This window comes from Podarcis tiliguerta (assembly GCF_965153285.1).
Source record: "Podarcis tiliguerta genome assembly, chromosome: 8".
Lineage (NCBI taxonomy): Eukaryota > Metazoa > Chordata > Lepidosauria > Squamata > Lacertidae > Podarcis > Podarcis tiliguerta.
The window spans coordinates 48253880-48398058 of record NC_139541.1 but is presented as its reverse complement, the minus strand read 5'-3'; the positions used below and the strand labels follow the sequence as shown (position 1 = coordinate 48398058).

Sequence of the window (144179 nt, the reverse complement as noted above, 5' to 3'; positions counted from 1 at the left end):
TACCTGTCAGACTGACTGTTTATAAAGAGAGAGGGGGTGGAGTGGCAGGGAGTACGCAGGTGAAATTCAAGAGAATTTTCAGCTCTCTTGCAAAGAGACAGAGAGAGAGAGTAGCTAAAGAGGCCAGGCCATGATGAAGAGAACTAGGATTGACTGCAAACATCCTGCCACCTGGGTGATGCTACAAGAGGAGCCTGGGCGAGTAGGAGAAGCCTGGAAGACTCAGGTGGATGCAGAGCTCGTCATAAAAAAATAAAATAATTTCCCCTTCTATTCTTGTTGATAGAGTTGACAAGTAGATAGAAGGGTGGCCACAGGCAGTGACAGTGGTGGCTGGTGCCCACTGGGAACTGATAGGGCAGAAAGCAGAGAGACGAAGAAGAGGTGGAGCCAGAGACAAACTAATTCTAGTTATCCTCCTCCCTGCGTAATTCTGTAAGGGCACCACTAAGGGCTCATCCACACTTCCACTTGTCCTGTGCCTACAAAGCAGGACAATACTGTGTCCCCCTGTCCCACTGTGCGCAAAAGCCAGCTATCAGGATGACCAAAGGTGACTCAGTTATAGGACCAGATCTGAACTCAGCTAGCAGCTGCTCCAACACAACCCTCTCCATCACCTTCCCTAAAAGGGAGCATTAGCAGTTGGTCAATAGTTGCTCCTGCCCAAGGAGTCCAGAGCCAGTTTCTTTAAGAAGAGACGCAACCACTGCCTCTTTCAAAGCAGCAGGGACCAGCATCACACGCAGTAAAGTGTTAACCACACTCTGGACTAGGGCTTTCATATTTCTAAAAGTGAAAATCCAGACACAAACATTGTTGAGCTTTTTTTTTGTACCCCCCCCCAAAAAAAGTTTTTAAGCTGTTTTTAAGGAAATTTGCCAAAATCTACACTTCCGACATGGGCTGCCATATGTTCAGATTTTCCCCGGACAGTTCAGCGATTTCCACCCAGACGCTGTTTACGAGGGCCAAATACTGGCTATGTCTGTAAAATTCCGGATGTATGGCAACCCTACTCTGGAGCCAACCAGTCACACCCCCTCAAGCCAGGAGGGACAGGACTCAAGAAAGCACATGGCCAGATGTATTGCCCACAGCAATTTTGTCCACAACAGCTGACTGCATAAGCTGAAACTGACCCCACAACACATCCCTGATTCTGGCATTGGGTACATCAATCGGAGCTGCAACAAGAGCAACTTGGGGATCCACAGATTTGCTTCTGGTGCAAAGTATATGCAAATCTGTCCTCTTTTGCAAGAGGAAGACCCTATCCACATACAGTGCACTAGCCCCAGAAAATCATGTTGGCATCCTGGTTCTTCTTGGGTTTTTATGTTCACTGTTATGATTATGGTTTTCCCAAACAATCCTGGAAACTGTAGCTTGGTGTGACTTTGAACTACTCAGATCCAACCATTTGCTTTTCTAGCATTGAGAATAAGAAAGGTATTCCAGTTGGTGAACCATTTGGCAGGTTTCACAAACTTGCCACGCCCTAAGTTTCAAGGCAGGCCGCCAAGTCACCCAGGGAGTGCTGTTGGCACCATCCACAGCCACTGGGGCTAGTAAAAGCCTTTTATGAATAAGGAAAGAGACAGGATGGGTGGGTTGTATTGTTCTTCTGTAGATCATGTTAAAGGCCTGGAGATTCAGGCCACTGTTTAATTGAATATTGTATATGACTTTGAAACATGTGACTGTATATGACTTTGAAACCCCACAACAGCACCCAAGGGCTCTAAGCCTTTCTTAGAAGACACTCAAAAATCCCAGCTGTCATGAATAAGGCAGCTTCCAGACAATCTGTTTATTGAGCATTCATCCTTATTTGTTTGTGGGGAAGTTAGACGACATTGTATCAAGCAGATGCTACCCCACACTTTCCAGTGCATTTCTCCATCACTTTCCTTATTGCAAAAAGTGGGTTGGTTGCACAATCAGCTTTCATTGTGCAACCTGAATTTGAGAGTATACAACTGAATCCCACCCAACAGTAGCGACAGCCTGGAATCACCTTGAGTACGATAGAGCATTGGATGAGTAATTGCTTTTTGTGGGAGCAGAGCCAGCATTCTCTTTAACTTCAGAGCATAAAAACATCTTGTAATTGCTGAATTATATAGAACCACCCCACCCTTTTTAAAAATGCCTTTATTCTGCTTATGGTTTTGGATGTGTGTGTACATGTTTGTTGTGTTTCGAACTGTTTAGAAGATCACACCTTAGACGTTTTTTGCAACCCTAGGAAAGAAATTTCCCCTTTTGATCAACAGGAAAAATAATTGATTGATAATTGAGTTTGCCTGCTGGATCTGCATTGTACACAGCACAGGTCTCCCTTACTTAACAATTCTTGACCATAATAAAGTTTTGCAAACATTGTGTGAATGTGTATTCTTTCATGAAACTAAGGACATCACTAATCAACATATGGAACCAGTTTATTATTTAGCTTTATTAAACATTTTCTCAAACAGCAATGATAATTTGTGAAGTAAAGTGTTGACAAGTCATTTTTAATGGCAGCAAAACTAACATCCAGCCCTTTTTGCAGCAGTTTGGAAGGAGTTACAAGAGTTTGGAAGCAGTTACAAGAGAATACTGGTATAAAAAGGGTTGTAATATAGTTTTGGTTGGAAAGTTGACAAACAATATGAAGTATGGGTATGAAGTTAGGGACTAACAAGAGAGATCATTCTGGATTAGAATGGTTTGATTTTGCAATGTATGCGAATAAGAAAACCAATGATGTAATGGCACCCTCTCAGCATGCTTCTTTATGGAACTCAGTTGTTTGTTTATGCTTTAGAATGATAAGAATAACAATGACATTTCTTATCTTCATACTGTACACGTGTGATTCCTCTGTATTTTTTTGCTGCACCTCTTAGTCACTGGAACTGAATTTTATCTATGTTTTAAGTTATGTTCTTTGTATGTTTCTATGCATACAATTAATTAAAAAGAAAGGAAAAACTTACACAGTATGATTATGTCCCGTACGACAGATGGGAAGATTGAGGCTGAACAATAGGAGCTTGCCTAAGGCCTCTTGTTAAGTACATGGCAAAGGTGAGATTCAGGAATAAGGAACTTCCTGATCCACAGCTCAGCCTGTTAGTCACTATACTACTGTGCTGAGCGACATTTGTACCCAGATCTCCACAGTCCTAGTGCAGCACTCCGCAGTGTACACTGGCTCTGGCTTACTGCATGGGGATCCAGGCAGCCTGCTCCTCAGGACCTGCCTCTCTACGTCGTCTTGTCCCATGATCATATATATGTGGGTATGCAGCATTTGGGTGAGATCACCTGAGCCTGCACTTTTACCTGCTTCGACTTTTATGAGGTCAGGCTCTGTCTCTTGAGTTGCTCCTCCTGAGTCACCCAGGTGGTGTTCACAAGGGTGTGGCTGGCCGCCCTTCTGCCATTCCCATGGTAACCAGGGTGCAGTGAACTAGCCTTAAGTAAAACAAACAGGCTTTGTGGAAACCAAAAGCAGGGAAGGCAAAGCTGAGGCTCCCACCCACCCCTGGCTTTCATTAAAGAGGCTGGTGTTTGATTCAATAAGCTCCATTCCTCCCCGCCCCCACTCCGGACATGAAGAAGAGACCACCAGGCTTGATGACACTTCTTGAATAGCACTGCAGTGACAATGATTGCTAAAGGAACCACCTTTTCACAAAATGCATCATTAACTTATTGGCATTGGATACCGTCAATACAAGGTCCATTCATTTTCACATCTGTTCCTTTTTACATACATATCTGAACTTTCTTCCAAGGAGCTCAAGGTGGCATACATGGTTCTCTCCCCCCCCCCTCCCATTTTATCCTCACAACAACCCTGTGGTATAGGTTACGTCGGGCAGTTGTTACTAGTCCAAAAAGCTGGGGCTGATGGATAGTCGAAATCCCCTGGAGGCACCAGGCTGGGCAAGGCTGTTACATTTTGTCCTTGAATGTCATAGCTGTACAAATGATCTTCAAGTACTGTATACCAGGAGTCAACAACCTTTTTCAGCCATGGGCCGGTCCACCGTTCCTCAGACCATGTGGTGGGCCGGACTATATTGGGGGAGGGTGGGAAATGAACGAATTCCTATACTCCACAAATAACTCAGAGATGCATTTTACATAAAAGCACACATTCTACTCATGTAAAAACATGCTGATTCCCGGACTGTCCGTGGGCCGGATTTAGAAGGTGATTGGGCCGCATCCGGCCCACAGGCCTTAGGTTGCCTACCCCTTCTGTATACTCTTCCTTTGGCAGAAAGGAGGAGAAAAGTTCCTCCTTTGCAAAATAAAACTGACAGGTTGATCTTAACAAGCACATGACAGTATAGGGCTGTCTACATGCCATAGATTTGAAATACATGGCTTCCCCGCCCCCCAAGACTCTTGGGAACTGTAGTTTAAGGGTGCTATGAATTGCAGTTCTGAGAGGGGTAAACTGCAGTTCCCAGGATTTTTTGAGGGAAGTCATGTGCTTGAAATGTATGGTGTGTACGCAGGCCATAGAACAATTAAGTATATTGTCTAAATTCTGAAGGTGTGGGCAGAGTTAAAGGCGCATCCATACCTGAAAGAAAACCAGCAGTTTCTCCCCTTTGACGGAGCAACATTGGTTGGTGTCTGCTGTTGCTTTCGAACTGTTAATGTTATCAATGGTTTGATGCATAATGGTTGGTTGTGATATTCCAATGAAACTGACTGACAATCTGAATTGTGGGAGAGTAGAGGGCAGCTTAGTTTATTTTTGCTTTATTAAAAAGAAGAAGAATATAAAGCAGATGGGCATCTTGTCTAGTAATGACCACCAACCTGGAAAAAGATTGGACCCATTCATGGAGGATATGGCTGCAAGCCATGATTATTGCTCTGCCTCCATGGTCAGAGGCAGCAATGCTTTGGGATTCCTGTTGCTGGAAACCTCAGGAGAGGAGAGTGCTCCTGTGCTTGGATCCTGTTTGTCAGTTTCCCACAGACATCTGGTTGGCTACTGTGAGAAAAGGATGCTGAGCCACTGTCCTGACCCAGCAGACTCTTCTTGCGTTCTTATTACTTAGCTGACTAATATAATAACAATAGACAAATTCAAAAGGGAGGGCAGGTATTTTTAACAACTATTGGTCATTGATTTCTTAAATTGAGCCTCCATGTACACACACAGTATATCTGTGAACGTGACATGCCCAAGGAAAAACAACAGGGGAAGACTTGTTTATCAACCTTCCGAGGCTTCGGGCCATGGCAAGGCATCTCTTGTGTTTGTCGTAAGTATGTTCTGAATGTAAAGGCTAAAACTGCTTGCCAAACAAAGCCATTGCCAAACAAAACCATTTATCCATTGGAATGGTTCAGGCTACCGAGATCATAGAATACCGAACTTGAAAGAGGTGTGTAGGCTTCCACTGTGCTGCTGAACCAAAATCAAGGTGCGATGAATGATGCAACATTCTTATGCAAGACGAAGATGAAGGGAAATCTGCAACAGTCCCATATTACCATCGAAACATCTCTAGACTTACCTTAACTAAATTAGAGACAGAGGCAGCCCTATCATTAGTGATGTGAAAATGTGAAATGTGCCCTTAAGCTCAGGGCTGGGCACCACACAACATCCATTTTGTGCCCAGTATTATATTTCTGACAAATATTGTGCTGCTTTTCTGAGTTTGGCTAGAATGATTCAAATATTGCTATAAATTGCATTTAAGTGCATTGTGCTGCAGGATTACAGCCTCGCTGTGGGTTACTCTGGGGTGGCAAAGTTGATGCACATAGTAAGTTTCAAGGGGTGGGCCTGTTGGAGCAGCTTACAAGGACCCAATCTGGGCTGGGTGGTGGTCCATCCTTGGTTCCAGCTCCACCTTCCCTGCCTTCTGCCCTACCAGTCCCAACAGGCACCAGCCCCCACTGGTTGGGAAGAGTTATGGGACAATTGTGAGGCATCTCTATCTCTTGTACATCTCTCACACTTTTCTTCCATGTGGCAGACTGCAGGGCTAAAGCTGCATGCTTCTCTGTGTGTGTGTGTGTGTGTGTCTCTACCTGGAGATACAACTCCTCTGCCTGCCTAGGGTGAAAATCCAGACACAAAAGTTAAGCCTTTTTTTCTTTTTCTTTTTCTTTTTTTTTGGCAAACTTGTTGAGGGAAAGTGGCAGGAAGCCAGGCAAATCTGGAGACTTTGGGTCAAAGCCTGGCACACCTACTTGGTGAGTTCTCTCTGGTAGACGGGAGGCTTCCATTTGTTTCTGGCTGAGGCACCAAAATATCTTAGGCTGGACCTGGATTGACAAAACCAACAGTTCCCTGGCTGGCTAAGTTCTTATTCCTTGGCAAACAAGGGCGTTCCCTCTGAAGCAAAGCTCTGTGTGAAAGGAGGTGGGTGTGGTACTGGCAGCTGAAGGCATCTGGAAGGGCTAGGCCAGAACACGTATCTACACCAGCATGACTCTGGCAGGAGAGGAGGCAGCATTCTGCACCTGTTGAGCCATATGCCTGGTTTTGGTTTGTTTTTTTTATCAATATTGACACTGCAATTCCTGTAGCAATAGAGTGATAAAGCAACGGCCAGTCTTTTAGAATGCACTTAAGTTGAAAAAAAATTAAGAATAATTATGGCCGTTTGGAAGCATTTGCTCAGTTCATGCGACATGTGCATGGATAGGAAGGCATGGAGGGTAGGGAGTGAGATTGTACCCCTGCCTCTGAGACCTTCATGGATTGATGCAAAGCTCTGAAGAAAGTCCACATTTGAGCACTGAGAGGCTCCCTCTGCGCAGCTGGATCCCTGCGTTTGCATACCCCTCCAACACTTTGAAGCAGAAATCTGGGATGCCATCTTCTTGGACGCCACCTTCCCGGTTTTTCTTGCAAGAGCGTGGTGGCCATTTTGGTTGTTGTGATCCTGTGTGATTTATCACCACTGTTTCCCATCCCCCCCCCCCAAAAAAAAAATGCTTTTTCAGGCACAGCACCCAAAAATGCATACTTTGGAATGTTTCATGAGATGGCAGTCCTGAAAAAACATTTTTTTAGGGGAAATCACGCCATGAAATCACCAGAGATAATGACAACAAAAATGGCCACCATTCTCTAGCAATAAAAAAAATGAGATGTCCCGGTTTTTCCAGGACACTTGTAGGGTAACTCTGTACATATATAAAGCTCTGTTCAGACCTTGATATGAGCATAGGAAGATCCAGGGCATAACCCTTTACTTTTGCATGCAAAGCTTGTGATCTGCCACTGAACTTCAACCCTTTCTTTTCAAATCCTTCCCCAAATCTCTCAAAACATGCCTTATTCAAAATGTTAATATTACAAAAAGAAGATATTTCTGTCTGTTCTAATATAGCTACAACCAACAACAAACGGTGTCCATTTTTCTCCCAACTTCAGGAGGGAGCTGGATCCATTTCTTCTGTGTTAACTTGTTTATTAATTTGTCCATATCACCAATCTACCAAAACGTTCATGAGCCTATTCTTTGATTCCTGAAAATACAGGCCTTTTCCAGTATGGAGGAAGCACAATCCTGACTGCTAGCCAACAGTTAAATAAGAAGCCTAGAAGCAGAGGATTAATTTTCGTACAAAACACTGAATAACACAGTCAACAGATCCAAACTCAGCCTGCCTCCAGGTATTTGGAAATGGCCTCTGAAAACAGGGGACAATTTATCTGAAGAGAATCACCTTAGCGCTACAATTGCCAAAGTCTGTCCAGACCCTAGAACAATGTCTATTGTAGCATGCCTCCTCCGATCCTGCACCCAGTGCTGAGACACTGTTTGTTGTATTCTAGTTATGCTACTGACGTGCATTGTCTGCTTTTAAGATGGCCAGGGTAGTGAATGCAAAAACCTGGAAAGAAAAGCACAGTTCAAATAAAGTAGTACTGATAAGGAACTTAGGGGAACATTTTGGAATGATAAAATTAGCAAAGTTGAAAAAGCAAGAAAATGCCAAGGAATGTTTAAACTGAAGAAACCCAGGGTTAATACAGGCAGACTCATTGTAGACAGCATTTATAAGGAGTGTCTAGAATTTATAAGATATCTTGCAAACAGACAAAATAACAATAGTAAATATTACCATATTTTTTCTGTGTATAAGACTAGGTTTTTTAACCAAAAAATTAGGTTTGAAATTGGGGCTCATCTTATACATGGGTAGTGCTGAGGGGTGTTTTCTTAATTTTGAGGGGTGTCTTATACATGGGGGCATCTTATACACAGAAAAATATGGTAATTAACTTTCACCAATGAAAAATATTTTCAGAGGTGCACACAGTGCATTTAGGCCAACATGTAGTTTGGCCCACAGAAGGATTCACCACAGCAGCAGCTGATGGAAAGAAGGAAATGGCAGCACAAGGAATCACACTGGGACAGAACAGGCAGACTCTCCTCTGAATTTGCACTCAATTTTTTTGTTTTTATGCTGCTTTTCAGAGGAAGGAGCCCTCTCGGCAGCTCACAATCTGTGTCATCGAACAATTTTTAAAAACGATTAATTTACAGTCAGCAGCACAAAACACATCCTGGTTGGTCCAGCCCAGCAATCCAGATAAAACTAATTCAACAATTACTCCTGGGTCCAACAATCTAACCACTACACCACAAATGGCTATTCTGGTTTGCAGCCTGAAAACAGGACGACCTCTAGCAGCCAGTGCTGGCTGGTGGCTGATGGGACTTGTAGTCCAAACCATCTGGAAGGCCTCAAGTTGCGTGAAGGCTGCTCTCTCTATAAATATGACTTTCAGAACTCAAGTTAAAGCTGAACAAGAGTAACATTTCATTGCAGCAAGTTCCAGGTTACAAATTAACTTTGCTGGCACTGCATGCTCAGGGTCTTAACCCCACATGTCGCAGCAGGAAATGGATCCTGTTTTTCTTCTCTGCAAACATTCGATACTATTTCTTAGTATTTTCAGCCCAGAAAATTGTATTATATATAGATCACAAGTTGGAAATGCATGGAGGAAGGAGGGTGATTGGATGGGGTAGAATTAACCAGATTCTAAGCAATTCAGACAGGTCCCTCTCTGCTTTTTTGAGGGTTGGAAGGGCAAAACTTTACAACGATATTAATGAATATACAAAACCAATGAAAGTTGAACATAAAACATTGCATCATCATTATATTACAATCCTCCCTCCCTCCAAGGAGATCTGAGCAATACATACTGTTCTCACTCATCCCATTTAATCCCCACGGCAACCCTGTGAAGTACAATAGACTAAGAGTGAATGACAGTCACCCTACACAGTAGCTGGCAGCATGGTGGGGCAGAGGCACTTACCAGACCTCCCTGCAGGAGTGTCACTGCTGCTTACCTGGAGAGAGAGGTGGCAGGTAGCAGCAAGGCAGGCATGGTGCAAACACACCATGCCAAGACAATCCAGTGCTCCTGCTGGTGCATTTGCACCATGCTTCTCTCTCGGTAAGCGGCAGTGACTCACCTGCCAGGTGGTCAGGTAAGAATATAGCCATTGCAGCTAGTATCCATTGATTGATAGCCTTTAATTCCCAGAGTGAGTTTAATAGCTAAACAGGGATTTGAACCCAGATCCAGCACTGGCTCAAAGTACGAAAATCTATGGCTGCATATGAGTCAAACTGTAAACTATAATCTCCAGGCAGAGACCTGTTGTCTTAAATTTGGTAAAGTGTTGTCCACATAGTTGATTCTATATATATAAATATTACATTACACTATGAACCTAGAAATCCCACTTCAAATCTTGCTTCTGGCACACTAATCAGCTTCAGGTCAAGCTACCTTCTCAACCTCAGCCCCTCAACAGTAAGACTGACCTACCTCTCAGGGTTGGTGTAACACTCAGAAGGCACTGAGGTAAACTTTTTTTTGCAGCTAGGAAAGAAATGCACTGAAAAGTGTGGGATCGATGAGAGCATAGGTGCCAGTTCCCTGGGGGCCCAAGCACCCACACATTTCCCCATGAAGAGGCCAGGCACCCACAAATTTTGGTCATGCACACTGCATGGCACCCACAGTCGCAGAGCTAAGCTAGCACTCCTGAATGAGAGATTAATGGGAAGACCTATAAACACCCAGCAAGCAAATCAGGATGAATGTAAACAGGTCACCAGGAGAGCCTCTAGTGGAATTATGCACGTTAGTTTAAAACTTTTGTGGGAAGAAAATGTCACCTTCCTCCTCAATACGACTCTCTCTTTTCTTGGAGGTTTTAAAGCAGCGGTTGGATGGCAACCTGTCATGGATGCTTTAGTTGAGATTCCTGCATTGCAGGGGGCTGGACTGGATGACCCTCGGGGTCCCTTCCAACTCTGCAGTTCTATGGTGCTATGACTCTCAGTCACCCTTCCCCCAAGTAATGCAAACGGTGGCTTCTTCCCCTCCTTGGCAGACCCTGTAACAGAGGCACCTGCGGCAGGCATTCAGCAAAGCCACTTAACATTCCATACCTGTGCAAAGGCCACTCCATTTTCAGCTGAACACTCCCTTCCTCTTGTGTGCTGGATCCATTTCTACAGAGAAGACAGGAATTCACTGAGCCACGTAAGGTGGTCAAACCACACACCCCACCCCAAGTCCAACCAGCAAACATACTTTGGGCTATAACTATATTCAGTCAGTCCTCTCAAACATCTCTTGTTTAAAGCCACTGGTGTGTATTCAAAAGGGCTCGGTTTCATATTCTGTGGTGCCTTTCTCTGAAGCCATGTCCAAACAGATGCAAATGGTGCTGTTTCTTAAACAGATTTTTATACCTTCCTTTCACCAACAGTCTCTGGGGAGCATCTTAAGACTATTACTTGACAGCAGAGGCCCTCTATAGCCTCCTATGCAAGCTTTGTTTGAAGGACGGGTGAGGAGGTGATAACTTGCAATGAAGGCTACCAAATCTTAAAGGGAGGGGCAGTTAAATTTGTCTTGAACAAAGTTAGGCCTCAAAGCCTGTCAATCACTTCCTCCTCAGGCTTAGGGAAATAAAACTTCACCACATAAATTCCTGTCAGCTGTGCATAGGAGCCCTGTCAGTTTATTATTATTATTTAAAGGAAGCAACCTTCAACTGTCTCTGCAATGCAAATGGTGGGACTGGAGGACCCACATTTGGACAACTTTTGGGAGGGCCTCGGTGCCACAACCTGCCAGCCATGCCACAGTCTTTGAGCTGGACACTCCTTGCCTGCTGAGTGAAGGTGACCAGGAGACAGAAGTTCCAGGGCAGGAAAGAGGGAAGGCCTGCCTCCTCTGAGGGGAAAAGGGCCAGAGGAAGGTGCTGAAGGAAATTGCAGATAAAAGCTTGATATCAAAAGCTTTATTAACAATGAGAATGGAAAGGAAGGGCATAAGAGAAAGAAACATGTGACTCAGGGGCAGGGCCTGGATTAAGACTTTTAGAGGCCCTCATCACTGAAAAGATTACGGTGCCCTTCTCTTTCTAATTCAAAATGAAAACCATTTAAAAGAGGGGAGGAGTATGTTGTGGAAGGCTAGCAAATGGCTTTCTCACAATGGCTACCTCAATGCTTTTTTAAAAAATCAAATAATTTCAAAAGAAAACCCTCATTTTGTGTAGGTTTTGCTGGTGTTTAGGTGTGATGCACATGCATTGTTTGCTTACTTATTTAAGATACTTCTGTATGAAATGCATTTCAAAGTATAAGTATAGGAACGCAGAATAAAAACCACCAACCAAGAAATAAAATACAAAATAATGCATCATAAAATTAATACAGCAACTAAAAGCAAAGCCTAAAGTGCCTTCTCAGATGTGCAATAAAAACATTGAAAATAATCAAAACCACTGTTAAAGTGTTTAAACCAAAATAACACTGGAAACCACTTCATTTCAAACTACACTCAGCTGCCCCACAAGCAAAGTTTTTGGGTGACGGATAGGAGACCCAACCCGCAACAAGTCCCCTAGCGGCCAGGTGCAAAATTGGGGAGGCTTCTGCACCTTTAATAGTTGCATAGCACAATTTCAGCTTGCTTGCTGAAATTCCCTTTTGCATCTGCCCCCACCCCATGCTGTTAGATTTCAGCTTCTCCCCCCACACCCCCTGCATCCCTGACCATTGGCCAGGCTGTCTGGGGCTGATGAGTGTTGGAACCCAACATCTGGAGGGCAAAATCTGGAGCTGCCCCACCCCTGCTATAAACTATGCAAAGGCTGTCCATTTGTGAAATGCAATCCTAAGCATGATTACTCTGAAGTAAGGCTCATAGTTCTGCCTTACAGGATCTGTCTGCAAGGAGGTATAAGATCCCAGCCTTATAGCTTCATTTGGGGGCTGTTTCGCTCACAGCAGCAATGAGGTTTTTACTTCTGCATAGAATTGAGAGCCAGTATTGGGTAGTGGTAGCCTAACCCACCTCACAGGGTTGTTGTGAGGGTGAAATGAGGAGAGGGAGAACGAACCACTTGCAAGACCTTGAGTTCCTTGGTGCAAAAGGCAGGATATAAATGTAACAGAACTTAAAAACAAACAAACAGAAAACGGTTGCAGCTTTAAACAAGTAAAGATTTCAAAATAATGGGATCTGTGCCCAGGTGACACAAACCGGCAGGTAACTAGCGAGAGAGGGAAGGGCTGAACACAAGATATTGAGGACGGAAGTCTTGCGAGCGAATATATCCTGGGGGCGTCCACTGTGCCTTTAGAAACGAATTGTAGCAGGAGTGTTGCATTCCACTTGCTGATAAAAGACTCCTAAAAAAAAACAACCCTCAGAAAGCAGGTTAAGGCACTTCCTGGAATCAGAATTAAAACTGAGGGAGGAGGAGAAAAGGGAGTTTCCCTTCTGATCTCTCTTTCTCTCCCAGTCAGGAGCAAACACCAGCCCACACCAATCAGGTAAGCTCAGCCAGGCGTTGATTTCTCCCTAGGTCCCTCCCCTATACCTTTTCCAAAGGCCCAATGGCCTTGCCCCTTTGGGAGATTGACTAGGGTCACATGGTCTCACTCATGGGCAGGTAACTTAGGAAGAAGAGGAGAAGAAAAAGATTTTTTCCCCCTCCTTGATTAACCAAAGCTGGGTTTCCTGCCATGATGTCAGAAGGAGAGAAGCCTACCGCTTGTTAATTTCATCCCCCAGTCTGACCTAGGAAGTAAGAGAAGCACCTCATCAAGGCAGGTACAACTGCAAAACAGAATCTCTCCTTAAATAATTTATTTTGGTCTTAGCTACCTCTCCCTGCCCCCCCTTCCCCATAGTTCTGGCTCTTCTAATATTGTCCTTTTTAATCTCCACTTTGATCACTTGGAGGAAAGGGGCAACCCTTTATTTGTGGGGGTTTGTGTTGGGTTTGTTTTATACTCGATCTCTCTCTCTCTTTCTCTCCCTTATTTTTTCCCCTTTGTTTTGTTGTTCTTTTGTTTTTTACCTCTGCTTTTGATTGTAGCTGTTTCCCCCCCTGTGGTCATGACGGCTGCTTCTCCGCACAGTGACTCTCTGGTGGTCTTGTTTGGGGCAACAGCTGGTGCATATGGGGCTAAGCTGGGTTCCGATGAGAGGGAACTAATTCTCTTGGTGTGGCAAGTTGTGGATCTACACAGCAAGAAGGTATGGCTTCCCAAACTCTTGGTACAAAGTTGGGTGACGTGCAAAAAGGAAATGAGAAAACAGCAAATGCAGACCTACCCAAACTTGCCTGAGAGTAACATTCCCTCTCTCCCCCCCACCCTCCACTCCAAAGCTGAGAAGGGCTAAGTATCCCTCTTCTCCAAAAATCTCCGTAGGTGGGGGAGCAACTTAAATAGTTTGACCACCTACGTACATACACATATGCACTCTTATGAAATGGGGAACTCACTTGCTTCAAAATTGTCCTTAAAATTGATTGATGGAGGGGAAAATCTAGACTACAAAAGTGTTATCTCCCCCACTCCAGCTAATTTTTATCTGTTAGGCTTTAAATGCCAAAAGCTTTTGCTTCTTCTAGAAGTTGAGCCTTTTCCTCATTTGGGGTATTTGGTGTGTGTTGTGTATTTTTTTATTTTATTTTAAATCAGGCCTGCATGTTGCTTCTGGGACCTATCGCTTTATATGGGAATCGAACCCAGGGAGGGGGACTTTCTGTGTGCATTAAGAGCAACTTGGTCAAATCTCATTCCCTCCCCGCCTTCATTCTTACACCCTATGTCAAATATTAATAGCTATTTAACAAGCAAAAAAGCTGCCCAGTTGTCAATATGGCTGACCCCCTTAATGAGAGTGTTGCAGGGTGACCTGATTGCCCATGAAAACCAGCCAGTTCTGATGGGATAAACATAACTCCTCTCATCAGGATTATATAAGAATTGCAGCCAAGTCCCTTTTTCAGGGGAAGGGAGCAAGTCTCCCGAGGAAGAGAGCAACCAAGGAGTGAACAAAATCTTGGATTTTGTGAAATTGGCAAAATCTAACCTTTTTAAAGAAATTATAAGGCAGATTCCCTTAAACCATTGTGCTTTTCTTTTAACACACATGCATGTGTGCATACCACCCTGTTCCATTTTCTTACTTTTTCTTCTCCCTCCAACCCCCCCCCCCCCATTCCCACTTTGTTAAATATTTTCAGTTAGGGACACTGCACAAATGCTTGGTGAAGGCCGACAATTTGGAGCTGAGCGATGAATGTGGAGAGGTGACGGGCTTAACCCCTGAAGGCCTGAGCAAAGCTGAGCCACTGGATCGAGTTCTCCAGCAGGTGAGGGCAGCTGAGGGTTAATGTTAATGCAGAGAGCAGGATTCTGACTGATGCAACAAGGCAAATAGACTTGCTTTTGACTTTCGCTTTGAAATCCACTCTGCGGACCAGTTATTCACAGCAGCAATATTGCAAGCATGGTTTGTCCTGCCAGTAAGGCCTGCTCTGTTTATTCACCACATGCTTGCACATTTCTGATTATTGTCTCCAGTGACTTCTAGCTGAACGATGACAAGTATTGAATCTGGTGCTGTTAATAACCAGAGTGTTCGCCATGAGAGCCAGGAAGTCCCAGGTTGTAATTTCACCTTTGCCTTGAATTCCCTAAATGGCCTTAGACTATCTGTACCCCCACCCCAAAAATAACTACTATGCTTATGTGTTAACACACTCTGAAATCTCAAACGTGGTGTCTAAACGCAAAGTATAATGTTGACTATAACCTGAGGTTATTTGGTCTCATTCAGTGGCTCATTCAAACATGCCACTCGGTGCTTGATGTTGCCCTCATCCAGGGACAAATGTGAACTCGCCATGGGAATTTGTGTGTGGGTGACATATTCTGGCAGCTTTGGTTTTGAAAGCCTCTTGACAAAAGTCCAGTAGCACACAGGTCTAAAACAATCACAGATTGCTTGTACAGCCAGGTTAGCCCTCTTAATGCAATGTGGTAAGGCTGTTCCTATGGGCTTTGGGCAGTGATGTAGTCTGGACATGACACTTTAAATGCTGATCTACTTGTCCAGTAAAAATAAAATAAAGAAAACAATAAATGATGGAGCCTCAAGAGCCTCTTTCCCCCAAATAACAAAGATAAATTGAATAGAGAAATATTTAAATAGGATCCCTAATGGGGTTCCGGTGAAATTGAGGATGATGGGGGGCGTGGAATTATTCAGAATATGGTAAAAAGACAGAAAGTTGTCACCAAAAGGGCCGTGCCTATACACAACTTGGACAGCAAGCCGAACTGGTTTGTTAATGTAACAAGTTAGGGAAAACAACTGGTAACCCTGAGGGTGGGGGGCCGGAGTATGTCAACAGTGGAATTTGCTGCCAAGGAGTGTGGTGGAGTCTCCTTCTTTGGAGGTCTTTAAGCAGAGGCTTGACAACCATATGTCAGGAGTGCTCTGATGGTGTTTCCTGCTTGGTTGAGGAAGCCTGATATATAATACTTTATGTATTCTTTTAAGCAGTTCTGTAAATGAAGGGTAGACTGAAGGGCAGGGAGTTTGCCCACACATTCAGATTTACTCAACGAGTTCTGTGGGATTTGAACATGGATGTAACTATCTAGCTCTGTTTTCTTACATTTTCATCCCATCTTTCTCCAACCTCGAGGCCCAGTGCAGCATACATGGAAGTCCTGTGTAGTCTCCTATCCATGGCCAAATCAAGACCTGCTTAACTTCAGCAAGGTGGTGGCCAAACTCATATATATTCTCCATGCAGGGACAGTTTTCCATCTAGGGAGAAAGGCTTGGGGCATTAAGACTTTTTTTTCGTCCTGAAATTAGTTGTATATGGAGTTCATGAGTGGTACAGTTCTGTGCATTCTCTCCCCCCACGCTCCCCAGTACCCAGCCAAACTGCAGCATCACGTACTGTCCTTTCTGTATGTTGCTGTTAACGTGGCAAGAGAGTTTGTTGATTCACTTTTCAAAACATCCAAAGGTGTTTTGCCTTTACTTTTTCATATATGTGTATGTGTGGGTCTTATGCTTTTGAGCAACCTGGAGTCAAATGGAAAAATACAACGCCATAGCTTTTTTTTGGAATGTATGGAACTGGTTCTTCATATCTCATTAGAATTGCTGGTTGAGTGTGTTTGTGGGGAAAACTTGCTTAGGCTGTGGAACAGGTTAGTGTGTTGCCACTTCTGGTGACAGGGATCGGCCCAGTAAGTAATGAGCAATGTATTTCGGTGTTGCTGTGATTTTGCCCTACATTGAATCATACTTAGTTTTAATTATGAGTACAGCAGACTCTGGGTAGGGCAGGGGGAATGAAGTATTTTTGCAAAAGAAATCATTAGGCGTGGTGTATCCTCCCCCCCCCCTTCTCCTCTCTTCGCTCTCCCCGGGTAGATTTCATGCAAGACCAGTTAAGACTGTAAAGTGACTTTTCAGTAGTTTGGAAATAGCTCTGAGACAAACGTTACATACTGCAAGTTCAATCTTGTCCTTCGTCTTGCAACCAAAGACATCTGGAACAGCTTAGCTAAGTACACTTCGCTGTTCATCTTTTTTTTAAAAAAGTGACACACTATAATTATGCTCAATACTTCTATGTGATTGTATCCTATCATCACAAATTGCAAGTTAGATGTAGCTACTGCAGCACATGCACAGAGGACATGCTACTGCCTCTGTCTAGGTGTGGTTGATGCTTCTTGGTCAAATGAAGGAGGATGCCTTGGGTGAGGCAGAGAATTTTGAGTTAAAGGATATCCACCTGAAACTCTCACTGGTTCTTAGAAATCTCGCCTCTATATCTTGTCCTGTTTTAAGACACAGCAATTTGAACATTTATTTGAACTAAGGAATCTTCTAGTCCTCAAGACCCGAAAGCATGGTTTCAGTGTTCCATCAATGCTACAATTCAGATGTGGTGCATTTCAGCCCATGCTAGTTCCTGCTGGCCCATGCAGTTGATGGAACCAGGGCTGCTCGTTTGGATCCCCAGAGTGACTTATCCTCTGATTATTTATAGAAGAAAACTTGTAATATTCCAATCCTCACTGTCCCACCACTACCAACCCTCTCTCTTGCTGTCACACCTTGCTGAAAGTTCTGCTCCTCCTCCTTAAAGCCTTTTGTTTACTCTGTGGTCACTGGTCTTCCACCAACTTTAAAAGCCAGCAGGGTGTGTTCTTGTTAAGAGAAATACTAGAAAAGGCATCTTGTAGGACAACTTGCCTTATCAATTACGAAATGTACCTTGGCAGCTGTGGTGTGTGAAATGGCCTTGCAGCATGCACATACATTTGCAAGTGTATTACAGATAAGTTGCACCCACACCCCACTCTTAGGTTTAACTTATAAAGGCTCTGAAGAGGAAGTTGAATCCTGAAAAACAGCAAATCAAGAAAAACTAAATTGGTGCCATTTCCTAAATACACACACATACACAGACAGACACACACTGGAAGCCAAAAATGGGTGATTTACCCCCCCCCCCCAAATAGGGATTATGCCTGCTAAAGTGGGGCACTTGAGGTGTTTGTGTGCTTGGGGAAAAGTGGGGGCTACAGTACAGTGGTACCTCGGGTTAAGTACTTAATTCATTCCAGAGGTCCATACTTAACCTGAAACTGTTCTTAACCTGAAGCACCACTTTAGCTAATGGGGCCTCCTGCTGCTGCTGCGCCGCCGGAGCACGATTTCTGTTCTCATCCTGAAGCAAAGTTATTAACCTGAAGCACTATTTCTGGGTTAGCGGAGTCTGTAACCTGAAGCGTATGTAACCCGAAGCACCACTATATTGAACTTGGGGAGTTGCCACTGAGCCCACACCCTTTAAAATTGCAGAAATAAGCTGGAAAGGCAAGGAGATTGTTACTTTTGAGCTAACTACATATAAATATATTCACTCCCAGTGATTTAAAACATTCTGTTAAGTATCCTGTGCAATTGAGGTTCAGAAGTTCTGTCTTGCTTAGCAGAACTTACAAAGCTGCCTTATCAGAACACAGATCCATATGGTAGTGGCAGCAGAACTCTGGGATTTCGGACAGGGATCTTCCCCAGATCTCCCTGGAGTTGCTAGGGATTGAACCTGGGACCATGTCCATGCATAGCAGATGCTCTGCCACTGAGCTGTGGCTCTTCCCAGATTTGAGCAGGGAAAGATTTCAGTAGATGGGGGTGAGAATCCCAGCAAGATTTGAAAGTCTTGTCCTTCAAACTCTAGTCAAGATTAAATTGCAAAAAGCAGCACAGTTTCAGAGCATTTGTTGTGGCTGCTTTTCATAAGCAGAGCTGTTGGCTCACACCAAAGGCTCATCTAGTCTAGCACCCTCCTTCCCACACTGCAGTGGCCAATCTCATGCCTCTGGGATACCCACTAGCAGGACGTCAAGAAGGCAAGAGCCCTTTCTTGTCGTTGCTTTCCAGCAACTAGTATTTGGAAGCACACTGCTCTGGAACTTGGAGGTTTTGTTTGGCTATCATGACTAATAGCCACTGGTAAGCACATTCCTGGAGGATAAAGAGGACGCCCTTTTAAATACATCTAAGCTACCGGCTGTCACCAATAAAGTGCAACAGGTAATTCCTGCTCTGTAATTCAGCCTCCCTCAAGCTGGTGCTCTCTAGATGTTTTGGATTATGACTCCCATCAGGGGCAGTTAGAACATCTGGGAGGCACACTAGGTTGAGAAAAGCTGTCATAATTACATGAAAGTCATCCGCTAAGGAAAACCACCCTCTGCTTCTTTTGAAAATGCAAAGGGATTCTTGTGTCACATTGCAACCCACGGTTCAGTGTGACATGCACACTCATAAAGGTCTCCACGGCCATCATTTGAACTTGAGCCATCAGACAATGCTAAAACAATGCTGATGGTAGAGTTGGAGCTAGTTGCAACTGGCAGTTGCTGGTGTTTGCTGCAGGAATCTTTACCCAATATCCAGGAAGGCCAAAATGAGGAGTTGACACATGCCTGGAAAATATGCAAATATAGAGCAGCAGTTGACTAACCTGAACCCAGATGTTGATGACCTACAAAGCCCATGAATTAGACCATTGAGCATGCTATCTGAGGTTGATGGGAGTTTGCCCAGTGACATCTAGACAGCATTGTTTCCTTCCTTTGTCTTGACCTTCTTATAGAAAATAGCACTGTTTCAGAGTCAGAAGATCAGCAACCTGTTTGAAGCATAGGAAGCTGCCTTGATCCTGAGTTGGCCCATTAGTCCATCTTTCTTAGGTCAATTCTAGACAACCTGCTTATTGAGCAGTAATCAAACTCCCAACAATCCCAGCCAGCATGGCCAATGAACAAGTTGTCCAGCAACAGTTTTGGTGTGCTTGAATCCAGTTTTCCCCCATGCACATTAAGTTGTATCCAATTACATTCTACTCAGTTTACCCATTGAAATTCATTGGCCTTAGTCCTGCCCATCAATTCCAACAGGTCTACTCTTGAGTAAAACATAGTTGGAGACCATTGATGGTACACAAATATAACATGTTCACAATATGATTGATTGTGAGCTTTAGAAGTCTTTATTCTAGCTCAAACTTTTATTGATAGTTCTCTTTGCTTAGTCCTGATTTAAACTCTCAAGTTGCAGGGCTAGCTTTGCATTATCTTATTTTGTTTAAAAAAAATTCTGAGTCCTTGAAGATCAAAGGGAACCTTCACATAGCTGAAAAGCCATGTGCATAGCTTGTTCAGTATGGATCTAAGTATTTGGTTAAGTCCACAGGGACAATTGCTTATAGCTGCTGCAGCAAACACAAGGTAAGGTCTTTGACATGTGTAGACACTGATAGCTCTGTCTGCAAGCCCTCTGGCAGGGATATTTGCTTCTTTTTGTCTGACTTGGAAGCAACCTGGATGAATAGGCTGATCTCCTGGGGGGCATATTTTACACCTCTCTTATCTCCTCTCTTTCACTCATTCTATCGGTAGATTGCAAGAAGAAGTGTGTGAAACATGAATGGCATCATCAGTTTTTCTTTTGGCCTTTGTCCCTCATTTGTTGTAGGGGATCCAGGTCCCAATTTCCTTAATAGTGTGCACCATGCATGTGTATGGCATTTCCACAGTTCCATAAGCAAATGTATATAGGGCATGTCTACAAGGAACTAAAATGTTTTCCTTCCATCTGTTATGAGGTTGGATGCATTGGCATTTGGTTATCTGTTGTTGTACTAATGGTTTTCCGTGCTGTGTGTCCTGAGCTACTGCTATCCCTGAGTATGTGAAAGATGACTCTTGGCTCAAGAGAGTGCAGGAAAAAGTGTGCAACATTTTGTGATATTTGTTGGGTCAATATTTCCCTGCTTCACAGCCAGAGGTGTCTCATAATCAATGTCTAAGTGCCAATCAAAGGCCGTTCAGACATCTTTGTATTGTGTGTTTGTGATGTTTTGTGCTAATTATGGTATTGGGGCCATTACATGTGATCTCACTTTCAATACTATATGTTTGAGATGGTTTTCAATCAATCCATACCTTGAAAATTCCTGCTGAAATCCTGTATATATTTTTTCTTGAACGTGGTGTGCTGGTGGGTGTTCTTCTCACTTTTATTGTGCTATAATGCCTCTCTCGACAGCAGTAATGCAGTAGTATTCAAGAAGCATGATGTGCAGACAGTCCAGTATAAATCTCTCACTAATGTATTCTTATTGCATCAATGACATGTTGCAGAATATACCTGCAAACAAATTGGAGGGGCGCTAAGTCTTGTCTCTTAGTTGCTGTATTTGACAGTACATTCTGCACGCATCCCCTGCATGATAGCCTTGAATCAAAGTCTTATTTCCCCTGACAACTACACTTCTTTGAGCTTGGAATTCTAGTGGAGATTCTAATGTACTCTGACCCCAGGGCACCTCCAGGCAACAGTTATGCTCATTCATATAAGGCAGAGGTTTTCACCCTTTTTGAGTCCATGGCTCCCTTGACCAACTCCATTCTTTCTGCAGCACCCCTGTGGGGTTCAAGAGCCTAGTTATGTCACCCCTTGCCTGCAGAGCTGGCAGCCTCTAATCCTTTTTCAGACGCCCTCCCTGCTGCTGCCCCTAGTCTCTGAGCTGTCTCCTCCCCACCCTGCCCCAAAGAGAGGTGCTTCTTCACACTGCCACACCGGAGCCTTGGAAGATGATGCCCCCAGCCTTAGTGGCCCAATGGAGACTGGCCGAAGGTGAATGTGAGGCCAGCACCTTACCTTGGGAGGCCTGCATGGTGAAAAGGCTTCCCTTCAGCACCAGGCACTCAGCTCCCAGGCAGGCCTTGCACACAGCAAGCACAAGAAAGGCCAACACAACGCCTGCCTGCCCAGTCTGTCCATTCCCAACAGCAAGGGTTGGCGGACTGGCTGGCTTGGCTATCTTGCCTGCCTGCTTGCTCGCTTACTCTGAGGCTACCTCAGCTGCTGGCAACCAGCACCCCCTGGCCAGCCACAGAGACACCATTCACTTGTAGCCAGGGCTGCTGCAACAAATAGCTGTGCAAGCCTTTGGGCAGCAGAGACACAAGAGGGCATCAGAGGAGGGAGGGAAAGAAAAAAAAAGAGATACAGAGACCAGTGTTGCCTGCAGCACCCCTGAACATCATTCAAGGCACCCCAGGGTGCCATGGGTTGAAAATCACTAATATAAGGCCCTGTCAGCACTATACATTTAAATCAGCATCATACCACTGTAAACAGTCATGGTTTCCCCCCAAAGAATCCTGGGAACTGTAATTTAAGGGTGATGGGAGGTGTTAGGAGACCCCTATTCCCCTCCCAGAGCTATAGTTCTTAGACTAGCTTAATCAATCTTCTCAGGGAAATTGGAAATGTTCGCTAAGGGGAACTGGAGGCTCCTAACAGCACTCAGCACCAATTCAGATAGGAAATCTTGCTGGTTGGTTTGGTGCTGCACTTGTTCTAGATTACTACCAGAATTGTTTTTACAAGAAGAAACTGTTGTATCCAATTTAGTAACGGCATAATAATACAGGAGCAAAGGAAAGTTTTCTGCAATGCTTAAAAGGAGCTTTGAGGGTACTCAGGTCCTGGTTCTTGGTATGTGTCAGAATACAACGATCTTTTTCCATTTGTGAAATTTTGGCAGGCATGATGCTTCCACTGATTCCCATCAGCAGATGGAATCTGTCTTTATTCTTTCAGACTAGTTTGGTTCCTGGTGTATTTGCTCTTAGTAGGGGAAAACAAATTTCAAAATATGGTCTCTTCTTCCAATGCCTAGTGGGAACTCTTCTTCATTTAAATTGCAAGGAACATCATGTTTCCTTTGATATTCTGAAAAGGCAGTGGTAATACATAAAATGTAACATGCTGGAAGGCAGGTCATTTAGCAAACTAAAATCATTCAGCTGGTTGACAGGCTTGTTATTACTTTGCTTTTTTTATTGAGCTTCTTACCTGCCTTTTACCACAAGGTCCCAGGGTGTGTTGCCACAATATAAAAATGCAACATTAAAATCTGTTGAAAGGAGCTGGAGGCTCTAGTCCTGCAGTCCAGGAAGGCTGTAATCCCTTAAAATATCTGGAGAATATGATTTTAGGGGTAACTTATTTATTTATTTAACAAGACTGATATACAGTACCATGTAATCAACCATAACTTCTAAGAGGTTTCCATAAAACGGTAGAAAATATTCATAAGAAAACACTGATGATAAAATAAAACTTTAAAAGCAAATAGACTTAAAATTTATGAAAAGATGGGTGAAATCACCAGTTTCAAAACAAATATTCATAAGCAAATCACATGTGTAAGTAGGTTTGCCTAAACAAATATGTTTTTAGCAAGCACTGGAGGCACCTGCCTAATATCTGTGGGAAGGATATTCCAGAGAGTAGGCGCTGCTGCTACACAGAAGAATCGATTCCTTGCAAGTGCAGAATGATCATTATGTTGGTTCCACAGATCAAATGGGCAAATGTTGGATGAGGTGATCCTTCAAGTAAACTGGTCCCAAGCTTTATATACAAACAGTAACGCCTTGCATTTGGCCCTACAAGGGAACTTGTGGTGGTAAAGCACTCTGGGTGAAATGCAGCACAGTGCCATGCATGAACTGACAGTTCAGGGAGGCTCTTAAGAGCAGGGCCTAGGTTGACTTCGGTGCATTCATGTCTGGTCCTGCAGATGAGTGAGAGGCGTTGGCTCTTGGTAGCCGAAGAACAGAGGCATCACTTTTCTCAACATCTGTAGTCGAGTGAAGTCAGCAGAAAATGGGCTGCATGTTTTCAACTTAAAAAAATAAAAGAGGGGTTCGGAAAGGACACAAGGGAAGATTACAGCCCTAAGATTCCTTCAGTCTGATTAACAGGTTGCAATTTTGTTTCAGGGGAAACCTGTTCTGCAGCCTTTTCCTCCTTCCTCTACCACCCCCCACCCCACCTTCGCCATTTGATGGCAAGGGGCGTGTCCCTTTTCTACCTCTTTATATGGCCTTGCAAACCATCTTGATTTTATTCCACTTTTTTAAAAAAGGGGAGGAGTGCGGAAGGAATTATTGCAATAATGCATCAGGGGTGGAGGTTGGGAGTATTTCTGTCTCATTGCAGGAGTTTTCCTTTCTTTGATATGCACCTTTGGCCCCATCTGAAAAAGTGATCAGGAAAGCTGATTCAGCAGGATTCCTTCCAATTTGAAGAATTAATTTGGTGTGGACAAAAATGCTGCTTAGCCACTCCTCTGCAGTGTATGGAGGACTGAGACCTGCCTGTGTGTTTGTGTGTGTAAAAGTACTACAGTGGTACCTCAGGTTACAGACGCTTTAGGTTACAGACTCCGCTAACCCAGAAATATTACCTCAGGTTAAGAACTTTGCTTCAGGATGAGAACAGAAATCGTGTGGCGGCGGCGCAGCAACAGTGGGAGGCCCCATTAGCTAAAGTGGTACCTCAGGTTAAGAACAGTTTCAGGTTAAGAACGGACCTCTGGAATGAATTAAGTTCATAACCAGAGGTACCACTGCATACAAAAGTAGCGTGTACATTTGTTGCTCCACCCACTTTTGCCTCTGGCCCCGCCCACCACTTGCATGTGTTCCTTGAAAGGTTTGCTTAGAAGGAAATGCTGACCACATGGGCTGGGAAAGATTCCTCACTCCTGCTCTCCCGACCCCCTTTTTCTTTTGCCTGAAATGTTCCCCTGCCCTTTAGAAGCAGTGACAGAAAGGCACAGGGCTTTGCCACCAGCTGAATACATTGCATGCCTTTAAAATGCAAACCAAACCTGCGAGTTGCTAGGGTAAACTTTGGTTTTGCTGCAGAAGATGATGCAGGTCTGGTGGTGGATGGGAGGTACTAACAGTCCCTCACCAACATGCCTGTCAGGTGTTTACCTTTTCTTTGGAGCCAGCCAGTGTTTCTTCCACAGGGCATGGGGTTTGATGGAGCATGGTTCTGTTTCCTTCTCTGATTTAACTGGGTGTCAGTCAACACTTGTCAGGTGTTCATCTGTGGTGGTTGATGCCCACTGAGACTGGTAGTGGCAAAACATCCTGGGCCGGTGCTGCCCCAGGCTCTCCCTCCGCTGCCCCCAATCTGCATGAACTAAGTCCAAAGGCTGCATAGAATTAGGTCAAGGTCTGTAGGTTCTTTCTCTGTCTCCCACCTCGTAATAGCAGATCAGGGAGGGTGCATTAATTATATGGGTGTGCTGGATTTTGACGGACGGATTTGCTTGGTTGCACTTATTTGCCAGTTTTCTGCCAAGGCACCCGAGGCTATTTACAATATTAGGATAAACAAATCATACAAAATATTCTCAGGGCAACTTCAGGAGCTGCTGGCACAAGCTCCGTGGTCTTGGCTTTATGTCTTCTGCATTTCCCCCATGGCCTGCAGGTCTTAATATCCTCAGATGGGGACAGGGATAGGCAGCCCCAACAGTTCTCTCAATAGCTGATGAGAACCACAGACAGGGGGAGTGCTGTTGTGCTTGGGTCCTGCTTGCAGGTTTCATATTATGGCATCTGGGTGGTCACTGTGAGAACAGGGGGCTGGACGGGGTGAGCTACTGTTTTGATGCAGTGGAGCTTTTCTTAGGTGCTTATGATTCTTCTGCAGAAGTTAGGTTTTCAGATATATTAGTAGTAGTTATTTATTTATTTTTTGCACCTCTTTCTTGGTAGCATCCATTTCTCTTTTGCATCAAGATTACCTGCCCCTTTACCTTTCCTAGGGTCAGTCTGCATACTATTTAGTTCCACTTCATTCCAGTCAGCTTTCTTCTGAAGTATTGCCAAAAATAGTGTGCGCTCTTGAAAAATTCCATTAAAAGATTCAAATTTCCAGAAGTGGCACTTTCTTAATTTTTGTTGCTGCAAAAAAAGAAAAAAAAAAGAAAAAAGAACTGAAGAGAAGACCAGAGTCTTGTCACTGTGCTGGCTGAATTTGATGGGAATTGTAGTCAAAACAGGTTGGCAAATGGTAGTTGGAGAACAAAGATGCCTTCATTCAGTTATCTGGCCTTCAACATAGCAATGTAACATGATTTAATGGGTCAAATGCATTTCAGAATTAATTCCTACAATAATTATTTAGCTGTGTGCTAGGTGCTGTATGGAACAAACATACAATGCAACTTCTCCGTATTGATAACCCTGTCAATGGGAGAGTAATCTGAAGGAGTGCATAAAATAAAATGCCTGGTGCACCATTTTTAATTTGGTGGACTACTGAATCATGTTGATTCACCTGGCTAGGGGATGGTGTGTCTCTGTGTGTCTGTGTCTGTGTGTCTGTCAAGGGAGCAAAAGCTGTAGCTCAGTGGCAGAACATCTGCTTTGTATGCAAAAGATTCTAGGTTCAATCCCCAACATCTCTAGTTGGGGCTGGGAAAGACTTGATTCTGAAACCCTAGAGTCTTTGGGGAACCTTTGGCTCTCCAGATACTGCTGAACTACAACCTCCATCATCCCTGGTGGGAACTCTAATTCAGCAATACAGATAGAGGGTCGAAGGGTTCTCATCCATGCCCCAGAGAGCTGTTGCCAGTTAGTGCAGGTAGATACTGAGCTAGAGGAACTCACTTCTTGATCTCACTTCTTCAGTGGCAGTGCCCTATTGCTAAGCATGAAAAAGTACTTTTGTACTTGAATTATCAGTGATCATTAAAATAGAACCCCAGAGTCCACTTTACTGTTTCATGCCTGAAATGGGTCTCCACTTGGTGTCCATCCCACCACAAGCAATTTCTCTGTCACATCCTATAAAACAAGCACCTCTCTTTGTTTTCATCTTCTAAAGTGTCAGAGAATACAAAAGCACATGCACTCATCTAATGCAGTAGTTACCTAGGATCGCATCTGAGGTCTGATGTGCCACCGCTGGTTTCTTCTACTTTCGCCAGGAAAAGGATTACCCTGTTCTTTGCCTTAAAAGTAGCATTATTTCCCCCTCCCCTGCTTTCTGCATTTTGCATTTACTTGTGCCAAGGCCTAGGTGACAGCACTGATGCATCCATGTGCATAATAAATGTGCAGAAACTGAAAACCAGGTGGAAGTTTCAGATATGTTGAGATGAGTCTGCAGAAAAAGGTGCTGTTTATTCTAAAGTTAGCACCACGCATGCCATGGAGTGGGGGGGGGGGGAGCATACTTGATATCTGATGTGGATTTTTTTTTAAGAAGTATGCGTACACCAGCCTTGCCCCTGCTGGTGGGAGTTGTAGCCCAAAGCACCAGGAAGGCTGGTGTGCACGGTTTCCCCCAGCTCTGCAGCTATTGTTTAGCCTTCCTCCTGATTGGTCCAGCTGTGCAGTACAAACAGTGAAAGAGTGTTGGGTAAATACAACGGGACCATGCTTTGCAATCAATAGAGCAAGTGCTAAAGATCACGTTGCTTAGGAAAGCTTGTCCTTGGAATGGGGGGAGAGAAAGAGAGAGAGAAGGCAAGAGGAAAACTAAACACTAACAACACACTGCAATGCCCACCATGGTTGGTTTGTTTTTTACTGACTCAGTCTATCTGTGTGAATGTGTGAATTCTTAACAAGTGTTGCTTTTTAGAAATAGCTTTGGAAATAGTTATCGTAGTTCACTGTCTACAACTAAGCTTAGGTAAGAGTTGAGGCTGCACTTGTTGTCATACAAGAGATACCTAAGGCGTCTCTTCTCTCTTCCCACCCCCTTTAATGCAACCACAGAGAGGGCTCTGAATCTGATGGGATCAGTAATGCAAAGAGGAGGATGCCTTAGGGCCCCTCCAAATTGGAGGTGTGTTGGGGGTTTTTGCAGCTGCCTTCTGCAACATGTCATTAATGAAATGTTCACTCCAGCAGCACAAATACTAGAATTGGAATGATACAGAGAAGATGAGCATGGCCCCTACACAAATTTGTCCCACATTTTAAAAATTAAATAAAGGGGGGGGGGACACCCAACATGTTGTTAATTAAATAGTATTGTATTTATGCTGAATGGTCCACACGTCATTATTGCCATCTAGAGGAACCACAAAAGTGGGACAGAAAACCAAATTGAGAGCATTTATGGTGTGAAAGGTTGCAGGATTTTTACAGAAAACCACAGGGCACAAACGTATTACAAGTGAAACACTATGCCCACCCTGAAATTTTCCACACCAGTTTGGTGATTATTAGTTTTTTGTTAGCATTTTGGTGTGTGTTTCTCCTAAATTTGTGTCTGCTACTTTTCTTAACACAATGCATTTAAAGATTTTCATGAAAAAAATATTTTTACACTTTCCCCCAATGCAAGGGGGCTAGCTTATGCCCCCCCCCCCATGACATATGCTGTTTATCCACAACCCTTAATTGTTCCTGTGCATTTGGGGCTGCTGGGAGTTGCTAGTTGACTTCAGTTGGGGAAGGCTCTGTTACAGGACTTCCAGGATGCTGTTGCTCTTTAGATGGGATTCAGTCACACACCCAGTAAATTTAGGTTGTGCAATTAGAGGGGTGTGTGTGTGTGTGTGTGTGTGTGTGTGTGTGTTGCAGAACAAACCTTTTTCCAGTAAGAAAAGTAGCAGGAAAATATCCTGGAAAGTATGAGATGACACTTGACTTGCTGCAACATTGTCTAACCTCCCTGCAAAAAAAACAACAACAAAAACCTGGATGGATGCTTAGTAACCAGGTCATCTGGAAGCCCCCTATAGTATGCCCCTGAAATATGAATGAAGCAGAGTTTGTGGAAGTGGTCTGAGCATGAGCTCCTGTCCTAACAAAACCTGTATTCTTTTCTTCTTCCTGGTTCTCTCAGCAGTGCAGCTATGCTGTGTGTGTGTGTGTGTGTGTGTGTGTGTGTGTTCGTGTGTGTACAATGATTGTACTGCCAGCCACCACTGATTAGGAGTAATCAGACTAGCAGGCAGTGTTTAGTGAGGCGTTTGCAGGCTGAAAGATGGCCATGAAGTGGAAGCTGGTGGGGCAGGGAAGTGAGAGAGCCGTGTTGGATGGGGAATTTTTTAAGAACAGAGCACATTTCAAGGCATCTGCAGCATTAGTTCTTCCAGGTGTGTGGTGTGCAGGGCTGCAAATGGCAACAAGTGATCATTTGCTCCACTGTTGTTACCTGGAGCCCTGCAGGTGTTTGGAGGCTACAAGTAGCTGTAGTTGCTAGGGCTGATGGGAATTATAGTCCAAAACACCTGGAGGGCACCAGGTTGGGAAAGGCCATGGTAGATCATGGGTGGGGATCCTGAGGCCCTCCAGTGATTGTTGGACTCCAACTCCCATCTGCTCCACCTAGGATGGCCAACTGGCCAGGGATGATGAATGTTGTGATCCAAGAACATATTCCTGTTAAGTACAACCCTGAAATTATTATCTGTGAGTATATGTTTTAACCTTTTAATCTGTTTTTGGAAGGTTTTTAAAAACTTCATTTAGAAGTTTTAATTGTTGGTAAGTTTGCCGCCCTGGGCTCCTTTGGGAGCAAGAGCAGCATATACATATTAATAAGATAAATATGCTATAGTCCCTCTCCTTACTATGTCTCTGTACTTATTTTGTTTGTATTCTTGTCTTTGGGAGATGCCCATTCCATTCCCTCCCCACCAAAGAGTTGTTTATTGTCTTCCTACTTATGCAAACTGAAGCCTATTGAGACTTTTCTGTCGTGTTTGGTTGACACTGTTTTGGTTGCATGCTTGGGTAATGTGTTTGCTCTCAGTGTGTGTAGGGTGACCAAGAGGGATTTGCACAGACGAGTCTGCTCCATTAGGGCAAATGGGGCACTGCCCCACCACTCTCAGCCAGCTGCCTGCCTGCTTTCTTACTTACAATCTGTCAAAGGGGTGGCAGATGTCAGCTTTATTCTCCTTTCTACAGTGCTGCCTTTGTAGGACTCATCAGATCTAGGATTTCTTTGGCTCTGCCCATCATTTGCCTCCCTGCCCTATCAGGCTCAATGGGTACCAGCCACCACTGGATTTGCGTGCGGGTTTTTCTGCACCCCTGCTTTGGGAGGTGCAAACTTGGGCTTTGAGATCATGAATGTTTTACATGGGCAAGAGATCTAGCGTCCAGCCACCATAGCTTGTGTGTGTGTGTGTGTGTGTGTGTGTGTATTGCCAGAAGCAGAAAGAAATTAGCTACAGCTTGATGGATTGCATTTGTTGCGTGTGGCAGCTTTTTAGCACAAGGTCACAGTGATCCCATTTTCAGTCATGTGGAATAACAGTTAACAGACGAATGAAAAGCAAAACCCCACTGGCAGGTGGGGGGGGGGGCATTTCTGTTTCAGAAAGTTTCTTTGCTTTTATTATGCCTGCAGGTGCATTTGTAATCCAAAAAACTCATCTCTCTTCAGCAGTATTTCGTGGGCACGAGCTTACTCTTGGTGAGGCCAAATTGGAGACTGCAGCAACACCAGATTTAGCAGAAAACAAGCTGTTAGATTTTTAAGAGGGAGGCCATGAAACAAAGGCAATGATTTGGGCCCCAGCCTGTGTGTGTCCAGCAGTGTGTGGTGTGACACCACAACATCACGTTTTGAGCATGCACACTGCCGCTGCTCTCTAGCACCGCTTCTGTGCTGCCGCAACGGGGGTGGCAGAGCATGGGTGCACATCCACAGCAGAGCCCGACAGAGGCCCAGAGGCGGAGGCCTCAGCCCAGTCGCCGCCATGGTGGCAGAGTTAAGGCTGTGGGCAGCAGATGGAGGCCGGGCACCCACAGTGAGAATTTTGTGGGTGCCCATGCACCCAGAATTCTCTGGAGTTTGTACCAGTGCCATGAAACAACATCCATGCCATACATTTGAAGCTTCTGGCTCCCCACCCTTCATCCTGAAACCTGGGGGATTGTAGTTAACTCTTTACAGAGCTACAGTTCTCTGCGGCCTTAACAAACTACTGTTTCCAGGATTCTTTGGAAGAAACCATGTGCTTTAAAGGCCTGGTACGGATGGGACGCGGGTGGTGCTGTGGGTTAAACCACAGAGCCTAGGACTTGCCGATCAGAAGTTCAGTGGTTCGAATCCCCGCGACGGGGTGAGCTCTCCTTATTCGGCCCCTGCTCCTGCCAACCTAGCAGTTCGAAAGCACGTCAAAGTGCAAGTAGATAAATAGGTACCCCTCTGGCAGGAAGGTAAACGGCGTTTCCGTGCGCTGCTCTGGTTCGCCAGAAGCAGCTTAGTCATGCTGGCCACATGACCCGGAAGCTGTACGCTGGCTCCCTCGGCCAATAAAGCGAGATGAGCACCACAACCCCAGAGTCGGTCATGACTGGACCTAATGGTCAGGGGTCCCCTTTACCCCCTTTATGGATGTGATCAAAGACTCCATTCAGATACTGTGCTCTCCATTTGATAAGGGATGCTAAACCATGATGCCTGAATTGATAATCTATGAATTATGCCCAGCTAGCTGAGGGCCATAGTTATGAAGCAGGTTTGAGACCATGGTTTGTGCTAACACACTGATGGAGTGTCAAGCCAGAGTTATGGCTGTGTTACACTGCCCCTGGAGGTTACTACTATACCTAGAAATAGGAGTTTTGGGCCAAGAGAGTGTTGAGAAACCAGTGTAGCCTAGTGGTTAGAGTGCTGGACTAGCTGAGAATGTCCCCTGCCTGTGAAACTCAGGAGAGACACTTCCAATCAGGGCAGACAATTCTGAGCCAAACCAACCAACCATCTCACTTACGGTAATGTAAAGCAGGTTGTGGTCGCACAAAGGGAGTAGGGGTTATATGCTGTCAAGCTTGGAGTTGTCTTGAGGAAAAGAGAGCAGACAGATGCTGGCATTTGGCCAACATGCAACTGACTAAACTTGCTGAGCCACTTTTCTCTCTGCTGCCAGATAAATAGCCAGAATCCTGTCCAACCAGTTTCTAAATCTGCTGCTCAATCAGTTTTCCCCTTCTTGGCCCAAATATTCACTTGTAGGTAAAATGTATTATAGGAGCTGGCGGGGGCAGCTCAACTTTTAAAACAAAGCCCTTTACAATAATTTTTCTCTTGTTACTTCATGATTCATGCTTAGCACTGCAACTTTATTATTGGTTCTGTTTATGAGCCAGGATAGCAATATCATTGTCGATTATGCAGAAATATCAGGTTCAGACTCTGGCATGCAGAGAGAGCGGGGGGGGGCTGGGAAAGACTTCTGAGACCCCCAAGTGTTGCTGACAGTCAATCCAGCGAGGACTGGGCTTAGTGAATATGACTCTTGAATCATAGAATTGTAAAGTTGGAAGACACACTGACACATCTAGTCCAGCCCCCTGCAATGCAGGAATATGCTGCTTTCCCATATGGTGATCAAACCTGCATCCTTGGTGTTATCAGTGCCACACTCTAAACCACTGAGCTAAAGGAACCATCAATCAGACTTGTTGCACAGGTTCAAATCTTCACTCTGCTGTCAAGCCTGCTGGGTGATGGTGGGCCAGTCAGGATCTCTCAGCCTAACCTCCCTCAAAGGGTTGTTGTGAGAATAAAACTAGGATTAGTCACATGTACTACCCCATAAGACTCTGGATCCCACTGATCCACAATGTCTGACATCCCACTCCAAAATGCTCTGTTTCAACAGCAAATGCTGTTGCCGCCACGGGTGATAGCTCCCCAACCTGTCTGGGTGGAGATCAGCCCTCTAGACATTGGCAGAGGCCAGTGGAGAAGGAACTGAACTGCATGTTAATCTCCCCAAGACATCAGTAATCAGGGCAATTTTCAGGTTGCAGCGCAAAGCAACCATATATTAAACAACAATGTAAGCAACCTGAGATTTTACCTTCAGGGCTGCTTGAGTGGAATGGCGGGCTACGGGTTTTCAAGACATGCGGGGAAGATTCTATCTCCCCATAGAAAGCCTCTGCTCTGGATCACTCTGTTTTGAACAAATATATTCATGTATTGACCTCAGTCCCCTATTATTGAGATGCTAATGAACTAACTGTTACTGTTTACCAAATGTGTTCAGATACATACTGTGTTTGGATTCCCTCTAACCTGAGTCACCTGCAAGAGACTTCAGATCTGGTGCTTTGGACAATGGATCTGACTGAGTCAAAACCTTGCTTTTGCTGTAATTCCTGTAATCAAACACACTTTGGGGACAGATACACTCCTACAAAACAGACTCGGGGGGAGGGGTGTCAGAGCTCCGACTGCATTTGTTTAAATGTTGGCAACAAGACAGTTTCACTGAGGCTGCTGAACTCCACGCTCTTTAACAAGTGAGGCCTCTGAACTCCAAAATGTGCAGACTTCTGAAATTTCATGTTAATGAGAATAAAGAATAGAAGTGTGTCTTGGGATTTAGTTTTGAAACTGGCACAAGCCCTGAAAACGCTTTTTTTCGGTGCATACTGTTTTGCATCATTAGGCTCTATGAGTGAACCTTGAAGGGAGGGAGAACAGGTGGAAAATACTGTTTCTGGTGGTAAAAGGCTGTTGTGTTTTTTTGTTTCTTTGCAGACTTCTTGAGACTGGTGGGTTTCTGGTTGTGCTGGGGCTTATTAGCACTGTCTGATAGCTGCAAAAAATATTACTGCAGGAAGGAGTGACAATCCTTTGTTGTTTTAAAGAGATCAGCAACTGGGAAGCCCCTGATTCCAATCTGGCCTCAGCCTGTTGTGAAAAGATGTATAGGGTTGTGAAAACACCATACGTGACTTCGGCCAAATAATCTTGGGAATTGTAGTTTACTGCCTCACATAGCTACAGTTCCCTTAAACTACAGTGCCCAGGATTCTTGTTGGGGGCGGGTGAAGAGTCTGGTGCTTTAAATATATGTTGTATATACAGTCTTGGACTAAGCACTTGGGTCTTCTGCCTCATCTGCTCCTTTATTGAGTTGCTAAGCACTTGGGTCTTCTTTGCCTCATCTGCTCCTTTATTGAGTTGCTGACCACTGTTTGCTTAACTTTCTCTCCTTATCAAATTGGTTAACAGAAACTTGTTAAACAGTGTTAACTGTTTGGTAGCTTCTGCTAAAACAGCACTGATCTTGCACTGGCATACACTCTCTTGTTTTTTAAAAGGCTGTGGTTGCACCCTTGAATGGCAGATGCACATAATTACTGAGCTATTGCCAAATTGGGGCATGTGTCTAATCAGGGATAGAATAATATGTGAAACCGAAACTTTCCTGCTCCCAGTTTGACTGGATTGCTCTGCTCTGCTCATCATTTTACTTTATATTTACTGTATTATTATTTTTAAAGAAGTCTGAGTTACCTTTCATCCAGGCACTCAGTGCCTGGTTTGCACATCACACTGGACCAAATCATGGCTTAACACAAACATGCAGCTTCCCAGAGAATTGATCACATGTGCTGTGTTCCTCCCCTAATCCTCAAACCATGGACCAAGTTGGGAGGATAAGCTAAGCCAAACCATGGCTTGACTCAGAGCAGCACAGGAGGAGGAGGACCAGGGAAAGACCACAGCAGCTACAATCTCCTCTCTGGGAATCCTCACATTTCCCAAGCCTCTCCGACTGCATTTCCCAGAATGGGCTGGGCCTTTCAGACATTTTTGCAGAAGCATTCCATTGGGTCATGTTTCAAACTCGCTCATTTGGTGACTAGTATTTTAAATGGCGAGAAGAGGGACTGAGTTGCAAATCTGAATACAACTGTTTGCTTTTTCTAGTTCAGCCAACTTGTATCCAGTGATCTAAAGGCTCTGGGAAGAAACAGTTACACATTCTGCACAGATGGCCAGCTCCTCATTCGGCAGGTCCTTCATCCAGAGGCCTCAAAAAAGGTACGTGGCTAGCAGGATCCTAGCACTAGCCTGGAAAACATGAATGCAGCCAGTGGTGGTCAGAGTAGGTCTGAAAAGTACAACCCCTTCGCCATCACCATGGCAGATTGTATAGTCTCCAAATGTGAGTGGAACTTGTGAAAGATGCACAGCACTGACCCAAATCATCTTGCTGCCTGAGATAAAATGCTTTTGCAACTTGTAAGAGACACAGAAGTTCCACAATGATTAGGTTTGGATGTTATCATGATAGGAATGGGACCTGCTTTCCGCTGGGCTCCCACACACTCCCCCCCCCCCCCATCTAGCATGGCTGAAAGGAAGAGATTTTATTTACCACAATTTACACTTCCAAAACCCTAAACCTGTTAATCCCAACTACTGTTTGTTGGAAACAAGTCAATTTCAAACTGATTTATTGAAGCTGGTTTGTTTTGGTTAAGATAAACCACAGTACGGGGTTTTGACATAGCACTAAAGTGTGGATAACAAAATTAGAAACAAAAGCTTCCAATCTCTTCCTTGCTGGAGAAGAACAGGGGAGCAGGGAGTTCAGAACAAACCAGTTTGGTATACAGTGATACCTCGAGTTACAGATGCTTCAGGTTACAGACTCCACTAACCCAGAAACAGTACCTTGGGTTAAGAACTTTGCTTCAGGATGAGAACAGAAATCGCACGGCAGCAGCGGGAGGCCCCATTAGCTAAAGTGGTACCACAGGTTAAGAACAGTTTCAGGTTAAGAATGGACCTCCAGAATGAATTAAGTTCTTAAACCAAGGTACTACTGTAACATCCTAAAGCTGTCACTAATTATGAACAGAGAGTGCCTCTCTCCTCCACTGCCATGGCTTCCTCCAGTAGTTTAAGGGTGCTGGGAACTGTAGCTCTGTGAGGGGCGAACTACAGTTCTCAGGATTCTTTGGGCGAAGCAATGTGCATGAAATATATGGTGTGGATTTGACCTTAGTTGGAGAAAGCTAAGGATCTGGATCTATGTAGATCTGCATGAGTTTTTGTAACAATATTAATTATAGTTATAATAATGCCTTTGTGTTTGTCTTCTACTGTTGGAGAAAACTAAAGACCTGCATCCGTGTAGGACATGAATGAGGCTTTCTAATACTCCATATGTGTTGTTGTTTTTCTCCATCACAGAATCTCCTACTGTCTGACTGCTTTTATTCATTTTATGATCTGCGCAAAGAGTTTCATGACTGCTACCCTAATGTGGCCCCCGTGAAAGACCAAACTATCCAGTCTATGGCAGAATGTATCCTTTCTCTTGCTCCTTCTAAAGCTGGATTGGCTCTTTGTGTTGATACAGGTCCCAGTGGCCCTACCAGCTTTTAATCCAGTGGGGTGATTTCTTCTCCCCACTTTTAAGGAAAAGGAAAACTTTTTTCTTTCTTTTTTAGTTTTAAGAAAGAGCTGAGCTTACACCACAATGCCACTCTCTCTTTAGGGTTTGCCTGTAATGCCCTAGCTGTGACTCAGCACATGTGACCCATCTACCCTTTTCCTGCTAGGTTGCACCAGTGGTACTGTAGAGTTGGGGTAGTTTATGTGGCATAATACACTTCAGGTCCCTAGACCACTGTCCCGAGAATAATCTGCCCTGCAGAATGCAGGTGTGGGCCATCCCTGTTCTAGAAAACATAGCATTCACCCTAGCATGGATGGGATCTGTAGTCCAAGATCTTTGATCATTGGCCGTGATATCTGGAGCTGTAGTTCAATCCCTGCTCTATCACTGTAGTGAAATAACAACAACCCATGTAGCTGAAGATATCACGTCTAGTGCTTTTTTCTAGAAAAATAGGTGTTGGTACTCACCATGAAGTTGTTACAGTAAGTGCCACACATTTCAACCAAAACAAGAGAGGTGGTGGTACTGTGTACCCTTGAGTTCCCCCTGGGGGGGAAAGCACTAGTAATTGTGTGTAGCCTTTACTTCATGGAGACCATAGCCATATATGCTGCTGATGTTTCTTACTATGCACGTGTGCATGTATCAATTGCGGTCGGATCATCATTTTTCTGATAGAACTCTTCATAATGGCAGCCTGCTGTCTGACAAACAGAATCAATATTAATCAGCCTATGGTGTATTCACTGCCATATTTGTGTGTCCTTGTAGCTCGTGAAACCCTTTGCCCTGTTTTCCTGAACATGCTGTCTAGATATAGGCTTTAGGATTAACGAAGCAGAGGAAGATTTTGGAGTGTGGCAAGTGAAAGCCATGGTGGCCATTATTTCCAGCATGCTGCCGGATACATGTGGTAAGTGGAAACAATTGCTTCTGCTGAATGTGGGCACTTTTCCATCATGGCTGACAAGTGCCAGTTTTTCTCTCTTCAATCTTCTGGGTGCATTTCCATTTGAAAAATAAAGTATTTTTTAATGTGTTTTGATCAGTTGCAGATCACAGGTTCACTGTCCCAGAAACTGTGAAATACAAGTATGAAACTGGACCCTGGTAAGTAGTAGCTTCACAGTGCAGCAATGGGTGCATGATTGGGAGGGGGGTGCAAACATCTCTGTCCCCAAGATGATTCTGTCACCCTGGTGTGAGGAACCATTGGCCCTCTATATGTTGCTGAACTACAACTCCCATCAGCCCCCATAAGCATGGCCCATAGCCAGGGATGATGGGAGTTGCAGTCCAACTACTTCTGGAGTGCCAAAGCTTCCCCATACCTGGTGCATCCCATGAATCTGGTTTCTTTTGATTTCTAGACCTTCTGATTCTAGATACGAGTTTCTTTGTTGGTGGGGCAGGGAAAGAATAGGTCAAGGTGGTGCAAACATGTACATAAATCTAAAACAAGTTGGGCACTTCTGTTTTTGCTCATTTTAGCATTCATATATGAGTTTTCCCAAAGTGGTTAGTGTGCTCAAGTTTAAACAAAAGAAAAATTCCCAGTGTTTGCATCAGAAATTGCAGTGGGTATAACCAAATGTAATATATAAATCTTGACTAAATTAAACAGTTGCTTTTAAAAAAAGAGCCAGCCTAAATCTTTCAGGAAGTTCATTTTTGCTAATACGAACATAATCAGTGGGCTACCTATAAGTTCTGGATTATATAATTCCCATCATCCCATCAGCTGAGGCTGATGATAGTTGAGAACCTGTGGAGGGCCACAGCCTTTTCCAACCTACACACACACACACACACACACTTACACACATTTTATTCCAGTATGTCACAGGTGTGTATTTGAGGCGGTGGGGTTGAAGGGGAGCCTTCATAAGTCTTCCAAATATAAGTCATAGAATCATAGAGTTGGAAGAGACCACAAGGGCCATCGAGTTCGTGTTTCTTTTTTCCACAAGCACATAGAAGAGTTTGATCCATTATTTTTGTGGTGTTTTCTTTGAACACCAAACTTGTTATGAGAAGAATTTGTCCATCTTGTTGATACAACTTATTCCTCATAAGACATGGAATCCCAGTGGGCCACAGTAAAATGTTTTGCATGAATCCAGGACATGTTCCCCATTTTTCCCCATGCATCTAAGAAACCTATACGTTGATGCAGATGTGGCCTTTGACCCTCCAGCAGCTTGGATGCAATAATACCAAAATAATTAAAGCACCTAGACACCAATCGTTACACCATTGCAATCAGACCTTTAGATACATTTACCCATTTTTGCCTGTTGCATTAAAAGTTAATCAGCCCCTCGTAAGGTTTTTCTCACAGAATATCCTATATTCTTTTCTTTCAGTCCAAAGGGATGGGGGAAAGGAGCAGTTATACTCTAGAACTGTATTGCAAACTGCAGTTGGACGTAATGTAAGCAATGAAAGGCAGGCTGCCTCAAATTGTGTGGGAAGGTTTGGGGCATGCTTGGTCTTTGCACTTGTGCTGCCACCAGAGAGAGAGAGAGAGAGATGACTACATGAAGGGACAACTCTGTTTATCTTGGTGCTCTTTCTGAGCTTCTTGGAAGTCTCCTGCCTTGCAGGCTGCCTCAAATCAAGGGCTGCCACCTCTCTTGAGCCAACCTTCTCACCGGGCATTTGCACACTTTGCTCTTCACTCTTAGTGTGTCTCTGACTGAGTGTGCATTTTGTCAGGCTGAAATGAAATCATCAGGAGTGTGTAAACTTCTGTATTAGTGAGTGGGCAGTTGGCATCCAGGCCAGCTGACTGACAACTTGCTTCAGCAGCAGCGTGAGAATTTCCCCTTCCCCAGCCTTTCCTCAGTCCCATTTCCTGGGTCACAGGATGTGTGGTTGTTTTGCTGGGTTCTTAAGAGATGGAGAAGGGTGTGATTGGATTGCTTTAAATTAAAAACACGCAAATAAGCTAATATGGCAAGCAGGGGAAGGGAGAGAAAAAAGCCACAGGCAAATTTACAGATGGACACAGGGAGATGGACAACAGGGGGCTTCCTGCAGCTTGTCAAATCTTTTGGCTGGTTTGATTTCTGATAGTGTGCTGTTTTTCTTTTATTGCATTGGATAATCTGGATTCTCTTTTTTTTCTTAGATGTGTTATATATTCTGTGCTGCATCACAGTTACTAAGGGGGTTCTTTTATTGTATGTGCTGTTTAATCTTTAAGCAGAAAAGCACTATCTTTTGTTGTTGTTGTTAAAAATGTGATAGTGAAATGGCGAAATTTGTCCTTTGTTTGGGAGGTGGCAGTGTGTCTTGAATGGCATCCATTTTCTATTGCTCAAAGCAGGGACTCAAGCTGCCTCCTTATACTGAATCAAATCGTTCTTCTAGCTCAGTGCTATCTACACCAGGGGTAGCCTCTAAATGTTTTGGCTGTGCAGGAAAGAGCAATCGCAATAGCCTTGCCAGTCCAGTGTGCACCTATGTTTTGCTTTGAATGCACTATCTTGGTGTCTTTCGCTTCCTGCAAGCTCAAGCTCATGTTTCATTTCACATCCTGGCTGGGATCCAAAGAGCTATTTTCATCCAGTGGAATGGTTTGCACTTCCCCCTCCTTGAATATCCGAATTCTCCCATCCCATATCACAAGCACTCTCACATTTAAAACTATGTGGACACCTGAGTTAGCAGGATGTGTTATTGTTCAAGAAACGCAAGCACACAGATGCTTGGGTTGCACAGAACTCATTGCGTAGTTCTTTGGCTCCTGGCCTCCATTGTGAAAGGGGTTGAGGCTCCCACTCCAGTGGCTGAAGTTGTGCACACCGGAATTGCCAAACAGCATAATATGTTTTGTAGAAAGAACTCAACACTGGTGTGCTTATTACATGGTTGCTTGCAGCATAGTTTAAAAAGAATTGTGGAGTGCTTGGATCAGTTGCTGATCTCAAACGTCCTCCTTTTTCTTTTCCACAGTAGTAAATCAGAAGCAGTGGACAGCGAAACAGTAATACGTGCCAGAGGGCTCCCTTGGCAGTCTTCCGACCAGGACATTGCTCGGTTTTTCAAAGGCCTTAATATTGCCAAGTAAGATCTGCTGTAAAGTTCCCTGTTCAGGATGCAGTGCTATTTGACTTCATTGCTACAAATTCGTATGTGTGTTACATTTTCCTGCTGAAGGATTCCGAGCACTTGGGAGAGAAAGAGGCTTTTAGGCTGTCAGCCCATATGACTTGAGAAGTCAAGATACAAATAGGCCCCAGCTGATAAGGGCCCTTAGGGTTGCAGCCTTAGTTGTCTACTCAAGTCCCAAACTTTACTGCAGCGATGGACAACCTCTGGCCAGGGGGCTCTGGCTGACCCTCAGGGCACCTCCCTGCTCTCCACAGACCTGTGCCAAGCTCTGCACCTTTCACAAGTGCTTTCCCCTGCTGGAATGTGTTCTTGAATAGTGATGTTGCTTCTGACTTGCTTTGATGGGGGACAGAAGGGGGGGGTGTCTGACTTTTGCAAGGTTGGGAATGTAGCTTGAAGTACCAAGCTAAGAGTCAGATCCATTGTCCTGACCAATTTTGCCTCTCCCCCCCCCCCACACCAACGTATGTAGCCCCTGGAAATTTCCCAACAAATCAATGTGGCCTTTGAGCTGAAAAAATGTTCCTGCTTTTCCTTAAATATGTCTTGCATCCATGCACTCTGCCCCAGAAGAATTAAAGAGTAATTGTTTTTTTCAGGATGTAGGTGAAGTCATCCTTGTTCATCTTTTTTGTGTGTCTCCCTGCTAGAGGTGGGGTGGCCCTGTGCCTGAACGCCCAAGGAAGAAGGAATGGAGAAGCCCTGGTGCGATTTGTCAACTCTGAGCAGAGAGATTTGGCCCTAGAGCGGCACAAGCACCACATGGGTAGCAGATACATTGAGGTACATTGTTTGGGTTCAGGTCTGAATGCTTTTGGATGTTGTTAGCCCCTGTGGTTTGTACAAGAAAAAGTGGGGAATGGATGAATAAATGAAAAGAAACAGATTTATCTTTACTAGGTTTCCTGTTTCGACATTAAATCCGAGCCATTGTCAAATAATATTAATTTGGGAGCTGTTTGATCTAACATCACCAGAAAATAGAGTACATATTTCCATAAAACGTGCATGTGCTAATTTGCAGGTAAAGATGTAAATTCAGTAATAATTAACTACAATTGAAATAGAATTGAGATGCTATGATTTAAATGGATGCATCTCATCCTAGTGGGAAATAAAATGGAGGACTGTCCTCTGTAAAATCGGACATGTGGTCATGTTAATTTGAAGGATCATCAATATGTGCCCACAGGGTCCCCTCCCCTCACTCCTCCCTCTGCTGAAATTAGGCTTGGAAGATGCATTTTGTGTTAACCAGTGTAAAAGGTTGCTCTGTGTGTAGCACTTCTGGGCCCCGAAGGTTTGCTGACCTCTGCATTATCAGATCAGTAAAGTGTGTTTTGCATGCACAGAAGGGTTAAAAACCCGTGTGTCCCAAAAAAAAAAAAAGGCCAGGAGTTATGCAATGCTAATGTTGTTCATACTTAGTAGTATAATCTGTCGCACCAACACAGTACTTTATTTTTTCCTTACTTTACTTCAGGTTTACAAAGCAACTGGGGAAGAGTTCCTGAAGATTGCTGGAGGTGAGAAGTTTGGAATAAACCTTTTCAGCTTTGCCATTGAAAGTTTGCTGTTGTGAATGTGCGAAAACAAAATAAATTTACAGTGTACTATCCATGCTCCATTAGCTTCCTGGTTAGACTACTGTCATGCACTTTACCTGCGGCTGCCTTTGAAGGCTACTTGGAAACCGCAGTTAGCTCACGATGATGTGCGATTACTAGCTGGGCCTGGGCATTATGACAATATTGCTAACTGCACTGGCTCAGTTTCCAGGCCTGCTTGTGAAATAATTAGCAGTAAACAAGAAAGACCTGCCTCAAAGAGTTACCCAAGTTACCCCCTGTAATGTATTGTAATGCTAGAATGTGCTGAAGTGTGCAAGTGCAGGGGAACTGAGTGCTTGACAGTACTTTACAGATGCCATTGAATGGTCGGTAACGTTGGATAGGGTTGCAACATTTAACTATTCGCATTAGATCAAGGGTTGTTGACCCTTGATCTCTTGGACACTCTTGGACTCCAGCTCCCATCAGCCCCAGTCAGTGTGGCAAATGGCGAGGGATGGTGGGAGTTGATCAGCAACTTCTAGAGTGTCCTAGGTTGCCCATCCCTGGGTTAGATGAATTCATTTTGAAACACTTTTGATCATCTTAAAAGTTGCTTCAAAAGTTGGGGAAATTATCTCAACGATCGAGCATCTATCCTGCATGCAGGTTCCAGGATCGATCCCTGGCATCTCCAGGTAGGACTGGGAATGCCCCTTTCCTGAAACCCTGAAAAGTTGCTTCCAGTCAGTGCAGAACAATACTGAGCTAGATGGACCAATGGTCTGACTTGGTGTAAGGCAACTTCCTAGGTTATTTGGTCCAGTGAATTAAATGTCAGGTATGTGTAAAAGAGATATAGCAAATTATTGTAACTCTTCACTCCCTACCCACCCACAGGTACCTCCAACGAAGTAGCTCAGTTCCTCTCCAAGGAGAACCAAGTCATCATCCGGATGCGGGGTCTCCCTTTCACAGCCATGCCCGAGGATGTCCTGGGGTTCCTGGGACCCGAGTGCCCCGTCACAGGAGGGAAGGAGGGGCTTCTCTTTGTCAAGTATCCAGACGGACGGCCTACAGGAGATGCTTTCGTCTTGTTCGCCTGTGAAGAGTATGCGCAGAATGCACTTAAGAAACACAAGGAGATCCTGGGGAAGCGATACATTGAGCTCTTCAGAAGCACGGCAGCAGAGGTCCAGCAGGTTAGAGCACTTGCCCAATTCTGTGTATATGGGGGTGGGGAGAGAGAAGAGTGGCTCATCACTGTGTCACAGGGAACTGCAACGTCTGGAGGGCCAGAGGTTCCCCATCCCTTTCTTGCCAAGAAGCTGCATTGGTGCTGTGAGGTGACTGAGGGCAGACAGAGGTTGTTGGTGGGCCAGGGCCCCATTCACCCAGCTTCCACTGCTTCTTTCTTCCATCCTACCAGTAGGAGCTTTGACTTCCATGCAGCCAAAGCAAAGGTCAGGGGCAGGGCTGCTATTTCTTGCTGAGGCCTTTGCTTCCCCTTCCTTGTCACACAAGCAAGCGAGAACTGGAATTCAGTCCGGTCTTGTTCTTTCCCCACTTGCAAGGGCAGGGACCTCCTGAATGAGAGCCAACCTGGGTTTAGCACCCAAAAATCACTATTGCGAAGAAACAACTGCTAGGTAGTGGAAGGTGGAGAATTGCTATACCGAAAATCGACATCTTGGGGTCAGGTTGGTGCATCCATGTAATACATTATTTATTGAACCTCATTTAGGAGCACACAAAGCTGTGTTATACTGAGTCACATGTGAACTTAAGAAGCTGCCCTGATAATGGACCATCTCTATCAGTATTGACCTAGAGCATGTCCATCTCATTGGTCTGGAACATGCAGCTTCCACATCTGTGCAGTTATTCCATTGAATCTATTTTTATTAAAAGCAGTGACTGATAAACAGAAAATGCATATGCAGATGCTGCTGACATGGAATCCTATTTTTAACAAGTTAGGAGTTCTTGGAACAGGAAAAGAAGGCAATCTAAGCTCAAGCCCAGGGCAGGAGCTGTGCTAGGCTGTAATCCTAACCACATTTACATGGGAGTAAGTCCCATTGAACTCTGTAGGACTGACTTCTGAGTGGGCATGTTTAGGATTGCACTATTGTTAGCCTGTTGCAGCAGAAGCCACTAAAGCCTCACCAAGCCAGGTGTCTGGGAGTGTTAACTTCCATCACTGCCCCCCCCCCCCCAGTCAGCACAGTTACTGATGGGAGTTCCAGTCCAGAACATCAGGAGAGCAACAGGTTGGGGCAAGGCTGACCTCACAGATTTTTGTGTGTGGCTGAATAGCTATGACCGAACAAGTGCATTACCAGACAGCAGCCACTTTATTTGCTGCTCTGCCTCCCTCTTGTCCTCTTTTAATCAGCTTTTGAACAATGGGCCTCAACAGGCAGCTTGTCTCCAATTATTTCTGTCTGGTTTCTGTCTGTTGGGAGGAACCCAAGAGGGAGAAGCTTCAGAAAGCAGCTCATGGGAACTGGGAGGCAAGGGGACCAGTGAGAAGCAGAGATTTCCCCTGGCCCAGATCTGGCAAATGATAATAAGCAATCTTTCTGCAAGTGGGAGCTGGTGGTAGTTGTTGTGTTTGCGCTGTGTGTGTGCGCGCGCATGTGCTTTTTGGAACATGTAATGTCATTTCATGGAGGCTTTCCTTGTCATTGAAACAAAACGGTTGAGCAGGGCTCAAGTTATAACAGCTATTTGTAGCATTTAACCAACTTTAGCAGTTGGTTACTTTTCATTTATTTTCAGATTATGTCTGTTCCACTTAAATGTAATGAAACATAATAACATACCAGAGAAAAATGACCAGGGTTCAGGTGTCATAATACGTCTGAGGCAGGTAACCAATATCACTTAGTGGGAAGAGCATCGCAAGCTAAGCAGTGTGGCAAGGAGAGGCTTGCATCCTTGCTTTTCCAAGGATGTCCCAAATTAATCTGTAGCTCATATTTCTATTTTGGGGGGAGCTTGTTTAAAGCAAGCAAGGATATCAGAGGCTGCTAGTCTGCAGTGCTTGTTTCTTTTTGGCAGCTGGACAGAATTACAGTGTGTGCACCCTTTGTTCAGAGTCCTTGCTCACTATGTAGGTGCAGTGTGCCCTGACCCCCCTTCCCTTCTGTGTATATGATGTAAAGGTGCTGATGTAATGTGGGCTGGGGTTGTACCAATAATGAGCAATTGAAAGAGTGGCACATTTCTTCCCACTTACTACAGCCTGTTGCTCATCAAACTCAGTTAAGTCTGTCTGTCTGTCTGTCTCTCTCTCTCTCTCTCTCTCTCTCTCTTTCTCTCTTTCTCCTGGGTCATGGAAATGGTGCACTAGCTGCCCTTGGACTATCATATATTTGCTTTAATAAACCAAGATCAACCAACCCTGTGATTAAGGGAACAAGCAAACCAAGAAGTCTACAGTTTCCCATTTTGTCCAAGCTAGGAAATGAACAAGCTTTGGAACAAGCCAGAAACCCATCTTCAAACCGTGGCTTAATATCCTGGCTTGTTCTTGAGTAATTAACTATTGTTTCGTGGTTTGGGTGAAATGAGAAACTATAGTTAACTGAAGAGTTCCTGGCTTGTTTTTCTTGCTGCAATGGGAAGAGTGAAGGGGCTGGATAAGTAACCCAAGGCTTGTCCATACCTTGGCTTGTCAAACTGAGATATGGTGGTCCGCAGCAACCCATTGCAGGACTCTTTCTGCATTTCCTTGGGGTGATTCTCCAAACAGGAGAAGATCTACCTGCTTAGTTTTACTCCTATATCACTTACTTGCTCCCATCAGTGCTCACAGCTGAGGTTTCATAATGCTGGCTAGATCCCCCCTCCCCTGGCTGCAAACAGGTATCTTGCGCTGCCAAGTGCAAAGTGTAGCAAGGTGTCCTCTAGCTCAGCTGTGGGGAAACTTTGGCCCCTCCAGATGTTGGTGAACTACAACTCCCATCAGCCCTAGTAAGCACAGCAGAGGTGATACATTTTTTTCCTGAAAATGCATTCTACATATATAAATTGGATTTCCAAATTCTTTTAAAAATTGTAAGGGAAGGATTTAAAAAAAATTAAAGCATCGATTGGTGTGGGTGGGTGGGTGTTGCAATTTTTGTTGCCTTAACTGGATTATAGTCATCAAAATGCCATGTTCTCCCCAGTGTGGCCTGCCAGGCACTAACATGGACTTTTGGTGCCAGGCAAAGATGTCCCTCTTCTCCCGTGCATTTGAGAGAATATGGTTTTATTGCTATTTCTGTGTAATATTGCTGTTTTGTTGCTAAACTTGATGGTGGTTTTTAATTTCATGTTTAAGTCTTCTAGAGAATTTTTGTATTGGGTCATGACAAACAAATTGCATAAATAATTATTGGCATATTTTGATCAACAAATCTCTGTGAAACATAGTTTGTTGCAAGTAAAAGAGCGCCTTCCTAGCAACATTTCTGTTTCACTGTGCCGTATCAGAACAGTTGCAGCTGGATTTTTAAGTTCAGTATCCATTCCTCAATTTATGACATATTGAGTCCTGCTTAAGTCACACTCTGGACCACAGCTGAACAACTGCTGGCCCAGTTTGGATTATCATATTCAGTTTTAATTAGCCTTTTACCTGTGCATGCATCCCCTTTGATCCTCCCTTTGTAGCCCGAACAGTCAAACCAGGAAGTCTCTAATTAACCATAGTTTCCCATTTCAACTGAACTGGAAAACTATAATTACCACATTTGAAACAAGACAGGACATTAAGCCACAGTTGGAAGCTGGTTAGCTATCATTTCTTGTTCTGAAGTTGGTGGTTTGTATCTTGCCTGTTTGGAAAAACTAGAAAACTATTACTTCCTAGTTCAGTTTGCTTGCCTCATTGAAGGAGATGGTGGATCAAAAGAGCTTTGTGTTTGTTTATGCTAAAACCTATTCGGCTATTCTTGTCCAAACATGGCTACTGTGTTTCCTAAGATGTGAACTTCTAGTCTTGTGCTTTGGGTTAGTTTGCAGTCTGGAGCTGCTCTGTGTGATGCTTTTGCCCTTCTGAGTTCTTGGTTTTATTTTAACTTTGGTTTGTAGCGCATCACCTGCCAAGGGTTCAGGGTGGGAAACAGCAATTTCATATGAGTGAGAAGATAAGAGGAGACCTTCTGGATAAGGCCAAAGGTCTTTCGAATCCAGCTTTCTGGTGTTGCAAGTAGGACTTGAGCGCCACAGCACTCTCCCCTCCTGTGGCTTCCAGAAACTGCAATCAGAAGCACACTGCTGGTGGCAGTGGAGGGTGGAACACAGCCATCAGGGTTAGGTTTTTTTAAAAAAAGATCTATTGTAACTTTACGCATAACAAGAAAATAAAATCGGCGATCTATGCATAAGCAAAAACCAATCACTTATTTTCCAATGAATAAATGAATCCCCCAAACAAACAACAAAATCCAATCTGCAGCAAGAGGGAAAAACCGCAACACATATTAGACACGCATCCTCTAGATCTACCGTACTGAATAAAACTTACCCAGTTTTTCATAAATAAATCTTTGTTGTTGCTTACCTCTTGAATGAGCAATTCTGCCCATGGCAGCGTATTCCAAGAATTTTGCATGCCAATCTGTACATGCATTATAAAGGGTTAGTATCATTCAGCATTCAGTTTCGTCTACGGCTGCCTTCTGACTTTGCCTCCCATCTTGGAATACGTCCCTCTTACTCAGCCCTGCTTGCTTCTGTTTTGTTTCTGCCCCCTGATTCTTTGCTAACAGGTCCTCAACAGGTACATGTCGACGCCTCTCATCCCCACCCTCCCCACACCTATCATCCCCGTGATGCCACCTCCGTACACCATCGCTGCTGGCAGCGTGCGAGACTGCGTGCGGCTTAGAGGCCTGCCTTACACAGCTGGGATCGATGACATCCTGGAGTTCATGGGAGACGCTACTGCAGACATTAAGCCACATGGAGTCCACATGGTCCTGAACCAGCAGGTATGGGAATTCAAGATGGTTTTTCTAGGGTTTCAGTTAGAAACGGGTGGAGATACTGAATTTGGCCATCGGAGAAACAACCCAAGAGCTCCCAACTTCTTCATTTATGTAATCTCCAGAGAAGGCCCAATCAATCAAGCTGGGATACGAACTGCCCAGAACAGAATCCTCCCGGGGGGGGGGGATATCACATGATCCCAGAGAACCAATCGTGTGTATTGCCTTTTAACATCTCTTTAAATATTGATGCTTTCCATATTTTAGACATGTAAATTGTGCAGCGATCAACGGAATAATTCCTTTAAGAATTAAAAATAAAGCTCTGCTTAAAAAGAATAATATGCTAAAATTACTGATGGGACCAATGACTACAAAAGTGGGGAGAATGCCCTGTTTGACTTCTCTTCCATCCCCTTGCCTGGTTTTTTCTGTCTTCCAGGGCCGTCCCTCTGGTGATGCTTTTATCCAGATGAAGTCTTCTGACCGGGCTTTCCTGGTGGCCCAGAAGTGCCACAAGAAGATGATGAAGGACCGTTACGTGGAAGTGTTCCAGTGTTCAGGAGAGGAGATGAATTTTGTTTTAATGGGTGGCACTTTAAATCGTAGTGGCTTGTCTCCGCCACCATGTAAGTTACCATGTAAGTCTCCCAAGTTCTTCTGCTCTCTTCTGTGCTGCTAACGGGGGACGCTCTGGTAGGTGCTGATGGCGCTGCGGTGGGGGGCTTGCCCTCTCTGTCTTGGGTTGAGTTGCGGTCTGTAATCACCCCTCCGTGGATAGGCTGGGACTGGAAGCTGGGCCCCAAATCAGATGTGATTCTGAAGCTGTTAGGGCTGTCAACCGCTTCAATAATTTTAGCTGATTGATCACCTGCCTTTTAACTATACTTTTGATTTATTTATCTTAATGAATTACGTATGTGTATCAGCAACCTCTCAGTGTAGGTACCTTTTTTTAGGAAGTCAAGGGTATCTTATTATTTTTAGGGGGGAGGAAACTGTCACTCATTGCTAGAAGGGAAGGATATCTGTAATAAACTTTCATAGCCCTAATATAAGCATACCCAGGGCATGGTCTTGAGGGCACATGATAGAGCAAATTTGCTTATCCTCCATGAATTTGTCCTATCCTCTTTTAATCCTCATGAACCCCTATCCTGAGTTTCATTTATTTTGTATGTTTGTTTATAAGATTTGTTACCTGCCTTTCACCATAAGGTCCTAAGATGGGTCACAACAATATAATCATACAATTAAAAACAAGTACTGCAAAGCCATTTTTTAAAATAAATCATAAAATGCATAACAATTCTAAACAAAAGCAGCACAACATAGGTTAAACGAAACAGAAGAAGTGCCCCCACGCCAAAAAATAAACATGTCAAAAGCTGTAGCGACAAGGTACAGCTTCAGCATAGAATCATGCAACCATAGAATTGTAGAGTTGGGGGTCCCAAGGGTCATCTAGTCCACCCCCAGCAATGCAGGAATGACAGCTGAAGACTCCCTGATAGATGGCCATCCAGTGGAATACAGTGGATGCTGAGTCATGATAGTGTGTAGGTACATCTTTGTGGAGAGTGAGTTCCACAATTTGGGGCTACCACAATTCCCCACACTTCAGATGATGGTGGTGGTGGAATTAAGAAGAGAGCCCCCATCTCAAGCCAATCTTAACACCAAATAAGGTCTGTAGGAAGTTCAATAATGGAAGAAAGGAAAGACAGAAATGTAATAAAGATTAACACTTGCCAGTTAAAACTGACCTGAACTGTTCTAACCAGCTAACAGTGCAATGTACGTTTATTAGAAAGTTAAGTCCTGATAAGTTCAGTCGGACTTACACCCAGGAAAGTCTACATAGGATTGCAGCCAGTGGAACATACTTTTAAGTATGCTTAGTTTCATTGTATAGTGTTAGATGATGGGTTGCAATGGTTTCTTAGGCTTGCAGCCCTGTATTTTAAAATATTTTGGGGGTATTGGTAGCTAGAGATGCTCCCCAAATTATTATGTACTTTGCTTTTGTTGGGGGACTGTGTTAACCTCATTACCGGAAAAGAAAACTGCAATAAATTTCACCTGCAGCTTGCTTGGCAATTACATTTTTGGTGCTTTTCTTTTTTTAATTGAAGCAATTTGCTCTGCAGCTGCCAATGAGATTAATCTCCTCCTGCCTCTTTGCAGTAGGGAGGTGCTGGTCTTCAGGGACACAGCTTGTTGTTGAAGACAGAGCATCTATTGGGACAAGGGTTCTGATGGACCAAAACTGAGTGATGCATTTTCATGGTCTTAAAACACTTTATAAACAGTGTGGCTGGATTCATTGCACACCAAAGCAATGATATCTGCAGCTTAGCATTTGGGTTTTGTTTTGTTGGAGGACAATAAAAGGGTGGCTTAAGAGCCAGTACTTGAAAGTGTGTGTAGGTGACTTCCACATTTTGCTAGACAGCTCGTGGCTTAAAATGTAGTTGAGAGAAGGATTGTGAAAAAATAAGGGCCAGTTGTTTCCAGGGCTAAAAGCAACTATTGCTGTTTTGATGCCACAGTGACTGTTGAGCTTATACTGCCAAGCCTACCAATCTAAGTTGCTTTTTAGAGACAGGAGGAAAAACAATAGCCAGAAAATAAAGCCCCAAGAGGACACATCAAGCTTTCCAATAAAGTAGAATATGCAGTGCGGGTCCATTTATAATAAGCACAACATACACTAAGGCCTACAAATGCATAAATATTCTTGTAACATACTGCAATGAACGCACACATCCGTGAACTACTTTCAGTAAAGTAACTCAGCAATACATTTGCTGGTTTTTAACACATATTAGAAGAAATGGTTCACTCATGTTTATACTTAAATCAAGATGCTGGGCCTAGTCAGTGGGTTAGATCTTGACCTTCCCAAAGCCCAATGGGCAATTTTAACTGGTGGGCGGAGTCATCTGTCACCTGTTCCTTTTCCTGGGTGGCTTGAAACAAACCATGCGTGTCAAAGGCATGGGGATTTTCAGGTGCTGCTGATCAATAGTAAAATCAGCTTTTGGGAGGGAGGCACATGTCACATATGACATCAAGGACATGGCTTGGGGGAAATGGCCAAAATAAGCCTGTGGGACTGAGGATCCCCACCACTGACTTAAAACAATGAGAACCAGAAACTTGCCTTGCTACTCCCGAGAAAGGACAAAAAACCCGCGAAACTCATTGATGAGGATTCTGAACATATGACCATGCACTGCCCATCACATAAAGCTTTTGCTCACCAGTTTCACCTTTCGAAGTGTGAACTTGTACTCCACATTTGAACTTCAGTCATGTGGTTTGTTTGTATATATCATTTTCCACAGATCTGTACTCAAAGTGGTTTACAAAAATAATACAACACCATGATAAACATAATGTGTAATTAAATGTATAATATCACAATATCCCTAACTGTTCAACAAGTAACAGTTCGCTTAAAATATAAAAGGAAATGTACGCTGACATAAAGTTTACCAGCACACCAATTAATTTCCCATAGTTGCCCAAAACTTTATTACATTCATGTGGCAGACACAGTTCTCCCCCTCCCCACTTTATCCTGACAACAACTCTGTGCAGTATGGTTAGGCTGAGAGGGAGTGACTGATCCAAGATCACCTGTGTGTGGAGATTTGAACCAGGGTCTCCCAGGTTCCTTGTCCACCATTCTAGCCCCTAATGCCATGGCAGTAGTAACTAGCAAGTAATGGCAGCCACTAGTAGCAATGATGGTAGTAACTAGCAACCTACCCCTCAATTTTATACCTACTCAAAAGGCTGTAACTCCACTTGGAAGTTTTCCCGCCAGCAGCTCCTGGGACAGAGGGCCGGGGCCTCACCTGTCCAATGGATTCTGTCTTTGCTAACTTGCTTTTGGGGTTTTGTTTTGTGATCTTTATCCACAGGTCTTTCTCCTCCAGCCTATGCCTTCCAGACAGCTGCCGCCGTGATCCCAACAGAAGCGGCATTATATCAGTCGCAAGCGCTCTTGCCTCAAACCAGGTCCCAGCAGGCTTCGGCTGCTGTTGCCGCTGCCGCCGCTGCTGCCGCCGCTAGTCCAGCTGTTACCTACTACCCAACTCAGGCTGCTCAACTTTATATGAACTACACAGCTTACTACCCCAGGTACTATCCTGTTTGGGCTGGTGACTTTTCCAGGTAGGGTGAACTTTTTGCACCTGCATGTGTGGAATAGCCCTTGGACCTACCATTTTCCTATCTTTCCAGCCCACCGGTGTCCCCGACCACAGTAGGGTACATCACAGCACCCCAAGCAGCAGTTGCAGCCGCTGCCTCAGCAACACACACTCCAATGCTGCCTCAGCCTGGTGCCCTTGTCCGGATGCAGGGATTGCCATATAATGCAGGAATGAAGGAAATCCTCAGTTTCTTCCAGGGATATCAGGTTAGTCTTGGGTTTCTACCTTTGCTTCACCCTCTGTGTCACCAGGTAGCCTCTCAGCTGAGAGCTGCAGCCGGAACTTCTTGCATCATGCAGTTTCCGCATTTAATCGAGCGGATCCTGCGGCAAAACGTTGCAGTGCGGATCGCTCCTGTTCAGGTTTGGTGAAGGCTAACGGGAAGGAAGTCAAAGCAGGGCCACTGAGAAGGAAGAATCTTCATGCCTGGGAAAATCCCAACATTTGCAGAATTTAAGTTACAAAGTTTGTTTTAAATGAAGAAGGGACCCCTAAGGGTGCAAAGACAAACAAACCACCAACCAACAAAAACAGCACAAGGGCTTAGAATGTTGGGTATCTGTTGGAAAAGAGGATTGGGAGTGAAATGCCTTGTTCTGGAGAAAATGGCCAGTTTGGAATCAGGAGTACTCCTTCTAGCTGGAAAGGATACACTTCAACATCTTCTTTTAGGTCCCACTTCTTTTATAATTGCCAGCAGTTGTTTCCTTTGCCAGTCATACACGTAAATGAAATGGTGCCCCATCAACCATTTAGGGCTAATTCCATCTTTATATTACCATCCAATTTGCATACATGAGAAGCCATTCTTCTAAAGGGGAAAAGATGATACAGACAAGGCTTGCAAGTGGATAAATCTTGCAGAGAGGAAAGATGAACGCCTTATAAGACAAAATTTGCCATTCAGTTTTCAAAACATTTGCATTAAATGGGGGGGGGGGGGGACTAACAACAACCTTATGTTGAACTTATTGGGAACAGCTCTCTTCTTTTTAAGTCTAGGGAACCATTTTCAAACCAAGGGCCATATTCCCTTCTGGTGACTGCATGCCAGAGGCAAAAGTGGATAGAGCAAGAATGTGGTTTATTTTTAACCTTTGTTATGGTTGGCTAGTTTCTCCATACACTCAGCACAGCCCTCTATCCTCCAGGTATGCAAGCGGCATTGTCAGAGATCAAGGAAACATTCCGACCTGGGAGGATTTCCCACCCAGGCCTGAGATTTCCCACCCCTGTTTTATACTATCCAGATGCTTTTGATCAATTCAAAGTTGCAGCTGTAAAAATGATAAAAAATGGGAATAATTTATTATTTTCAGTGTGCGCTATTTTCTGTTTTGTTTCCTCCAAACAACCATTCTTGTGTGCTTTCATCATCCTTCTTTAGGTCCTTATTCTTGCCGAACAGGTGTTCTTACAAATTATAATCTTCCCCCAAATCTCCTTAAGCAGCCCTACCCTATTCAAGGGTCTCTCGAAAAATGAATTCCTCCTTATCTCATTCTGTAATCTATTTCTGAACTCGGCCTGTGCTGCTACACCTAATTGAATTATCTTCTCGCTGTTTGTCATGCTTAGAACTTAGTGCTGTATTTGGAGGCATTGCTGCCATTGGCCAGTGTGGATCAGTGTGAGAATGATTGATTGAATCGGGTTGGGATGCAGGGGAGGTTATTTAAAGGGTGTTGCCCTGACAGTTTCAAAGTGTGACATCTTGCATAGAAGCTAAATGACTAGATTACACTGTCCTGCATTTCTCAAGGGTGCTGTCTGGGCCCATTACAGTGTCACAGTTCTTACTGTGCAGCATAAGGCAGTTTGTAGCATGGTGCACATAGCTGAAACATAAATTCTGACTTCCCACTGCAGTGGTATTGAAGCTTGCTTCTGTAAGGCTGGTGGAAGGGTTATAATAAATCCTTGCAGCAAAATAGTATAGTGTCTGTTCTATTTATTCACTAGTGAAGAGTGACTGGCATTGCCCATGTATCTTTAGAAACCAAAACAAATGTGATTTTTAAATGGATAGTGCAGGTTGTAAATTTGGACCCATCACACCAAAAATTGGGGTGAAGTCACACCAAGGTCACATTTTGGTCTGCCATTGTGATTCAAAATGGTGGCTGGCATCCAAATGCTAAAAAGACTGCCACCCCACCCTGGGAACCCTCATGTCAAGTTTGGCAATGATATAATGAGAAGAGCTGAACCCATGCCAAAAAAAATACATGAAATCATGGCTGAGTTGCATTTTGGTCCACCATCTTGTTTCAAAATGACACCTGGTGAAGGTGTCTTCCTCATGTCTTCTCATGAATAAACAAGTGCTTAAAGAGAGCTATCCACTTCCACATATATGTGCATATTTTTCCAACCTATACTGAGCTTTAGTACTGCCTCACCTTCCCAGGTGTTATTGTGTCTGACCCTGCAGCTTTTCCAATAGGACATGATGACCAGATATCACTGAGAAGCGGAAAGATTGATGGGGGCAGTGACACAAAGTGATGGCAAATTGCCAGAGGCATATGCATTCTCTGTCTCTCTAGCTCTGGTCCCCACTTAACAGGACAGGAGACCTCATTGTGGTGGACTTCCTTTTCTTTCAAATAGATGCTTGCACAAAGACATCTTCTCTGCTCTGGGTTTCTTTAGAAACCTAACATCTTGCACGACTTGTTCTTGATGCATTTCAGAATCATCTCCTAGTTTATGGTTTGTCTATATGATTGAGGGCATGGAGGAGGAGGAGGAGGAGGAGTGGAGAACCTCTTCTGTATGTTGTTCTTTCTTTGGGTGTGAAACTTGAAGCCTTGGAAAAATGAACTTTTTGGGGGGGGGGGGGAGCGTCTAGTTCTTACAATTCTAGAGCGGTGTTTCCCAGTTTGCTTCCAAAACCGCTCTGAGATTTGATGTCCAATATCTGCGAACCATTCGCAGGTTGTATTTTGAAATCAACCTTTTGTCATCCAATTAAATTTTATTTTGGTGTTTGCTTTCATCACCCTTATAATATTTAACAGTTGGTGCTTGGCAATGTTTGACAGATGACATGGGGTTGCATTTTAACACTGGGCCATTAATGAGGGTTCATAGTTTGCTAAAACATCTGGCGTTAATTCCAGGGCTTGGTCTGACTGGTCAAGTTGCCCAACTCAGGAACTAGCTCTGCTCTGTAGGTCCATGGACTATTTTTTAAAATGTTTTTAACCTGACTTAATTAAAGGTGTTTTTTTGTTTGTTTGTTTCTTATTTGTCACAATCCAAGAATACATTTTATAGTTTTCCCAGGACACTCTGGGCTTGTAACACAGTATGCCTTGCTGTTGCTTAACCCAGCTTTATAGATTGGATCTCTGACAGTTGCAGCTTTTGTAAAGAGGCTTATGGGTGACTTTAAAAACATAAGTGCCACCTGGAATGTGATCTAAAGGTGCCCAAGCATTAGCTAGACTTCTGATGGTGTCCTGTAGGTTGCGCCATGCTTTTGCTTACATAGATTCTGGCACCTCAGGTGGATGCCTCCAGGGCATGGGGACAAGGGGCTTTCCAATGAAACAAAGGGCCTGAGAATGTACGCTGCTCTTTGGAATCCCCATTCAAAACATTGTGCTGGGGCAGACCCTTGCTTCTGACATCCTGGAGAAAGGCAGCCAACATAGCTTATTGGGTAGAATAGCACTTGCTTTGCATGCAGAAAGTCCCAGGTTCAATCCCTTGTTTCTCCAGTTGAAAGGATCAGGTAGCAGGTGAAGGTTAAAACCCTTCTCTGCACAAAATACTGGAGCTGGAAAAGAGTGGACGACACTGAGCTAGATGGACCCAGTGCCTGACTTGTATCTTCCCCTGACAATTGTAGCCATGACTCCTCCCCACCCCTTCCCTAATGACATTTGCAAGTGCTGGTCTGTGTGGCTTGCTGGTAACAAGATGACCTGCCCCTTCTCTTGCTGACCTTATGTATCACACTTGTACTGTAGTATGCACCTGACGACTACAATGGCCTTATTCAGATCAACGACCAAGCAAGGAGTGTGTTACAAGCACCGAAAGACTGGGTTTGTTTGTAAGTGTTTGTAACCTCCAGTGAAGGTAAGCTCAGATTGGCAGAAGGTGGAGCCTTTTGGTGGTGATTGGAAAAAGGGCAAAATGATCGGCTGGGAGTGGTGGGAAATTGGTTTTTTTCCTCCTTGCATCCTCCCTTCCTAGCTTGTGGTGGGGACTCTGCTCACTAACATTCCCTTGCTTCGGCGCCTGGCATGAATCAACTAACCTAATGGTGGCAGCGATGCTGGAGACCTCTGGAGGAGAAAGGGAATGCTGGCAATTGTGTCTGCTTGGCATTCTCTCTCCACTCCGTAAGGGTTCTCTTGTTTTAAGCTAACATGATCATATTGAATGCTTACTGGCATATATGCATGTAACAGGATCTTTCTGCTGTTGGACGTAAGGCGGTGAAGGCAAAATGTAATCACTTGGGGCACTGAAGGGCAAGTTTCAATGGTCATGACCAGTTCTTCCAATTTACCATGCTTTGTGGTTATATGTAGAGCAGGAGAAGGGTGATCCTCTGGTTGTCGCTAGACTCCGGTTCCCATCATCCAAGACCACTGGCTGTGTGGGCTGGTGCTGATGGGAGTTAAAGTCCAGCAACATATGGAGGGCAACAAGTTCCCCACACCCTTGTCCGAAGCACACAGCGTTGATCTCTCTTCCGTCTTCTAAAATACTGAGACTGCATCATTCCAAGGGAATAAGGAAGCACCAAGTTCCTTTGATGATGCAGCCAGTACTACAGCTGGCAGGTGTGAGGCCAATCCTCAGGGGAAGTGCTGGGTGCCTGGGAGGCAGCATTACTAGGTTGCATTATTGACAACTTTGCAAGGAAGATGCCAGCCCTTTGTTCTGGGAGCTCATTTTGAGAAAACACATACTGGTTTAAGTCCGCCTCCAATTTACACATGAACACACACATACTGAGCTAAGGGAACTCATATGAACGATGCATGTAACTGCAAAAAACCCAACCCTGGGTATTTTCTTCATTTCCCCCCAATATGCTGCCTGCCTGTGCAAGGAAGAAGATCTTTCACCCCTGTATGGGGGAGTATTTTGTCATGAGAATCTCCAAAGCAGCATGTGAGCACTAAAGCCCCAACACAATTTGACCTACCCCAGTGGGAACTAGCCCGAAGAAGCACACAGAAATCTGTTGATAAGGATTAACTGGTATATACTTTACATATAGTTTGAGTTTCTTAAGAATAATTTTTTTATTAACCAACCAATCACATCAAATCAAACCAAATTACATAAATTCCAAATTACACAGCCGAATTTTAAATTTTTGTTGGGGGGACCCATATTTCAAGTTCCGAAGGGATCCAATCAACTTCTTGCTTCTTACTGCTGTTTTAATGTCCACAAATCTAACCTTATGATGTTCACAGTACTATCCAGTCCTTTCTTATTATTTTTCCACATCTCTTGTTGTTATTTTCATATATTTTTCCTTTCTCTTTGTGACCTCTGATAGTCTCCGCAAGCTGGTTAGAACAGTTTGCAATCCTGCGTGGATTTTTATTTATTTATCCAGTAGCCATATCCAGACGTTTTCCATATAACATCACTTCCATACATCAAAGCAGTCTTAGCGTCATTAATCTTCACCAATTTGCCTCCTTTCTCAAAACCTCTGAGGAGATTCACTAGGAATGCAGTCTGAAACCAAGTCCGTTCTTCCTCCCGGCTATAAATCCTTTGGCAAGATGACGACTTCGAATTAATTGCTGTGCCATTCCCAAAAGCTCTTATTGCTTCTTGGTCTCCATAAAGCATGTTGTTGTTGTTGTTTAGTCGTTCAGTCGTGTCCGACTCTTCGTGACCCCATGGACCAGAGCACGCCAGGCACTCCTGTCTCCATAAAGCATACTTTTGGTTAAAGTTTATCTCCACACAGACTTTAATCATCCTGCTTGGGTCAGTTCAACCGACGGTTCTAATGAGGAGGGGTTCTTGTAAATCACATAGAAGGAAAGTAAAAATGGTTTCCCCCCCCCCCCCATTCAGCCCCATTGTCAACATACCCTGCCTTTGGTGTATCTTCATCGTAAAATATTCCTGTTTCTTAGCAGACTTCACTCCCCTTCTTCACTTGAAATATGTGCATTTGCTTCTTCTGTAATTAATTATTCCAAATTGCTGCAACTAGTGCGCGATCAGTCAGAGACAGCGTCCAGGAGAGCCGATGTCCACACGGGGGAATTCTGCCTAGGGCCCTCACCCCCTTCTTTCGAATTAGGGGGTGATTTATGGGCACAGCAGGCAAGGGCAGTGTTCCCCATTTCCTTGGGGCAACAAGGGAGGCTGCCTACTCCCATAACAGCCTCTTAATTACCCCATGTGGGTCGGAGAGATGGTATTGGCGGCCATCTTCCAATGCGCCCCCTAGTGGCCCCCCTACATATAGTTTGAGTTTCATTTGGCATCACTCTCCTCCAGAAAGACTGTGTTGCCTGAAACACCTGGGGATTTTTAATGCTGCAGATGTCATTTTATCACCTTATTGCTGAGGAGCACATCCTCCAGCCAAACATGTGCATTACACCTCCTGTTCAGATCCTGCAGACATAATATGGCAACCAGTGTGGGTTGTGGCCTCTGCTAAATGTGAGGGTTCTGGGACTGGATAACACACATGTATCAGATTTCATTCTCCAGTATCATCAAGCAAGCACTTGTGTGGACAAACCCATATTTTGCTACTGTATTGTTCAAACTTGTAGGTATGAGCCTGTGTGTCAAATCTCAATGTAGGCATTTGTTTGCTTGTTTTAAGTTGACCTTGTTGAGTGTGTGTACATGTGCTAAAGAAAGATGTGATGTCCAGGCCAGAACGTCAGGCTAGTGTTAATTAACATACCTGAGCACCATCATTGTAGGACTATATCCATCTTTTTTCTTTTTCTCCTCTCCAATTTAATGGTGGTCTACCTTCAGTGGTGCCTTTCCACACTGACTAATTTTGCCAAGTAACTGTGCACATTTTAGGATATGTGCTCAGGGGGAGCATGTGGCTCTCCTGATGTAGCTGGATTCTAGCTCTTATAATCCCTGGCTGTGATTCATGCTAGCTGGGGATAATGGGAGTTGTTGTCCAGCACCACCTGAAGTCCCCCACCCCTGTTGCAGAGCCCACAAAGACAGTAGGTAGGCCTATTTTGAAGCAAGTCATCTAGAATTCTCCTACATCTGCATATGGCAAGAGGAAGTTCAGTAATGTGGCCAGGATGCTTTTCAGGGAAATGTGTTTACCATAACCAACCTTCCCATTAAGTAGCTTTTAGTAAGCTTCAATATATGTACATACACACACACGTGCACACACCAGGGTTCCCTGGAACATACTTTGAAAATCTCTACAACCATGTCCTAGCCCTTTGCTTTAGGACACTGTGGTTATATTCAGTTAAGCCCTAACGCAGAGCAAATTAAAGTATTGTTGTAACCTATTGTAGTTAGACATGCTCATTAGTTTCAATGAGTCTACTCTGAGTATGACTGCTGTTGAATACCACCCGGGTATTTCAATCTAAGCTCAGTCTTGGGCACTGAAAAGACTGCTAACTCTGCCTTATTTGGGACAGTAGCCTATTAGAATATGGATGTAACTGAAACTAATGGGCAGGAGCAACTACTCATTAGACATGGGGCTTTCTTCCTCTCCCTTTCCCTCCCTCCCCAGCTTCAGGTTCTGCCTTCTCTGGACTAGGAAGGGCCTGTGTTTCATGGCTAAGGATTGTGTGGTGCTTTGTACATGAGAACTCTTGCTGGAGTTCAAAGGAAAGCCTTTCTCCAGGAGAGCTGGTGGGATGGTTCCTTCCTAGCACCCCAGGTTCCCCCTCTGTTTTTGTGTGCATAATAGTTATTTCTCTTGAGGTATTATCTCTTGACACCTGGCACATTCATGTGTGTCTGCCCATGCACATTTTAATCTTTTACTGATTAGTTTCACATAAGGAAGGTCAGGAAATCTTCTGGAGAAAGCCACTCATGATAAAGAGAATAAGCATTTAATCTCAGATTGAAGTCCTAGATTCTGGCCACTGTGCATTTCAGGTGGGTCTTCTCGCCTCAAGGATATTGTAGAGTTGGAAAAGGTTCAGAAAAGGGCAACCAGAATTATCAGTGGGATGGAACAACTCCTCTGTGAGCATTTGGACCTTTTGAGTATAAAGGGTAAGAGGATACATGGAGAAAGTGGGCGGAGGAAGGTTTTTCTCCCACATAACATTAGAACTCATGGAAAATTCAGGGCAGACAAACAGAAATATTTAATCCAGACTGCACATAGTGAAAACATGGAATTCATTGCCACTGGATGCAGTGATGGCCGCCAACTTGGATGGCTTTAAAAGAGGATTAGCTACATTCATGCAGGATAAGGCACTGTTCTGCCTCCACTGTCGTGCCTCTGAATACCAGTTACTGGGAATCACAAGTGTGCCAGAGTGCTGTTGAGTTCATGTCCAGCTTGCAGTTGTCCCATGGACATCTGTGAGGACAGGGTGTTGGACTAGATGAGCCACTGCCCTGAAAAGCAGAGGCCTACTACCAGTGAGCACTCTATTATCCCATATGAAAAAGGATTTACTGACCTTTATGAGAATAACATCAGGTTGGTCTCTAGCTGTTTTTCAGCTGCAACCAGCATGGTTTATGGTCAGGGATGATGGAGCTGTAGCCCAGCAGCAGCTGGAGAGCCACAGGCTCACAATCCCTGGACAAGGCAATCTGACTTAGCATAAATCATATTGGGGAAGGGCTGTAACTCAGCAGCAGAGCATTTGCTCTGCATACAGAAGGTCCCAGGTTCCACTCCCAACATTTCCAGGTGGAGCTGTGAAAGACTTTGGCCTGAAATCCCAGGGAATGGCTTCCAGGCATTGTAGACGATACAAAATGGTCTGACTCTGTATAAGGCAGCTTCCTAGGTTTCTCTGTTCTGTTCTTGAGAATAGCATCGGTACAGCCACTCGTTTCCCATTGACTGCTCTCCTCTTCTTCCCCAATGGAGTCCAGTCACAATTGCCAAGATGTCAGTGTGGTGTAGTGGTTAAGAGCGGTAGTCTCGTAATCTGGTGAACCGGGTTTGCGTCTCTGCTCCTCCACATGCAGCTGCTGGGTGACCTTGGGCCAGTCACACTTCTTTGAAGTCTCTCAGCCCCACTCACCTCACAGTTTGTTGTGGGGGAGTAAGGGAAAGGAGAATGTTAGCTGCTTTGAGACTCCTTCGGGTAGTGATAAAGCAAATCCAAACACTTCTTCTATAATCCCCAGGTGCTGTGACAACTGCTTTTGGTGAGGGTTGGGGTTGCAAGGTGCTGTGTTGGAACTTGGCTCTCCAGGGGTGGTCCTTCTCTCTCCTCCTCCTCCCCTCCTCAATCTCTTAGGGTCCAAGCCTTCCTGCTCTGACCCTTCTGCTCCATCCTTGCAGCTCCATGGAGACTCCATCCTCCTGCTTTACAACTTCAGTGGTCAGCCCAGCGGAGAAGCCCTGGTCACTTTCCCCAGCCTGGACTCGGCAAAGAAAGCCGTGGCCGAGAGAAGTGGATGCCACTTGGGAAGACACTGTGTGGAACTCTGCCTGATCTAACTGAGGCTGGACCTTCTGTGGGGTGGGCAAGAGTGAGGACAATCCCTGCTCAAAATTCACCCCTTTCTTTAAAAACACCGTCTTCCCTCACTCAAAAGTGCCTTCTCCTCCTGATGTGCCTGGGAAACAATCCTCGCAAGTGTCTTCAACTGAGTGGGACAGAAATACACCTCCCTCCCCCCCCCAAAAAAAATAGTGCTAGGATGTTTGATTTCAGCAGCGTTGCCATGAAAATCCCCCACCCCCCGCTTAATTTGGAGATAAATCTGTAGCACTTCACCAGTTGTAACCACAACAGATGTATTTTTAATTTAACTTTATTTCTGTGTATCAGTTTGGAGAGGAAACTGAAGCCTGTAGAATTCTTCAAATTTTCATTTCATTTTGAATCCAAACTTGCCAAAAGTTTTGTTGTTGTTGCTGTTGCTGTTGTTGGCGGCAGGGAGGGGTGGGGGTTGCCCTTGCCTTGAAAGTTGGCTAGTGGAAGCCTGTTTTCCTGAAATGTGGCTGGGCAAAAAACAGCAGCTTTGTTTGAATGTTTATATTGTTTCCTTTACTCCACTAGAGAATAACTTGGAAAGCTGCATCCAAATGAAATTGCAGAAAAAGCTTTTTAGTTTCTTTTTTAAAAAAATAAAAGTGAAATGTATCATTTTGTTGGGTATGACACAAATAAGTAAATGAAATAAAGCCATATCTGTCTCCTAACATTCAAGCTGCCAACCTGTAAACCAAACGAAGAAAGATCCAGAACTTCAAAGAATTTCACTAGGACAAGAATGGCACATAAACATTGAGGACTAGTAAATTATATTTTGTTTTATTTAAGCATCATAGCTCTCAGATATTGTATAAAGCATATTTTGCTTTAGTTTATGTGCATGCCATTTGTTTACAACATTATTCTTTATTTGTATATTATGAAGCAACCAGAGAAGTTGAAATCTCACCCTAATTAGTGCATGACTCTTTTTTTATGTGAGTATGTATATATGTGTTCAAAGAATATAGTTTTATGTTGCGTAGCGTGTGCTGAAACATCTACTGTAGAAGCACTAAATGATTTTGTTTTTACCGTGCCTTGATCCAGGACTTTTCTCAAAATGTGCAATAACAGCAGAAGAAACCAGAAGGAGCCCATTTTTGCAAGAGGCTCTTAGGTACCTGAGTATGCAGTCTAGTCTTACTTTCTTTTTGCTAAGAGCATACGACTTGGAGTAGTTCTTAATGGAGAGAATCGGCCTCTCCCTCCCATGTCAGATGATGGTGTATGCTTCTTTATATAATAAACAAATAAAAAGATGCTTGCAGGAAAAAACAACAACCCTGGCTTTCTTGAACTTTCTCTAGATTGATGTTAACCCTGGATTGGAAAGCTGCAGAGATGTCACACTGAAAAGGTTCTGCAAGTTTCCTTCACCATGCAGTCAACAACAATTTGCATATCGCTTTTAAAAGACACAAATAAGTTAGTGTGAATTGGGTGGTTCTGATTTCTAATAACCCTTCCGTTACGAACTTGCCTTCCGCTCTCTATTTTATATTTGATACAGATATGAAGCAATTAAATGCTTAGCAGGTGTTTTCAGCTTCACTCTCCTGGGTCTGTGCATGCTTGTCTCAACTTGTCTTTGGGCAGTTAGAATCATAGAACTGTAGGGTTGGAAGGGCTCCAAAGAGTCATCTTGTTGAACCCCCTTCAATGCATGTGTCTACCTCACTGGATTCCTCAACCTTTGATTGACTTTTCAGTGCAAATCTGCTCAGCTCAAAAGCATTCTGGGTAAGGTGATGGGAAAGTTCTGTCTGTGGCAGGAATGGAGAGCTTGTGGCCTTCCAGTGGTTGCTAGATGCCAGCTCCCATCAGGGCCAGCCTCATGGCCAATAACCAGCGTTGATGGGATCCGTAGTTCAAAACATCTGGAGGGCACCACGCTGGGGAAAGCCGCTTTCAAGTACTGTGAAGCTCTCGGTCTGTTTTAGCAAACACAGCTGCCTCTCTGGAAAACTGAAAAAGCTGGTTTCCTGTTAGTGCTGTTCCACAGTAACCACAGCAGATGTTGCTGCACTACAACTCCCATCATCCCTGAGCATTGATTATGTGGGCTGGGGTGATGGGAATTGTGGTCCAGCAATATCAGCAAGGCTGCAGGTTCCCCAGTAGGCAGCCCTAAGAAATGTGCCACAAACCCATCCTACCAGTAGGTGTCCCCTTTACACTGAATTTGACAGAGCAAGGACCAAAATCTGAAGCAGAAGCTATGGCCTTATAGTAAGAATTACTTGCACTAATGATAACAGTAATGACCTTCCAAAAAATATATGCTCAGTTGTTCACTCTGCCTGGTCCTCATTTTAGTCATAGGTGCAGGAACGCACTATCTTTCTGAGAAATGCCGTTGCATTAAATTGGAGCTTAAATTTTTTTCTAGTGCATTTGGAAAATGTGTGTTTCCACACAAGATGGCCACTTCTTACATTGCCTCTAAAAAGGATGGGTAAAATGTTCATAGGCAAATGTGTTTACATACATGGAAATTTAGAAGCAATGTACATTAATTCCAGTTGAAATAGTGCTCACTGTTGTAAGGGGTAAGGCTCCGTGGCCAGCTGAGCTCTGTGCCTGCTCAGTCTGCTGTTAAGGAGCTCACTGTTAATGGGCAACTTCAACTCTGCTTCCACCCTCTTGAACCTGAACTGGGACTAGACAGTCCTTCAAGAACAGATGAAATTAAATTAGAGGACTCTCTTCTGCAATGGAGGACACATGGCCATCCTATCACCGACACACTTTTCTCAGGTTTATCTTTGGAAACATTAATTTGCCTGTGACCTCATGTTATATGCAAAAGGTCGGGTTTATGCATGCTTTTTTAAGAAAGCCATGTGGCATTATGAAACCGGTTCCTATTTTAAAAGCTAGTTGTCTTAAAATAGAGAGGGGTTTTTCTTTTCTTTTAATGTTTTGCAGAAGATGGTAGGGGCAATCAACTTGGACTTAAACACTTTCCATGAAAATAGCACATTACTCACTCTTGCAACTCTTAACTGTCAGCCAACTGTTGCACCTTAAGCCATGCAGAGATTCTCAAGCTTTCTTCATCCAGGGAACTCATTCCACATTGTCTTCTCTGCTGAGGAATCCTTAGTGGATTGCAGAGGATTCTGGGCTATGGCAGCTTTGGTCACGCTGGACACAGAACTGAATGGAGTGCCCTCAAATGTTCTCACTGCATTTATTCAGCCACACCTGGCCATCTAAGTGACTTCAAATGAGTCAGACGTGATTAGGTGTCTACTAAGTCTGCTTTGTTGGATCATTTTTTCTTGCAATGCAAGAATCCAGACTTTATTCTAGCCAGTGTAAAGAGCAAGCTATAATTATACTGTGGGGCTGTTTCAGTTGTGACCACCATCAAAAGGAACAGAATCAAGTTCTTACAGGGTATCTGATTTAACTCCACATGCAAATATGCTTGATCTTTCAGCAGATTTGCAGAATTTCACCCAGTAAATAAATCCCCCTTAAAATCTGGCCCTGCCTCATCACTCTAATTACTGTGAGTCTATCGGGTCAATGGACACAATGTACTTGGGAGGGGGATATTTCTTGCCTTTTTGCAAGTGCCCAAGCATTTTATATTATTATGGGTACCATTTGTCCTAATGTACGATACAGAAAGCAGCTTGCTGAATGCTTGGAAATATATAAATGAAGCCTCTTGTTACATCCTTGAAATAGTAATTTAATGGATGCTGCTGGCAGGAGGGCAGGGGAAGAGGCAGGTCTGAGAGGTGTCAAGGGAGACTGTGGCAAACGAAAACAGCTTTGGCCAGCTTTTAATAGCTCTTCTATGAAGCTGAAGGCGAGGCCAGCACCTGGGAGGAAGGTGGGTAGAAGGAGGCAGGGCCTGCCTGATACCTCTGCATTGCCCTGGGGGGGGGGGACTGTCCCACATTTGATTCCAAATCATGTAATATGGGGGAGGGATGTTTTGGGGTGTGTGTGTGTTTTGCAGTACACAGAATTCCTACAAAGCAGGGATCTTTCATTCTGGTTAATCTGTTGGGTAAGGCAGCGCTTTCTCTTTCTGCACTCTCCCCCTTTTCTGTTTTCTCATGAAACATAAAAAACCAATCACCCCTGCTGCAGATATAAACGCCCATCTGCACTATACATTTAAAGCAGCATCATAGAGGGTATTATTCACATGTTGCATTCAGCAAGTATACAACCTCTGTACCTGTTGTACACAAAAATTGGTATGCACACTTTTGTAGTTATTCATGCGCAACATTCAATGAGTCTGCATGACTAGTGGTTAGAGGGCAATGGGAGCTGAAGTTCAGCAGCATCAGGAGGGCCACTAGCTACTAATCTGTGAGTATATTTATTGTTGCACACAACCCAATCTCTGAGCAGTGAGAGGCTCCATATCTCTTTTCCAGGGTTGTTTCCTTGGAATGAAGGTCAAAAGAGACTGTGGTGTCTTTATAATACGTGGTTTCATTTGCACATGTACAACCTGAACATAGGACAGAGGAACTCAGAGCACTAACACTCCAGAAGATTTTTGCTTCTCCATTAGGTTTCTAGGGAAGCCCCAAGTCACATATTGGGGTCCAACACACCAGCTTCTGTGTCCCCAGCTTCCAGAATCCCCCCCCCCCCAAAATACTCTCACATACAGCCTCCCTTGTTCTATTGCTCTCCCTCCTGGGATGGCATTGCATTCAGCCATGTGAGGTGGGAAAAGAGCCACCCATTTGTCTCTGTAGCAGCAGGGCAATCTCTTTGGACATGTAATGGCCAGCTAGGAGCATTATCTTACAGATAATCTTACAGAGACTGGTCTGACTGGTGCAACAGCTTCTTCTTCTACATTCTAAACTTCTAAACACTCAGTATAACTCCCCCTCAGTAACAGTGAGGCTGAGCAGAAAAATGTGGCTAGTAGGAGAAGGAAGGCAACAAAAGTCTTCAGCCAAACTTCCCCTCATATGAAATACTTTATTGTCACTTGTACAATTTGTATACAGTGAGATTACACGAGCGCCCCCCCCCCACTCACCTCTCTTAGTATTAATTCCCCTCGTTTACTGACGCACACCCACCAAACCCAAAAGTCAGTTGCCCTGTTATCTTTTCATTCAGCAGCCTAACAGCCCACAGATAAAAGCTGTTTTTTACCCTGTTGGTGCGATTAATCATGCTTCTATATCTTCGGCCCAAGGGCAGATCATCAAGAAAGTGAAGGCCAGGGTGTGAACCATCCTTCAGAATTTTCCTCACTCTGCTGAGGCAACGTTCTTCCGCGATGTCATCCAGTGGATTCACGGGACAGCCCATAATATCTTGTGCTGTATTCACCACCCTCTGTAGGCACTTCCTATCAGTTGGTGTCAAACCAGCGTACCACACCGTGATGCAGTATGAAAGGACACTTTCTATTGTGGCCCAGATCATCAAATGTTGACTGACGTCGTTCTTTCGCAATACTCTTAAGGAGATGGAGCCTCTGTTGGGCTTACTTAACCACCTGAGTTGTACTGATTTTCCAAGTAAGGTCTTTACTGAGATAAACTTTTAGGAATTTAAAGGAAGAGACTCTCTCCACACAGCCCTCCCCAATGTAGAGCAGGGCTAGTTCTCCTTTCTTCCTCTGAAAGTCCAACACCATCTCCTTTGTCTTGCTGATATTAAGGTGCAAGTTGTTCCCTAGGCACCATGTAGATATTTTTTGGACCTCCCCTCTATATGCTGATTCGTCTCCACCTGTTATTAAACCCATTATGGTGGTGTCATCTGCAATCTTAATAACTGCAGTAGACGGGTCAGATGATAAGCAATCGTATGTGTATGTATATATATATATATGTGCTGGTCCTGGGGAGAGGCGAGGTCCGAGTCCAGTCTGAGGTCGATGGTGCAGTATGAAGGCAGTCCGTAGAAGTAGAAGCTGGGTGCAGGGCAGGGCGTCAGATGAGGTCAGGAGCTCCGGCAGGGAAGCAGGTCAGGGATCAGGCTGGAACTGACAACCAATGATGTTGCTCCCTCAACTGGGGACTGGGACTGGCTGGCTTTTATCTCCCCCGAGGCACAGGGCGGCCCTGATCCTCAGGTGACTCACCTCTCCTGGTCTGGAGGTGAGTGCTCCTCCTGCGGGAACTTAGTTCCCTCCGCCTCTCTACCCTGAGCCTCTGCAGCTCAGGAGAGGCTGGAGGGTTACTGGACCCAGAGGCAACCTCAGCTTCCCCTGACGGGGCTGAGAGTGGAGCACCTGCAGGCAATGGGTCCTCCATCCCCTCAGGAGCCAGAGCAGACTCAGCTGGTGCCTGCACCTGAGGAACCAGCACAGGTGAGGACCCTTCAGGCTCAAGCCTCAGCCCCGGCTCAGCTGGTTCTGGAGGCGGGAAATCCTGTGCAGGCTGGGATTCCTCAGGTTCAGCCTCCAAATCCGATTCCAGGCCATCACAATATGTGTATATATGCCCCCTCCCAAGAAAGCCTTACTCTGCTTTTATTATTACTTATGATACTGGAGTAGCCAGATGTCCTCCAGATGTTATTGAACTACAACTCCCATCATCCCTAATCATTGCCCATTCTGGCTGGGGATGATGGAAGTCCAACATCATCTGAAAGGCAGCACATTGGCTACTGCCATGCTGTATACTACTCTTTGCCTGCTAAATAGGTCACAGTATCTTTCTGATTTAATAGCAGTGACGGGGCTGGATGGGAACGATGGTGTTCCCTGCACGGTATGTGCACAGCGGATGTCCCTGTCCAGGAAAGCAGGTGGTGAGAAGCCCAGTATTGACATGCCGCATCCTGATTTCCACTGTGATTCCATCAGCTAATTAATATTAGCACAGCTCACTTGAGCTTGAAAAGATGCCAAGTGGAACACAGCACAAAACTGGAAAAGCGAAACTGGCTCCACCAACTCAGAGGAACGCCAAAACAACTGCTTGCAGGATGTTCAAGCCATCAGCAACAGCAGGGGCTTAGGAACAGCCTTGCTGTTAAGTAGCGCAGGCGGCTGAGACTGAATTCAAAGCAGCAAAAGGCCAGTTCGGTTGAATAGTGCAGGTATGCTCCATCCTGTTTTCTTATTTCTTTTCCTTATTAAAAGTTCATCTCCTGCTCAGATTAAGTTCTGGCATCATCAAGGGAATGGCCCCCATTTTTAAATCTTAGCTCACCCATCAACATGCTGATGCTGCACTTCTGAGCACACTGTCACTGAATGTTACATGGGACTAACCATACACACACAAGTTCAGCTATTGTGTACACATTCTGTACACTGGCTGAATGCAAATCCCTAACAGTTGAGACGTATATCTGCACAGCTATTAACACATAGCATTCAACCAGTGATGAGTGAAGAGCCTAGGATGGTCCTATCTTAAAAGGGCTGAAAATTATGAAGCACTGAAAAATGCAGTGTGGAAGAGCAGAAAGCCTAAGGCTAGTGTGTGTAAACAGCAGACGAGCACTGTGGGGCAACTGGAATGAGACCTTGCCTAGTGTAGTAATAATACTGCAAATTCTCAAAGTGCACACACTGGTGTATAAAAGGATTTGGAGAAAGGCAGCAGCAATTCATAGTTCCATGTTGTGCACAAACAAACCAAAAAGAAAACCTGACAGCTATTCCATTATGCTAACTGCAGCAAGCTTGAAAGGTAATCTGTATTGTGAGCTGCATGCAAGCCTTTATGGTTTTTATAATAGTGCAATAAAAAAAAGCAGAGGAAAGAGATTTTAGACATCATCATCACCATCAAGAGCCACCAAGAGGAAGAGAGTGAAGGAAGTGATGCAAATTCCAAGTTTCAGGAGCTGCTGCGCTTTGAGGAAAAGCGAGATGCAACTGAGAAAATAGTAAAATTCTAAGCAGCGGAAACTGTGCCTCCAAATTGAGATCCAAACACACCACCACCAGCAGGGAAACGCAAAAACATATGACAACATGCTGGTGATAAAACTGGAACATGAACACATTTTCACAATAGGAACAGAGAGAGAATAAAATAGGTTATTCAGAAAAGGTGTGAGCTTGGATGAGTGTTTAGTAATTTATATGGTCCTTTTAGGATCGAGGTGCAGAGCCTAAGTAAAATTCTAAGCAGCATCTACCCAATTAGCTCTTGAAGGGCAAACTGCTTCTGTCACAACTCTTCATCATAAGACGATGATGCCTAGAATGAGTTATGGACTAATTGCCCCATGTGACACAGCAGAGGTATGAGAGGGGGCTTGAGTCACAGTTTCATTCCACAGAGGGTAAGTCATTTTACGGCACCTCTTGGCCTCATCAGTTCACACAAGCACTAGCAGATTACAGAGGGAGGAAAGCCTGAACCCACAAGCAAATTATCCTCCTGTCAATCGATCTGCAGCTCCAGCGTTACAGCTCTTAATTACATGGTAAGAATGTGGAGCAGGGTTCAAGCCTCCCCAAGCTATCTTTAGAAAGCCTAGGCCACCATGGCTTAATATGAAATCATTGGCACTTCCATCTACCCCCTCTATTTATATTGCAGGAGCATCCATATAGGTAGAGGCGCCGTCGAGGAGGCTAATCCTAAATTGGTCAGGGCTCTTGCTAGGTCATGTGGTTTGGATCCTTGCTCTTTCCTCACATAGACAGATGCAACTACTACCAACCTCAAAGCTACTGATCCTGTATTTACAGCTAGCACCTTAGCAGTACAGGCAAGCCTTCTGTCGGCAGGTAGTGTAGCTTGGGTTATTAGAAACATACTGCCCATCTTGCAACAAATTTGCAGCTCTGATGAGCTGTGGCTCTCTGAAATCTAAGGCAAAGACTATTTTTCAATTAAGATGCCAGAGACAGAACTGGGAACCTTATGCTACAAGCAGAATAACATGCTCTACTATTGAACTATTGCCTCTCATAAAATGCATTAGGGGGGTGTGCTCCTCCTGCAATTCAGACAGAACACTGCTTGGAAAGAACTCTAAATCACACGCAAGCCTATTTGGCTCCTGGGTTATCTAAATGTTACCGCAGCAGTTTGTGAAACAGGAACTGTGTGGAACAGGTACTGTGGAAAGCGCACTACAGTCAAGAGACTGTGGAATGGATTTGGGCATCTCTATGGAATCTGGAGAAAATATAAAATCCTCCAAGGACCAAGGAGGTCATGAGAAAAGTCTCATCTCATGCAAAACATGCCAAATCTCCCAAAATAGTACACACACCTCATTGGAGACACACATTTTTGTGCATTTTCTTCTTTATTTCAACACTATGATTCAAGAGCCTAAAACGCAAGTTTTTCCCTTTGTATTTCTGCATGTAGCACTGCAATCATAACTTACAAAAGGTTTAATACACAAAATGTACATGAAATTACAATACAAGGCTCTGTAAACATCTAGAATGTAACCTTTAGTCTTAAAATCATTATTGTCCCACATGGTTAAATATAAAACTTCAATTTGAATAGTCTCCAAACCTCTCAAGGAATGACATTCATTCTGTGTATCAAAAATAGAGTTTTCAAAGTTTTGTTTGCATACAAACAAAATTTGTCTTTTTTTCTTCTTCTTTAATCTTTGGTTTACAAAGGATGGCAGTTCCATTTCTCTGATGAAGAGTTTATTACAATGAGTGCCAGATTGTGGTCAAACTTTGGTAAAGCCAAAACTGCTTTTAGTAGCCCATATCAAATGGGCCATGTACTGCCTCCTCATTTGATTAACAAAAGCCTCCACTCTTTCTGCTGAGAGTTGTTATTGAATGCTTTCCATAATATGTTTTTTAAAAATTGGACATCAGCATAGAAAGCAATTGTGTAGATTTGGAGGCGGGAGAGGCTAGCAAGGTAGATGCCAAAGTGCCAGTCACAGGCGGCGGCTGCTGAAAATTGTAAGTTGCATAGTCCAATAGAAATCATGTGCTTTTATATCCACTACATTACACAAGATTAACAGTCTTTAAATCTATAGCATCACACAAGCAAAACATTAAAATAAAATTAAGACCCTTGCACTGAAGTGTTTACAAGGCAAATACAACCATTTTTAGTACCCAAAGTCTATGTTTTTGTTTTAAATAGGAAAGCAGTTCTACATCTACAGGCATCAAGGTATTTAAAGGCATCAGAAGATTTTGTGAACCATCCGCCAATTCCACAGCTGCAAAAATCTCAATTTGTTTCAGTAGCTTGCTTGCAAGGGGCTCCCCTGTGCAAGCCCTGCTGAAATGGAGAGAGGCTGTAATGGAACAGCTTTTGGTGGATTGCTCACTTAGTGCATAGCAACACGGGATTGTTTGGGTTCCCACATTTTAGGAAAAATATAAATTCAAAACTATTCAGGAGGACTTAGAGAGGGAAGAGGCTACACCACACACCACCAAGGAGCATAAAACCCCACGGTGTATTGAAAGCTCTGAAAACTTGAAATCTCCCTGCAACCACTGGTTACTAGAGACCCATTGCTACTTACGGAGTGAAAACTGTAATGCAGGAATTGTCACCAACTAGACATGAAAAGGCTAAGGCAATTTAAAAAGGAGTGAAGTACTACACATGTAACTAGCTGTACTTAAGCTTATTTTAAAGCTATTTAACTTATGTGAACAGAAGACAGACTCATTTGAAAGCAACACTACAGAGAAACTACCTTTTCCAAATGACAGTATCGCTCCTTTTGATTTCTAATATTTATATATGACAAGCTAGTAACAGTAGTCTAATAATATTACGTATCTCAAAAAGTTAATTAAAAGCAAATTTACTGGGGGAAAGGGATGAATTTAAGAGCTACTCCAATTTGACATCTACCTGATTAAAGCATTCAAGATAGCTGTTCATATGAAGGCCACTTCCTTCCCTCTTGAATTGTAAATTCTAACCCCCAAAATTGTATTTGCTTTGACTGTCAAGGTTAAATATATATATTCTAAACTTTAGGAATTTTGTAGAAGACAGGCATTATGTTTCCACTGAAGATAAGCAAAAACATCTGAATTTTATTTTACACTGAATGGTACACTGGCAGACCAAGTGACAAATCAGTCAGCAGAACATTGCCAGTTGGGGCTAATATCTGTAAGTGCCCTCTTGATAGCTAAAAGGAGACTTAAAGAAGACAAAGCTCTCTTCACAGGAGATGTGGGAAATTGATTAAAACGCATTGGGCCAGATTTCCAGAAAAGGATGGCCTGATTTGGATGGGCTCTTATGTTCTTTCTGCACATATATCCTGGGGATGCAGTTAAGACTTACAATGTTTTTACAACAGGCCAGGCCAGATTAATATTTACTTGATTGCTTTCTTAGCAATCTGGAGTCCCTCTTTCTTATTTGGCTAGTCAAAGCTGAATAAGCTGGATTTTCAATTTTTTAAAAGAACTCAATGTTCATACAAAAAGCAACATAAATATACTATCTAATGGGGATTCTGGGTCTTACATGTTTGGATTATGAATTCGTAATTGCCCATCTTGTATGAAATACTAACACAAAGTTGTGTCACTCTGATGTTTCAGCTCCAATCATGATTTTTTTTATTCAGGGTGGTCTGAAATTTCAAAATGTAGTGTAAACATGATTCCTTGATGGTGTGGGTTGCTGGAAGTACAACAGGAGTTGCAGAAGGGCAGTCCCCACTAATTTCAATAGCGCTTGGAGGAGAGAAACTCATGGTGGGTGTGCCCTGATGTCTGTTAACTACTAGAAAAAGCTGCCTGTTAAGAGCATGAGCGGCTAAACAGTTTTTCACTATTTATCAAAACCTGTTACATTTCCTTTACTACATACTGGGACTAATCAGATTTCTTGAAGGAGGAATCCCCATGAACATAAGTATCAAAATGTTATAAAGAAAATATTTTAAGAAACAAGTCTGAGTAACAAGAGATATAAATTGGATTTGTCTAGGGGTGGGGTGGGGGTGGGGAGACACACCATGGACTAAGTGAAAAACCCTACCTGAGGGATTTCAAGACAGTGTGGATAACCCGTACTTAAAACTATTCCAACCAAAAGGTTTCCTTATAGAGCATGGCTTTTTAGCATCCAAAAATCTTGGTTCTCTCCTTAAAAATTAGCATTTTATAAACTTTTCTGAACTAGAAAAACCTGTTTCACTTATAGGGGGGCCTGTGCTAGCAAGGGGTATAAAGTTATAAAAGTTAGATTTTGGAATGTCATTTTAATCCCAATATTTCCATGATGGAATGGTCTCTTTGCAGCCTACCAAGGATTTTCAATGTATAAAGAACAACAGACCTACATTTGGCTTTGCTTCCTAAAAGTCCAAAGAAAATGCTATTTTTTTATACGCAAGACTTCCAAGGCATTGGCTTAAGATGACAGGTACTTTTGTGCCTCTGGAAGATTTCATTATAAAAAAAAGTTCTCTTTCAAACAATATAAGCTTAAAGGCTCTTCAAAAAGACCCCCAAAAAGGTATACAAATTTATATTACAGTCCTAATATCTCTAAGGAAAAGCAGCATATGAAGATGTGTATTTTTAAAAAAGAATTCCCACATTCAGTACTGTGCATATTGAGAGCAAAACTATATTTCTCCATACAATTAAGCACTTAATATAAAAGTATTCTATTAAATGCACAAAACAAGCATAGCTCATTGGTATTTTTTCAGGGTTAAAGTATCTTGGGTTGCTTCTTTGTGTCCATTTTTACAAAGTAATTTTTACAGCATCCTAGGAAGCTAGAAGTGTAACCGTTTCCCCACCCTCCCAGAACAGCTATGCAAAGGATCCACTGTTCCAGATCATCAAGGCCACAAAGTCGGAAGCACAGTAAATCTAAGGAGGGGGATGAAGCATTACTCAAAGGAAAAGTGCGAAGTTTTCTGGATCACGAAGTCACAAGCTTAGTAGCTACTGAGCTCCATCTGATAGTCCTGTCTCCAGAGATGCAGAAGATGCATGCGAAGAATGGATAGCCACCCCTGCTCCATGGGACACCGAGATCTGTGACATATCTCTTCCTATGATTTCATTCACTGAAAGGAAAGAGAAAGGATTAATGTATTTGTTCAGTTTTCGTAAATATTGTTTTCTGAGTGGTACATTGACCAAACTCCATTCTGGATGATATTTATATAATTTCATATTAAACACAGTTAAAGCTGCACAGGTTTAAAAATCTCTTGAAAAGAACGTATGTAGGATGAAACAAAGCTTTTAAACAATACAAAGGGACTGGAGAGATCATGCTTTTTTGAAAGTTAGAATTTCAGATATTTCCTATCCCATTTTTCAAAGATTCACAGAGCAGTGTGATGTACTTTGCACACGAGTAGAGATCATTACGTCACATTTTCATGACTGAGTCATGCATTACAAAAATGTTCTGATGCATTCTGATGTGCCCTGCATCAAAGCAGTCTTTTTTTGTCTTTTGGTTGGAATATGGTTGTACCTTGGTTTGCGAACGCCTTGTGATTCGAACATTTTGGCTCCCGAACGCCACAAACCCAGAAGTGAGTGTTCCAGTTTGCGAATGTTCTTTAGAACCTGAATGTCTGGCGCACCTTCTGTGGCTTCCGGTTGGCTGCAGAAGCTGCATGCAACTGGAAGCAAGCTGTCTTCTTTAATTTTTGTTTATTTTTTGGCAATGGATGTGTAGGTGTAAACAATGCATGAATTCAGAAACTTATGCCATGTGATATGCCTTAATTTCTAAATAAGAGGAATGGAGTCATCTTATACAAAAGTCATACTTCAATCCTACTTCAATCCACTTCTGGTCCTGGGAGACAGAGGAGCAGGAGAGGTGGGGGCAGGAGGAGGAGGTGTCTAGCCAGTCCCTGACACTGAGACTGATGGGAGTGCAAAAACATATGGGGGGCCCTGCTTCAGACAACGTGTCTTGCACTTGCTAGCTTTCTCTTTTACAGCTAATGATTGTGCAAAACAAATATGCAACTCAGCAATACTCTCAATTGGCGGCAACCCCCCTCTCCAGCTACACTGCCAGATGTGTCAGTGGGCATCAGCCATCAGATGCAGAAGAGCACACAGTGAGGCACTCTGGAAAACAGAACTCTTAAAATAGATACAGACAATGCTCCAGTAGTCTAAGCTATGCTTGAGCTTCAATGGATTTGTTCTCAGCTGCAGCACGTGCTATCACATTCCCTACCCTAAAAGCTCTTCCCTGTCTACTTGTCATTGCTTCCAAGCAATTTTGGCAATACCTAGCAGTTCTGCTAAGATGCCTTCAAAGAGCCCCAAGGGCTAACAACCTCAAGTTTGTTTTTAAAAAGTAATGTTTGAATTTGTCAAGAACATGATTTAATACAGATTGATTCTCCTTGCAGTTCCTTTTCTATAGCGTAGTGGGCCCATGAAGTAATTATTTTCCATACTGCTTCTGAGTTAGTTAAATCACCTTGAAAATAAATAAATTTTGCAGCATTATCCTAGTCCTGTGCTCAAAGTCCCAACATGTCCAGAAACAGAGGAATTATTTTCTTCTTCCCAGTTTCTTTGAGAAACTTGCGATTTCATAGCAGCAACAGCTTAATTTTAAAATGTGGAAATGCAGAGTTAATGCTCATCACTAAAGGGAGAAATCAATGTTTTATGTATGGAGGTGGTATTGTTTGTCATATTATGCATTTTGTGTTTTTATCCTATAAACTGCTCTGTGATCCTCGACTAAAGGGTGGTAAATACATTTAATAAATTATAATAGTAGTAATATAAGTGCCTGTAAAAATTCACAGGCAGGACTGAGATTGGTGAAGAAGAAGATGACGAAGTCTCTTTTTCTCCCTCTATCATTACCCTTACTCCTGCCCCAGTTGGCCAGTATTTCGGGGCTGAGTTGGTCACTTTTCTTAGCCACACACTCTGCAGCCTGGCCAGGAAGTTGTTTTGGGACTACACACAAAGTCACTATGGGCAAAGAATTAAAGAAGCACAATGTTTAACAGTCTACAAACTTTAATAAAATTGAAAGTACTGAGGAATGTCACATGCAGAGCTTACAATAAATAATTAAATTTTGAATGGTTTGAATGTATGCTGGCAAAATCTTTCCATCATAACTGAAAATAATAATTCACTATGCCAAAGGTCCTCGGGTGGCTCAATGGGTCAGTGCATTTGGCGAGAAAGTTGGTGGTTTGAGCACACGTAGGGATGTAGCCAGGATTCCTGCATTGCATGGGGTTGGACTAGATGACCCTTGGGATGCCTTCCAATTACAGTTCTATGATTCTATTATTCTAAGAGACTTGGAACATACTGCCACAATTCTAAAGTTAGAAGCTGATTAGTTAACAAGTCAGTCTACTGGTAAGAGGACAGGGGACTACATGTATTGCACTTTTATTCTTTTAAATATGCGCTTTTGATGCTGATTCAAAATAATGCCTTAGTACAGAAATAAAATACAGTAAAATCCACTGTCAATCCTATCATATTACAAATGACAACACTGTCCTTATATGCACTGCAAGCTATTGAACACACTGCTGTTCAAGTCAATGGCTGCATCTGCATGTTTCTATTAAACATCAGAACACAGAGGAATAAACATTATTTGGAATTAGACTGCTTCTGCCTTCTAGAATTATACATAGTATCGTTCTTAACTCTGTGATAGCCAGACATTTACTGCTAAGTGTTCAGTTAATTTTTCTGTTGACAAAAGCATACTGAAATTGATTGCGGTGAGAACCAAGGTTATGTTTATGAAACAAAAAAGTGAACACAATCTGTTTCAAATTGTAATTAGATTAAAAACAAAGGTTATCTGCAAATATTCATTCCCTGTTCTCAAGGGTAAGTAAGGACCATAGTGGTAGAGCAACTAACTACTTTGAATGCAGAAAGTCCTAGATTCAATCCCTGGCATCTCCAGATAGAACTAGAAATGTCCCCTGACTGACCCTGTAGAGAGCTGCTGCCATTCAGTGTAGACAATACTGAGCTAGATGGGCCAATGGTCTGACACTGCGTAAGGCAGCTTCCTACATTCCACCCTGCATCCTCTTCACACAGTAACAGTTATGTACCACTATTATAGGACTACCTTCTTCTTATACCTCCTTCCCACCAATACTCCATCTGGTCTCTTGGCCTAGACAGTTTAAAATTATGAGCTTAAAATGTATCCAAAACATCGCAGCAGCTAAACCAGCTAGGGTTTTCTTACAGCCAGCAGCTAAAGGTTTCATAGTCTGCAGCACACACGTTTGCCACATTTATTCAATTTGGGGGGCTAACTGGAATATATTTCTGCACAGTTTCACATCTTTAGTTATTTAACACTTTATTCCTCTCTAAGACCATAAAAAGTTTCCCTAAGAGATCCACATTTGGCTTTGACTTTTCAGATGAATGTGGTTTGTATCCAACTAAGTGAAAATCAGTGGACTTAAGTTAGTAATGTTCACTGATTTCTGTACGGCCTAATAGGAGACAACCTAGACTAAATACTGGATAAACAACACAGGAGGTGTTAAAGTTCTATGCAAGTTACTGGTGTTTCTCTTCATTTGAGCCTTCAAATATTTGGCTTAAGTGACGTTTATTTTTAACAAATGCTTAGAACAGTGATGCCAAAACCGATAGCAATATTAAGAAAAAACTATGGCTTTTGACTGGAATCCTCCATATATTTACCAAGGAATAAGTGCCTTTAATATCTATTGGATTTATTCCTAAAAGCACTGTTAGAAGAGTTGCTGTATGCAAGGAAGGGGCCAGTAGTCCCTGAAAAAGGATATGGTGGCATTTCATCTGATAAAATTGTGCCAGTAGTAGAAGTATCAGGAAGAAGGAATTATGTGTTTCTTAATATTTTATGAGCTGTTGGGTTTATAGAATTACTCTCAATTTTATAAACTTCTAGGCAGTATGTATTTTATACAAGATACTCCAGAGTGGGGGAGAGCAAAAAAGGAATCCTGTTTACATGTAGCTTGAGAACTTGGCATTCTGGACTGCTTGATTACCTGCTGACCATTTGGAAATTATTTTGAGGCTGTATAGTTGTAAGCAGAACAGGTGACAAGTGACACTTGATAAAGTTGCTGGAACGATCTGCTTTGCCTTTTGATCTTTAAAGTAAGAGTCTATTGGCAAGCTGCATTAACCTATCTGCAAACCGTAGAACCTCTGCTCAGATGCAAGTGAATCACAATACAACTGAGTCATGAATGTGCCAGTAATCCTAGTTTAGAAATGACTAAAGTTTTGGATTTCAAGAAGTATAATTCTATGATCTAATATTTAAAAGCAAACAAACAAGATAAACTGTGGTATTTTTAAGTAAGTGGAATAGAAAACAAATGTTTCAGGGAAGAAAGGTATGAACTGTAGAAAGCAGATCCTTAGGTTATGTTGCTTCTGAATTAGGAACAGACAAGACTGCACCACCACATTTGGGTTCAAATGTGATAAAAACTCCAAACTAGTAAGAATGTGACAAATGACACGGCAAATAAACCTTAAATTTGAGAAGTACTAAAACTGTGCCCAGGCAACGCAAGAAGCAGAAGCGGATCACTCCATTAAGCTATTTATTGTAATTCCTCAGAATGATCAGTTATACTAGGTGGCCACCATATGAGTCCTCCAAATTTTTCATTTATGTACATTTGAAAAGGAGCTCCATTGTATCATTACTAATTACATGATATTCTGGAATTAAATGCTTTTGTTAGGAACTTATGACATCTCCATCTGAAACTCAAATTATTTTTCTATGCCCATAGGTTGGAACAGAGCTCCTGAAGAACAATTTTAATTTGGAAAGGTTATTACTGTATTGTGTAAAAGTTTTTCACTTGAAATTTAAGTAAATTTTGGGGGAACTTACTATCTTCTTATAAGTTCAAGACCCTAAACCTAATTTACACAGAAATGCCTGATTTTTAGAGTTCCAGGGAACAGTGCCGCTCCTGAACCCCAGAGCCTTTAAAACCAAGAATCTCAAGTTACAAGATGAGCAACTGGAGTCACACTTGAGCTACCTCAAAATGTCTTCTAGTCACCTAACCACCACCAGCAGGACAGCATCCAAAACATTTTAAGCCCACAACTTATGTGGCAGTTATGTTCAAGGGATTGCACCTAAAGCCAAAATCACATACTGTATAGTAACAAATATGGGTTCAATGGCAGGTAGGATTGCTAAAGTCTTTTTCCCTGGACACCAGCCACCTTCTTCCCCCCAAAAATACTTTTTTGCCAAGCACATAAAGCTGAATGTGCACAAGTTAAATGTGCGTAAGTAGCAGGCTTACTGTAATTGAAAAGGGGCGATTCATGTTACCCTCTTAATGAAGGTGGGCTTGTATTCATGTCATCTCAACTATTCTGAAATACCGAAGAGGGTGGGGACACAACACCAAAAGCAAAAGGCACAAAAACAAAATGGCAACAAAGAAAATTGAGACATTCAAAATGGTGCTTAAAATCTAACTTTATCAAATGATATGAAATACTGCAAAGCCCAACACATTTTGGATGAATTCTTCAGGACATGTAGGTTTTACTAATCACGCAACATCCCTTTCAAGTGGTATACCAAAAATACTGCTCATAGGGAAAGTGAAGTAATGAGCCTTCCTTATGTGCTCATAGGCTAGTTCCAAAGCAAACTCCTAAATACACAGCCTTATTCCTTGCTTTTCTAATCCACAGCTTTATGTAATGGGAGACACAACGGATAAGGAAGTGAAAGAAGATTAGCAAAAGGTCATCATAATCTGATACTGAACATAAATCAAGGTTAACATAACCTCAGACCAGTTAACAAAGATTGCATATTGTTACACTAAAACAGGAACATTTCATGGAAAAATTCTCAAGTATCTTGAAATCTTTTCAAAAGCTAAGTAACTGTGCTACTCATTCCACTATTCGGATTCTTTTATATAATTGTTTTTTTAAAAAATAAGAGAAATGTATGTAAATTTTCCAGGAGACTTGAGCATCCTTGACCAGTGGATGAAAGTTATCCACTTTGGACACTCAGTCAGTTGTCAAAAATTGTTTGTGCGTTGCAAATATTTAGGAGTCTCTTTTATGAATTATTTCTATGAACTATTTAAGAAGGATATTGACAAGCTGCACTGTATGCAGAGGAGGGTGACCAAGATGTTCAAGGGTCTGGAAACCAAGCCTTATGAGGCCTGGTTGAGGGAACTGAGTATGTTTAGCCTGGTAAAGATTGAGAGGAGATACAATAGTCATCTCCAAATATCTAAAGGGCTGTCACATGGAGCAAGCAATGCTTTCTTCAACTATCTGATTTGCATCCAAAGTATGACACAAAGTCATGTTTCGAGAGGCATTATTAAACTTCCTATAACATAGGATTATACCTACTAACAAACGCTAAAACATTAAATGACTTAAGAAGAGATGACTGTCCACCTAACCTAGAGGCTCTCTGTGCATAGAAAAGCACTGATATACATACAACTCACAAGAAAGCAGACTTCAACACACAAATGAAATGCTCAAGCACTCATTCCCCAGTTGCATACCTACAACCAATATTACGACAAACAGGAAAGCCAACAACCAGGTCATGTGTGTGTATCAGGCTCTCCAAATGTAATCCTTTATTATACTATTTTCCCCCCTTTTCTTTTTCAATATACTGCTTTTTTTAAAAGCAAAACCGCATTCAACCTTACACTTATAACATCACTTACCATCATCCAAAGTGATGTCTTGCAACCCTATCGTCTGAAAATTCAACTCTCGATCTTCAGGTTCAGGTTTAATGTTAACAGCTGATTCCTCTGGTGAAAATGGAGATGAGTCACATATGTTATGATGCATCAAAGATGAAGCTGCAGGAATTCCACCCAAGCCTGGGCTGTGTGCCTGTGGGGACTGTTGTCCAGAGTGACCAACAGCAGTTGGAGGAGGAGATGAAGCGGGTCCTGAGCTAGGAGTCTGGTAAGGCATAGGCTGCAATTGTGGAGAAGATGGCCCAGATCGTGGTGAATGGCCCAATGAATGAGAAGGTTTGGGGGATGGCGATGAAGTGTTACCTGGATTTGAAGAATGGTAAGTAACTTGCTGCAACTGTGTGGAAGGGTGTCCCAGGGACTGAGTCATTGTGGAAGAGACAGAACTTTGCAGAGGATTTGAACAATGGTATCCCATTGACTGCAAATGAGGTGACGATTGTCTTGATTGAGTTGGGTGGACTGAAGGATGCCCTCCTGTTGCAGCTGAAGTTGACACTGAAACTGGACTTGAAGAAAGATAGGGCATTGTTGGTAGAGATTGGCAGCTAAGGTTTATCAATGGAGGTACAGCTGCATCTTGTTGAAAGGAAATTGCATCATATCCTTGGCTGGAGGAAGCAGAGTTCATGGGAAGACCAGTCTGTCCATTAAACATAACATTAGATTGCATAGGCTGGTAGGAAGGCCTCGCAGAAGGTGCTGATGTTACCTGAAAAGATGGGTGGACTACAGCTGGAGACAAAACATGATGCTCTTCACCTGGACTAATGCTTCTATTCTGGATGTGTGGCAACTGAGATACTGGTGAGGATGCCATGGATGTGTACGTCTGCTGAACTGGGCATACAAGGCTCCTAGGTGAAGTAGAAAGTAAACTATCATGCGAGAGCCCTGGATCTGGTGAAGGCAGCTGAGTTTGGAGAGAAGAGAGTCCTTTAACACCTGTACAACGAGTCAAGGACAACGATGGAACTGAAGACAAATCCATTTCATCTCTGTTCTCTTGCTTTAGTACAACTGTGAAATAAGAAAACCAACTATTTACTAAATTCAGATAAAATGACGGACATCAGAACTTGGTCACAGAAGATGCAACCTTATCCCAAGTCAGTACAAGGCCATGCATATCGCCATATAGTGTTACCTTGGTTTACGAACAGTCATGCTTATGAACTATTCAGTTTATGAATGCAGCAAAACCGGAAGTAGTGTTCCGGTTTGCGAACTTTACCTCGGTCTATGAACGGAAGCCGAACGGTGGAAGGGCCCCCAGCGGCGGGAGGCCTCATTAGGGAAAGCGTGCCTTGGTTTAAGAATGGATTTGGTTTAAAAACAGACTTCAGGAACGGGTTAAGTTTGTAAACTGAGGTACCACCGTATAATCGATCCTGACTAAAAGAAGCCATGTGAGTATCATGCAGATGTCATTCCCAGCCACGGTAAGCAATATATATCTTTATTAAGGTACATGTTAGAGATTGCATGCACAAGGTCCCATATTCAAGATGGAATCTATGCCACACTTAACTATAATAGAATTAATTGTGCTGTTAGAAGTCAGAAAGAAAAGCCTGGAACCTGAACTGCTACCAACTGCAAGAACCAGAAAATATTGTGCCCTCCTCTCCTTGGCTATAATCACCCACATATATCTAACTCTGCTGTCTCTGTATAGATTTTAATTGTAAGCTGCTTTGAGAGTCAATCTTTGCTGAAAGTAGTGAATGAAATATACACAACTATTGATCATATAGGTTTATATTACCTAAAGATTTCCACATTATAAGCAATGGAAATTGTGAAAAATGAATAACTTTTTACAAGCACTTTATGCAAAATTTAAAAAGCTGAGACCCATTTCAGTATGCAAAATCAACATTCAGTGTAGGAAGCATTATTTTTGAATCAGTCTGACTGTCATTTTATGGCATAGCTTGTTTATTTTACATAAATGGTCATGATAATATGGATAAATTTTGCTTTCAAAATTAATAATCTCTGTGTGTAGTGAGATAGCATAATTTTACAAAATGTGTGTACCATTACTATTGTTTTAGACATCTTGATATGTTTAACTCAAGACAGTAATACTATATACATCTGAGTAAGTTGTATATGGTTGGTTTGAGAGAGATTGTCAAGAGTGGGAGAGATGTGTATTAAAAGTGAAAATACTGTATTTTCCACCCAGCATTGACATTCACATTTATTCTGCATTTTGAAGGGCTTTTCCTATTTCTAACCTTCAAGCTCAAAAGGTAAACGGTTTCTCCCCTGATCTTGGGTCAAGAGCTACAATTAATGCTTTCAAAATACCGCTGGATGCACTTCTCAACCTTTTATCAGCTGCCAAGAATTACAGTGTTGTACAAAACATCAAGATCCAATTTAGGCGCTTTAATAGCCATAGCCAAATATAATTGCAAAAATAATTTTTAAAAAACAGGTACCCCAAATCCAGGTTAAGTGCTATTGAAATTTGAAACAAAGAACATTTTGAATTTCACCCTTGATTTATACTAGAAAGAAGGTATGTATGTACCTGGAGTGTAAGTAAAACGCTGAGACTGACTTTTTTTCCTCTTGCCATTGCAAACATAGAACTGCACCTGGACAGTAGCTGTAACTGTTTTGTTGTGGTATGGAGGAACTTCAAGGACAATTGTAGCCTGAATGAAAAACAAATGAAATTTGCATATTAAAAGCAAGAGCAAACATCTTCCCCTAAATAAGCCTCGTCCTCTCCAAGATCAGCTGGCAAAGCATATGCTTTCTCCCCTAAAGTACTGTACTATATGTTAGGCTACCAAGCAGAGCATCTTTTTTACAGAATGGCCATCGCTGGGAAAGTTCAATAGGCCACCTCCCCATCTCTCCACTCCCTTTCTTTTGTATCCTTAAAAGTCACAGAAAATCTAACTGTGATTTTAAATTTCTTATAAAGCAGTTCCTTGATGCAGGACAAATATCATATTAATGTTTTAATTATGTAAAGTATATTCCAGAATTTTCATTTGCTAACCAAACATCTATACTACTGGACATGTCAGTGGCACATAAATTCAACTTCTTAGACATGGCTGGGTTCTCTGTGGCTAAAAGGTAGATAAAGGACTTTTGCTATATTTGCTGTAGTATGTTGGAAATCTATTATCCCCTTTTTTCTTCTTCACACCATTTTGGCTCCTTTTACATCCCAAGCCCCTGGGCTCAACTCCTTTCCACTACTCCAACGCCTATTTTTAGTCTTTTCCACCTCCTCTGTTTTAATATCTTTTTTTCTTCTTGTTTCCAGATAGTACTCTAGAAAGAAACCTTTTTAATATTAATCTGGCCTGTCCTCGATATAGCTTCAGGAGCTCTTTCAAACCCAGAACTCAGTTCTCAAACATATTAAGCAGCAATAAGATTATGTGGGTGCCTTTCCCCCTCATTATTGATACAGCTCTTTGGCCTACATGATCAATGTAGACAATACAGAGCTGGCAGGCAGTATCTCTCTAGGGTTTCATAATGGAATTTTTCTCATCCCCCACCTGAAGGTGCCATAGACTGAAAGCTGCACTCTTTTGCACACAAAGCATGACTACCACTGAGATAAGCCCTTCCTGAGCAACCATAATAGTCACAGCACTCAATGGAGGAAAGGCTCTGCATCAGAAATTCTGAATTCCAGGTAGGGTCTGCCACCTTTCAGTGAAGTCCTTGCAGAAAGAACATAAAACTTCCTCTTACTGGCCAATTCTGGTCTAACTGCCATGCTCAAAGCCAACTCCTAGAAAAACTAGCTAGCTCCTACATTCTGCAAACATTTTTTGCACCCCTACTGATATGTAAACACCCATGAAGTAGATCAGTTATACTTAAACATTTAACCTTTCTGCTAAAATGAGAAAATTTATGGCTACCCACATTGTGCTCAAGTGTCTGCCAAGCTGCTTACAAGGCTACAGTACATTTAAAAATAATTCCCCACGTTTAAAAGAAAGCTCACCTCTTGACTCCTTTCTCTAATTATTTTTCCTTCCACCTCCCACTGGGGCCTTCCATCTATCAAGAGAAAGATTTTAGTTGAAGTATCAAATTACTGAAAAAAAGCAATCTAATAATTAATGATAGACAAAACACAGACTGTAAAAATCCTTCATGCTAGTTTTCCTTTAAAAATCCAAAGGTATCTCAACGCACAAGATCCCCAACATTTGAGTTATGCATAGTACTGACACAGAATTGCCTTGATTTAACTGCTAGCAAAGAGCCCAGAAAGATGAATACTGTATAGAAAAGGTAGGTATCAAAGAGGAATCTGAAATAGGGGAGAGAAGGAAATTGTTGTTTTGGCACATTCATACTTAATTCATAACTAGTGGCTGCTGCAATTGCAGAATAGCTTGCATAAAAAAGGAGTGCAAAGAGAGGCTATACTTGGAGGTGGGGAGACTTAAGGCTCCTTCACCTGCTGAAAGAATAGCAAACCAGGTTAAAAATCGCTGGGAAAGTAAGAAGCAGCACCTTGGTAAGGGAAAACTCTGCAATAATTCTAAGCAGCTAAAGCTTAGAATGTGCAGAAACAGTGGCTGTTGCTCTACACGAGTTTCTAATGTCACTTCTGATGAGAAATGTTGTAGGGTGTGTTGAATTTTTCAATTCCCAAAATGAGGGCTGATGAAAAGTTGTAATATGATTTGAGAAGTCAAAAGATATTTTGGTTAAATTAATATAATTTAGGTTTTTTGGGTAAATAACTACATAATATTGACTTTTACATTTTTGTAGAATTTTGTGGAATAATCTTAAACTTGTGTTATTAAACAAATTGTGAAAAAATGTTGGGAAATTGCATTAAAATCATTAAAAATGATTGCCAAGTACTTGCAGTTATATTATATATTGCTAGTAGCTCTGTTATTTATATATTTAAAACATTCTATATTAAATTGCATACTACAATTACAAACATGCATGCACACACACACACACATATATATAATTCACTAATGTTGTGCTATATACTCACCTTGCCCCTTTTCAAGAAATATTATTTTTGATTCTGGAAGGAAATTCGATCCAGTAACAACCATTTCATGGCCTCCATTTACTGAGCAACTGTTGATGTTGTATTTCTCTATCTGAGGAAGTTCTTGAGCCGATCTCTGAGCTTTGTGAAAAAGATGTACAAATATAAATAAGCATGCTAGAATTATAGCTTAAGAGGTTAAGGTGACCAAAGCCTGTATTTACCATTTAAAACAGTGTGCATCATTTAAACATAATTATTATCGTAAATAGGTGCTGGTAATCATGCAGTGTTCATTTTCCTAAAGGAGAGGAAAACAAGTTTTTCTTATCCATATATCATTATCACTAAGCTGGTTTCCAAGTCAACTATGCCCCTTCTATGAAAGGAAAAGGCTAAATTAGAACAAATTTTATATAAATCTGCTATGAGGCACAATTTAAGCTATTAAAATGGGTGGAAAATCCCATGTTGAAAACAATGCTACATGACTCAAATAATGTTTTTCAAAAGAAATTGTGGTTCAAAAGCGTTTATATCAAAATGCAAGTTATTTTGTGAGGGTATGCATCAGATTTGGACAAATTCCAAATCAAAAACTGAAGTGGGACATATTCAGAGCTTTTATTAGCTGAAGGGGAATCGTCAGAAATGCTGCAAACACAAGTGGGGACCTCTAAACAGATTTAGGGGAATGTGACTGTTAAAAAAACTGCAGTAGATCTCCAAAAATGGAAACACTTCTCCCTAAGCTTGCCATTTAAGGGAGAAGAAGAGCTCTTTAGCTTCCAACCAGAGGGATTTTCCAGGGCTCTCAAATCAACTTTTGGGAATGGATGTTAAAGTAACATATCACCTTGTTCTTGTCTATTATGTAGTCTTTCCTAGTTCTGTTAGGGGTGTTTCCTTGGAAATGCTAGACATTTGAATCCCTCTGTCTCTGTACCATCTCCCCACAATCCACTCCTGTTAATCAGCTTTCTGATTTTTGGTGCCAATACAGCAGAACACAAACCAGAAGTTTCCCCATCTCCCGCTACACTCATTTATCATAACTCCCTAGCCCCTACACCCAAACTTCTGAAATTGTGCAGTTTGCTTTCCTAGAGTATTTGATGCATGCCATTTTTATAATAAAATTGTTTCCCACAAAACTGCAAATCCCATTTAGATCTCCTACCAATATTAACTTTTAAAGGAGCCCAACACAAAACCAAAACCCTGGATCTATTTGACAGTAATTTGGCAGTCTTTATCCATTCAAGTAATGTTATGCATGTAAATTACATCTAATTTTATACCAGTATTTCCTTCCAGCTAGAAGCCCCACACAGCTAATAATAAGGCAATAATATATATTGCCATGCTAAATTCAGAATTCTAATATTATGTATTTCTATAACTATCAATATGGATCTAGCCCAGGCTTCCTCAACCTCGGCCCTCCAGATGTTTTGAGATGACAATTCCCAGCATCCCTGACCACTGGTCTGGCTAGCTAGGGATCATGGGAGTTGTAGGCCAAAAACATCTGGAGGGCCGAGGATGAGGAAGCCTGATCTAGCCAATTAATCCAACGAAGGCAAAAACTCAACACAACAAAATAATAACTTAAAAATGAGTACAAATTAGCATCAGAAGGGGATGAATCCAGCATGAAATCAGTTTTTATTTTATTAAGTGTACTCAATGAGGAACACAACACAAAGAAGAGAAAACTTACAGCATTCAACAGGTATTGAAGCAGCTTGAAGGGACAAGACTTTTCCATTAGGCTGTGGGATGTGAACTCGAAACACAAGCCGCACTCTTGTATTCTTCCTTCCAATATCTGTCTCCCCTTTACGAAGTTCTATGTCAGAATTGCGGAGTTTCAAAATACCTGCACAGTCAATGCTATGGGAGACAGAGAGTTGAATGAAAATGTGCATGTCAGGTGTTTCTTTTTATATAATTCAAGTATGCATATTTTATAGTTACTCATATTTTCCTTCTTGCTGTTTGAATGCTTGTCAGACATGAAACCAACATCCATGCACATTGTTCTTTACTAGCTTATGTTGGAATACAGTCTCAATACTCTACCCCAGTACCATTAACAAATGCAGAAACAAAGAATGATATTTAAAATGGCAGGAGTCACCCTTAGAAGCAACCGCAGCTGTGCCACACAAAGAAACAAAACAATCTCTTATTTTTCCATGAAATGATCATTTTGAAATGGCAAACTATGCATATAATAAAATGTGGAAGAAACTGGATACTTTTTTAAATTTGCAAAACACTAAACAGGCAAAGTATTACACCACAGGTATATGGTAGAAGTAGACAAACTATCCAACACTAAGGTCCACTCTGAAAATGTAGGAGTTGGAAGAACCTTGGGTGACTATTCCTATAGTTAACATATGCCAATGAAATTCTCGTGAGTAATGCTCATGAAAATTGCACATGCCAGACTACAGCTGGTGGCTAGGGTGCACTTGTTACAAGCCTCATTCAGCAACTGTTACCTTCATGTATCACATTTCTTCCATCTGAACTAATAAATCTTGAGGGTTAGATTAAGCTCAAATTCACCAAGTCAGTTCGAATACAACATTCCTATCCCTCCAAACCACATGGTGAAGGCTCATGGACTCTTTCTTTATCCCACATACTCTCTTCCTAGTTTGAGCAAACCATAGTCTACTGTTGCACCCAAACTATGACTTGTGCAAAGGAGGAAGGGAAGGAGGATATCTGAGTGTATGAGGGGAGGGAATGCACATGCCTAACCTGCCAAAACATGGGTTTGGAGATCAAAACATTACATCTGAGCCAATCTATTTTAACATTCCTATTTGGTCAGATCTTAGTATCTTGCTAAGTCCATTTTGCATGGACTAGAAACATTTGTTTTGTTTGAAAAAAACTTTCAATTTTTGTAAATCGCTCTGAGGTTTTTTACAATTGAGCTGTGTATATTTAAAAAAAAAATTTCTGGAATCAATATGAATCATACAGAAATTGTAGAGGCATGGGGAGTGAAAGAGAACAAACAGCTATCCTGAATATGCTTACAGGCTAATAAAAATTACTTAAAAATTCTAATATGCAAATACAAAAAAGTAAGTGAATAGGTTATTATCTAGCCAATGTATTTATGATCCACCTTCTACATGTGTCAAGATGATTTACACCCATAAAAATCCAGATATAGTTTAAAAAACAATCCAAAATGTAACTTGAAGACACCTGTCGTAGGGACAGCTACACCCAAAAAATCCTGCTTCACGTTACTGTAAAAAAGATTTCTCATTCATTTCATGTAAAATACAGTAGCAGCCGCAACAACTTTAAACTACTGCAAGAAACTGGTAATCTTTCATTTGAGAGAAACACTATATAGCAGAAAACATTTCAGTGTGTCATTTACAGGTTAGGAAAACGCATCCATAATAAATCTTGTATCAATCTGGAGAATACTTTCTTTAAAATGAAGCGACTGTTGAGAAGCCATCATTAGAAGATAGCACACATTTCCTAAGAGGTTTGTAACATCACCTCCCTAAATATGGCTGGGAAACCTGGAATGCAATATGTTGATCTGCTTGAACGTATCTTTTGACGTACCTGGCTGACATATTGTTTTCAGGAAGAAGTGGAATTTCCAAGACCTTTGTGCTTGCAATAATTATCTCTTGACTAGCAGTAGCAACTGTTTTACCCGTGATTCTATGCACTTGGTAGAAGGCATGTGGCCGTAGATAACGATCATCCGCTGTCCCAATGAACATCTGTAGGTTTACTGGCTTTTCACTATAACCCAGGAGCTAATAAAAAAGAAAAAAAGATAACTTCTGAATCCCGGTTTTGTAAAAGAAATTGCCTTTGCCCAAATACTAAAAAACAGATGTTAATGCATTAGGACTGTAAGTCATACATAAATACATTTACTTACATGAGTCCAAATAATTTAAAAGGCATGATTATGGAGTCCACTGGTTTCGAATCTGTCTCAAGGTATACATTTTTGTAGCTGTACCTACTTAAAAAACTTTAATTATGAATTCTACTACCAACACTTAAAATAGTTCCCATACATTCATTGCAATCTTTGTAACTCATGAATAATAATAATAATTTATTATGTATACCCCACCCATCTGGCTGAGTTTTCCCAGCTACCCTGGGCAGCTCTCAACAGAAAATTAAAAATACGGTAAAACATCAAACATTAAAAACATCCCTAAACAGGGCTGCCTTCAGATGTCTTCTAAAAGTCAGATACTTTTTTATTTCCTTGACATCTGATAGGAGGGCGTTCCACAGAGTGGGCGCCACTACCTTAAAGGCCCTCTGCCTGGTTCCATGTAACCTCACTTCTCACAGTGAGGGAACCACCAGAAGGCCCTCAGAGCTGGACCTCAGTGAAGGAATTACAGTACTTTAAATATAACTTTACTGCTGAACAGAAATGACAGCAGCTTACTTAAACCCAACTAGTGACTTGACTTCCTGGCTCATCAAGAAATGTATCAAATACAATCAAAATTCACAATCACTCCCTACAATAACTCCCCATTGTGTTGTGGGGAACATAATCACTGTATCCCAGGAATAAGAGATGAGACATCACCTGACAAGGCTGCTAGTCTGGCTCACCTATTAAGCATTCAGAAAGCTATATACAGGTGCCAAATGAGGGTTAAACAAGAGGGGGTGCTCTTCACCAGCTTAAATTTCACCTAGATTCTACACCAAAGTGATGGGCGGGACAGGCAGAGAGAGATACTACTTGGCAGGAAAGTTGCCCATGTTAATTGGCCCCAATAAGGTAAATACAGCATTTTGACATTTATGAACCAGCATGGCCTTACTACTGCCGGGTTTTCTACAAACTCCAACAGCTGTTGGGGACACAATGTTATAAACTAGGATATTTTAAGGAAGCAGCAATGTGCTGTATCAACTGTACTAATCTTAAATTAACTGCCACATAATGCAATGTGCTTGGGAAACTCAGTATAACTGTTCTCCAATATTTTATTTTTAAACATTTACACTGGCTGGAAGAAGTTATAGACTTGTTCTGTAACAACAAAATAAGAATGGTTCTACATGTCTTGATCATTCTATGCTTAAAAAAGAGAAGTGTTTTACTAATCATGGCACTGGGGTCAATTAGACCACAGTGGTTAAGAACCTAAACTGTCCACCAGTTCTCCCCATGCAAATGTTGCCCTGCAATAATGTTGCCTTGTATTTACTGAATACATTTATATATTGTACTTCCAACCAGGTTCCCTGGGTGGTTTGTGTAAACACAATTCAGAATAAAAACACTACAACAAGGCAATAAGCCCAGCCCAAAAAACCAAGTTAAAACCAGCAAGAAACACAGAAACAATTGAAACAATAATAATATGCAGCATTGTGTCATCTGCATAACCACAGACTGGCCAAGGCTTTCATATGCGTGCCAATCAAGCTGGATAGAATGGTCTCGGCAAATTTTCCCAGATCAATCTTCCTCAACATCAACTTAGGGACCATCTACATCAGCTCAGGCAGGGAAACCAATGGGAAGCATGGTGGCTGATACACCAGCAGAATTGCTAATCAATCCCTAGACCCCAGTACAAGCCTGGCACATGACTGAACAGGATGACTTATGGAATTCCTATAGAGATCTCACAAGCCTATACTTATGCTTGCACTGAGTACCCAAAAAGGAACAGCCCAGATAGACTAACTCCTCCCAGCTCACCAAGTCTCAGTACTGCACACCAAGTCAGCCTCCTCATCCACAATTAATCACAAATGGATGAGGAAAAAATTGTTATTGACTAACCTGGAATTTAGCACTTGTACCTGAAGGCCAGTAAGCTAGTAAGGTTACCATCAACCATCTGGGTGGAGTTGAGCTCTTGACATGATGGCGCTGAAGCAAAATGAAGATGGTAAAAAGAAGCACCTCCAGGAAGAACACAGGACTACAAATTCCGTTTTGGTCTTGTAATGTTTCTGCCTTATTTACTACTTTTGTATCCTGCAGTGTTTGCTTCCATATTAGTGTTTCAAAACAGCCAAAATAAGCAGCTATACACTACTGTGTATCTTTGAACAATTGAATAATATTCTCTCCCACAGACACTTTGAACTTACTGAATTCCAGGTTGTGTTGATGCACAACAAATGCCCAAAATATTTCTAGTGAACTTCAGGAACTTCACAGAAAGAGCATTGACTACTGTACTTAATAAGCACTACCTCAGCAAATGAAAGGAAAACTACTCCACCATTTAAGTCCAAGACTGCTTTCACTTGAACACGTGCTCTTTCAGGAATATGTTGTCTGAACTGAGATTCTACCTTTTTTAAGGCAAAACTAAAAGTACCAGATTCCTGCCTGTTCTTTGCTTAGGGTCTTTCTTGTGAAGAATACTTATGCCCACATTCACAATATGGCAACACTTTCCATGTACACTTTCAATATTTTGCTTGAAAAAAGTTTTATTTCAAGAGAATACTAAAAATCTATTTTGTTTACACAGTTGTTGCCATCTGCAGGGCTAGCTCTGAAAACCCCCAAAATACAGATATATAGATTAGGGATGTGTGATAAATCGCCATATCATTGAATACTAGTATTGAAATAACATTGTGCTAAGTGTTTCACCAAGGCAATATACAGGTGAACAAAAGGTGGACACTAACAGCTTCCCAGGGGGTAGCTCATCTGAACAATACTTTACTTTGCAGATTATTTGCTGGAATGGTATATCCAGCTTTGTTTGCTCTCTCCCTCCTAACCGATAAGAAAAGCCCTCACACAAACCAGCAAACACTTTCAGCTTCACCAGTATCTTTCCACTTAAAGGGTAAAGGGATCCCTAACCATTAGGTCCAGTCGCGGACAACTCTGGGGTTGCGGCGCTCATCTTGCTTTACTGGCCAAGGTTGTCCGCAGACAGCTTCTGGGTCATGTGGCCAGCGTGACTAAGCCGCTTCTGGCAAAACCAGAGCAGCGCACGGAAACACCGTTTACCTTCCCACCGGAGCAGTACCTATTTATCTACTTGCACTTTGACATGCTTTCAAAATGCTAGGTTGGCAGGAGCAGGGACCAAGCAACGGGAGCTCACCCAGTCACAGGGATTCAAACCGCCGACCTTCTGATCGGCAAGCCCTAGGCTCTGTGGTTTAACCCACTGCGCCACCCAAGTCTTTCCACTTAGAACTCAGCTAGTTATGTAGAACCTGCTAACAATCCAGGAGGAACCCCCCCCCCAGCTAGACAGTCAAGATGCAGCAGCAAACAAAGAACTAAACAAAGAACTAGAAAGCACTTCTTTCTTCTCTCACAACCCCAACCAGTGAAAAAAGAGAAGGAAGTGTGTTTTTAAATTTTCTGGTGGTGTTTACGTTGTTGGTTCCCCCTAAATAACTTTCCTCCATGTCAAAAAGGAAGGGTTTTTTAATTTAAAGAAGACTATATTTTGCTTGCTTGCCCTCCCTCCCTTGGATATAAAGGAAGAGCTTGGTGAGATGAGGGCTTGGGGGGGGGCTCTTCTGTGGGGGGGGGGGCGAATGGAGGGGAGATTTAGCTGGCTGCCTTATGATGAAATGGGAGGTTGGGTACTATGTGAGAATGATGGGGAGGGTGTTTTTCAGTAAACAGTGCAAGCAAATTTGTGTCTACTCACAAGCAAGCCCTACTGAATTCAACGAGGCTTGCTCCCAGGAAGGTAGAAGTTAGTTTAGTTGAACTCAGTGGGGCTTAGGCATGCAGAGATTCCACTTAGACCTCTGAGTGGGGAAGCAGATGCAACTTGGCTAGCAAATCACTTAAACTATTCTTAAGTTGGTTGAAAATATATTAAGCATATTATATGGAAGTTTATTTAATATTTTTATTAAATCTACTACTTTCTTAAATTTTAAGGCCCTCCACCACCGCAGGGAGCCTCGTCAAGGCCCTCTGCTGCTGTGCGGAAACACGACACACCCTCTGCCACTGCAGCGAGGTATGGCAGGACCCTCTGCCGCCATGGGGAGGCCCAGCAAGGCCCTCCACCACCACAGATATGTACTGTGATATATAGCGATATCATATTTGGCTGGTGATATATCATGATGTTGAAAACCAGCTATCACCCAGTACAAATATAGATAAAATAAATAAATAAATAAATAATAAAGGTTGTGCCAGAGTGGATGTTCCAACTGTATTGTGCTTTACAGTATTGTGTAGAGACTATTTTATTGTACATCTCCTTGGAGAGGAAGCTGAGGAGTTAAAAAACCAGAATAACTATCATCAATATTGTCTCAAGATTCTTTTTCCTGGCATTAAGGCTTCTGAGAGACATTTGACCATAATTCAGTGGTAGCGCACATACTTTATACAGAGAAGGTCCCAGTTATTTCCGGTTAAAAGAACCAGGTAACAAGTAAAGAACAAGACCTTTTCCTGAGACCCTAAAGAGCCATTGCCAGTCAGAGTAGACAGCCCTAGGACAGACAAATAAACTGGTCTGGTGTAAGGCAGCAACCTATGTCCCCACAATAGTACTGTTCAATGCCGTCTTCCTTAACTACGAATCCACCCATGCAGAAGAGTTTTGCATGATTTCGCCCTTTACAAGTCTTCCAGAAAGAAAATGTGTATGTCTACTTGGAATGACAGCTGCATTGTTGTCCTTCTGTAAAATCCAAAATCCTCATACAGGTTAGGCAGTGATAAATCATCCCATAAATATTAAGTTTAATTAGATTACTGACACCAATGCCAGCCTGTTGAATATGCAACCATATGTCCTTTACACAAAGATAGTAAATTAAACTGGTGGTTGAAGGGAGAGGAGATGAGCTAGAAGTGTAATATTACAAAAGGGAGCACAGTATATTTAAAATAAATTTATATTTACTACCAGCATCTGCTCCAGTTAAATCTAAACACACTCATGTGCAACACAATCATACACTTTCATTTTGTAAACATAATCATATACTCTTCACCCAAGGGATCAAACAGAATGTTGTAAATAATGAAAAAGTTACAGCACACTGTCACTACTGACCTCTAAAAACCCTCCGCTAGTAACTGTATACTGTAACACACAACCCATTGCTTTATGGAGGAAACTCTGCCAAGTTGTTTGTGTGTTTCTGTATCGTTTCCATAGCAAAGGTCAGTGGATGCTAAGTTAAACTGAAGCTGAAAGGCTGAAGAGAGAAGGTCACCAAAGGATAAGCTACAATAGTTTCCCCCTGAAAAAACTGCTTTTATGTAAAGCGAGATGAATTTATGAAAATCAGTATGTATGCATTTTTAATATTTGAAAATATCTAGAACACAATGCTTTCAACCAAAGATGCATGCAGATTTTTATTACAAAGTTAAACTTTGTTTCTGTTGTGTATGTTGTGATATGTGTGCATGCGTTGTTGTTTAAACTTAAGAAAAGCAATAAAAATAAAATTTAAAAACAAGGTTAAGCTTTTGACCATATTGTTTGAATTAGTAACTGACATTTTGGAATGAAATAATGTTACCATATTAAACAGCATTCGAATTGTTTTGGTTAGACCTTTAAATTTCCAGATCTGAAGTTACCATCTTATATAGGTCCTTGCAGAAAATAACCCACACAATCCAGATTGGGGGGCTACAAGCACAGAACTGGTGCAGAACAAGTACTTGTAAAAAATTTCAAAAATATAAAATGAGCATGCATATAGCAGAGAAAACTGAACAGGCAAACTTTAAAGTCATTTTAGTCAAAGTTCGTTTTTTGTATCTTCTAGTTTTGACTCCCCACCTCCTTTAGCAGATTGGCAGTTTATTCTGTATTTAACCGCCAACATACAGAACAGCCTCAAAGGTGCTGGGGGTAAGCATCTTGAGAACATACAATGGAAGGGCTGGAAAAGGCAAGCTAATATTAAACATTATGCTCCAACGTTAAACAACATTTTCATCAACATCACCTTATCAATTCTCTTGCAAACTCTCCAGCTACCAGGCCAGAGATTTCATAATTAAGTGCTAACTTCTAAACACATATAGTTGTACCAGCTTCAGGAAAATCCCAACTGCATGCACAGAGGGAAAATAAAACAGAGTGGCACAAGATCAGTTTGTGCTTAATGGAGGAACTGCAAGACATTTTAATGTTCTCTTCATGGGGCAAGCAGCAACTGGTAGGGGATTTAAAAATGGAAAGATGACACATGGTTAGGGTTAATCTTCCCTTTCTCCACTGCACAACCCTGATTCAAACCTACTACCAATGCAGTAGTAATAGAGTGAAATAGAGGATTTTGAAATGCAACCGATATGCTCACAGATCTCTCACTTTTATAACTAGTTTGGACCTAAAAACTTATAATAAATGATGGAGCCCTTGGAGACCTCTATTTAAAAAAAGAAAATACAAGAAAGAACAGCCATCAGAAACAGAGGCACAACAGACTAACATGACAGTCAAGTTGTGATGAATGAGTGGAGAAAGTTCCTTTAGTAATTATGCTCAGAAATGTTCTAAATTCAATTCAAGGCTAAACTAAATTTCATCTCATTTTCAATGCATTTGTATCCCACGAATCTTCCAAGAAACTCTAGGTTATCTTCATTTATCCTCACCACCAGTCCATGAGCTTTAATAGCTGAAACAGGAACTTGTCCAAGGCCACCCAGTGAGAATCCTGACTGGTATTTCTTATTACTTTCCAATACCTTATAATTCATACCCCAATACTGCCCCCATCAAATAATGTAAGCTTTGTGGAAAGGCTCTCATATGAACTCCAAGCTCAGCACACTTTATTTTGCTTAATTATAGAAGTGGTCCTAGTAATGTTCCTTTCACACAAGCCAACTTATTTCAAAATAAAAGTTGTAAACAACCAATTTTAATACTTACTGCTAAGATGTTATTCTATAAAAGGCTATGCATGGTGCTTAGGTTTCTAGCAATCTCACATTGCAACACTTAACTGGTTCTAATAACCATTATAAAACAAGAAAAATCCTTGTAAACTATCAGCTTATCCAAAGTTAGTTCAATAATCCCAGCTCCACATAAACTACACTTTTGGCAAGCTGCTTCAAGACTTTGTTTACAGAGGCTGTTTTTTGAAGACTGCATCTCTCTCAATCAAAAACTGTAGAAGCAACTCAGAAAGTCAACTGCACTACTGAAATAGAAGAGATTATCACTCAAATTGGACACATTAATGCACACTTGAAAGTGGACAAACAGTAGAATAGTGCTATGGGTAAATCTCTTAGAACAGCAGCATTTTTATTTACTTTAAGGTAACTATATCTATAGGCTGTCCAGTTATAAAAGTTTTCTGAATAACTTAAGTTCGCACAAAGGCAAGGGGAGAATGGAAGGACTGGTGTGCCCAGCACCAACTGCTGAGAAAGAAAGCACGACAGCACAATTAACTAAAACTGTACAGACTGAAGACCACTCAACTTCTTCCCTCTTCACAAGATGAGACTGAACAATGACTGTACAGATCAGCAACTGAGTTTTAGTTGTGATAAGGAATAGTAGTGTATCTCCTGCATGGGGAGCTGCCATCCCTTTACATTAGCTCCTATAAAGGTAAAGGTAAAGGTACCCCTGCCCGTACGGGCCAGTCTTGACAGACTCTAGGGTTGTGCGCCCATCTCACTCAAAGAGGCCGGGGGCCAGCGCTGTCCGAAGACACTTCCGGGTCACGTGGCCAGCGTGACAACGCTGCTCTGGCAAGCCAGAGCCGCACACGGAAACGCCGTTTACCTTCCCGCTAGTAAGCGGTCCCTATTTATCTACTTGCACCTGAGAGTGCTTTCGAACTGCTAGGTTGGCAGACGCTGGGACCGAACAACGGGAGCGCACCCCGCCGCGGGGATTCGAACCGCCAACCTTTCGATCGGCAAGCCCTAGGTGCTGAGGCTTTAACCCACAGCGCCACCCGCGTCCCTTCTATTAGCTCCTATAGATTACATACATTTCAGTATCAGTTACTGAATCTATGTGCATGAGCACATATATGTATATAAACTTCATGAATAACACAAATGGGGGTGAAATGCCGCATACATCCTAACTTACTTTCAAAGCAGTTCAATACCTACTAATTAGTGCTAAAGTCTTACATACATATGGCAAATCTAAAAAAGAAGAGATATTTGAAACAAGCAGAGGAAGAATAATAATATATAATACAACTAGACTCTTTACCTGGGGAGTGTTTGCCCTCTTGATTAAAAAGAAGTAGTTTTACTTGGATAAACAGCTGCTTTTTAAAAAAGAGCTGTATTCTAATACTGTTAAAATTTGAACTTGATCTGTGGGTTCTGTTTCATTTTCAATATTTCTATCCAGTGCTTCTTCATATAGATGGTATTACGTTTATCTCAAAGCCCACTTGTGTTATACAGACAACTCTCAGCTTACGCTGGAGTTATGTAGCACATAAAGCCAAAATTGCATATAATCAAAACACAATGGGTACAATGGCAGGTAGGATTGCCAAAGTTATTTCCCCAGACACCCACTCCCTTTATGCCTCATTCATTCATGCTAAGCACATAAAGTTGAATGTTGAAAAGTTGAATGTGTGTAAATTGCGAGTAATCTGTACGGTATATAAAAAGGACATGTTGAGCAGGTGTTAGTCATTGCTCCTACCAAAATTCCCGAACACAGTCAAGTCACGCTTGCTTTCTGGACTGGAGTGTGGATCCTATTGCTAGGAAACTGCTCATAGGACAGGATGCCTTATTAGTTTCAATAGGAATTCTGCTGGATCAGGCCAAAGACTCACCTATCCACCATTCTGTTCTCAGTGGTCAACCAGATGCCCATGGGAAGCCCACAAGAAGGAACTAAGTGGAACAACACTCTCCTCAATGGCATATTCTGTGGAACTTGATATCCTGCATGCCCCTGCTCTACAGACAGTTTCTAACAAAAAGTACCACCCTCTACTACATTTTCCATCTCATTCTTTAGGACAAACAACTATTATCACATCTATTAAAACTAGCTTTTTCTAATTGTGCACATTTCTAGACTAAAAACACAATCCACAAAGTAAGCAAGCTAAAGTCCCAACTAACAGAGCATAAACATAATGTAGGGTTTCACTTATTATCAAACATAACTTGGAATTTTCTGAAAACTAATTTCTTGGCAATCTGGTTTTCTTTTCTATCTTGAGACAGGATCTTTAAGGCAAAAAACCCCAACAACAACCCCTGAATATGAGAACTATACATGAAACCTCAGTAATGTTGCTCTTCAACACACTTCTCTCCATTATTGGCACAGAAGCTATTACCAGAACAGAGAAAATGCACCTCATCCCTTGAAAGTAATAGTCATTTGCCACAGATAATCAGGGATGAACAAAATTTAAAGCTTTTCCAATACTTGTACAAAGGACTGTCAGCCTTATTTTTGTAGCTCTGAGATGGAGGGACTGAAGCCCTCCAGGCTAACTGAACTACAACTCTTGGCATTCTTGATCATCTTGGCTAGGGCTGATGGAGTCCAACAATATATGGAGGGACAAAGGTTCTCAAGTCCGGCTGTACGTAGATAATTTCATTGGGCTACCTCAGAGGGATAGAAGAGAAATAGTGTCCCAATCAGCTCTGCAGAGAAGCCACCTTCATCAGACTCATCCCTCCATCAATTGTCACCTGAAACCAGCCATTCCACCAGTGCCATGCCTTTAGATTGCAAGGCTGAGAGCAGGAACTGATCTTTGCAAGCTGCCATGTGACTCTTTTTAGGTTGGAGAGCAAGATAAAAATGCTTCAAAATTTATCATTCAACACACACCTCTATTACAATCTTCATTAACATTCAAAGTTAACAGTAGTTCACAGATAAAACATTATATTAGCATATTTTACCTTCACTACAGGATGGCCACCAGTTGATGCTTTTACTGCTCCTCTACTGCCTTCTGTTTCATAATGTGCTCTATGATGAGTTTTTGGTTGCACTTCTATTTTCAATTCACACTGTCCATATTGAGTAGGCAAAGGCCAGTCTAGGGGAGGCAACGAAGATGTGCTAAAAATAAGAAGTGAACAGATTTCATTATTTAATACATTTATACCCTGCACTTTCAACTCCTAAACAGTGCCAAGGGCAGCAAGCACTACAAATACAGTAATAAAAGCGAGCATACAAAAATCAAACAGAATAAAAATCTATTGAATACAGTAAAATATTTCATGCAATGGTGGACCTTGTCCACCATTGGACAAGGGTAATGTGGTCAGTTATAAGGCAATTGCCACCATGAAAAGGACATAGTATGAATGAGGAGAGACTACCATGTGCAAAAGTGACATTTGTTGCATTTTCATAAACCTTCACTGCATGCAGAAGTCCTCACCCAATCTCCTCTGCAAAATTTAACTCAAAAAACCAACCCTTAACAGGAGCCCTATATCCTTTGGTCAGATGTGAGAGCCATCTGGCTGTGACACCTTTCACTGCACTGATTACCAGTTGATCTGGCTGGCTAGGTGGGTGTCCCCTTCCTCCCTCACCATTCCACGTATGGTGAGCCCAAAGCCCAAAGCTGTGTGCTTGGTAAAAGAGAACAACCATCCCATCCAAAATATATATTTTAGTCCAGCATATCATAGCCAGCACTTCCTCTCATATTAACCACTTCATCCACTAATAATTATGAGAGAGGCCTACTTGGGACAGATTTCACTTCTTAAGTTGATCAGAAGAGTGGAACAGTTTGAGCCCAACTATGTGATCATTCAAAGAAAATATCCTGATATTTAAAAATAAAACAAGTATTTTTAAAAATGTTACTACCCCAACACCAATAATAGGTTTTTCCAGGGAATGTGAATGAAGCAACCCAAGTTTGTACTATTTGTGTACAAGTTTAATTTTCGTTTTCACTCAGTTTTGTTGTTTTCCTTTTTTTCCTTTTTTGTTCTTATGCGTTATTGAAGTTTAGGTTCTTATTTAAATACATTAAAAGTTCTATTTAAAAAACCCCTGATCATTCAGTCTAAGGAATGCATATGTGGGCTTTCTATTGTTACTGGTCTTTCAAGATGTTCAAACAATTTTTAAATGTTATTAGCAGCCATAGAGGGATTCTTACTTATCTTTATTGTAGCATTATAAATAAAAGATTGGCTAACAAAACAAAACAGAAGTCTAAGCAGGGTCAAACAAACATAGCAGGATCAAATTTTAAAAGTTATGTACTTTAAACTGTTTTAAATACCATGTGACCATCATGAGCAGTTAAACCTGCATTCAGAACCATAATTCTTATTAATCTTAATCTGAAATTCACTCATCAATGAAGTATAATACTACAAAGCCAATAACTATGGTGTTTGAGCCTCACTCCCCATGGTAAACTTTTGCATTATTCCAAAATATTCATTAGCCAGGCTGTAAAACTCACATTTCTGAAGTCATGGAAAGACTGCTGCTTGTAATACAGTGATTGCATAAGCTTTCCTATGGAGCGTAAGCAGACACCTGCAAACCCTAGCCTACTGAATATGGCCATGACTGCCTCTTTCCCAATAGACAGATTTATTTGATAGATGTCATCTTACCATCCACCTTTTTCCATGTTTCAGAAGATGAAAAACCAAGGAGGAAAGCATGCATTTATTGTAAACTTAGGTGAATTTGTTCACCCAAGCTGCAAGGGCATATATGAATAAATAATACAAATATATTATTATCAAAATTGATAGAAATCATGAGAGTTCTTATTAGAATGATCACCACTTGTTGGCAACTGCTCTGTCAATAGCAGACAATAATAGCAGCTGTATTATAATTAAATGCATACACTTTATTCATCATTATTTCTCCTCTAACATTAGAGGAAAGAGAATGAAACACTGAGAATTCCTACAAAAATACCAGAAGAAATGTCAGCATTGCTCAAAATAAGAACTAAACTTTAAATAAGTAGAGGGGACCAAGGTAAAAAGCGTACCTGCTAGCAATGTATTTTTGAGTAAACAAACTATCAGAGAAAAGATGCAGATTTTTAAAATGTTCATTAGGGAGAACATTACCCAAAAACCTTTTTTGCTTATTAGTATTTCTCATATCCCACCATCAAGAGAAGCCTTCAGTGAGTGGTCAATGTACTATTAAGAATGCTACACTAAAGTGATCTCATTTTATGAAAAACAAAAAAATATACACTACCACCTCAAAGTTACCCAGCTGACCGGTCCAAGACACCTATCCAATTTCACAGGAGGACAGAAAAAATATTTGCAACTAAAACTAGTCCAAGTATAACATATAAAAAATGGAAACCACTTAGTAAATCCAGCATCTGAACATAGAATCTCATTTGCCTACTTAAAACACTAATGACATACACTGTAGTTCAACTTGACTATGACAGGTTTAATTGAATTCTTTATGGTTATTACTTAAATATTTGTTTGTCTGATAGCACAGCAGTTACCAGTGCCCAGCATCTATGGCAGAACTGGGTAAGGAATACCAAGCAAGAGAAGCATTGCAAAGCTAATGCAGAAAGTGTGTACTGCTTTAACATGCAAGTGGGCAAAGAGCAGAGTGATCAGCCACAAAACTCTTTCTATTTTACAGCTCTAACCTTGAGAAACAGGCTTCCTGTTCCAAGGGGCAATATTGTTAAACCTAAGTTCTTTTGTCAAACTGCATGTCAGGCTACTTGCTGCTCTTAGGCAAATAGCATCAATTGCCCCAAACCCATTTACACAAAGTATAGCAAATGTTGGGATGTGTGGTGGCACTGTGGTCTAAACCACTGAGCCTAGGGCTTGCCGATCGGAAGATCGGCAGTTTGAATCCCTGTGACGGGGTGAGCTCCCGTTGCTCGGTCCCAACTTCTGCCAACCTAGCAGTTCCAAAGCACGTCAAAGTGCAAGTAGATAAATAGGTACCGCTCCGGTGAGAAGGTAAACGGCGTTTCCGTGCGCTGCTCTGGTTTCGCCAGAAGTGGCTTATTCATGCTGGCCACATAACCGGGAAAACTGTCTGCAGACAAACGTTGGCTCCCTCAGCCAGTAAAGCAAGATGAGCGCCGCAACCCCAGAGTTGTCCGCGACTGGACTTAACTGTCAGGGATCCTTTACCTTTATATAGCAAATGTTGCCTTAGCCTACACTGTTCATTTCAAGGTTTTTTTCTCTCTCTCTTGCCTCTGACCTTGCACTACACAATTTTGAAGAATCAAGTACAGTGGTACCTCGGGTTACAGACACTTCAGGTTACAGACTCCACTAACCCAGAAATAGTACCTCGGGTTAAGAACTTTGCTTCAGGATGAGAACAGAAATCACACAGCAGCGGCGCGGCGGCAGCAGGAGGCCCCATTAGCTAAAGTAGTACCTCAGGTTAAGAACCGTTTCAGGTTAAAAACGGACCTCCAGAACGAATTAGGTTCTTAACCCAAGGTACCACTGTATGTGTAGGTTATCTTCCATTATTACATTGGTAACTGAACATGGAGCTTTATTTAGGGAAGTTTGGATGCTCCAACAGCCAGTAAGTTTGTCTTTCTGGCTCCAGTTTCTAGGAAAATGCAAAGCAATTGTGGTTTCAGGATCCAACGCCAATGCTTCATGGCACCAAAGTTTATTTAAACTGGTGTCAGAATGTTTGCCACTGCTAAAAGACTGAAAATCGGAACACCACGGGGCAAACACACGCACCTGTGTTAACTTCTTAAACATAACTGCATTTTTAAAGATCCATTAGATGGTGCGTAAACATTAAACTGTTTATTCTTCTAACACCTAATAGCTTCAAAGGTACCTGCTGAATTTATGGGGACACTTATTCCCAGGTCAACAAATATATTTGAAGGCTTTGTTTATATAGCTTAGTTTCTAATGTTACTGAGCAATACATAGTTAAGATATGCTTTGTTTCTGTTTAGGCAGTCACCAATAGCTATGGCTGATAACCCATGACTGATAACCCTAAAAGGATTAAAGTATTGTTGAATTGCTAATTCAAAATCAGAGTAAATCTAAAAAAGCCTTCTGATTTCAGACATCTGGCTAGTAAACAAATGTTAAGTAATAATACCCAATTTTTTCCATTGCACTGATAAAAGAAGGGAAATGGGTAGGAATTTAAAGCACTCTCATTTTTCTATCAGGGAGATCTAAAGGAGAAGAGTGGGCTCAACATACCCAACATAAACTCTGTGGGCTGTATCCAACTAAATTCTACTTGGAATAAACCGACTGAAATTAATGTACCCAAGTTAGCCTTGTCCATCAATTTCAATGGACCAGATGAAATTATCTGAAAAAAGCAACCAACCAAGGAAAAATGTGGTAATGCAAATGACTACTTTTAAACATTGATATGGGCACTGCAGAGTGCCTGTAATGGATGTGAGAGTAAGAGAGAATAATATTTTGATTGAAGGCAGTTGCTGTAATTCTATGTGACTAACATTCCCATTTAAATCCATATCATCTAGTAGGAGGGAGCAAACATTAAAAATTGTGCAAAAATGGTATATGATGCGTATGAGACTGTTTCAAAAGAAGATCTCTAATTCAATAATATGATGGAGAGGATACTGGGAACCAGGGTCATTCCAGCATACATGCTGGACTTATGAAAAAGTGTTGCAGTTTTGGACTTTGCTGAATTACTAAAATGTCTGGACAGCAAATACTGAAATCTCTGGAACTGGCCCTGCTAAACACTGTTCAAAACAACAAGGGGGCTTGTCATTTCAAGTCCCTAATTGGATATATTCGTGTAGCTGCCCAGCTGAATATTGGAAAGACCTAAAGGGTGCTGTGTTAACTATTGGGGGGGGGGGCTTCCCCCAAAAAAGAATCCTGAGGAAACTATAGTTTACCCCTCACATGACAACAATTCCCAACATCCTTAATAAACTACAGTTCCTGGGGTTATTGGGGAAAAGCCATGTGCTTGAAATATGTGTTAAATGTGCTTTAAATGTATGGTGTGGATGTGCCCTACTTTGATCGTAAGATTCTAAAAATGCTACATTCTGGTGGAGAAAAGGGGGAGGGGGAGAGATAAGAGGCGAAATTCCTATCTGTTTCTACACTACACCTGTAGAACATCTAGCAAAGAACAGAGTATAGTACCATAACAGCAGCATATGTACTTTCTTGTTTACAGCTTGGAAGGGTACAGAGCAGGATTGGGCAACCTGTGGTCCTCCAGATACTGTTGGACTCCAACAACCATCAGCTCCAATCAGCAGTCAATTTGCAAGCTCCTCTCTGGAAGTCCATGTTTGCATAGTCATGCTAAGCCATAGTTTGGCTCACCATGTCATGTGAACTGGGTCACTGTGGTTTGCTTTGGATACACAGTGTTCCGTTGCACCAGAAGCGGTTTAGTCATGCTAGCCACATGACCCAGAAAGCTGTCTGTGGGCAAACGCCGGCTTCCTCAGCCTGAAAGTGAGATGAGTGCCGCAACCACATAGTCACCTTTGACTGGACTTAACCATCCAGGGGTCCTTTACCGTTTCACCTTTTTTACAACACTAAACTATGGGCTTGTGTCTCTTCCCGCCCTCTTCATTAGTCTCTAATTCTCTGGCAAGGCTACAAAGAGATCAGGAACTTTAGACTTTCGTTTTTAAGTGTTTGCAATTTATTGTTATATCGAAATCCAAAACTGATTTATCTTAACTAATTTTCACCATAGGTTGGGGAAATAAGCCCTGGGAAATAAATTAACCATGGCTTGATTTGTTTCCCTAAACCATAGTTAAGATTGACCACAGTTTATCCATGTTTGAAGAGTTAAAACTGGAAGTGAAACTTTAAATAGCTTAGCACTATGCTTGAATGAGGCCTGTGTCTAGGCCAAATTATCTCTACACATATTCAATGATTTACAAGTTATTTAGTTGTAATTTGTGAGGCAATATAATGTTCAGGCACTAGGTGATTTGTTTACAACAAAATACCTTAGGAATACCACTGCCTAAAGAGACTTACTATCTTGTATTACAGTGTATCAACTTCTAGTCATATGTACATATAAAGACAACAGCACAAGTAGTCCATTTCCCACCATTACTTACCGAAAGATAGGAGTATGGCCAGGCTTTGGTTTGTTCCAGGTGAAGTGTGAAGGAACAGAAAGAAATTGGTCACCAGACAAGTCTTTTTTTAACATATGCTGGGCTCCAGAGCTATCATCTATTGCTGTTTCAAGTGATGGTGATAAACTACCCTGTTCTTCAGAACAAAGCTCTATTTTTCCTGATATAATGGCAGTTTGATCCTCAGAGGTCTTTCGTGTTTTAAGAGGGATGTCAGTCTCTGCACAACACTGAAAAGGTGAAAGGCCAGGAGTCAGACCATGAAGAGAAGAATTTAGCCATGTGTCTTCAGTTATACTTCCCCTAGGAGAATGTCCTGGAGAGGGAGTTGGAGAGTGGTGAGGAGAAAGTGAACCAACATAACAGATCTCAGCACTAGAATGTCGCCGTTTCCCACACGGTGATGTAGGTCGCGATGATGGTCTTGAGGTTGGCCTAGGGCTAAGCCAATTTTCATCTGTGATACTAGTCCTAGGAGAATGACAAGGAGATTGTCTAGGTGACAAGGCATGCCCAAATCCATAAGATTGTTGCCAGGGTTCATCCACTGGACAGCCCCTTGGAGAACCTCCAGGAGATGCCAAAGGTGATCCAAGGGTAAATCGAGCAGCAGCTTCATTCAGTTCTGAATCCACATCATCATAAATATGAGAAATCGACTCACAAGAGGAGGCATCCGAGAACCAGCTTCGGGAGGAAATGCTGCTGGCAGGACTTGGGCTAAGGGACGATTCCCTGTAAGATGGCTCAAGAGGAAGATACAAATGGTCCCTTGAAGGCCTTTCCATATATTCATTTTGAGGGCCATTTGTGTGCAATTCATTTTCACTGGCTTCTATTCCTTGATGACAGTTAGGAGAAATAGATGTAATTTGAATGCTAGGACACTCAAATGTCTTAGGACCACCTAGTGCACTGTACTTGGATTGTGGTACTTCACACATTCCTTCATAGCTTTTATGACCCTGCAGTCTAGTAGGCGAAGACAAAGGAGAATGATGTGACTGAAATCCATGACAAGGGATACAAATAGGATGATTTACAGATGATGAATGATCTACACTGAAGATGCACACAGAAGCACAGTCATCAGGTTCAAGATCTGAAAGAGACATTGAAGTGCAGTTATTGTAACTTGGTAAACTATTTAAATACTTTGTTTTAGAAATTTTTCATTACGCTGACATTTCTAGCAATTCCATTACCCTTCTTCAACAAAGTGTCCAAAACAGTTAACATTTCAAAATACTAAGAGAGCAATATAAAAGAAAGGCACAGGAGATAAAATTAATATAATATAACCAAATCATTACAAAAATTCATTCATTTTTTTTTAAAAAAAGTTTGATTCATTAATAAAAAGGTAACATCAGATCAGTACCAAGTTTGTTAGCTTCCTGTAAAATTTGAATTCTACAGAAAAAGAGCTTCTTCCTTCAGTATGCTTATTTTATTTAGACAAGCTGCCCTATCCTTGAAGGCAGACAATACTCACTATTTAAAAACAAAAAACAAGAAGCCTATCCTTTCCAAACCACATGTACCAGATTCATGCACATTCATTTTCTGTGTGTGTTCTTTCAAAGAATGGTTAAAAAAACCTAGCAGCCTAACTGTACTTCACATTTTACTTCTAAAGGATCTCAGCACATAGTGCAGTTCACACAAATGGCAACAGAAATACTTCAATTATTGAAGGTCATACTAAAGCTGGGCAGCATCTTAAAAAAAAAAAAGCAGCTTTGCTTAGAAGTGCCATACTTTTCGCTTCATAAGACGCACTTTTTCCCTCCTAAAAAATAAGGGGAAATGTGTGTGCATCTTATGGAGCAAATGCAGGCGGGAGGCAGGCGGGAAAAGCACGCTCTCCACACACTTTAAAGGGAGCGCGGCTCTTGCTGGCTTTGGCGGGAGGTGGGGGAAGTGACAGAGGCCATCCCTCTGTCCCTTCCCCTACCTCCCACAAAAGCCAGCAAGAGCCGCGCTCCCTTTCACAAGCCGCGCGGAGTGTGTGTGCGGCTCTTGGGGGCTTCTCCCTCCTCGGGGAAAAGCCTGCAAGCGCCGCACACACGCTCCACACAGCTCGTGAAAGGGAATGCTGAGCAGAGCCTGGGATGCTCAGCGCTCCCTTTAAAGAATTTTTTTTTTCCTTGCAATCCCCCTCTAAAAACTAGGTGTGTCTTACGGAGCGAAAAATACGGCAAGAAATACGGTATATCATCAGCTGGGAATATTATCTTCATATTTTTTGTTGAAGTCTATACATAATTTGATTCATTAATTACTGCCAGCATTAGTTTAAACTAGGAAAGTGATGCTTTCAATCCCTTCCTTGCAGCCCCAACCAGAAACAGCAGGAATATAGGAATCTGTTGTTGAAGAAGGCCTTGTACTACTAAAATATGCTTTTGCATCACTTTGAAACAGAGCCTATAACTTTACAGTTCAGTGAAACAGACATTTGTGAACAAAAGATTCAAACGATAGTGTTGATTTCATGAATTACAATACCAGCAGAATGTCATTGCTGCTGCTAAACAAACAATATAACTGCTCATTCAACATTGTTTGACACATTTCTCACTTGTACAGTGTAAATGCTAAATGTGCCTGTAGCTTTCTTTGAGACCAAGATTTGAAATATTCCTCCTTCTAGTATATCCTGACCAAAAAAAAGGTCTAACTGGTTTGTACAGCTACCCTTTCCAGCACAAAGGCCAACAAATGCATGTTTAAAATGTGGCTACAACAAAATGAGCACCAAACCTCATGCATTTTTAAACAAACTGTTGTTTTCTCATTAGAGAACATAATCTACACAGCAGCAGCAAATCCACAGTATATTTAAGGCCACTTAATACATTGCAGAATTCTTAAAACAGAATGCTATTCTGTATGAGAATGAATATGAAACTTTGAATAGAGACCATGGACAAATGCCCTTATATGTGGGGTACCTCTGTCAGATATACTTGGTCAGAATCTTCCTGCCTTCCCCACTGTGTATACACATGTTGGAACACACACACATGTAAAATTGCCACTCACATACTATGGCCCACACCAGGGACGAGGAACCTGTGGCTTCCTGTATGTTGTGGGACTCCCAACACCCATCAACACCAGCCGCCATGATCAATTGTCAGCAATTATGGGAGTTCGAGTCTAACCATATCTTGAGGCCTAAAGCTTCTCCAACTCTGGTCTACAAAGAGGTGCTGTCCATATAGGAATTGCACAACTAAGGGACATGGCCTTTTAGGACAATAATCTCTGCACTAATCCAGTGTCAGAGAAGTGCCAAGCTGAGCTTTCCATTGTTTGTATATACACATGCCAAATGACCTTTTGTTGGTGATGGCACACCAGCATGTAAAGTTAGGCTAATTCAACTTCACAGCACAGACTGCTATTAAAGCAACAAAGCCTGACCTAGACAATATGTAATACAGGCAACCAATTCACATGGGGGTTACATTCTGGAAGCACATATGTTGGTGGGGCCTGCGTAAGGCTGCCCTGTCCCATCCCTGCCCTCACCAGTTCTATCCCTTCTGTGATGTTTTTGAGAGGTTTTCAGGTCATCTCCAAGTTCAGTGTGCTGCGCATTGTGCGAAGTCAAGCACATATTGGACACACCTAAATCGCTCGCTGCCTGTATTGTGCATATATGTAACTGAATCACTGAGCACAAAAGTTAATGCAGACTTCATATAAACCAGGTGGGGGAACCTTCAGCCCTCCAGATACTGCTAAACTATAATTCCCATCATTTTCTAGATTCTTGTACTAATGAGGGTGAACGGAATGGGAAAACATTATCAAATAAATTTAGACAATGCCAATATTACTATACAGTCTCTAGACAAGAATCCAGAAGCCTAATGTTTTGGCATTATCACAGAAGCTAACACAGTAATTAAACTGCCATATAAAAGCAAATTGTCCTCTCCTCCACACATTTGAGCCCAGACATGACAAACTCACATTGAACTGCATGATCAAGTAACTGTTTTTATAATGTAAGATTTACTATAACCTTAGAAGATACCTTGGAGGAGCAACAAACGCTGACAACTATTAAAGAACATCCGCATCTCCCTTAGTTGGATGTGTTCCATGTGAGATATGCTTCTCCTTCCATAATAGTATTTTCTGAGAATACTGAGTCCAAAGAAACCACCTACACATTGGCCTGATTCACACACAATGTTAAACCATGGTTTGGTGTTAAATGAAAACCCAACCCAGCATCTTGACTATGGTTTATTAACTATGGTCTGTTGGAAAATAAGAATCCATGGGATGCTCTTGGCTTAATAACCTTAATTGTTGTTTAGCATTATGTATGAACCTGGACATGTTATATGTGTGGTTTGCTTGTCCTGCCCAATTTACCCTCCAAGCTACAGAGATGCTAGCCAAGAGCAGATGAAAAATGAAACTGCTCTCACTGTCTGTGCCAGAAAATATGACATTGCTGCTAAGTCTGCCTAGTAACAGGATCCTTTCCCTGCCCAATTCCTCAACCTACAGCCTTTGCTTTACAGCTGTGACACATGGTGATGAAACCTTAAAGCAACTTCTGTTCTGTCCTCAACTAACAAACTGAACATCTCTGAAGTCCCCCCCCCCCCAAAAAAACACATTCACTGTACATCTATAGTGCAGAAAAGACATGAAAATTTAAACAGAAAGTTCAAGTGATTATTCTCCATTATGTATGGCTTTCACTACATTACCCAATTTTTAATTGTTTAAAAGGTGCCTTTTACTAGCATTTGGCAAGTCATGCCTCACATACTGCAAGTCACAACTACACAAATGAATACAGTGCTTGTCAACATGTTTTAAAAGCAAGAAAAACACCTCAGCTAAGATACCCACCCCTAGGGTATGCCAACAACTCTCTCAACAAATTTCTCTTAAGTTCCTCTACAAACAGTTCATGATTAGTGAGATCAGGACTTTTTTTCAGCCGGAACTCACTGGAATTCAGTTCTGGCACCTCTCAGGTGGGTGCCATTGCCATTAAAGAGAGCAAGGGAGGCATTCATGATGAGTTCTGGTACCTCTTTTTCCGGAAAAATAGCACTGAATGAGGTGAACACTTAGCCACAAGCCCTTTTTCGGACAACATGCCAACATTTCAAGCCAAACCTTAGTTTATTTCAGTACAGTGCAACAGTAAAAAGAACTTGGAAGGAGCAAAGTGGATCACATGACCTTGCTAAGTCATAGTTTGGCTTACAAGTTTTGCATATCACCTCTCTATGGTTTACCTTTGGCTTAGTGCAGGCATGGCCAAACTTGGCCCTCCAGCTGTTTTTGAACTACAGTTCCCATCATCCCAACCACTGGTCCTGTTAGCTAGGGATGATTGGAGTCCCTAAAAACAGCTGAAGGGCCAAGTTTGGCCATGCCTGGTTTAGTGTGATGTACAAACCAGACCAATGCATTCAATACGGTATTTCTGTCTATACCAACTTTAGTGTGCACCCCACACAACTAGGAAGTCAGTCACTACAATTCCAATCTTATAGAAAAATCAAAGCTTGGAAGAAATAACTTGCTCCAAGATTCAAGGCTGAACTGGGATTTGAATCCCAATAACCAGTTCCAAAATTCAACCATTCTATTAACTGGCTCATAACTTCACTTAATTATAATTGCCTCAACTGTATCTGTCAGTTTCATTTTCAAACAGTTTTTTAAACACAAACAATCCTTATCTCATATAAACATAACTTTTATTCTGCAATGATCTGAGGCAAGACATGAAAGCTTACTGTATTCGTTATAGACAAAATAAGGAACACTAAAAATTAAGAGATAAATAAGTCCATATGTTATGTAAATTATGATGAGCTAACCAAATGCCCAACATCTTCAGGGCTGTGTTTTGTTCTCCATTTATGATAACACTCACTGCTGTAGATTTATAAACAAAAAGAACTAAAAGCTGGTTAAATTACTAAGTATTTTGTAAAGTGATACAAAACAGGCAAGTAGTGCAAGAAAACAGTTAGAATTCTAAATACACCAAGCTCTTGGGCACCTGCTCAACATTTTAGTCTTAAAGTCTCTCTCAATCAAGTTCCACTGGTTTTCTCCAGAAAACCACTTCAAGTAGGATTTTATTTTATTTACTCATTCACTCAAGAAACACTCAGTTCTCCCCGCCATGAAGTTTGGTAGTGTCATGATGACCATCTCAAGCTTGTTTAGGGTAGCAAAATACAGCCACATGTCTCTCAGATAAGACTCAAATACTACATTTCCTCTGGAATGTACCTATTATAACATGTCAAAACCTTTGTTTTTTGGCAAGACCAATCCAGAACATTCTGGCCACCTGGATTACTGCAACCATATTTTCTAACTTTTTACTATAACTCAGCCACCTGTAACCAGAATAAGGCAGCCAAATCATTCACCTTACTTAGACCTTGCAATGCCTCAGCTTGCTTCACTGGCATCTTGTCCTTTTCAACAACCAGCACAAACTTCTTGTCCTTAATTTTAAAGCTCTCCAAAAGCTTCATATTCCAAGATATCACTGCCCATGATTATCATACCTCCCAATTACTACCTTGAAGCAAAACCTCAACCTAAAGACCTACTGATCACTTAAATATTATCATCCTCCCATGCAGCCATTCCCTCCTGCTGGTGCTACCTCCCGGGATACATACACTGCATGAATCCATCCTTTAAATCCCTCCCAACCAATTCTTCTGTGAAACCTCTCATTCCACAAAAAATTAAGTATATATAACTGTATTGCTGCACAATCATCCTATTACTCTTTCTTGATCTTCCTCTCCCTTTTTAAATTATGAGCTCTTACAGACAAGGAGCTGTCCTTTGGCTTACATTACTCCGTAAACTGACAGGTACATAAATGGCATTAAATAAAACATTTTTATGGCCATTATCTCCACAGTTTTTTTAGTTACACATGAAAGCTTTCCCTCCTAATTAACTAGGATAAAAGATTCTTTTGCTCACTTAGGAAACTTCATCATGCTAAATTCCACCACCAGCTCCTCCTCACCTGCTTCCAGAATTTTTTTAAAAAAATATATGCCTATTGTCAATGATGCTGCTGTTTCTAATTTGTGCATAAGTTAACAGCTATGATATTTATTTTGTTCTCAGAATTACATCCTCTATACTTCACCATATAGCTTATGAGGCCAAAAGGCAGGATATGAATGTTTTAAATATGCAGTCACAACCATGTTTTTAAAAAAGGGTAACAGAAGGCAATAAGTTTCAAAACATGTACAAATATGTTCATGTGTGTGTTTAAAGGGTTATCAAAAGTGCAACTCAGTCAACGTTTCTCTCAAGAAAATCCATGTTACTTTCAAGTAAATTGGGAAAGTTTATTTAAAAGAAGCAATATACTTTCATAAAATATTACAACATGAACTTGAAAAGGCATGTTACTTTTAACTCCTACAACCAATGTGATATCCACATCAACATCATCTGCCCCATTTCTTCTCCTCTTAAATAATCTAAGAGAAGAGGAAGGCATGCCATGAAAGCTGAAGTTCATCCAATAGGCTAGCCTGGTTTGTACATCACATTAAACCATTGTTAAAATAAACTATGGCTTAATGTAAACAAGCATTGCTAAAATAATGGGTGCTTCCTTCCTCCTCTGCTCCTGCTGCTATGCCCATCGGGCTAATTGACACTGACCCAGTGGTTTTGCCTACCTCATAGCAATCATCACAACTGGTTGGGCATTGGGGCAATCCTTTGTTTTGGATGGAGGGGAGGTTGTAGTTTCCGCCTGCCCCTACAAACGCTGGGGTATCCGGGGATCCAGGGGGAATGGCCATGTCCGCGTGCCCTGGCAGGGCCTGGGCTGAAGGCACTCCCCCAGACGGTGATCCCTGTGGGGGTCACCCTATTGAATGTAAGTCTTAGGAACCCCCACCTGGATTGACCATGCATCACTTCTGGCAAGCGGGCAGGAAGTATTTAGATTGCCCAATGCCCTAGCCAAACCACTTTCATCTGTATTCAATAAAGTTGTGGCCTGTTTTGACCCAAAGCCAATCTCATTGGTCTCTTATTATTTGGGTTGGAGTATGGGAAGTCCGATGCCTGGTCCTGAAAGCCATGCTGTGTAGCATGTGGTGTCATCCAAACTCAGACCTTTCACTCATGGTTTAGAGACAAAGTCACAAGTCTTGGTCTAGATGATACAAGTGATACCATGGGCTTGTTTCCCAGTAGCTTGATTGCCATATGCCAGCATGCAGCACATTCACATTAAGCTACAGTTTATTTTAACTATGGTTTGACAGGACACGTGAACCAAACCACTTTCCCCTCTCCTCCATTCTGTGGTGACTGAAACGTTTTGAGGCTCAAATTTTAAGCTATCATATTTCACCAGGTCCAGTTAAGATATATACCATGCATAGCTATAGTAATTTGAACAAAGTAAAATTAATAAGTATGCAAAATACTATTCAGGATACCTATTCCTAATACAAGCTAAAAGCAATTACTGTAGATTTGTTTTCCTTCTCTGCATTTAAACAAACTACCACCATTATCCTCCCTATCTTCAGAATTCAAGGAAATTTTGCATCTTTATTTGCACAAAGTTTGGTAATATTGTGTGTGTTATGTAAGGCACTTTTTTCATAAATGCAAATGGACAGATACAAACAAAGGCAGCAACAATCAGTGCGAACAGACTAACACTGGAACTAATTATGTGGGGCTTATTTTAAGTAGTCATCCACAAAAAGTGTTAAGTCGTTTACAATATGAAGAAGCTTGCAGTGTGAGCTTATAAATACAATACTACCCTGTCAAACTCTTCAACCCCTTCATTAAAACTGCCACAATCCTCAAAGAGCAGCCAAAAAACCAACCTTGCACTTCCAATAAATAACTTTGAACTTTTACAAAATGTCAATACATAAACAGTTCAAGCTATTTTAGCCTCAGTCCTCTTTTTATTAGCAGCCTCTTTCAGCAGTACTGTCAGTAATGGGTTTCTGCACATACCAGTTTTATAACTCTGAATTCTGTACAGATGAACTACCATAGCTACCTGATTTTAGCCAGTTAAACACATTTTGCTGCCAAAAATCATATTTAGTAAGAACATTCTACAGTATTTAACAAGAACAAAGGCTTGGTATATAGATACTGGTGTGATGACAGAGTCTAGAAGACTGTAGGATGAAACGGAAAAACAGGCTAAGAGGAAGGCACATTTGGCAAACCCTCACCATGATCAACTCCTGCCTGGAAACCTATGTCCCCAATGTGGAAGGATGTGTGGATGCAGAATTGGTCTCCACAGCCACTTATGGACTCACTGTTAAGACTGTGTTCATGGAAGCCAATCTTACACAGCTACAAGTGATCACCAAAGAAAGAATAAAGAAAGAAGATCAACAGAGGGAAGACTTCTGTGGGTTTAAATTTATGATCACCCAGTCCCTGAGTCAATCTTTAGTTTTTTAAACCATTTTCCTTTGGTGGGAAAAGCCTGGGACCTGGACTGTGGCATCAATTTCTAAGGGCCAAAGACTGCTCCCCCAACATGCATGTCACCACCGTGTCCCTAATTAAATTGTAATTTGTATGGATTTTAGCCATAAAGTGTTTGGGGAACCTATCCAGGCTGAAAAGGAATATTTTAAAAACAGTTCATCTCAACTCTAAAACCCCTCTATTCATATCCAATTATTAAGGAACATCTAGTTACACTGGCGGGACGCGGGTGGCGCTGTGGGTAAAACCTCAGCGCCTAGGGCTTGCCGATCGCATGGTCGGCGGTTTGAATCCCCGCGGCGGGGTGAGCTCCCGTCTTTCAGTCCCAGCTCCTGCCCACCTAGCAGTTCGAAAGCACCCCTAAGTGCAAGGAGATAAATAGATACCGCTTTATAGCGGGAAGGTAAACGGCGTTTCCGTGCACTGCGCTGGTGCCGGCTCGCCAGAGCAGCTTCGTCACACTGGCCACGTGACCCGGAAGTGTCTCTGGACAGCACTGGCTCCGGGCCTCTTAAGTGAGATGGGCGCACAACCCTAGAGTCGGACACGATTGGCCCGTACGGGCAGGGGTACCTTTACCTTTTACTTTAGTTACACTGGACCTATAGCATCCCAGTTGAGTTATCTTTAAAGACTTCCTGATTCTATCACTTGCATGCAGATACACAGCCTTTCACCACAAGGCATGGCTCAACTTTACATCATATTCCTGCAAGTTCCCTTCCAATGCACAATATCCTGTCCACACATGCAGCAAAAGTGCACTCTTTTATAAATGAAAGGAAAGACAAAACATGAAATATATTAAAGTAAAATTAAGCAAAACAAAATGATGAGGTGCTAGTGCAGAGGATTTGCCTTTGTTCTACTTGCAATGGTGCTTCATAAGTGGAGCTGCACAGTGGCAGCCAGTATGTACAATTTTACTGAAGACTTTAAAGAACACAAGGAAAGAAATCTCGCAAGTGTGAAGGAAAGGACAGTTATGGCACTTGCCACTTGCTAACGTCAGTATGATATAGTGGTTAGTGTGTCTGACTAGCACCTGAGTTTAAATCCCCACTTGGCCATGAAGCTTGCTGGGCCAGTTACTACCTCTCAGCATAACCTCACAGGGTTGTCGTAGGGTTTAAATGAAGGGGAGAAGCTTGGAGAAATGCTCTTCTCAGGGAGGCAAGCCTGGCAGCATCACTATCTGCTTTTAAATGCCAGGAAAAAATATTCTTATTCACCTAGGCTTTTGGTCCTCAATTTGGGGGGTCCATAGATAGGTTTACTGCCTCTTCTTCTACTCATCTTTCTAATGTGGTAAGCATTTTAGGTTCTTGTTTTAATGTTTATTTTTACCCTGCAAATAACTTTTCTGAAAAAGCAAGCAATAAACTAATAACAGTAACTATTCCAAATTAGAAAAACGTTCATGCCTATTCACCTGATGGGAATTCTTATGAGGAATGCAGCTAATTTAGAAGTCAATGAAAGATTAAGAATACTGAAATGTAGGTGGAACCTGATGAACAAATCACGTTGAAGAAGCTCATTTGAATCAACAATACTTGCTAATCTATTTTTAAACAGTTTTTTCTAGTATATTTTTAAAAACATGAAGTGCATTTTCAAAACTAGACTTCCCAAAATAGCCATGTGCTATTTGCGTATCATCTTCACTAACATCCTAAAGCGTTAGCCTTATTCCTTGCTTCCTTCATTTTTTTCTTGGGGATATGTGGTTATGCTATGTTTTAAGAGATTCGTAAGTTATTCATTTCACAAAAATAAGTGGCTAACAATGCATTTCCATGCTCAAATTAACTTTTAAGGCACTAAACAGTTTAATACTGGATTACCATATAGTCTACCCGTATTGAAACCAACTTCCTCAGAACGTGGCGAACTCTCCTTCACTGGAAGTTTTCAAAGGGAGGTTAGATGGCCATCTGTCTGTGATTCTTTAGCTATCTGTGATTCTTTAGCCCCATTGCAGGGGGTTGGACTAGATAACCCTTGGGGGTACCTTCCAACACTACAGTTCTATGATTGTGCCCATAATCAAGTTCTATGCACGTTATACAAATATTCTTCAACAACACAGTACAAACAAGATTACTGTTACCATCACTAACATATAACTTGGTCAAGGATTCGTTGAATGATAAAAGGATATTTTACACTGTGCTCTTCTTTAGAAGTAACCTGCCTCAAAATGTCCATAATCTTCACAGAGGCTTTCATCAAAATACTGCCAGTTTCAGTTCCTTCATACACTTGCTCTTTATTTCCTTTTTCGCAGCTTGTTCATAATCACCACGCACATGCTATTGAGACCCTGTTGCACTTATTTCACTAAGGCACTTCAGGATTCCTCAATTCTAGGTATGCAGCTTTCAGGACCACTGAGGGCCAAGGTGATTTGAATATACCGTATTTATTCAAATCTAATGCTCACTTTTTCTGGCCAAATAACGTTGCAAAAATTAAGCTGTGCATTACATTCAATGGCACATTTACATTCGCCAACAAATATATTTTTGGTTTCAAGGTTCTGAAAACTGAGGTGTGCATTAGATTTGATGGAGCATTAAACTCGAGTAAATACAGTATTTATCTTCCACAAGCAGTTTACTTCCTAAGACAACAGCTTGACAGATTCACCACCAATTCCTCCATTTTCACACTACTGCATAGCCTTTGGAATAGCAGACTAGTCTGTTCAGGTTTGTGTCCCCCAGAGGAATGCAGTATTTTTATTTTTGGTAGTTGACTTCTCTTGTGTTTAAGTGGTTTATTTTTCTATATTTTTTTCTTGGAGGATAGAAACTTCCTACACTTTTTTCATTACAGTACTTGCATAATTCTTACAGACCATATACACTAAATTACTTCGTTATCCCACCTGCCATAAATAAATTACCTTAAAGAAACTGCCCAAAATAAACCAAACACCTCCAGAAAACAGAATCATAAACCAGTGACTTCCCAGAAAGTTATGGAACTAACAGACCATATCACAAATAAATAGTCTGAATGCCAGCTCTCCCAGTAGGCTTCTTGGTTTGAGGCTTAAATTTGCTAAGTTTGGTATTTGATTTAACATCAGTTTGTAAAAGCACCAACCATTCAAATAAAAGCTGGCTGCAGAATCCTCAGTTCAGCTCACTTAATGACCATTTGAAATTTGCTTTATCAATGAAATATTACAGCTGGGCACCCCAACCACCCACCCCTTTTCGTATGCAAAGACAACTCCAGATACAACCTCCAACCACCCCTCTCACTACCCGCCTGCTGCCTTAACGCCGCAGGAACCTCCAAGAACACAGAGTTCATAGCTCAGTAGTAGAGGATGTGTTTTTCATGTGCTGAGGTCCTAAGTTCAATCCCTGACAGTTAAGAGGATCTCATATGACAAAGCTGGGAAAAACCTCTGGCCTGAGTCACTGCCAGTCAGAGGCAGCAATAGTGGGCTACATGAACCAGTTCAGTATACAGCTGCCTCATATGCGCAAAATACACTATGTTCAACCCAAGTTATTTTCTATCAGCTTCACAGAAGTTTCCAAACAGGATATATACAGTCTCCCTCACCAAGAGTTCAACATCTCACAACACTTTTTGGGATCTTTGAGCCCAAACAAAACATTCATTATTCTTTCCTCATTCAGGACCTGAAGAACTAACAATCTTATTCATGCTTACTCAGAAGCAAGCTTCATTCTCTGATCCATCTGTCCTTGAGCATTTGTGGGGAAGAGAACCAATGGGGTGGGGTGGGGTAGGAGAGAATGTCCAGAATTCCATAATAAGAGTATAAAGTTCAATGGGACTTGCTTTGAAGAAAATGTACGAAAGACTGAAGCTACCGTAAGAGTCAAATCCTATGCATAGTTACAGAGTTCAATGCTACTTTGTCCCCTGAGAGTGCATACAATTGTATGCATTTTTTACACTCAGAAGTGAGCCCAATTTTAGTTTGTACGCTCCTCCAAGCAGGCATCTGTCCTGCTAGTGTTACCTAAAAAAATAACAATTACTCACTAGTGAAATGTGCGTAGCATTTACAGCAGACATATGGCTGAATCCTATGTGTGCTTACTCTGAATCACGTCCCACTAGGTCCAACAAGATCTATTCCCATGTAGGCTTATTTTGGATTGCCCCAAGCATATATTTAAGTCACTGAATTGAACCAAATAGACATGCAGCTTGATCATACGCACACTGATCCTGAAGAAGATTTGACCATGTTTATTAATTTTTTTAGTAGACATGGGTTCCAATAGGATTCACTCTTAATCTCGAATAAATTTATTCCGTCAAGAGTTCCTCGCTCATGACCTCGTGGTCCAATTCCACGCACATCAATCCTGTCACTGGGGTCAATGTCACTTTCTTCCAAGTAACTTAACATACACTTACTCAGAATCAAGTCAGTGGAACCAAAAGGGGCTTACTCTATGCGTCCACAATATATACACAGCAGCCACGCCCTGTGACCCGGATCCTACGCACGCCGGCCCTGTGACCACTGGGCCTTACTCTCGAGTAACCTTACACTCGTCTACTCGGAGAAGTTTGTTATCAGGCTTCAAAGTTCCGCAAGAATCTTTTGGGGGGGCTTCTGTTACAGCAGAATAGATTAATTACAGACAAATTAAACGTGCGCTGAATCGCAGGGCCACCATCACGCGCACACCCCTCACCAGCGCGACTCGGGTAGGGAAATCAAGGGCTGCAGCCAACCAAGACCTGCTCGGAGTAGTCCCAACGAAATAAAAGGGCGTGACTAATTCAGGTCCGTTAATTCCCACTGTTCTGCTCCGAGTAGGACTTGGTTGGCGGCAATCTTCTCCCCCTACCCCGCCGCATCTCCCCGAAGCCCCGTCGCGTCCGAAGCGGCTGGAAGGAGTTGCAAAGCTGCCGCCTCCCCCCCGCCGAGCCAGAGGGCAACAGGCGAGCCAGCCTGGTCCGCGAGACGCACCTGCTGAGGCGGCGGCAGGCCCAAGCGGCTGTGGCAGTGGCGTCGTCGTCGACGGCGGCGGCCCCGGGCCCGGCTGCTGCCCGTCCTCCCCGAAGATGAGCCTGAAGTCGAACTCGTCGTTGGCGCCGCCGCAGTTTGCCGCAGTCATCGGGGGGCGGGTGGGGAGCCCTGACCCCGCCGCCGCGCCGGGCTTCGTTGGGCTGGGCTGAGGCGAGGACAGGGGGCTGGGAGCGAGGGGGGGACGAGGAGGGGGGGAAGGGGGGCAGGGCGGGCGGGCTGCGGCGCCCCCCGTCAGGGCCGCCTCATAGTACTGCGTAAGAGAGGAGGAGGAAGAAGGGGAGGCGGCAGAAGCAGCGCTCCGGGCGGCGAAAAAGCGGCTTCTTCTTCCACGGTTTGGCGGCGGCAACGGCGACTCGGCGTCCTCGCAGCTCCTGAACTCCCGCCTGTCACTCACAAGTGCCGGAGGGGGGGAGGGGAGGGGAAAGGCGACTAGAAGCCGCGGCGGAGGCCACGCCTCCCGGGTCTCCGCGCGCCGGGCCACGCCCACTCCCCTCACGCGGCACCTCCGCCATCGCGCCACGCCCATTTCGAGCCCTGCGCTCGCTTATTGGTTGGCGAACGGAGAAAAGAGACAAGAGTTTTCAGGGGCGCAAACAGTGCGGGCTTATTGGGGTTTTTTTTCTTTTCTTTTTACATCTTCCTTTGCTTGATTAGTATATCCTATTGATTATTTGGGGTTGTATTCTCAAAATTTAAGAAACATTTATTTAAAAACAACACTGTATGCATACACAGAGGTGGAGCCTCTTGGCTACAATCGGGCTCACCAAATTAGGATTGCAGACATTTGCCTGGGAATAAATCCATTTAATTTTTAAGGATTAAATCTAGGTTGCATTGTGCTACTGTGCAAATTGTTATAGCACAATCTTAAGTGAACATAAACTTCAGCAGATGTATGAAATGTAATGCTCTGTTGCAGTTATATTGGACTGCATCCAACATTAGTCATGCTCAGAGTAGTTAAAGCATTCGCAGTAGGGAATAAAACTATTGTTTCTCTTTTGTAGACCCAAATGAAAATAGCAGAGCCACACAAACAGCTTGATTACACGCACAGAGCGCTATCTTTCTGTTACAGGTCCAGAACTCTTTTTCACCCAGATCCTTGCATTAGCAGCACCACTGCTCCCACTATGCATATCTACTCAAAACTAAACAGAGCAAGGCCGAATGTTGGTCAACAGCAAAAGATTCCACAAATGACACATTATCATGAGCAAGCTTTGGACTGCTCCAGACCTCCTCATCAGCCTGACAGGGTGTGTTAGGCTGACAGAGAGTGACTGAGGCAATCTGAGCAACATGCTCAGTAAGGATTTGAATCCTCGTCTTCCATACCCCAGTCTTAAACTCTAACCATTTTACACAGCACTGTTTCTTTATTTACTCGGATTCCAGTACAGCGACATACAATCAATTAAAATAAGACTGGGTGCACGCTTACGGAAAGAGACTACCTAAAAAGCATGGGGATAGAAATGTAAAGGAAAATGTTATTTGGGGTGGCGGGAAATACGCTTTAAATGTATAGTATTTAACGTGAAACCTGCTTATAACTTCTCTACTTTGAGCCCAGAATGAGGGGAACAGAGGTATGATCACCGCAAAGCCATGCAACCTCTTAAGAAATCTGCTTTTCGTTTTAGAGTTGCTGTTTGTATGCCGTTTTACATTGATTCCTATGTACTTCCAAAGCTCTAGTCCCTCATCAAGAGGATTCGAACCGCAATAAGTAGCCGGAAGTGTCTTTGTCAACCACAGGCACTGGGCCCTTAAAGAGCAGTTCACTCCACCCGCCAGCTGTCCGCTGCCCTAGCTTTACTGGCACGCGCGGGCCCCGCCTCCTTTTTACGTCACGCTCTCGTCGCAGCCAGTCTCTCGCAGCCGTTGCTTTTTAGCTTAGCCACACCCGTCAGCCTCTCCTTCCGCCCGTCAGGAAAGACTTTTGTCCCCGGGGCTCCTCCCTCGCCCTTCTCTCGTCTGGCTTTCCCTACGCAAGCTAAAGCGGTTTGCCCGGTGACGTAAAAAAACGGCCAGAACATTTTCGCCTCGTGACTAGAAACCAGTAGGAATTGTGGGTTCAGCTGTTTTGGTGGACTACGACTCCCATCATCCCTAATGGTCGCGCCGCGCTCACTGAGTCTGACGGGAGCTGTGGTCCAACAATGTCTGGTTTAAAGAGACCTCCTGACTTTGCCCTTTTGGGGAGCGAACTCGCTTGTTTTGTGAATGCAGCACTAGCATCTGTCCCCGGGCACACCAGATGGTTTATGCCCGTTTAGTTAGATTCTGAGATGACTCAAGCCAAGCCTCGACGGGAAAAGATGAAGGTGCCTCCGAGTATATAGAGAGTGCCTTTTCTGAGCTCCTGTTGACAGCACTGGCCTAATCCTATTTCCCAAGAAGTAAGTCCGACTGAGTTTAGTGTTATTACTCTTTAAAAAAACACAGTACCTGGAACAACTCATCGGGATCCCCACAAATTATTATTTATTTAAAAGTATTCTAATAGCTCTTCATAAAAAAAATACAGGGTGGTGGGAAATTGTGAATAAAATAAATTCATACAACATATAAACTCACAAATAAACAACAAAACACAGCAAGACAAAACAACCCCAGCTCCTGAAAATTTGAAAACGTTCCAAAAAACACCTATAATCTAAAAGGTCTGTCTTTTCGGCTGGGAACTCTGCCATCAAGTAATTCCTCAGTACACATTTGGCGCCTTCTCCCTCCCCATGCCATCAAAGAACCTGAATTTGCACCATGAACTGCTCAGAGCACTCTGCAGGTCAATAAGTTGCAGCCACACTTGGAATGTACTTGTGTACAATTCTGGTTGCTTTTTGGTTAAGAGGTAATGGGGAACATGATAGAGGTGCAAAACATTGTACAGGGTGTAGAGAAAGTATTATTGGAACCCAGTGAGGCCATCAGGTGGAGCTGAATGTGGGACAATTCAGGACAGACAAAGGGAAGTAGAGTACTTCGTAATTTAGGATGAAGGCATTATGACACTGACCGTTTTATTTTCAATTCCTTTCCTACTGCTCCCTAACATGGAATTTACCTTTCTTAAAAATTCACTGTACTGATTAGATGGACCACTGGTATGATTCTGCAGGTCTTTCTTTTTGTTCTAAAATTGGATGTTTTTCTGAGCTGGTATCTGCCCTCAGACACCTTCCTTAGCTCACCTGCAGCTGTACAAATAAAGCTATTCTCTCTTTCTGTCCTCCCTGCCCCCCCCCCCCTTTTCACTGTTGTGTCTCAAGGGATCTGCTGCAGATCACCAGATGGGGACTTTATGTTTTTTTCAAAGCACTTGGATTATTTTAAGTGCTAAACAAATTAGAAAGAAGGGGTGGGCCTGAGCCAATGAGGCAAAAGCACAAGTGATAATGGCAGCAGGGAGGGAGGGTGGGGAAAGTACTGCTTGAAAGAGAAGCTTGATCAAGCATCTTTTTCTTAAGATCGGGGGGGGGGGGGGGAGAGAGACGGAATACTCAGTGATGCCATCACTTTGGCATACTGTATATGTCCAGACTCCTATTCAGCAAAATAAGCAGAAGGGTTCCCAAATGCAGCCAGGCTGGCTTAACATATTTTAAACTTTAAGAAGAAGCACTCTTTGAAGTGGGGAGGAAGATGCTAGTATTCTACAAGCAGGGCTAAGCTCAAAAGAATCCCCTTTTCAAGCAGTCTTGCAAAAGGTGGGTTGGATTGGGGGCCTGGTTTTGCCTATCTACTTCTCTTGAACAGCAGGATGCTTGTAAAATACTAGCAACTCTCAGTCTCTCCACCAGCACCCCATGAGGAAGGGAGTGCATTGTTGCAATGCCTTTCTTTCTGCCCAGGTGGAGGAGGGAGGGAGAAACCAAGATTTTACAAGGCTCCTGCTCAAGAGAAGCAAATGAATACGCTCCCTATTGTCTCTTTCAGTGCCTATTGAGGATCATTCTTTTTTCAACAAGCTTTTATTTGGAGAGTTCCCTCCCAGTCTTGTATCTATTTGAAATTGTTTTTATTGTTGACATTTTTATTGTTAAATCACTTTAAGAGGTTTGATAGGAAGTGATTCATAAATTGAATGGAAAAAATAAATCTGAAAAGGTATGTGTGCTTGTAAGATCGTTAACTCCAGAGTCTAGAATTATTATTGCAATGTTGAACATCTTCCAGTAAGAGGGAAACATTGCAGTTGTGTTACTGTAGCTGGGACCTTTCATTTATTTCTCTATTTTTACTATTTGGAGTTGACTTGCACTTCTCGTTAAGGAATTTCTTAAAACAGTGACATCCTCAAGGCAACTTTTGACTGTTATGCCAGATGAAATAAGAGCCCCAACTGTCACTGCCTGCCAACAAGCAATTTCAAAAGAATGGTTCCAAAATCCATGGACAGGCAATACCTTTATTAGGTCCACCTAAACTGTCACAAAATACTTAGTGAGTGGGCTTTTGAGTTCTTCAGAACACCTCAGCAGGCTGGATGTTAAGCAAAGTGAGGGAGAGGGAGAAAAGCTGGTTTGATGTTGAATCCACAAAGCCTGTTTCATTAGCCCCTTGGTGTGACATGATTACATAGAGATTTGCATTTGAGTTGAAATAAAAAAATTAAGGTCATATATATATATATATATATATATGCAGGTTTTGGTGTCCTCGGGTGTCTTCCCGTGTAAAAGTTGGGGTGTCTAGGCGACGTTTCGACGAGGTCTCACTCGTCATCTTCAGGCTGGTGCTTTCGGCTTCTTGTTACTGGAACAGAGCAGGATCTCAGTGTTTGAGTTCCTATAAATACTGTTGAGGAGGTGTGGTGTATAGCCTCCAATGTTCTGGGCAGAGAGGAGGTTCCCAGGCTAGTGTGCCTTTTCTTCTTTTGTTCCTTAACTACTTGAGGGATATCTTGAGTGATTTCTTGAGTGATTTCCTGAATCCCACTTAGGTGGGTCATTAGGTGTGGATTAGTTGCTAAAGCCTTCGTGTCTTGAACTCTTGAACTTTGTGAAGAGTTTTTCTGAGAAGATGGCTGTACTGCACTTGGTTGTGCTCTGGCTTGGCTTCGTGTATAGGGGCGAGCTGTGGTTTTGTGGCCTGTGCCAGCCAGATCTGTGTAGGGATTGCAGGGGGGTGCAGCATCCGGAGGTGCCACCCTGGTTTGGCTACTGGATGGTGTCTGTAATTTATCTGTGGAGAGGGTCTGGGTTTGGGTCTGGTGTGGTTGATTGGTGATGGCGTTCTGTGTGCCTCTGGATCTGGTGTCAGATTTTGTGGGGAGGGCTAATTTCCAGATGTCTGGCAAGCGGGATGTGTCGTCACGCTTGTTCATGTTGTGAGGGTGTTTCTCTATCTCGATGGCTTCCATGATTATTCTCTTGTGGTGATGTTCCATGTTAAAGAGCAATTTGGAATCTGCAAAATTAATTTCGTGTCCTGTTTCTTTCATGTGTTGGAAAAGAGAGGAAGTTTTTTCTTCTTTTTTGACGGCATTCTTGTGTTCTGCGATCCGTGCATTTATTCGTCTGTTTGTTTGTCCAATGTACGTGGCTGGGCAGACTTTGCAGGGTATTTCATAGACCCCTTGGTTTTCCAACTGAATTTTATCCTTGGGGTTTCTGAGGATATTGGCTATTTTTTGGTTGGTGCAAAAGGCTGTTTTGATATTGTGTTTATGGAGGATTTTGCTAATTTTATCTGTAGTGCCCTTGATATAAGGAAGGAGGGCTATGCCATTGTTTTCTTCTGTGTCTTGGTTTTTGGGGGGTGTTTCTTTTTGGATTAGCTTCGTAACCCTGTTTTGCTGGTATCCATTGGCAATTAACACATTTGAGAGATTCTGTAACTCAGTTGTCAAGTGGTCTTCGTCAGCCAGGCGTTTGGTTCTGGAGATGAGAGTCTTGGCTACGGAGTTTATTTGTGCAGGGTGGTGGTGTGATTGTGCATGTAAGTAGCGGTTGGTGTGTGTTTTTTTCCGGTAGATAGTGTGTCCTAGGGAGCCATCAGGTTTTTTGTAGATTAGGACGTCAAGGAAGGGAAGTTGGTTGTTGGCTTCTATTTCCATAGTGAATTGTATTTTGGGGTGTAGGCTGTTGAGATGTGTGAGGAAGCTATCCAGTTTTTCCTTCCCGTGTGGCCAAATTACAAAGGTGTCGTCAACATATCTGAGCCAAAGTTTGGGTTTGTGTTCTGACTTGTCTAAAGCATTGGTTTCAAAGTGTTCCATGTACAGGTTAGCGATGACCGGTGAGAGGGGTGATCCCATAGGTGCTCCTTCTATCTGTTTGTATCTTTGTCCATTGTGGATGAAGTACGTGTTGGTTAGGCAGTGGTTGGTCAGGTCCAAGATGTATTCGGGGGGATTGTATTTGTTTTGAATGGCTGTCAAGGCTTCATTAATGGGCACTTGTGTGAAGAGAGATACAACATCGAAGCTCACAAGTAGGTCATTGGGTTGTAGGTTTTGCTTCTTTATTGTTTCTATGAACTGGAAGGAGTTTGGAACGTGTGAAGAGATGGATTCTGCATAGGGCTGAAGTTGCTTGGCGAGAAATTTAGCGAGATTTTGTAGAGGTGAGCCTATGGAGCTGACTATTGGTCTGAGTGGTGTTCCTTCTTTGTGTATCTTGGGGAGGCCGTAGAGTTTGGGGCATCTGGATGATTTTTCTCTGGGGATGATTCTTAGCTGGATTTCTTCACTGATAGGAGAGGCTTTTATTTTGGATTTGGTGGTTTTTTCCAGATAGGTGGTGGGATCTGTTTTTATAGGTTGGTAGGTAGGGTCTTGGAGTAGATTTGATAGTTTTGTTTGGTAGTCTGATGTGTTCATCACAACAGTGGCATTACCTTTGTCTGCTGGGAGAATGATTATGTTGTTGTCTTTCCTCAGGTTGGTGAGTGCTTTCTGTTCTTCTTTGTGTAAATTGCTTCTGGGTGGTTTGCTGGAGCAGAGGATGTTGGTGACTTCAAGTCTGATTTTATTGGCTTCATCTGGATTGATTTTGGTTAGGCTAGCTTCGACTCCGCATATGATGTTTTCCGTGGGGATGCGTCTCGGGGCGACTGCAAAGTTGAAACCTTTGGAGAGTACTTTGGTTTCAGTTGAGGTGAGGATCCTGTCTGATATGTTATGTACTGTTTGTTTCATGGGTTGTTGTGGAGGGTGGCTGGGCTTCTGGCGTTTCTCTAGTTTGTGGAGTTTGTTGGTGTGTGTGTCTGTCTTGTGTGAGGTCTCCGTTTCAGCTCTCCAGACGGCTAGTTGTTTGCATTTGTCCCAGAGTGCAGGGTGGATTTTGTTACAGAGTTTGAGGTGAAGAGTGAGTAGATCTTTGTTGGTTTGGTTTAGTAGGTATCTTTTCTTGTGTAGTTCGTTTCTGATTAGAGATAGTTCAGTTCGTTTCAGGATCCTTTCGGTAGCTGGGGTTTTAGAGTGGAATTTAAGTTGGAAGCATGTGGGAATTAAGTTGTTGTCTCGGCAGTTGCGTAGGAACAAGAGATCACATAAGATGGTGGCTCTTCGGATTTCTAGTTTCTCGTAGGTTCTTGTCAGCTGGAAGGTTTCCTCCCCGTAGAGGTGAGATATTTGCTTTCGTAGATTTTCACGGGTACAGGAATGCAGGTTTTGGTGTCCTCGGGTGTCTTCCCGTGTAAAAGTTGGGGTGTCTAGGCGACGTTTCGACGAGGTCTCACTCGTCATCTTCAGGCTGGTGCTTTCGGCTTCTTGTTACTGGAACAGAGCAGGATCTCAGTGTTTGAGTTCCTATAAATACTGTTGAGGAGGTGTGGTGTATAGCCTCCAATGTTCTGGGCAGAGAGGAGGTTCCCAGGCTAGTGTGCCTTTTCTTCTTTTGTTCCTTAACTACTTGAGGGATATCTTGAGTGATTTCTTGAGTGATTTCCTGAATCCCACTTAGGTGGGTCATTAGGTGTGGATTAGTTGCTAAAGCCTTCGTGTCTTGAACTCTTGAACTTTGTGAAGAGTTTTTCTGAGAAGATGGCTGTACTGCACTTGGTTGTGCTCTGGCTTGGCTTCGTGTATAGGGGCGAGCTGTGGTTTTGTGGCCTGTGCCAGCCAGATCTGTGTAGGGATTGCAGGGGGGTGCAGCATCCGGAGGTGCCACCCTGGTTTGGCTACTGGATGGTGTCTGTAATTTATCTGTGGAGAGGGTCTGGGTTTGGGTCTGGTGTGGTTGATTGGTGATGGCGTTCTGTGTGCCTCTGGATCTGGTGTCAGATTTTGTGGGGAGGGCTAATTTCCAGATGTCTGGCAAGCGGGATGTGTCGTCACGCTTGTTCATGTTGTGAGGGTGTTTCTCTATCTCGATGGCTTCCATGATTATTCTCTTGTGGTGATGTTCCATGTTAAAGAGCAATTTGGAATCTGCAAAATTAATTTCGTGTCCTGTTTCTTTCATGTGTTGGAAAAGAGAGGAAGTTTTTTCTTCTTTTTTGACGGCATTCTTGTGTTCTGCGATCCGTGCATTTATTCGTCTGTTTGTTTGTCCAATGTACGTGGCTGGGCAGACTTTGCAGGGTATTTCATAGACCCCTTGGTTTTCCAACTGAATTTTATCCTTGGGGTTTCTGAGGATATTGGCTATTTTTTGGTTGGTGCAAAAGGCTGTTTTGATATTGTGTTTATGGAGGATTTTGCTAATTTTATCTGTAGTGCCCTTGATATAAGGAAGGAGGGCTATGCCATTGTTTTCTTCTGTGTCTTGGTTTTTGGGGGGTGTTTCTTTTTGGATTAGCTTCGTAACCCTGTTTTGCTGGTATCCATTGGCAATTAACACATTTGAGAGATTCTGTAACTCAGTTGTCAAGTGGTCTTCGTCAGCCAGGCGTTTGGTTCTGGAGATGAGAGTCTTGGCTACGGAGTTTATTTGTGCAGGGTGGTGGTGTGATTGTGCATGTAAGTAGCGGTTGGTGTGTGTTTTTTTCCGGTAGATAGTGTGTCCTAGGGAGCCATCAGGTTTTTTGTAGATTAGGACGTCAAGGAAGGGAAGTTGGTTGTTGGCTTCTATTTCCATAGTGAATTGTATTTTGGGGTGTAGGCTGTTGAGATGTGTGAGGAAGCTATCCAGTTTTTCCTTCCCGTGTGGCCAAATTACAAAGGTGTCGTCAACATATCTGAGCCAAAGTTTGGGTTTGTGTTCTGACTTGTCTAAAGCATTGGTTTCAAAGTGTTCCATGTACAGGTTAGCGATGACCGGTGAGAGGGGTGATCCCATAGGTGCTCCTTCTATCTGTTTGTATCTTTGTCCATTGTGGATGAAGTCCATTGTGGACAAGACAGACACACACACCAACAAACTCCACAAACTAGAGAAACGCCAGAAGCCCAGCCACCCTCCACAACAACCCATGAAACAAACAGTACATAACATATCAGACAGGATCCTCACCTCAACTGAAACCAAAGTACTCTCCAAAGGTTTCAACTTTGCAGTCGCCCCGAGACGCATCCCCACGGAAAACATCATATGCGGAGTCGAAGCTAGCCTAACCAAAATCAATCCAGATGAAGCCAATAAAATCAGACTTGAAGTCACCAACATCCTCTGCTCCAGCAAACCACCCAGAAGCAATTTACACAAAGAAGAACAGAAAGCACTCACCAACCTGAGGAAAGACAACAACATAATCATTCTCCCAGCAGACAAAGGTAATGCCACTGTTGTGATGAACACATCAGACTACCAAACAAAACTATCAAATCTACTCCAAGACCCTACCTACCAACCTATAAAAACAGATCCCACCACCTATCTGGAAAAAACCACCAAATCCAAAATAAAAGCCTCTCCTATCAGTGAAGAAATCCAGCTAAGAATCATCCCCAGAGAAAAATCATCCAGATGCCCCAAACTCTACGGCCTCCCCAAGATACACAAAGAAGGAACACCACTCAGACCAATAGTCAGCTCCATAGGCTCACCTCTACAAAATCTCGCTAAATTTCTCGCCAAGCAACTTCAGCCCTATGCAGAATCCATCTCTTCACACGTTCCAAACTCCTTCCAGTTCATAGAAACAATAAAGAAGCAAAACCTACAACCCAATGACCTACTTGTGAGCTTCGATGTTGTATCTCTCTTCACACAAGTGCCCATTAATGAAGCCTTGACAGCCATTCAAAACAAATACAATCCCCCCGAATACATCTTGGACCTGACCAACCACTGCCTAACCAACACGTACTTCATCCACAATGGACAAAGATACAAACAGATAGAAGGAGCACCTATGGGATCACCCCTCTCACCGGTCATCGCTAACCTGTACATGGAACACTTTGAAACCAATGCTTTAGACAAGTCAGAACACAAACCCAAACTTTGGCTCAGATATGTTGACGACACCTTTGTAATTTGGCCACACGGGAAGGAAAAACTGGATAGCTTCCTCACACATCTCAACAGCCTACACCCCAAAATACAATTCACTATGGAAATAGAAGCCAACAACCAACTTCCCTTCCTTGACGTCCTAATCTACAAAAAACCTGATGGCTCCCTAGGACACACTATCTACCGGAAAAAAACACACACCAACCGCTACTTACATGCACAATCACACCACCACCCTGCACAAATAAACTCCGTAGCCAAGACTCTCATCTCCAGAACCAAACGCCTGGCTGACGAAGACCACTTGACAACTGAGTTACAGAATCTCTCAAATGTGTTAATTGCCAATGGATACCAGCAAAACAGGGTTACGAAGCTAATCCAAAAAGAAACACCCCCCAAAAACCAAGACACAGAAGAAAACAATGGCATAGCCCTCCTTCCTTATATCAAGGGCACTACAGATAAAATTAGCAAAATCCTCCATAAACACAATATCAAAACAGCCTTTTGCACCAACCAAAAAATAGCCAATATCCTCAGAAACCCCAAGGATAAAATTCAGTTGGAAAACCAAGGGGTCTATGAAATACCCTGCAAAGTCTGCCCAGCCACGTACATTGGACAAACAAACAGACGAATAAATGCACGGATCGCAGAACACAAGAATGCCGTCAAAAAAGAAGAAAAAACTTCCTCTCTTTTCCAACACATGAAAGAAACAGGACACGAAATTAATTTTGCAGATTCCAAATTGCTCTTTAACATGGAACATCACCACAAGAGAATAATCATGGAAGCCATCGAGATAGAGAAACACCCTCACAACATGAACAAGCGTGACGACACATCCCGCTTGCCAGACATCTGGAAATTAGCCCTCCCCACAAAATCTGACACCAGATCCAGAGGCACACAGAACGCCATCACCAATCAACCACACCAGACCCAAACCCAGACCCTCTCCACAGATAAATTACAGACACCATCCAGTAGCCAAACCAGGGTGGCACCTCCGGATGCTGCACCCCCCTGCAATCCCTACACAGATCTGGCTGGCACAGGCCACAAAACCACAGCTCGCCCCTATACACGAAGCCAAGCCAGAGCACAACCAAGTGCAGTACAGCCATCTTCTCAGAAAAACTCTTCACAAAGTTCAAGAGTTCAAGACACGAAGGCTTTAGCAACTAATCCACACCTAATGACCCACCTAAGTGGGATTCAGGAAATCACTCAAGAAATCACTCAAGATATCCCTCAAGTAGTTAAGGAACAAAAGAAGAAAAGGCACACTAGCCTGGGAACCTCCTCTCTGCCCAGAACATTGGAGGCTATACACCACACCTCCTCAACAGTATTTATAGGAACTCAAACACTGAGATCCTGCTCTGTTCCAGTAACAAGAAGCCGAAAGCACCAGCCTGAAGATGACGAGTGAGACCTCGTCGAAACGTCGCCTAGACACCCCAACTTTTACACGGGAAGACACCCGAGGACACCAAAACCTGCATTCCTGTACCCGTGAAAATCTACGAAAGCATATATATATATATATATATATATATATAATGTTCATAAATGTACCAACCAAGTGCATACATAGATGTGTGGACCACATGTCTGGAGCAGCACAGGAGGACCGCCCTGAAACCATTTTGACTCCCAAACTGACCAAATGTTTTCTCTGCAAGGAGGGAGGGGGGAGCCTCCCCATCGTCTTTTTGTTCACAAATCCTGTTTTAAGGGTATGTCTGTGTATGAATAGGGTGAGCCTGTGAACTAAGTAAGGGCTCAGGAACTAAGTATTTGTCATTACAAAAGACTAACCAGGCTCCCCAGGGTATCCAATCAAGTGACCATTAACAGGTCTGCCAGACAGGAGATAAACAACGCACTCGGATTTCTGTTGTAGACCACCCTTTCTGTAATGTTGGTATGATGTATCTGGGGGTGGGGTGTTGGACTCCAGGGCGGGCAATTTAAAATGTAAGGGCAGACACACCTTTGTTCTGGATCCTCCTTTCCTGCATGTGAGGGGAGCACCCTGTTGCAACAGTTCAATAAAGATCAGGCTTACGAGCTGCTTTGCTTCTCAATATTTTCTGGTTGGCTTCTGTTATTTTCTCCAACCGATGGAGAACCTACAAAGGACTCTATAAGGGCTGTTGTGTCTCCCATAAGGGAATAAGGGCAGATTTTTGTTTATTACAGAGTACTACCTGAAATTTATTTCTAACCCTACTCTTAGAGCCACCTTAACTAATCTAAAGGTGCCAACTGCAATTTTAGAATAGCTTTTTCAAAAAAAATCTCTCATGATTTTAGTCTCTGCCCTTGCAGCAGTAGTTCTATAGAGGACATGCCACATTATTTTATTGCCGTTTTCGGCAGTTAATACAGATTTTTCAGATCCAGCTGGGAAAGCTAATTGGTCTGAATGGCAGAAAATTGATTTTTCTGCCAGCCTCTTATAATCAAGAGACCCTATTAGCAGTGGCTGAATTCACCATGGCAGGCCTCTAAAGTGAGAACCTATTTTCTCTTCTCAGCAGTATGAGAAAGAAATAGATTTTGTTGCTACAGTGAACATTTTCTTTTGTTGCAATTATTTCTTTTTTTTCATTATTGTTCTCTGATGTGACTCTTGGCTGAAACAGTATAGACTGCTGGTGAGTTTTATGTTCACTTAATAATCATAAGGCACTATCTTGTAAGTGTTCTTTTCACTGCCTTTGCTATTGGGTGGAAAACGTTAACATCAGAAAAAAGTCCAGTGTCCATCTGTATTAGAAGATGAGTGATAATATCCCAATACTTTGACTAATTTATTTCCTAATACTCTTATTTCAGTAGTTACTCTTGAGTAATCATGCGTATATTAAGGGTCAAACTGGTTTCATTTTAAGAGATGTTTTAAAATGTAAGATAGCACTAAAATGAAATACAGGGTTGTCTTTAGTAGTGTGAACAGCTGTCCCTATGATTGACTGTGGTCCTCATTGTGTGGACTTAAGATAAGATACAGGGCGGGGGTGGGGGCAGGGGCAGGGTGGGTTTTCTAAACCATGCACACTATTTTAGCATAAGAACATTACTGCCATATCCATCTTTTTATATTAATCTAAAAACTGTTCACTGCACATAGAAAAATTATATTAAATAAATTCCATCTTATTGTTAGAATGATCTTTTTCTTTTTTTGAGGGGACAGGTTTATTGCTCAGAAAAGTGATTGGGCTCGAAAGAGAAGCAAAAGTGTAAATATCGCATTGTTGATTCCCAACTGTGTAATGTGATATGAACTGTAAGAACAGCTGCCATATCATTTAACAGCAAAAGAACCAGATTAATTAAAATATAGCTGTTTGAATTTGCTGAATGTGATGATCTGTATATGCAGCAATGAGATGATTACAGCTAGGCTGAAGCTGATGCTATTAGAAACAGTCTCACAATAATCTGACTTAATTTAGTTTTCTCCCCACCCTGTAGTTTAAAACTACAGTATAACCTGACTGTCACTAAGTAAGGACAGGATGAGTAACCCATCCTCTTCCTCCCCTCTCCACATTCCGTTTCAGGCCAGTTGTGATTTTTCCTCATGATCATCTATGTCCAGCTCAATATTTTAGTTTGGTTCAGTAATATAGTTTTGGTTCAGTAATAACAACAATTTATGGAAGAGGAACAAACTTTCTGCTTCCACAGACCTGCCTAGCCTCCTCTCAATTCTGGCATCTTAATGCAGTATGCCCAGGATTCATTAAACCACAGCTTTCTGCTATGTCCAAATTAGGAGACTGCAGTTTAAGCACTAGCTAGATCCCCGATTGGCAAACCATGATTTGCAATCCTGGGTTATAGTCGAAACTTAAACCCACAATTTCCCATTTTGCATATGTTGTAGGGCTGGCCCAAGATGTTTTGCCACTAGAGATGCCACATCCCCTCATCTTATTCCTTGTACAGAAGCCAACTAGATCTGTAGCTGAATCCTACTTCAGCACTAATGATGAGAGAGTACACTACACTTCAGTGTACAATGATGGCAGTAGACTAGCTTAAGGGCTGCAGAGCACAAGACATGTAGTTCATGCAGCTCTGTTCTCCAACACCTCACTTGATCTCCCCACCCCACTCCCCAGACACCTGCTGCCTAAGGCAGCTGCTTCACTCTGCCTAATGGTAAGGCTGATCCTGAGATACTGGTGTGATGACCTCTAACAACATTGTATTAAGCCATGAGAGAGCCTAAGCACTATATTTCTCTCTCTCTCTTAGGAGACAGCCTAAGCACTGAATTGAGGTAGTGGGCTTTTACCCCACTCTTTTGCTGAAAGTGCTCCCCACATGGCTTACAAAGATTGTAAGACAATCCCTGCCCTCAGGCTTACAACTGAAAAGACATGACAGGAGAGGAAAGGAGAATGAGGAGGGAGGGGAAAGCAAGCTCAGGCAGTGGTTCTGAAAGTGACAGCTCTTAAACCAAGCAGCTGGAGTGGAAACAGTCCAGGTGGTCTGAATGGAATAGTACAACTAAGTGACAATTGAGTGTCAAAGCAGAGTGTCAAAAGCAGCTGTCTCTCAGTAGAGGCCATTGAATAGCCTTGCTGAATATCCCCCCCTGCTCTGCAGTCTGATGGAATTGGTGCTGTTAGTTAACAATTTAAATTGACCAATCCAACTAGATTGTGGATGTCTCAGGCAAAAACCCTTTTGCTTCAACTGGAGAGTTTTTTTCAACTGGAGACTGTTTTTAACCTGTGTTGTTGCTGCTGTGTTGTTGACTTGATGAGATGCCCTTGTGAATATAAACATGACATTGGACTCCAATTCCTATCAGTCCCAGGCAGCATGGCCAGTGATCAGAAATGATGAGAGTTGTAGTTCATCAACATCTAGAGGGCACCACATTGGCTACCCCTTCTTCCACCCATTTTGATAGAATATATAGTAGATTTTAGCTCTTGCTAATCTTCCAACCACACCGTGACATCTGAACTGGCCTCCCTCTGCATTTGATCCAGACTTTGCCACATTGGATCTCTCACACATTCCAGGGGCAATATGTGGCGTGCAGTAAAGACTGCAGCAGTTCTCCTAGTGCCAGGACTCTGATGTAGGTACAGGAAAATCCCTCTTGTTCTTTAGTGAATATCAACAAAGTTGTGTTTGCCTGGGATGCATAGACTGGTAGCTACTCCAAAGCAATGCTGGGTGTGTCCTCAGCTTCAGATTATAGTTCCATTATCTGCAGGAAGGCTAGGCTCAACATTTAGCACTATTTTCCCCTCAGGTGTGTGAGAAGTTATTATTACTATTTCCAACAGTCTCTTACTCCAAAGGAAATGCCTGGTTGGCACAGGTGTGGCTTTGCTTGACAATAGAACCTCACCTGAAGCACTCAGAAGGCCTCCGGTTTTAGTCTGGAAATATCAGAATGGCAGCTTTGCCAATGGAAACCCAGCCAAAGCAGTCTCTTTGTGGGAAACATGGCCTGAGGTAATTAAGCTTCGACAACTCCTTCTGAAGAGCAGGCAAAGTAGAGCAAGAAACAAACGAGAGGCACAATCCAGCAGCCAGGAAAACCCTTTTGAAATGAGCAGGAATATTACTGGTGAATTAGGCCCTCAAATGCTAAGTAGGCAAAGACTGGGAAGCCTCATGCCTGAGGGGCCAAATGTGGCCCCTCCAGGCCTCTCTGTCTGGCCCTCAGAACTCTTCCCAGGCCATGTCCCCTCTCCCCAGGCTGTGCTACTTCATTCCCTGAGTGTTTCTGCCAGGCTGGAATGTGCCCTTGAACTCTCATAGTGTTTCTTGCTTGCCTTGGTGGAGGATGAAGAGAGGAGTATCTGAGCAGGTGTAGAAGCAAGCATACTGTATAAAGATTTAAAAAATCACATTTGTTTCTCTGTGCACTTTTTCCTCTGGCCCTGCTCACCACTGGCATGTGGCCCTCAGCTCTCACCCCTAAAGTATTCCAAAAGTATATAATAACCTTACAGTGCAATCCCATACCTGTATATTCATCCAGATGCAAATTCTACTGAGTTGAGGGGAAGGCTTGCTTCTGAGCAGACATGACTAGGGTTGTACTGTTAGCGTCTTGGGAATGGGGAACCTGTGGACCTTCAGATGCTGTTGGACTCCAACTCCCACCAGCCTCAGCCAGCATGGCCAATGCTCAGGGTTGATGGGAGCTGGAGTTCAGCAATGCCTCTGAAGGGCTGCAGGTTCCCCATCCCTGCTTAGGAGAGTCGGTCTTCCTTGGGAAGGCTGTTGCATAACACGGGTGCTGCTATTGAAACCCCACCCCCCACCCTCTGGTGATAGCCAGCATCACTCCATTTGGTGGAGGCACTCAGGTACATATGTGACAAGGTATTTTTTTCAGGTAATGCATAAAATTACAGGAAGCCTAAACTGAAAAGTGTTACAGTTTGGGTTTATATAACCTGATGTCACAAACAGTCCAATTACATATTTTAACCACCTTTCTTACGCAGCATGTATGCTCACATGCCATAACAGCGATCTCTCATGCCCTTACCCAAATGAAGTTGACCTTATTTTCTCCATCTTCCTTGGCCCAGACAGGATCCGGGTTGATGCACATCTCTTCAGATGAGACAGGCTGTTATCAGCAACTTCTGATGCAACAGTTAGTCAAGGAGCCAAAGAAGACAACTCGCTCTCTTCTCAAGGAAGCTCACAACTTCAACAAGGGCACTCATTCAAGCCGGACCAGCAGCTTGCCTCTCTGATCTACTATGCATTCCCACTCAAAATATTGACTGTTACAAATTAATAATTTATATAAGAAATATATCAATAAATCCAAGGTTATATACCTAAAGTTACTGGTAACCAACGGGTATAACTAATCTGCTTGGTCTCTTAAGATCAGTCAACCCAAAATTTGTCCTTTTGTTTTCAGAGCTGTGCACAGAACATATGAAGAAAGCGTGTGAAAGAAGCTTTTGGGGGCTCAGAGTTTTTCTAAAGCAACATTTTAAAAAGATGCTGGTGAAATTCATCATTTTAAATACACACACACATTTTTATTGATTTTCACAATAAGCAAAATCATTACATTAAAGAAAAAGAAATAAAATGAAACATTTAAAATAGCTGTATACACTTAGTATTAAATCCACATTGTGGGATTACTTGAATCCCCCGACTTCCCTCCACTCCCTCCCCTGGTTCCTTTGTATTATCTTCATTTATGCATGTCAAAGTCTTTATCTCTAATTACCTCCAAATTTAAACATTATCCATAGCATTACAAGTGTTTTTAAAATCCTGCCAATGTATTCACTTCCTTACAGTGCTTTTGTAAATATGCAAGAAACATTTCCCATCCTTTTTTATATTTCTTACCATCTTGATTTCTAAGTTTCCCAGTTAGTTTAGCCATTTCCGCATATTCCATTAACTTAATTTGCCAATCTTCCTTAGTGGGGACTAGCAATATTTGAGCGGCCGTTGTTGGATACCGTATTTTTCGCTCCATAAGGTGCACCTGACGATAAGGCGCACCTACTTTTTTGGGGGGGGGGGGGATTCAAGGGGAAAAAAATATGCGGCTCTTGGGGGCTTTTGCGGGAGGTGGAGGAAGTGAGAGAGCCTCGCTCTGTCCCTTCCCGCACCTCCCGCAAAAGCCAGGATAGCCGCACGAAGCCTCCCCAGGGCAGCAGGATGAAGGCTCCCCGCTGCCCTGCGGAGGCTTCGCAGGCTACCCCAGAGCTGCTCAACCCAAAGAGCAGGTCGGGGAGCAGTGGAAAGGCTGCGCACAGCCTTCCCGCTGCTCCCCGGGGCTGGTGGTGGTGGAAGCGTGGCTTTCCCCCACCGCCAATCCCACAAGCTCGGGGAGCAGCCTTTCTTTACATTTCACTTATTTTCCCTTGTTTTGTACACCTTTGCCAATTTAATCATTGTTAAATACCACCTATACATCATTTTCATATAATTCTCTTTAAATAAGGTTGTTGTTGTTGTTTAGTCGTTTAGTCGTGTCCGACTCTTCGTGACCCCATGGACCAGAGCACGCCAGGCACTTCTGTCTTCCACTGCCTCCCGCAGTTTGGTCAAACTCTTTAAATAAGGTACAGGCCGTAAATTTTATATCATTCTTCCATAGTATTTCCCAATCTGCCATTTGAATATTATTTCCCACATCTATTGCCCCCTTTATCATAACACACTTGACCTCTTCATCCTTAGTTTCCCATTCCAACAATATATTATAGATTTTTTATAATAATTTTCTATTATTTCTCTCTGGAAATTTGAAATTTCATAGGTGAATCCTTTCTTTTTATCATTTTTAAATACTTCATTTAACTGAAAATATTATAACCAATCTGATACCTTCCCTTTTATTTCTTGAAATTCCTTCGATTTTAATTGATTATCAATTTCTGTTAACAGCTCTCTATATGTTGCCCAATTAGTTGTGAAATTCAGCATTCAAGGGAGTTCTACGTTCAGCACAGAAGGTCATAGGTGACTTTTATTTAATGCACGACATCTGGTTGTTTTAATAATTCCCTTGGCTAATTGCCAGCGCAACGGTGAAACATGAAACTCCTGGCACAAGTAAATAATGCCAACTTGGAGAGAGGAAGAGAGGGTAAAGTATACAGCACTGAAGCTTTGCCTCAACAGCTGGCCCCACTCAAGAATTAAAATCTTTACTGTTAGTTGAAGCATTTGTTTAAAAAAGCGGGATTTCATAGTCATAACTTTTTTTTTTTTTAAGAGTTCAGATGAGATGTGAGAAGATGCTGTCAAATGCAGACTCTCCAGAGTGCCTCTGCTATTGACTTTGCCTTTTCTTAAAAATATATATACTAAATTTCTGATCAATGGGACATTTGTCCTACAGCAATAATAGCGACCCACAAGGTGAGCCCGGATGAAAATATATCCCACATAAAACTCAGAGAGGCCATGGAGTCTCTCATAAGCACTTTTTATGGCCTTCCTTAGGAAGTTTAACAGCTCCTCAGAAGTTGCAGGGGTAAGATTAGCCTACTTGAGTCCTGTTACCTCCCCCCACCCTGTCTCACACACACCTTGGTACATTTCTGATATGAAACAAACACTGCCTTTCTTTATTGTTGGGTTAGCAGTCTACCGCACAAAGCAGACATTACTTCATAAAGTTCTCTGCTGTTTTATATTTCTGAGATTATTAAGGGGCAGACAAAAATGGCTGTTTCCTTACAGGGTCTGCCTCTGTGTACAGGTCAATTTGAGAACCAAGGGGCCTAATGATTGAGGCCCAGATTTTAATATCTCCTTTGGCTTACTTCACAAACAAAAGCTCCAACCAAGAAACTGAAGTAATTTTTTTAAGGGAGAAAAGAAATGAAACATGGGATAGAAAATAGGGTTGCCATGTGTCCTCTTTTTCCAGGAAACATGCTCCCCCCCCCCATGGCAATCCATAGTTAAAAGGTAAAGGTAAAGGGACCCCTGACCATTAGGTCCAGTCATGGCCGACTCTGGGGTTGCGGCGCTCATCTCGCTTTACTGGCTGAGGGAGCCAGCATACAGCTTCCAGGTCATGTGGCCAGCATGACTAAGCTGCTTCTGCCAAACCAGAGTAGCGCACGGAAACGCCATTTACCTTCCCGCCAGAGCGGTACCTATTTATCTACATGCACTTTGACGTGCTTTCGAACTGCTAAGTTGGTAGGAGCAGGGACCGAGCAACGGGAGCTCACCCCGTCGCGGGGATTCGAACCGCTGACCTTCTGATCGGCAAGTCCTAGAATCTGTGGTTTAACCCACAGCGCCACCCGCATCCCATAGTTAAAAGTAGAAGTCGGCAAATGTGTCCTCTTTTTTGCTCTTCAAAATATGGCAACCCAACTATATGGTTCACGATATGGCACACTCGTATACGCACTAGTAATTATTCACTGAAAACTATTAATGAAGATAGTTCCTGCTCCACCCCTTAATCAAAGGATATCTAAATGAAAAATATCTACCTGTGATAAAAAAAAAATTAGATCATTGCAGTGCCTTTCATCAACTGAACTGTTCTCTGCGATCTTAACAATTGCGGCTCTTTATTCTGGTGCCAGCTGAGAAGTTTGCATAAGGTGAAGATAAAACAGTGGAGACCTTGAAAGGGTCAAAGGAGGGAAAAAACAAGGAAGCAAAACTCAGTCATATCTAGAAAGTATAAAGTAACAACAGATAAGTGGCTTAAGATCCAGTATTGAAAGATATTATAACCAAGTAGGGCCTAAGTTATGAGGTATCCAATGAAACCATATTCAGAGTAAACACATTAAAATCAATGGAGTCAAGTGTGTTATTTCAATGGGACTACTCAGAGTAAACCTAATTTTAGATATCACCAGTTGGGTGTATATAGAAAAACATAAGGACCAGGACTTGCTATGGGTACTTTCTCCTGCATCTAAAGCTTATCTTACCCTCTCCTCTGCAATATGTTTGGCAAGTGTACTGGGCATTAAATTGAACCTTGATTTGCCCTGTCTTGGTCATCCCAACATGCTTGAGGCATGCTGTCCACTTCTGAGTTTATTTTTATTTTTGGAGTACTCCAAGTACATTTAGCCCTGCCTTAGAAGAAGAAGATGATGATGATGACGACAACGACATTGAAATAGAGTACATAGCCCCCAGGGAGGGGTGGGGTTAGTGATGTCACCTATTTCTAGCCAATCAGCACTGTGCACAGCCTGCCTTTCTATAAATTCATTAGTATTATTTAATCGACTAATACAAAATATTTACAGGTGACTTACTCTCTCCAGACCACATACCTCACTGGTCCTCCTTCGCCCCCTGAATGGTTTTGCCTGACTGGCATGTGCCCTTGAGCTCTGCTAATGCCCCTTGATTGACTGGATAGACAATACAGGAGTGTGCATGTGTGTAAAACTAGCGTACAACACAAAGATATATTTACAATCATTGCTCCACCCGCTTTTGCCTTTAGCCCTGCCCAGCATAGGCATATGGCCCTTGGAAGTGAATGTGGCCCTTGGGCTGAATTTTTTTTCCTGCCTCTGGCCTAGCCTACCCCACAGGGTTATTGTGAGGATAAAATGAGTTTGCCTCCCAATCCCAAAGCAGGTAGTCGCTCCTCAGAAGGCATGTGTGTGTAGCTGATTCTCTCCACACACAGCTACATCTGTGTGTGTGTGTGTGTGTGTGTGTGTGTGTGTGTGTGGAGATCCAGCCGCGGTCTCCCTTTTTATGATCCCACCCAGGCCAAGGGGCCTGCGGAAACCTCTTGCCTCCTTCATTTTTTTTGTACCTTTTGATCAAAGCGTCCTATTTGATCCTGCTTAGGTGACGTGAGTCAAGGGCAGCAAGCGCTTGTTCTAAAAAGGAAGCCAGCTGGGGGAAAGTCTCAGCTAGCAGAACTGTATGTACCCACGAATTCCGCCAAGGCAATGGCATCGAGTGGTTCTCGTCTCTGACATGCTTCTGCTTGGCAGAAAATGCCGGAGACAGCAACAGCTGCCTTGCTCTCCTGCAGACTCTAATCCGCCAGGTTTACACAGTTGTTGGAGGAAGATTAAAGGCAAAAGCCATAAAAAAAAGAAGAGGAGGAGGAGGCACTGATTGGGGAAGCTGTTCAAGTTCTGTAACAAAGGTAGGCCTATGTGCCTGCTGCTCATCGCCTCTGACTGCCATGCCAAATAAGTGCTCATAATTGAAATAGGATCCAGAGGGCTGCCGTTTTTGTTTTGATTTGTATCTTACCACCTCTGCCACTGTGCTTTTAATGCCAGCTTTCCATGTAGAAATTCAAGCATGTTGCATCCCCCCTTTCCTTAAAGTTTCTACCCCTGTAATAATCAGGAAGTGGTATCTGTAGATCACATTCTTTTGTTTCTATGCTGGAGTTTGGCAGCAGACGAATGGCCCATTGCTGACCAAACTATTGGGAAGGTCCATTCAATCCTACGTTAAATATCTAATGGAAGGTACAAGCACACAGTGGCAAAATTTCTGTCGGCAGCAGGGAGGCCAAGAGAACAACTCAGCACTTGAAACTGGAAGGACCATCTTCAAGGATTAACTTGAGAGTATTGTAGTTTTATATGATAGTTTTTAATGTTGTACTTCACAATCTGTTTTGCTCCAAGATTCTTGTGTACTGTATGCTTTATTATTTTTGCTCTATTGACTGTAAGAAATTGATTGATGTCGAAATGGCTGCAATGCTAAGCACATTACTTACTTTTGAGTAGAGACGGGTGGATCTGTTGATTTTGGTTTGCCTCGTTTTTTCCAATCTCAAGTTCAGTTTGCCACATTTCCACATCCGTTTGCAATTTTTTTAAAAACAAAGTCTTCACAAAAATATGTCAGCATCTTAGTTTGCATTTCTCCTAATATAGTCATAGTTTCCTGCCATTTTGCCTAACAAGCCTTTTCCTGTATGATTGTGCATTTCCATATGATTCTCATTAATATGCATTTATTTTGGTTTGCAAAATTCAAAGAACTACAAATTTCAAAGAATAGATGTTTACTGTTTTCTCGTAGTTTTGGGCAAGTGAGAATTAGGTAGGTTTACAAAAAAATAATAATTCAAGAGCCAAACTAAATTTCCCCACCATTTGTAAGTAAAAATGCATCAAAAATTACATATGGTGAATTGTGGATACATACTTTTATGTTTTATTTTTCTGAACATAACTGAAATAATTATTTTGAAAAAGTATAATGGGGAACGCATATGACTGTACATCTATTATATGCAAGTCCAGCCTGAATCTGACTGATTTCAAGGGGATAGTTAAGTACACGTCCTCAAATCTCCCCTGTTGAAATCAGGGCGATTAAGAAATGCTTAACTTTAGG

At 42.5% G+C, this 144179-nt stretch overlaps 2 protein-coding genes and 1 long non-coding RNA gene across 5 annotated transcripts; 2 read left to right on the top strand and 1 right to left on the bottom strand.

Annotated features, from left to right (window-relative positions):
* Positions 1 to 12928: 12928 nt before the first annotated feature.
* On the top strand, positions 12929 to 62821 carry ESRP2 (epithelial splicing regulatory protein 2). Of its 3 annotated transcripts, none has more exons than XM_083452674.1 (17): positions 12929 to 13156; positions 13425 to 13585; positions 14583 to 14711; positions 34481 to 34594; positions 35753 to 35867; positions 36778 to 36876; positions 37013 to 37073; positions 39924 to 40034; positions 40733 to 40865; positions 41566 to 41608; positions 42533 to 42834; positions 47398 to 47619; positions 48059 to 48257; positions 51549 to 51768; positions 51871 to 52048; positions 55823 to 55934; positions 61339 to 62821. In XM_083452674.1, the coding sequence occupies exons 2-16, from the start codon at positions 13445 to 13447 to the stop codon at positions 55910 to 55912; spliced, it is 2157 nt and encodes a 718-aa protein (XP_083308800.1). In that variant the 5' UTR covers positions 12929 to 13156; positions 13425 to 13444; the 3' UTR covers positions 55913 to 55934; positions 61339 to 62821. The 3 variants fall into 3 exon arrangements, with proteins under 3 accessions (XP_083308800.1, XP_083308802.1, XP_083308801.1); XM_083452676.1 differs by having other exon boundaries at positions 12973 to 13156; positions 48059 to 48245; XM_083452675.1 differs by having other exon boundaries at positions 12985 to 13152.
* A 7931-nt stretch (positions 62822 to 70752) lies between these two features.
* NFATC3 (nuclear factor of activated T cells 3) lies at positions 70753 to 121434 on the bottom strand. The gene is made up of 10 exons (XM_083452612.1): positions 120895 to 121434; positions 106359 to 107481; positions 100168 to 100330; positions 89874 to 90073; positions 87982 to 88154; positions 86259 to 86399; positions 85236 to 85291; positions 83784 to 83910; positions 81197 to 82258; positions 70753 to 74518 (listed from the first exon to the last, which is right to left on the bottom strand). Exons 1-10 carry the CDS (start codon positions 121040 to 121042, stop codon positions 74394 to 74396), a joined length of 3318 nt encoding a protein of 1105 aa, XP_083308738.1. The 5' UTR covers positions 121043 to 121434; the 3' UTR covers positions 70753 to 74393.
* Positions 121435 to 122397: 963 nt separating this feature from the next.
* On the top strand, positions 122398 to 138213 carry LOC310683107. Its single transcript, XR_014514285.1, has 2 exons — positions 122398 to 123362; positions 137906 to 138213. It is a non-coding gene; the product is annotated as an uncharacterized lncRNA (long non-coding RNA).
* The last annotated feature ends 5966 nt before the right edge of the window (positions 138214 to 144179 follow it).

Bases quoted from the DNA above. Each gene is read 5' to 3' on its own strand.
- ESRP2 (XM_083452674.1), top strand. From the start codon at position 13,445: ATGACGGCTGCTTCTCCGCACAGTGACTCTCTGGTGGTCTTGTTTGGG. The intron at 37,074-39,923 runs GTAAGTAGTAGC...TCTTTTCCACAG, and splicing joins AAGTATGAAACTGGACCCTG to TAGTAAATCAGAAGCAGTGG. The intron at 42,835-47,397 runs GTTAGAGCACTT...CTTTGCTAACAG, and splicing joins CGGCAGCAGAGGTCCAGCAG to GTCCTCAACAGGTACATGTC.
- NFATC3 (XM_083452612.1), bottom strand. From the start codon at position 121,042: ATGACTGCGGCAAACTGCGGCGGCGCCAACGACGAGTTCGACTTCAGG. The intron at 86,400-87,981 runs GTAAGTTTTCTC...TTTTTCACAAAG, and splicing joins TTCAATACCTGTTGAATGCT to CTCAGAGATCGGCTCAAGAA. The intron at 82,259-83,783 runs GTACATACATAC...CTTATTTCACAG, and splicing joins GCGTTTTACTTACACTCCAG to TTGTACTAAAGCAAGAGAAC.